The sequence below is a fragment of the Aotus nancymaae genome, unplaced genomic scaffold (assembly GCF_030222135.1).
Source record: "Aotus nancymaae isolate 86718 unplaced genomic scaffold, 86718_ANA_hifiasm-v0.15.2.pri h1tg000003l, whole genome shotgun sequence".
In the NCBI taxonomy this organism is placed as follows: domain Eukaryota; kingdom Metazoa; phylum Chordata; class Mammalia; order Primates; family Aotidae; genus Aotus; species Aotus nancymaae.
The window spans coordinates 17,396,321-17,530,691 of record NW_026988414.1 but is presented as its reverse complement, the minus strand read 5'-3'; the positions used below and the strand labels follow the sequence as shown (position 1 = coordinate 17,530,691).

The following is a 134,371-nucleotide window of genomic DNA, read 5'->3' as shown; positions in this document are numbered from 1 at the left end:
CCCTGTGGGAAGAACCCTCCAAGGGTTCACCAGATGTTGGGAACAGATCGATCCTGACAGTCAATCAAAGCTGTCTTTTCTCAAGCCCCACCATCCCATTCCTTCATTCATAGGTACTCCCTGAGCTCCTACTGTGTGCCAGGTGCTTTTGAAGGTGCTGGGGATACGGCAGAGCCCAAGACAGACCAGGCCCCTGCTCTCCGCTCTAGCAGAGACACAGACAATAACCAAGCACATGTATAATGTCAAGGGGAGAGCGGTGAGCAGTGAGACTCAGTGACCATCCATGTCCCAGGCCAGGCAGCACTGAAGCCTGGGGCTCACCCTGGGCCGACAGAGTCAGTCTCTGGGCATCAGAGATTTTAAGTGTCCCAGGTGACTGGCCCTGGTAGAGAACCCACGGGACCAAGAGTAATAGGTTGAAGGAGAAGGGTTATGGGATGGTCAGGAAGGTCTCTATGAGGAGGTGACATTCAAACGAGGCACTGGAAGGAAGAGGGGGCAAGAGCAAGCCACGAGGCGGGCTGGGCGGAGTGCTCTGGGAGGGCAAGTGTAAAGGCAAAGGTGGGGAGACAGCAGGCTTTCCCTGAGAACAGCAAGGTCTGTGTACCCGGGGCAGAGCGAGCCAAGCGGGAGAGGCAGGAGCTTTGCAGAAGAGGGGGCGAAGGAGCACAAGAGGCTCTCAACACTGGCCCCACCCAGGACCCAGAGACTCTGAGTCAGGAAACAAAAAGAAAAAGGAAAAAAAAAAATCAGGCCTCTGTATTGTCCAAAAAGCCCTCCAGGTAGTTCTGATAAGCAGCCAGATTCGGGAACCACTTATGTAGGACAGAAAAAATCTTCAAGTCAGCGTGGACCTGGGTTCAAATCCCAGCCCCCTCTCTTGCTGGCTCTGATCTTTGAGGCTTCACCTCTCTAGGCCTCAGTTTCTTCATCTGTAAAACAGGGATAAGAAGAGTAGCCACCCCATAGGGGCTGCTGTAAAGATTCGATGAGGTGACGCTACCAAAGGCAGAGCAGGGGACCCAGCACACAGTCATGTATTGAGCCCTTTTATTTTTGCTACTACAACTACTCCTGCTACTTAGGTATAAGTCTCTGGTCTCCTCAAAGCCTGCCACACTGTTTATGGCTGATGGATGTGTTCCATCAATGGATGAATTCACTACTGAGTGGACTTTCCCAAGGTCAGCTTGTAAGTAACTGGCAGAGCCAGGGCTAGAACCAGGAGCGCTCATCCTGGTGACCACCCACCCCTGTATCCCCTTCCCTGCCTTTTACCCACATCTGGGTGGCAGGGCTCTCCTTGCAGCCCCCAGCCCCTCATTGAGCAGAGCCAAACCCTAATCAGGCCACTCCCTGCCAGCTCTGGTGGCCATGTGTGCCATTGTGTGAGGGGCAGGCTCCCCTGACACCCTGTCACTCACTCACCCTCCCTCCCTGGTCATTAACGCAGGCAGCACTGCTATCAGCACCAGATGGCTGCCGTTGCCGGGCATGCCTGTGGCCCGTGGATAACCCCAAACCCATCTTAGGGGCAGCCACCTAACACCAAGAAGAACCACCTCCAGTGCAGTCCGTTCCATTTCCTTGCACCCCCAAGCCCGACCAAATCTCCTCCCTGCCTTTGCTCAGGCAGCGCCCGCCTCCACCCTTTTTTGTTGAACTGGAGTTTCGCTCTTATTGCCCAGGCTGGAGTGTAATGGTGAGATCTAGGCTCACCGCAGCCTCCACCTCCTGGGTTCAAGTGATGCTTCTGCCTGGGCCTCCCGAGTAGCTGGGATTGCAGGCGTGTGTCACCACGCCCAGCTGATTTTTTGTATTTTTAGTAGAGATGGGGTTGCGCCATGTTAGCCAGGATGGTCTCGATCTCCTGACTTTAGGTGATCTGCCTGCCTCAGCCTCCCATAGTGCTATGATTACAGGTGTGAGCCACCACACCCGGCTGCAGCACCCTCTCTTAGATCATGGTCCCCACCCACAGGCCAAATTCTACCAAACCGAAGCAGCATGTCTAAGACTGAGCTCCTAGTATCACCACACTCCAAGCCCACCCCTCCTCAGTTTGGCCCATCTTTCACCCAGGTACATACTGAGAATCAGCTGTCATCCTGGATGCGTCCCTTTCCCTTATATCCCGTAACCAACCCATCATCAACTCCTAGTAATTTCATTTCCTAAATTTCACCGGAATCTGTCTCCATTTCTGCATCCCCACATGGGTCCCTGGATGGGCCTTGCCTGGAAAGCTCTAGGGTCCACTAATCCGTTCCCCACACTGCACTGATGAGATCTTCAAGATAGAAGTTTCCAAACTTGCCAAGGCTCTGAGAAAGAAGATGAAACTCCACGGGCTGGCCGCTGCTCCAGCCTCTTCTCCCGCCACCCTCTCTGCCCTTGCTTAGCATGCTCCTGCCACACAGGCCTCCTTGCTCCTCCTGGGACAGATGTGCCCTGCTCCTCCGCTCACCTAGTCCCACTTCTTTTCCCTGTTAACTTGTAGGCAACCTGCAGACCTCAGCTCCAGAGTGCCCTCCTGGGGAACTCACCATCTGGAACTAGATTTCATATGTGCTTATTTGACTAATATCTGTCTCTTGACTCAGTTGGGAGCTCTGTGAGGCTCCCATCATCATATCCCCAGGACTCAGCACACAGACCCTGATATAAAATAGAAATACAATAAATAGGGCTGGGCACAGTGGCTTATGCCTATAATCACAGAACTTTGGGAGGCCGAGGAGGGCGGATCACGAAGTAAGGAGTTCAAGACCAGCCTGACCAACATGGTGAAACCCCACCTCTACTGAAAAAACCAAAGTTAGCCAGGCATGGTGGTGGTGTGCGCCTGTAGTGCTAGCTACTTGGGAGACTGAGGCAGGAGAATCGCTTGAACCTGGGTAGCAGAGATTTCAGTGAGCTGAGATCACACCACTGTACTCTAGCCTGGTGACAAGAACAGGACTCCATCTCAAAAAACAGAAAAAGAAATATAATGAATACATGCTGGATGATCCACTGAACCTAGCTATTTGCCCAAGCCTGACTCAGAGCCCTCATAACAACCCAATGAGGCTGATGTGACAACCCCATTTTACAGCTGGACAAACAGAGGCCCCTAGAGCCCAAGCAGCTTTCCCAAGGTCACAATGCTAATGAGCTGCAGCAGAGTTTCAAATACACAAAGACCCATCTCCTAATGACCCAATTTGGTGCTCACAGCATTGCAGCTCACAGAGAGTTACTATCTGTGCACAGTAAAATCGAGAGTGGAGTTTATTACCAATGAATTGCAATTCACAAAGCCAATGTTCTAATTGTATAGTGAGGCACTGGTTCCACACAGTGCCTTTTGGTTTCCCAAAATGCTTTCTTCTTCTTTCGAGCACTAGATGCTCAAGAACAGAATGTCAAAGTGGGCAGAACAGGAGTCCTATTCCATTGTATAGGTGAGGACGCTGAGGCCCGGAGAAGGGAAGAGATTAGTTCCTGTTCACCCAGAAAAGAAGTAACAACAAAAACCTCTGACTCCCACTGCCAGGGCTTGACGACTTTCATCAGCAACAGGCGTGCATGTGGCTGCATCTGCAGAGCCCTGCCAGCCTTCCCACGGAGCCCAGCTCGCCTTCAGCCATTTACTCCCCCAGCGTCTGGCTCATGACGTTCCAACCCCACAGGAGCCATTTCTCACCTACTTCCTTATCGCCTCACTGCTTCCTCATCGCCTACTCAACCATCCCTCCCTCACAACGTCCCTCCACAACCATTTCTGAGCCCCCCTTAAGTGCAAGCATATTAACCAATCTGGAAGGCGGCTCTTTCTTTAAGTCTTCAGGTGAAGCCCAGGACATACCCCCGGACTGGGCTGGGCCACACTTGCTGACGTGATGAATCCTGGACAGTCACCCCCTCACACCATGTCCTCCAGGAACACAGACGTGGTCTATGGGGGGGTCACCAGGCTTCTCTGCCACCACAGTGGAAACCAGGAGCTAGAACTTCAGGAACCCTGGGGTCTGACAGCTGTGTTAGTCCATCCTCAGTCACTCTTTGAGCTCCTGCCTCTCCCTTCCCTGGAAAAGAAATGAAAACCTACCACAAGGTAACCCACTCCTTCCTGCCCAGGATGCTGCATTTACCCCGTAGTTAAAATTCACAGGGATGCTGGGTTCGGTGGCTCACACCTGTAATCCCAGCGCTTTGGGAGGCCAAGGCGGGCAGATCACTTGAGGTCAGGAGTTCAAGACCAGCCTGGCCAACATTGTGAAACCCCATCTCTACTAAAAATACAAAAATTAGCCAGACGTGGTGGTACACGTCACTAATTCCAGCTAATTGGGAGCCTGAGGCACAAGAATCACTTCATCCTGGAAGGCAGAGGTTGCAGTGAACCAAGATCATGCCACTATACTCTAGTCTAGGCAACACAGTGAGACTCTGTCTCCAAAAAAAAAAAAAAAAAAAAAAAAATTCCACAGGGAGTCTGGGGAAAAGAGGAGGCAGGTAAGGGTTTCGGGAGTGAACCAAGAAGAAGTGGTGAAGCCTGGCTTGGGAAGCAGAGACCCAAGTTCCAGCCTGAGTGCCCAGGAACAAGCACCTTCCTTTCTCTGAGCTTTGGAACCTGGGCTTAATGCAATTGTCTCTGAGGTTATCAGAGATTATCTCCTAATGCTAACCCTCCTGGATTCTTCATGCTGTTTGCCCACACAGGCAGAAATGCCATGCTGACAGGAGGCTGCAGGGCACAGGTGTTAAGGCACACGGGCGTTGTGGGCAAACAGAACTCCATGTTCTCCCTTGGAAGCTGTGTGACCTTGGGCAAGCTGCTTAACCTCTCTGAATCCCGGATTCCACATCTGTAACATGGGCCAATAATTACAGGATTCCTGGGATGACAAATGAGATTATGTGCCTAGAGTTCTTGGCCCCAGTGCCCAGCTGGCACAGGGTAACTGTTCACAAATAAATGGCCTTGCCTTTTCCGTGAAACGCCCATATGACCTGCTCCCGGCAGGACTGAGTTTAATTTTCCTCATCCACAGCTTCCACAATCTCAACCCCAGCACTAGCAATGAGTCCTGGACACAAAAAGGGAGAGGCAGTTTTCCCAAGTGGAGGGAGATGCTGACATTTCCTTGTGACCGTCTTCCCTGTGGCCCCCTAAACCAACTCCAGGACTCACTGACCCAGCTAGAAACTCTGTCCTCACTCTGCGTAGTTAAGGAGCGGAGCAAACAGGCCCTTCTCAGCCAACTGAGATAGGGGTTATGAGGAGGGTGTGGCCATAGTGAGGAAAACACACACACACACTCAAATTCATGCTCTTTCCAGAGTCCAACAAACAGCAACAGAAAAAACGTGCATGTGCCAGGAAGGTACTGCTAACAGCACAACTTTACTGAACACCTATTATGTATCAAATACCTTATAAAAGCCTTTCCATGGATTCAGATCTCATTATTTAATCCTCATACTCATCCAAGGAGGGAAATTATTATGCCTATTTTATTTTATAGGTGAGGAAGCTGGTTTGAACCAAGCTGTTTGAATCCAGACAGTATAATCTTCATCACTTGCAACTGAAACTCGCACGAGGTAAAATGATTGGAAACAATCACAGTGTCCAGTAGTAGGTGATCATTGAAAGAAACTGACATTTCCACTCAAAGGAATAATATTAGCAGCCGTTAGCAGTCATGCTATTGAAGAATATCAAATAATGTAAAAATTTTGCTATGTTAAGTGGACAAGCCAGTTAGAAAATAATATATATCTAGTTTGAGTTCATTAAAAAAAAAAACAGTAAAATATGGAGGAAGAGGAGGAGGAGGACAGGAAGGAGACAGGATCGGAAAAAGAAAGAGGGAGAAAGTGAAAGAGAAGGACATGCTTTAAAATGTTTACAACAGGCCATGCATGGTGGCTCACACCTGTAATCCTAGCATTTTGGGAGGCCAAAATGGGCAGATCACCTGAGGTCAGGAGTTCAAGACCAGCCTGGCCAACATGACAAAACACTGTCTCTACTAAAAATATGAAAATTAGCCAGGCCTGGTGGCAAATGCCTGTAATCCCAGCTACTAGGGAGGCTGCAACAGGAGAATCACCTCTGGGAGGCTGAGGTTGCAGTGAGCCGAGATCATACCACTGCACTCCAGCCTGGGTGACGAGAGTGAAACTCTGTCTCAATTTAAAAAAAAAAAGTTTACAATAATTATCACGAGGTAGTAGTTAAATTCTTTTGATAGATAAGTTTGCCATTTTTCCTTCTGGGTATTTTCTAAAAATAACAGTTCCTTTAAAAAATAAGAATAATGAACATATATTATTTTTAAAAACAGAACAAATGAATACCACCTCACATCTGTGTGGTCCTTCATTCTGACCTCGGGCACTTCCATCCTCACTTTCCCCTCCTGTGAAAGGTGAAAGGTATGGTTGGGCTCTTTCAAGCCCTTTAAGGCTCTGACCTCCTATAACATTCTGTAACCCCCATATCTTCTCCTCCTCTGTTTAAACTCTAATACAATATGTTGTTTTCTGCGATACACCGATTACACAACATGCGAGAACACATGAAAATCACAAAAAGGAAAGGATGCAATCAGCCACCAGCCTTAGCCACTTTTTGCATTTGGAGGCACAACATGTGTTGCTGGATTGGGTCCTCATAAATAAGCAATTAACAGATGAAGAAAGGCTCAGAGAGGTTATACAACTTGCCCAAAGTCACACAGCACGTTAGGGCACAGTTGGGTCTGTATCTACAAATAAAGCATTATCCTCCAGATGAATCCTTAGTGGTGGACTGAGTGCACCTCCTGGATCCTGAGACCTCTCCTCCTCGGTCCTGGTCCTTGGCTGTGGTCCCAGGACCCCGAGGAGACTGGCAGCTGGACATCCCACCCTGGCCCTGATCCCAGGCTCCTTCCCCAGAATAAGCTGAGCGAGGTGGAGGGAGGGATTGGAGGGAGAATGCTGGCAAGGACTTAGGGGCTGGTGTGGGAGCGGCACTGGGCACAGAAGGTCTCACTTGGCAATGGAGCTGGAGTTCGCCTGACATTTGGCAAGGAAGCCCAGAGCCAAGATGGAACTGCAAGCTGGGGTGCAGGATGGACGGGGGAGTGAGAACGTGAGACTTTGCAGGCAGAAACCCTAGGTCATCTCTGGTAGATCAGCCCTTCACTGTTTCGTTTCAGAACTTATCTGATAACCTCATTTATAGACGGAGGCTTTTCCTTCCCTCGGGCATGGATGTGTAAAGTAACAAGATAACGTGTTTGCGCACAGGACATGCTCAGAAATGAGGGGCCTCTGTTAGCTCCTCCTGGCTCCCCTGGTCAACTGCAGCGCCTCTTCCCCATCACCTACCCTGACTCAGCCCCCAACCCCTTGGCACAATGGGTAAACCTTCTTAGGGCACCATCCTGTCGGGCTTTTCCCCTGCTTAATGACCATCAGTGGCTCCTGTCACTTTCAGGTTAGAGGCCAGACATTTTGGGCTGGGATTCAGGCTCATACCAACCTGTTCCCAAGTCAGGGGCTGCTGCACTGCATAACTCACACCATAGATTACAAAAGCTATCTCACAGAGGTTTTCTTCCCAAATCCCATACTTCAGGGGAGCTGCAGTGGGGGGCAGCCCTTCTGGCCTGGCTCCGCTGGGCTCTGCCAAGAAGCCCCCAACTCCAGGCTGCCAAGCAAAAGCAAGGCTGGCCTTCCATCTCCCACCACCCTTCACCTGCAGCTCTAAAAAAAAAAAAAAAAAAAAAAGAAGGTAAGAGAAAGCCCTGATTTGTGGTGGTTACTAATTTTGATGGTGTTAAACACCCTTACTGAAATTGGCCATACCAATTTCAGGCTATTGACATCACTGCATGCAGCACTGGGAAGAGATGGGCATAATCCACTCTCCCGAGCTGACACCAGCACACCCTGCGCACCCCAAAGTAAGAATGAGCTAACACCAGTGAAAAGCTGTGTGACTCTAGTCAAGTGGCTTAACCTCTCTGAACCTCAGGCTTTCTATCTGTACAACAGGGACAGCAATAACCCCCACTTCAACAACATCAGGTAACTGACATAATCTAGATGATCAACAACGTTTTGAGCACCTACTATACTCTGTACTAGGTAGGCACGAGGGAATAACAATGGTGACACAACAGATAAGAGCCTCTGCCCTCATAAACCTCACTTCTTGCAGTAAAACCCCTGGCACAGTAGCTAGAATGCAGCAGCACTCAATAAATATTAGCTATAATATTAGCTAATAATACCAATGGTATTATTGTTGTCATTATTCCTTCCTTTCTTTGAGCCTCAGTTTCCTCATTTACTTAGAATGTGGACTGAGCAAAAGCTTTCGATGATGCCCCCTCACTCGAGCCTATAGTGGTAAAGTGGGCATTACCAACCTCATTTTATGGAAGGGAAAACTGTGGCACTCAGAACTGAAGCCAGGCTGGGGATCTAAACCCAGGACTTCTTACTTCTGGTCCCCAGATCATTCCCACCTTCCAGGACCTAGGAAACATAAAAAGGGCCAGGCATTCGACTGGGGATGTGAATGCTTTAAAAATACTCTTCCTTCTCCACGCCTCATGGGGGGAAACTGAAATGTCCATGTTGTGCACCAATTTCCAAAATACCCTCTAGCACGACGGCCTTGCAGTGCTGGGACCATTCCCAGTCTCTCTGGAAACCCAGATCCTAGCGCCTCTGGCAGAGTCTGCAGGACGGTGGGAGCTGATGAAATCCCCTTGCAACAAACAGCCCCAATCACATGTGTTAAATGCAAACCAGCTGGACTTTAGGAGGCAAAGGCCCCATGTGGGCATCATCTCCCTCCTACAGAAGAACTGTGAGACTGCCCCTGCGAATAAACCCAGAGTCCCAAAACACCATAGGTTCCACTCCCCTGTAAGTAAACCAGACTTAAGCCCCCTCTAACAGATGGGCAGCCATTCTGTTTTGTTAACAAAACAGCCCCCAGATAAAACCCACCAACTCCAGAGGAGGCTCCTGGAAAAGTCTTTTGGGAAGTCCCTGTGTGTATCTAAGTTCAGTCTTTCATGCTTCAGTTCCAGCCCATTTCTTCTCCTTCTGTTCTAGAGGACAGGAACAATGTCTCTTTTCACTGCAGCCTGTCTCAGCTTCTCTCTGCTCCGACATAGCCCGGATTTGTTATCAGCAATTTCCCTTCTGACTATCTCAGAAGCAGGTTTTTAAACATAGGTAATGATAGGCTCCAATTCGTCATTTCTTTCAACAAAAGCCCGGGAAAGGAGCTTTGAAAGTGTCGTCCAAGGTCACGCAGCAAGCAAACTCTGGCTCTGCCTGTGCCAGCCCCATCACACTGGGGAGAGCCCAGCTCTGCACCTCCCTGCTGTGCGCCCTTGGGCCAATCGCGACCCCTCTCTGGACTTCTTTCTCCTCCTCTATGTGTACCAAGAGGGAACTGGGCATAGTTTTGCAGCTCGTTCAGTTCCTACCATTGTCAGGCTGCGTACCCGACACTGGCCCTTGCTCTACCTCCCACCCCGTGACAAAAAGAGGAAAAGAAACTTGCGTTAGGCGTCCGGGAAGGGCGTGCGGCTCCGAGGGCCGCCAGGCTGCGCGGGTTGTTGCTGGGTGAACGAATCTCACACAAATCCCAGACAGAAGAGCCCCACCTCCCCAGAAACCACAGCAACCCGGGCCACGCCTCCAGCCCAAACACTGGCGAGGCCCCGCCAAGGCCCACCCCCGAGCTCCCCCGGGACCCCTCCCCTCCCTGCCACCAGCCCCAGCTGGAGCGAGAAAAAGCCAACGCCCCCATTGTTCGGAGGTGGAGACTGAGGCCGGAGGGTGGAGACTACGGAACCCCGCGGCCGGCAGGGTTTGGACCGGGGCCCGGATCGCCCGTCCAGGGCTCCCTCCCATTCCCGGAGCCGCGATGCGTCTCCTTCGCGTGAGCGTGGGGTTTCCACGTGGAAAAGACAGAAAGCAGCGCCGTCCCAGTGGAACGGAGCCCATTGGCGCTGTCCACTCTCCCTCCCCATTCTCCCGACGGAGAAACTGAGTCCCAGCGAGGGGCCGGGACCACCTCGGACGCTCTGCGAGCCCCTCCCCGCGCCTCACCTGCTGGCGGTCGCCGCGCGCGGGTGGTTTCCTGGAGTTGAGCGGCAAACAAAGGCCTCCAATCCGGGCGCGGGGGCGGCGGCTCCTTTGCATACTCCCAAGGCCCGCCCATGACGGCGGGGGGCGGCCCAGGAGGGCGGGGCCTCTGGGAGCGCACCAATCGCAGAGAGGCGGCCGCCGCGGCCCGCCCCCAGGGACTGGGACGCGGGGAGCGCAAACCCAGCTCCGGGATGAAAATGTTGGACCTGGGAGGCTGCGTGTCATCAACGCGATCAGCCCCACCGCTGACCTGGAGATGGAGGCCCGGTCTGCGGAGGGTAAGACATTTATGCTAAATCGCACAGACTGGCTCACGCCTGTAATCCCAGCACTTTGGGAGGCTGGGCGGATCACCTGAGGTCAGAGTTCGAGACCAGGCTGGCCAACATGGCGAAACCCCTCCCACCACGTCTCTACTCAAAATACGAAAATGAGCTGGGCATGGTGGCACACATCTGTAATCCCAGCTACTTAGGAGGCTGAGGCACGGGAATCGCTTAACTTAGGAGGCGGGGGTTGCAGTGAGCCAAGATTGGGCCACTGCAGTCCAGCCTGGGCAACAGAGTGGGACTCCATCTCAAAAAAAAAAAAAAAAAAAAAAAATCGCAGAGAGCCACAGTGAGGAGGAAATCACAAACTGTCATGGCTGAAACGGAGTGGTTAGTAACAGTAATAATAAACTTTTCTTGATCACTAATTACAGGTCAGACCTGTTGGAAGCTCTTCTGCTGCTCAGTCGTCTCCTGTGAGGTAGGTAGGTATTATCATCACCCCCTAAGTATATTCTAGTCCAACCCCCCCATCAGGCAAGCATGGAAATCCAGCCCGGAGACGGACAAGAACTTTTCCAAGGTCCTGCTGTGAGTGCAGCACAGACATCATCCCTTGTCCACCACACGCACACCCCAAAGGATGGGGATGCACAGTGTCCAACTCACCTGGGCTCTTGTCCCAGCTCTGCCACCTGCTGTCAGTGAGCCTCAGGCAAATGGGATTCATACCCACACCTTATACAATTGCTGACAGTAAATAAACAAACATAATGGCAGGCCCGTAAGAAATAAATCAGTGGTACTGATTTAAAGAGCACCTTGACCGACCCTATTAACACAGAGGGTTAATAAAGTCCTGATGCAAGAAGAGACTTGCCCAAGGTCCCTCATCCAGCTGCATCCAAAGTTGAATGCTTTGGAGTTTTTCCTCCTGGCAGAAAGCACTTGCCAATTCCCCAGGTTGCCCGTTACTCCCTAGACACGTATCCAGTAGTAAGTTTAGCGGCAGCTTCTACCCACTAAGGACCAGCTCTGTGCCAGGGGCAAACATTTTAGTTAATCCTTCTGGGCTCTGGCTCTGAAATGTCAGGGTAGGAAGAACCCACGGTGTTTTTCCACGCAGGTCATGGAAGTGAACTGTGTTCCTGGGTTCCTGAGCAGCATGGCAGTCCTGTCTGACTCTTGAACAGAAGGGGAAACTGAGGCTTGGTGCATTTTGTAACCTGTCCAGCGTTCTCCAGGAAGGGAGAAGCAGACCCTGAGACTCTCCAATCGTCCCCCCCAACACACACCTCCCACTTTGGTATCATGAGTAAAGATGCCAGGGTCACAAGTACATGTGGCCAGGGTGGAACTCTGACAACCCTTCCCCCACCCTCCCAGTACTTGAAGCTGCCTTAGCCCACCACACTTCAAAAGACACCAGGACAGGTGCAGGGAAGAGCAGACCCAGGCTTCAGGCAGCTATGGGTCCAAATTTGTCCTCTCTAGCTGTGTGACTTTGGACAACTAACTGGAACTTTCAAAGTCCAATTGCAAAGAAAATTTTTTAAATCCTCACACCCAATGGGCTGCAGCCTCAGAGTCAGGCCCAGGAATTCCAGAAGCAACAAGTCCCGAAACTCATTCTTGTCCTACTCCTCCTAAGTAGACATGGGGCTGTGAGTGGCAGCTGCTGGGGACAGCAGCACCCTTCTGTTAGTTTCCTGTGGCTGTTGTCATAAATTAAAACAACACAAATGCCTTCTCTTACAGAGGGCAGAAGTCTGAAATCAGTCTCACTGGGCTCAGGTCCAGGTGATAGTCGGACCGTTTCCTTCTGGAGGCTCTGAGGGGAGAATCCACTGTCTTGCCTTTCTCTGCTTCTAGTGGCTGCCTACATTCCTTGGCTTGTGGTCCCTTCCTTCATCATCAAAGCGCATCACTGCAACAACTTCTGCCTCCATGATCACACCTTTTCCTCTTCTGTTACATCTTTCTCTGCTTCCCGTTTATAAGAGCCTGGTGATTACACTGGGCCCACCCCATCTCAGGACCTTAACTTAATGATGTCTGCAAAGTCCCTTTGCCATATGAAGTAACATTCCAAAGTTCCAGGAGTTGGAATCTGGGTATCTTTGGGAGTCATTATTTAGCCTACCAAACCCATTTTACAGATGAGGAACTTGAGGCTCAGAGAGTTAAACTACTTTCCCACGACCACACAAACTTTAGAGTTGAATGCCAGGAGATCTGAGGCCTGACAAAGCCTTCCTGCAGCTAGGTGGGGGATCATTCCCTGCAGAGGGGCCACAGCCCTCTGTGGGGGAATGGCGGGGGTGCCTTCAGAAACACCAGCTGCCTCAGGGGAATCTATGGCTCAGGTGTCAGGTCTGCCCAGGCTGGAAAGAGAACAGGGACAGCCAAGGACAGGATCTGGGACAAGAACATGGAACCAACTGTCCCTAACCCACCTCTGGCAGAACTCTGGACACAGGACTGGACAAAGCAGGATTTCTCAAATTCTTCGTCTTCCAGACAAATACTGAGGACGGAAGGAATGAGCACTGGGGCTGGGACTGAGGCGGCACTGCAGCGGTACCGCAGACCGCGTTTGCTACCTTTTCCTCCCCGCCCACTCCATAGGTTTTGCTCTGACATCCACTGCCCTTGGCTACTGGAACAGCTTGGCCTACACAGGTAGAGAGCAGGAAGTGACTGGGAATTTCCAGCCTCTTCCCATGGGCCTTGTCCAAAGACTGACAGGCATGAAAGCCCCGCCCTCTGGCCTTGAGTGGAGACAACTCTAGGCCTAGTGTACACCATGGGGTCCTCCTGGGATCAGGCTGAAGCTGCCCTCTGCGGACTCTGCCTGAAATCTCACCCTCGCTTGGCTTCCTCCCCTTCCCTGTCCTGCTTCCCTCCTTCCTTGCTGGTCTTTCCTGAGGGCACTCCCTGCTGATTGCTTGTGTATAAATCCTTATCTCCGAGGCAGCTTCTGGAAATGGACCGTAGATGGACCACATGTGAGATTCAAAACATTCATGCACATTCATTCCACCTCATAACATACTTGTGGGTTTTAATCTAAAAATATTATCTGTAAATACTTAAGTTTTGCCCTCAAATCTTCAAGTAAGAAGCTCCAAGATGTGAGTGTGGCTCCAGCACCCCTGCACACCCCACCATGTATCCCACGTGGAGCCATGGGGGCAGGCAGAGTGGGGTCTGTGATGCACTGACTGCCCCACCTGTCCTGCCCACCCCTCTCCCCACACGGAAACCCCAGCCACACAGGTAGACCACGCAGCACGCTGGCCTCTAACCTTGTTCAGATTTCTTTATTGAAAAATTAAAGTCATAAGCTCTGTATATAAATACAATGACACTGCTGGTCACCTGCAAGGCCTCTGGGATAGGCTGGGGGTACAGAGGGAAGCTGGGGTCTTGGGTCCCCAGGGGCATGGGGAGGGAAATAAATAATAAATACCATGGGGGATAAGGAGCCAGGAGGAATGGGGGTGTGAATGGGGAGGTGCTCGATGCTTATTTGTGGCACTAAAGGTCCTGCAAGATGCCCCCTGGTTGGGGGCTGTGTCCATGAACTCTCAAGTGACCTCACTTTGGACAAAGGCTTGGGCATCTGGGGATGGGCTGGGTCCTAGCTACAGTGGGGCAGCAGTGCCTCCCGCCCAACCTGGAGAAACCAGTGCTCTGCCCTTCCTTTTCCTTTCTTCCTGTCCTGCAGCCCCCTTGTCTTGGGTGCCTACTGGGTACCCAGTACAGCACCAGTTCCTGACCTGACCTTCTGTTTGCCTTGCCCTGCTCTCTTCCTCTCCCAGTTCTGGTCCAGTGGGCTGGGATGGAGGGGGGATGTCTTCCTGCTACCCTGGCCATGCAGCCCCAACCCTGCAAGGAGCTTGATGAAGCCAACGGTGAGAAGGGACCGGGTCCAGGGGCTGGGCAGTGGTGGGAGGCCCTCAGGCCGTGGCCTCTAGAGCATCGCATTGAACTCAGTGACCAGAAAGTCAATGTAGTCACGGTCCTTGGTCTTGAAGGCCTCGGCGATGATGCGGGCAGCCTCCCGGTGCTCCTTGCCCCGAAGCGTCAGCCCATTCACTTCCAGGATCACGTGGCCCACCTTGAGCTGCCCACAGTTGTGAGCTGAGCCGCCTTTCTGCAGGGAGGAGACACAGGACAGGGGTGCCCGAGGGTTAGGTGGGCCTGGCTTTGACCACCCACTGGGCCAGTCCCAACACTGCCAAGCAGGTAGCTACAATCTGGATGGCCACTGCTCAGAGCAGGAAAACTGAGGCCCAGAAGAGCAAAGGTGACATAAGCTTGGCTCTGCCCTTGCGTGCCGTGTTACCCATGAGAGTTGCAAAACCCTGGAGATGCTGAGAAAGGGCCCTGTGGGGGTAGGGAGAGATGGCCAGGGGAGCTCCTGGGGACATACCTGAATAGTGACAATCCTAGGCAGGGGCTGGCGGGTGTTGGCACCACCCTCGATGGCGATGCCCAGGGTGGCCGCACTTTTCTTCACACGGACCAGAGTGGACGTGGGCTCCAGGAGTCCAGGCTGTGTGTGGGAGGAAGGACACTACTGAGGCCTTGGCAGCTGGCAGGCCTGGTCAGGGGTCTGGGCTGGGCCATGACACCTCCCTGGGTCAGCAGAGCTCAGGCTCCAGCCCTGTGTCGGGAGCCTCAGGTGCGGTACACGCTAAGCCAAGCACTTGTGTTCCCGGCTCTTTAATCCTCACCAAATCCCCTTGAGGCTCGGGAGGTTGAGGAGCTTGCCTAAGGCTGCCTGGCGGTGGCATGAGGACTTGAATCCAGGCCTGACTCCAAAGACTGTCTCAGCCACCTGCCATGTCAAAACTGACGGGAGTGTAAAGATTCCCAAGACCAACCTGCAGCCTGAGCCCCCAGTGTCAGAGCAAAGGACGGTGCTCCTCCAGGACGTCCAGATCCCTCCAGTGATGGGAAGCTCACTGCCTCGCCTTGCGGTCACTTGCCAAGCTGAACCCGGGTCCCGGGACCTCCCACTCTGTACTGGGGCCTGTGTTCCTCTCAGCCCTCTGCATCCTCCTCCTCCTCCCGGCTCACCGGTTTGCTGGCCCCATCCATGGGCCTCTCACTCCCAGGCAGCTCCTTGCTACTCCTACTCTTGGTGGACGCCGTCTGCCTGCCTCGGCCTGGGGCGCTGGCTTCTGCCTCGCCAGCGTCTACACCACTGTCCTCGCTTAGAGTCTGCCCGCTGTCCGAGAGCTGGGAGAGCGTAGAGGCTGCTGGGAGGGGAGAAAAGGAACAGAGAAGCAGCTTATATAGCTGGGGGCACGGAGGGCTGCTTGGAGGCAGTGATGGAGATGGAGGCTGGAAGGCTGGGGGAAATCCCCAGGCAAAGATGGGGGAAGGAATGAAGAGACCATGGGTCTGGAGGGCAGGTCCACTCCCTGCCACCCTCTCCACCGACTCAAGACCTGGCCTGAAGGCTGTGACTTCCAGGACATCTGCCTTGATCTCCCAGTTCTCAGCCACTGGCATAATGATTAAAACAGAGGTCAGGAGGTAAACCCAGCCCATAGATGTGGGTTTTTTTTTTTTAAAAAACTCACATAATGCAATCTGTTTTTTTTTTTTTTTTTTTTGAGACAGAGTTTGGCTCTGTTGCCTGGGCTGGAGTGCAAGGGTGCAATCTCAGCTCACTGCAACTTCTACCTCCTGGGTTCAAGCGATTCTCCTGCCTCGGCCTCCCGAGTAGCTGGGATTACAGGCATGCACCACCACGCCCAGCTTATTTTTGTATTTTTAGTAGAGATGGGGTTTCACTGTGTTGGCCAGGCTGCTCTTGAACTCCTAAGCTCAGGTGATCTGCCCACCTCGGCCTCCCAAAGTGTTTGGATTACAGGTGTGAGCCACCATGCCTGGCCAATGCTATCAATTTTTAATGATGAACCAACACATTCAAATTAGATTTCATATGATAAGTAATTTCTAGCTTCCCAAGAATAAAAGAGAAATTCTGCTATACCTGGCCTGAAGCCCTGCACTACCCCTGCCGGAGCCGAGTGGCAGGCACATGCCCTCCAGCCCACCAGTCAACCCAAGCCGCTTCACTGTGTGCGTAACAGCCTGGCCCCTGAGTTCAAGACCCTAAGTTAAGAACACACTCTGGAGTCTGGCAGGTCAGGTGTGAATTCCCACTGAGCAGCTGTGCAGCGTGGGCAAGCAGCATAGCCTCTCTAAGCCTCCTATACTCCTTCCAATACAGAAACGATGGTGCCTGACCACTGGGGTTATTGTAAAAACTCAGAGGTACGATGTATAGAATGGAGCAGTCAAGGGAACAGACCTATGCTAGGCTGCCTGGCTCCAGGGTGTGCGCTCTTCACCTGGGTTGCAAACTCAGGGGCCAGGCTGTTACGCATAGAGTGAAGCGGCTTGGGTTGACTGGTGGGCAGGAGGGCATGTGCCCGCCACTCGGCTCAGGCAGGGGTCGTGCAGGGCTTCAGGACGGGTGTGCCGGAATTTCTTTTTTCTTAGTAAGCTAGAAATTCTTTCTCTCTCTTTCAGAATTTCTCTTTTTTTCTTAGTAAGCTAGAAATTCTCTCTCTCTCTCTCTCTCTCTCGGAATTTCTCTCTCTTTCTTAGTAAGCTAGAAATTCTTCCTCCCTCTTTCTCTTCCCCTCTCCTCCCCCCTCCCTCTTCCTCTCTCTCTCTCTGTCTCTCTGTCTCTCTGTCTCTCTCTCTCTCTCTCAACAGAGGCTTACTCTTCTATCACCCAGCCTGGAGCATAGTGGTGCAATCTTGGCTCACTGCAACCTCTGCCTCCTGGGTTCAAGTGATCCTCCCACCTCAGCCTTCTGAGTAGCTGAAACTACAAGTGCCCACCACCACATTTGGCTAATTTTTGTATATTTAGTAGAAATAGGGGTTTCACCCTGTTGCCTAGGCTGGTCTTGAACTCCCGACCTCAAATGACCCACTGCCTCGGCCTCCCAAAGGGCTGGGATTACAGGTGTGAGCCACCGCGCCCGGCCAGAAATTGCTACTTTCTGTGTCTCAGTTTGTTCGTCTGTAAAATGGGGATAATAGTAATACCAGCCTCATAGGGCTATTGGGAGGATTAAATGAGTTAATACTATAGGCAAGGCCCTTTGAACACTGTCTGGCATACAGAAAGTGCTTATTGTTGGTATGGCTCTTAGCTCTTATTACCCCATGTGTCCAGCTCAGTGCCAGCTCTAGAGGCAGCAGTGATCCATCTGTGACAGCCCTGAGTCCTGTCACCATGTCTGCCTGCTCTCCCTCAGAGGCCTCCCCTCACTAAGCTGTGAGCTCCAGGTCCCTGCATTTTGCATCCTGGTCTGTACAGGTGCTCAGAGAACATCCTATGGGTCCTATGTATCACTGTAGCCGCAAGATGGCAGCAGAATCCAACAAAATGCTCCAAACTCACTCAGGAGGGGAGCTCCACAGCTTTCAGGGTGGGGAAAGCAGGCTCTACCCTTCCCTCTACCCCCTCAGCCCATGTCCTCTAGCAAACTGGGGCACAGCATCGGCTGGCCTCCCCAAGATTCTTCCTGCACCCTGACCCTAGACCTGCCAGGGTCCAGAGACAGCCACTTCAGGTTTCACGTTTCCCCCCAGCATCTCCTCCAGGCCAGGCCCTGGGTACCAGGAACAGAAGCCACCCCGCCCTCCACGAGTTTGGCCCTTCTGGCGAATGCAGGGTGGCCAGGGCAGGAGGAGCTGGAGAAGGCGCCCCCACCCTCGAAGCAACCTGGCAGGGTTGTCACTGTTATCTCCATTTTATGATGGGGAAAGCGAGGTGTAGACAGCGGCTTGTCCACAGTCACGCAGCTAGTCAGCAGCAGAGCCGGGATTCAAACTGGGGTCTCCAACTCCCTTTGCCACTCTGGCCCTGAGCCAGGAAACGCCTGGGCTAGCAGGTCCCTCGACAGGCAGTGGTCCCACCCTTCATGTCACCAGAGAGGACCGGGACCCCCCCAAGGACCACAGAGCTCGGCCTTGCTGTACTCACTGCGCGTCTGGGGCAGGGCCCTCACTTCATTGACGTCTGGCTCGCTGTCAGGGCGGTGGACCTCCACCATCACAAAGTGCTGGTTTGTGCCTGTCTGGTCTGGGTGGCTGGAGGGTGACAGGGGCGAAAGGCAGCCCCCGGCCACTGTGGCCTCTGCAGAGGGGCTTTTCAGGTGCGGGGGTGACTGGACCCGAGGGAAGGGGCCGATGGGGTGTTGGTTGACCAGCGCCAGGTGAGCGTCCAGCGGCCTCTTGGAGCCGGGGTTGGCAGGGGAGACGGAGGCATAGATGGGGGAGGAGGGCGAGTCCTGTGCAGAGGAGGTTCCTGGGGTGAGCACGGTGCCTGCCGGCGGGCTGCGGTTCTGTAGAGCCGAGAAGACAGTGCCCGAGTGGGAAGACACGGAGGAAGGTGGCTGGAGGTCCTCTCTCCCCAGCTTCCTGGGCTGGCCTAGTGGGCGGTCGTTGCCTTGGGCCAGAGGTGGTGGGGGAGGCAGTGGCTTGAAGCTTGACAGCCCCTCGGAGGAGGATCTGACATCATCCTGCCAAAAGACCCAGCAGGTGGAGAAGGAGTCAGAACCCATCACGCCTGGAAGAGGGGAGGCCGAGCAGCCAAGTGGTGCCAGGCCCAGCTGGAATTCTGTCCCCACTCTAACTGCTCTTGGCCACGCAGCCCTGAATAATGCAACACCCGAGTGGAAAACTTCTTCCCCGTATCTCGGCAGCTGATGAGCGCTGGGATCTTGGCGGGTGTCTCTGGGGACGGCATCATTACCTTTGGGAACTGAAATTCTTGGCATCAGCCAGAGCTTGTCACAGGGAATAAAAGACTTCATTAGAGACGGGATGAAGAGGATGAAAATATATTTTAAAAAATGCATTTCTTTGGCTTTTCTTTTTAGGGGATTAAGTACTAGAAGCATGAGGGGTGAAAGGACTGGAGAGAGAATGGACGGGAAGAGATGGGCTGGGGTGCTGTGTGGCCCTGGGCAAGGCACAGCACCTCTCTGAGTGCACCTCTCGGCAGTGGGGCAAAGCACACATACCCAGCAGAGGTAGTGTGGCCATGTCAGAAGCCAAGTGGATACCATTAGCACAATGCCTGCATCACAGCAGGTACACGGTGAGGGGCAGCTGCGGACACTGTGACTACCATTCCCCTCTGCCTAGGTCCACAGCAGACACCTGCACAGCTCCAACAGCCTTCCAGGCACCGTCCTAAAGGGTTTACTTAATTAATTTCCTCCTTGCCACAAACTTATGGGGTTGGTATGCTATGATCATCATCCCGACTTTACAGATGGGAAAACTGAGGCACAGAGAGGCTAAGAAACTTGCTCAAAGTCATACTGTGGCCAATCAGCCTGATGGCCCTGTCTGAAATCACCAGAGGCAAGTGATCTTGGCACCAGCTAGAGATGGCAGAACGGTGCACCTGTGCACAGACCTGTAGCTGGGTCTGACAGCTCATGGCAGAGGCCTCTGTCTCCTTTGCCACCCTCTGTTCTCTGTGGCTGTCATGGAGAGGAGAGAGGCCCCAGGGCCTGAGCAGACCGGGGAGAGCAGAACCAAAGGGCCAGCCAGGGCCTTACCACGGATACATCCGGGAGGGCGTTGACATTGCCTTGGACAGCCTCACCAGTTTCCTCCAGGTCGAGAGTGTTCTAGAAATGGACAAGAAAGCAAGGTGAGCAAACAGAAGCAGAGAAGGGAAAACTGGTTTGCTCTCCAGCACACCAAAATCTAGAAGTCTTAGGATACCTTCGTGTGGTTCGGGTAAGCCCTGACATACCTCACTTCCTCAAAATTTACTCTGCCCATTAAAATGAAGGTCAATTTGCCTGCTGGTCACTTTGAAGTTTTCTTTGGGACTTTCTGATCACTGTCAAGCTTCCTCTGAACTATCAGAGATGCTGGGGCGTCTTCAGCCTGGCCTGGGAATTCCTGGGTTTGGCCATGAGTGCTGTGCTCCAGTCATGCCTCCAAAACCCAAGGCCTCCCTCCACCGCTTGCTGATGAATCCCAGGAAGGTGTGAAAATGGCAAGAGAGAAGTGGATGGGGAGAGTCTCTCCCTTGTTAAAATTCTAATGGTTTTAATCTCAAGGTGGTTTAAGGTTTAAATGGGCCTTATTTTGCAAAAAATGTCTATTTCTTTTTTCCCTTCCCAATTCACAAGAAGAAACCCAATGCCCCCTTAAGTGACACTGAGCTACCAAAAGGCCATTTGTGGGCTTTCTATGGGTGGCCGATCGGAGCTCCTCTCTGAGCTGGGCTCTCTTGAGGGCTAAGGGAGCCAGTTCTCTCTGCCCCAGAGTCCAGAATGGCAAAGAGCTTCCACCACCGTGATGATTAGCTTCGTGTGCCAACTTGACCGGGCTAAGGGATGTTGAGACGGCTGGTAAAACATTATCTCTGGGTGTCTGTGAGGGTGCTTCCAGGAGAGATCAGCACCTGGATGGGTGGACTGGGCAAAGCTCACCCTCCCCAGTGTGGGTGGGCCTCATCCAATCCACTAAGGGCCTGAATAAAACAGAAAGGCAGAGGAAGGGCAAATTTGCGTGCTCTTCTAGAGCTGAGGCATCCATCTCCTCCTCCCTCAGACACCGGAGCTCCTGGTTCTTGGGCCTTTGGACTTGGACTAAGACAAAACCACCAGCTTTCCTGGGCCTCCAGCTTGCAGATGGCAGATCACGGGACGCCTCCATCTCCATCACCGCGTGGGCCAATCCCACACAACGAATATAGTATATCTGATTGCTTGTCTTTCTCTGGAGAACCCTGATGGCCACATCAACACTTGGCTGAAGTCTCAAGTGCAGTGCTGAATACTGAGCAGTCTCTGAAGCTCCAGGCTATAAAGGACTGGGAACACAGAGGAGGCGAAACACCACCCCTGCCATTGGTAGCTCAGAGACAATGGGTCGGTGGACAAGCAAACAAGCAACAGTGAGACTGCAGAGAGATCATCGAGGAGGCAAACACAGGCATCTAATGCAACTGGGAGAGGGGTTATCAAGGAGGGCTTCCTGGAGGAGGGGCACAACTTAAAGCTAGATTTTGTGAATGAGCAGAGAAAAGAAGGGAACGATAGGTGTTTCAGACAGAGGAAAGAGTGTAAAGCAGGAAGGAGACAGGATGTTTGAGCAGCTCCTAGCAGCTCCACAGAAGTCAAGCATGGAGCTCCTGGACCTGAGCCAGAGGGCAGTGGGTTGCCACGGAGATGTGGTCAAGTTTGCCTTCTACAAAGATCCCCTTTGCTCACATCCTCTCCAGCCAGGCTGGAACACTGTGGATGTGCCAGGGCCTCCACGCTGGCTGTTGTCTCTGCCTCCAACTCTTCTGCTTGGCTATCCATCCGCAAGGCGTGGTGTTGCTCACCTCCTTCAAGACCTACCCGACTTGTCACCTCCTCCACGAGGTCTACCCTCACCATCCCAGCTAAAACATAACTTCCCCCCACCCCACCCGCCTTGCTTTATTTTTCTCCTTCTCACTGATCGTTATCTCTGCCCAGCAGCCAGAGTCATACCAGAAACATACGCTAGATCTCTCTGCAGCTCAGGACCCCCAAGGTCTCTTCATCTCAGTTGGAGGAAGTTCCAAACCCTACACTCACTCTGCCTGCATGACTGGACCCTTTCCTTCTGCTGCTTCGACATCACGGGTTCAATCCTGCCCCAGGGCCTTTGCACTGCCGCTGTCTCTCTCTCTGCACCACACTTGTGGTTCATTCCCTCACTCTGTTTAGTTCAGACCTCGGCGAGGCTCTCCCAGAAGAGCCCTGTCTAAAACAGCACTGTCCCACCGCCATCCGGCCTATACCCTGCTCCTGCTTTGGTTTTCTGTGTAATACTTATCACCATCTGACTTTATACTCTTTGCCTACTGTCTGTCTCTCCCAATAGGATGTAAACTCTGAGAAGGCAGGACTTGCAACTACTTGGTCCTCTCTCTCCTCAGTGTTCAGAACAGTGGCTGCTTGATAAACATTTGCTCAGCAAACTGATGAATCCATGAACGAATCAATCACTCTAGCCATCACTGGAGGCGGCCAGAGCAGACAGGGATTGAGTGGGGTGGTGCTGCTGGTCCCTGCAGTCAGCAGTAATGAATGCTTGAGTGAGTGTGAAGGCAGCAGGTGGGGACAGAAGGCACTCCTGATGCCATACCCCTAAGACAGAGAGAGGCCAGTCATGCCACACAGATCCCCATCTCACCCAAAAGATGCTCATGCGGGCCTTCCGGGTCAGAGCCTTGGAAACCCAGAGCGCCTTATCTGGTCCCATGGTGCCTCAGGGGCAGTCACAAAGGGGCAACTGCCCCCATTTCCCTACAAAGTTGAGACTTACGTGCAAACCGTGGTCCTGACCTATTCACTGCACACTGCCTCATGGGAAGCTGCTGCCGACAGCCCCTGGGATGCAGGCACGGTATGTGGTGGTTGGGGGATTCTTTGAAAATGGGGAGGGTGATTGGGATGCTCTCTCACCCACTGATGAGTGACACTGGGTCTGGCTTTGCCACCTCTGAGGCTATTTTGAGTTCACACCCAGTTCTGCCGCTTACAGCTGAGTGATGGTGGGTAAATCCTTCCTCTGTAAAATGGGGTAACAGCAATACCTGCCTTATGCAGCAGACATATTAACACTTACAAAGCACTCAGAACAGGGCCTGGCCCAGCATATGAGGAAGGTGACTATTACGTGCATCAGAAGACTGGGAGGTCTTGCAATCTGCCCCAGCCAGAGAATGAACTGTAGGAGGTGCCCTGGCCCACATGACAACCAGGATGGAAAGCAATGGCGGCCCTCTCCCACCACCTCCCTCCTCCTAGACCATAATGAGTCCGATGCTCCCTGGAGGTAGTCCAGCCAGGCGCATTAAGGTGAACAGTGAGGCAGTGATTGACATGCAACCACTTCCCCAGACTCAACGTTCACGGCCTCGGCTTCAGTAGGAGGCACAGAGAGGGGTCAGAGCCTCGGAGGTATCTACAGCAAAGACAAGGGGAGCCACTGCCCCCTGCCCCAGGAATTCAACCTGCAGCTGACCCTGGGGGAAGCCGGGGTTGGGCTCAGATGACAGTACATGGTGGGACCAATGCCGTGGGAGTCTGTTTGCACCTTCAGCCACCCAGGAAGCCTTGATGACTTTCCAGGGAAGCTGGAGGGGAGGCGAGAATGGCTTTCTCCTGGAAAGGGTATTAGAGAACTACAAATTAGGAAGGACCTACTGTGTGCCAGGCCCTGTGCTGGGTGTTTTACTTATATTATCTCATTTGATCCTCCCAATGACGCTGTGAGGCAGGCACTAGGATTGTCCCTTGTCATATTTATTATTACGCCTTAAGTTCAGAGGGAAGTGGCTTGTCCAGGGTCATCTGACCATTCTACAGAAGATCAGGTTTCTAGCCCAGGTCTAGGTCACTCCAAAGCCCATGCCGCTCAATCCCAGGCCCAGAAGTGGGCAGGGCCCTGATGTCCTAGCAACCAGAGGCCCCCAAGAACGACCCTCTCAGAAAAGAGAGAGGAGGCAGCCATAGCTGGCCTTGGCCTCAGCCTCGCTCTCTGCTGCTAACTGTATCCTGGGGACATGGCAGGTGGAGGCGGAAAGGTGGGAGGGTGAGGGGCAGACGAGGGATGACTATCCAGCCCTGTGGGGGAGGCCTGAAGTGGAGCAAATGGCAGACGGGTCGGAGCTCAGCCCTGCCAGACTCCATCTGCTGAATCCAGACACTCAGGAGTCCCAAGTCCCCGAGCCATGTTCCTTATGCATCTGAAATAGCTGCAGACAGCCGGCTAAGAACCCGGGGGATGCGTCAGCACAAACGCCTGCAGAACAGCCTTCCAGAGGAGGCTCAAGGTCAGAGCTCATGCGGGAGCTGGGCCTGTGCGCTTTCGCCACCACCCACACATAGTCACAGCCATCTGGGCCCCTCCCCCTCTACCCACTGAGGCCAGAGCCTCACTGAGGGCTTCGACCTGGCGGCTCCATTCATCCAGCCAGATGGGACCCTTCACCCACTCTACAGCTGAGGTGACTGAAGATCAGAGAGGGAAGGTCACACAGCAAGGACAGGGCAGAAAACTGAACCCTATTCAAGGCCTGACTCCACATCCCTGACAGAAACCTGCTTCCCACGAGAGCCAAGATGACCTGCTGCCATTGTTCTTCCATCTGCTTCCTCAAACCTGTGGCAGTTCAGCAAATCCTTTTTTTCAGAGAAAAGAACCCCCTATTTCCTGAGCTGACCCAGTCAAGGCCCCGATATCACAGAGGTACGGCCTGAGGGAAATGTCAGGGGATGAAACGACATAAAGAGGGCAACCCCCATGCTGACCTTTGCAGGGTGGACTTAGGGGCAGGTAAGGCTCCCCTGCATGACGTCAAAGCCTGAGGCCAGCTGGGCACCCAGGACCACCTCAGCAAAATGCAGCTCCTCCCTCCCAGCTCTTCTCCTCCCCTCAGCCCAATTCCGGGTTTCCAGGCCTCCTCCCCCTCATTACAATGGGAGGGCTCTTACATAAAGGTGCTATTTTCAGCTCTTTGTTGGTCGTGCTTCTGTACTCTGATGTCAAGCCAACAGGCTTCCCCAACCCCCACCCCAAAATGCACAGAGGCCAGAGGCTGGGTGGCTCTTTATTCTGTATGTGGGGAAACTGAGGCACTGAGTCACAAAGGCCTCTGGAGGGTTGCCAGTGGGGGCCTAGATGTTGCCTGAAGGGGCTGCTGACTGGAAGGGAGATAAAGACAGAGGGAGAGAGAGATCAGAGGGAGAATAAGAGAAAAGAGAGAGAAGAGAAGACTCAGCAGAAAAGGCAGAGGCCGAAAGCAATGGAGAGAAACTGAGGAAGCAAAGAAAAGAGCAATGCAAGGCCGGGGGCACAGCTGGGGCTGGGCTGGGCAGAGGAGCTTGTGACCCCGGAAAAGGTGGGGGTAGGGAGATGGAGGGACAGGGATGTGAGCTGGGGAGAGCCAGAAAGTCCTGGCATTCTTGGGGGGCAGCGGGGTCCCCAGAGTGAAGTGGCAGGGGCCAGGGAGCCAGAGATTTGTGGGACAAGACCCTGGAAGTGTCAACCATGCTGGCGGCGACAGGGGATCATCAGACCGCCCCCTCAAACACAGGGTAGGAGTGGAAGTCTGGGGGCCGAAGGGAAAGGTCAGAGGTGTGGAATGGGAGAAAAATGATCCAGAAAGCAGTTAACTGGGCCCCACACTGGCTGGTGTGGCTGAGATCACGAGAGTGCCCCAACACTGGGCCGGCACTGTGCTTCGCTACCAGCTTGTCTATTCCGGCTATCACATTTGACCACCCAGTCACAACAGTAGGGAGCTGTCTGGGAAGCTTCTGCACGACGCCCTCCTGAGACGGGGCAGGAGTCACTGCCGCCTCGCAACGAGGCCTGTGCGCTACTGAACAGACCATGCTTCCTCCTGCTAAGCTGAAACCTGCTCCGCCCCTCCCTCCCTGTGGTCTTAGGAAAAGGACGTCAGTGGAAAAGAGAGATGACCCAGAATCTCTAGAAGGTTAAGGCAAGAAGAGCCTTGAGGATAAGGCTGGAAACCAGGGCTCCTGGGAGGGGATGCAGGCACCTGAGAACTTGGCTGGGAGAACTGTTACAGCTTCATTTTCATTAACCTCTGACTGAAAGGCCGCATTTCCTTTCATTACAAGCAGAGGCAACAGAGCCGTGTGGAATTGGTCATGGTCACCCACAGAAAGCGCTGTTCTTTCCCGTCACATTCCAGCTGTTGCAGATGTCGCAAAAGCCCACTTATGCACCTCTTGGCTTCACATGACAGCAGTTACTGACCCACACTGTTCAACCTTGTTATTCCGGTCCTAAAGTAGCACGTTTTGTGATGGGTTTTCCTTCCTGATATGATCTGTCATCTTATGTATTGTATTTTATTTTAAACATTTAAAGCTTTATTCTAAGAAGGGGTCCCAGGACTTCCCTAGCCTGCTAGAGGGGTCAGTGGCACAGAAATGAGGATGACCCCCAATCCAAAGTCAAGGCTTTGTCCACGTCCCCCTTTGATAGCTGAGAAGGTCCTCACTCAGAGGGCAGCAGGGGCCGGTCCACGTTCAAACAGGCTCTGACCTCTGCGGACTTGGCTCTGCTTGACAGAAACAGCTTCCAGCAACCCCACTTCATCACGGGGGAAGGCAGGTGTTCCCTAAACCGTTGTAGAGACGGCAAAGCACTGGCTGGGAGGAATGGTCCTATTCAGGCTCCAGGTAAAGCTGCAGTCAGGCCTAGCGGCACTAAGGCCTCTGGGAAAGCTGAAGATTCTGGAAGGTGCAGGGGGCATATGCTGAGGCCTCCCTGAGATGGAGGGGGCTCTTCTACTCAAGGAGAAGACACCCACTATCCTCGGTACTCAGCATCTTCCTGGGTGGGAGATAGGAGGTCATCTGGACAGAAGCAACGGCCTCTTCTGTTCACCCGCATCCACCCTGCACCTCTGGGCTCTCTCCACAGAGGAGGCAGCTTAAAAAATGTGAACAGAGGGCTGGACACAGTGGCTCAAGCCTGTAATCTTAGCATTTTGAGAGGCCAAGGCAGGAGGATCCCTTGAGGCCAGAAGTTCAAGACCAGCTTGGGCAACGTAGTGACACCCCATCTCTACCAAAAAATGTAAAAATCAGCTATGCATGGGAGCATGTCCACCTGTAGCCCCAGCTACTCAGGAGGCTGCAGTGGGAGGAACATTTAAGCCCAGGAGTCCAAGGCGGCAGTGAGCTACCTCAACAGAGACCCTATCTCTTAAAAAAAAAAGTACAAACAGGATCACATCACGTTACTACTAGATTCTCCACCGTGCCCCATGGTTTTAGGGTTAAACACAAATGCCTCCTGCTCCGGACCCTCGCCCCTCTGCCCCTCACTCTTGACACTCTGACCCCACTAGTCTCCTTCCGTTCTTCTGAGTGGCCATGTGCCTCCCTGCTCAGGGCCCTCGGACATGCCCACCCAGCTCCTCAGCTGTCTCACCTCATCCATTGCTTGGCTGAAGCCAACGACTTCAGATCTTAGCTTGAACCTCTCTCCCCCAGTACCCCGGACTGGGCAGGGCCCACATATGTTCTCACACCACCTTTTAGCCTGCTTCATCAGAGCGTGCGTTATGGAAATGATCTGAGTTGAGGTGGCCTCCTCCACTGGACTTGCTCAGCTTCAAGAGGGCAGGCTCTGCACCTGGCAGGCAGGAGGTGCTCAACAAAGGCTGCTGCATGAATGAGGGAGGGGCTGAACGCATCAGCGAAGGAATAAACGGAGTTCCTCTCTCGCCTCGCTCATGGATGGAGGATTCTCTAAACCATCCAGGTTGGACCAAAGTCAAGATGCAGGAGGAGAAATAAAGCCCTTTGACCATTTGCTACTTGTTTCTGAAAAAAGCTGGCTTGACAGTGAGGGTCCCTGCAGCTGGAGGGGCGTGAGACAGGCCTGAGCTTCTCCCAGCCCACTGTGCTGCAGAGGAAGAGGGGGGCACAGGGGCCATGGAAAGAGGCCAATGCAGCGAGGTGTGGACCACCATGCCCACTGCCCCTTAGCCACCTTCTTTTCGGGGGACAAGAGGAGGGAAGAATGACAGTAAGACCTTCAAGGGCAGGGATCCTGTCCCCAGCATCCTTGGGCAGGTGCTGGGAGCCTCCTTCCAGGCATATGACAGGGCTGGAGCACAAAATCCCTCAAATCCAGGTGGAAAAAGCCGAGGTCAAGTCCAGGGAGTATCCCAGCTGCTGCCTCCTGACCTCAATGGCATTTGCCCTGTGAGTACAAGGCTGGCTTTGACCTCTCCGATCCCCCTTTCTCTACAATCCCCTGCAGTCCCTAAGATGGTCTGGCTCTGTGTCCCCACCCAAATCTCATGTTGAATTGTAATCCCCAGTGCTGGGGGAGGAACCTGGTGGGAGATGACTGCATGATGGGGGTGGATTTCCCTTTTACTGTTCTTGTGAAAGCGAGTGAGTTCTCATGAGATCTGGTTAAGTGTGTAGCACCTCCCCCTTCTCTCTCTTCCACCTCCTCCTGCCATGTAAGATGTGCCTGCTTCCCCTTCACCTTCCATCATAATTGTAAGTTTCCTGAGGCTTCCCCAGTCATGCTCCCTGTACAGCCGACAGAGCTGTGAGTCTATTAAGCCTCTTCATAAATTTCCCAGTCTCCAGTAGTTTCTTATAGCAGTGTGAGAATGGATTAATACAGGGCTCTTTTCCAACCAGTGGAGAAGAAATAGAATGGGCTCCTCCATAGTCCACACTTGCATATCCACTTCTGTTCTCACTGAATCTTCATAACAACCCACAGACAGCTGGTCTTATCAGTCCACTGTACAGATGCAGAAATGGAGGCCCAGAAGACACAGGTCACCTGCCCAAGGTGACAAAGCTACTACTCTGGAGAGCAGAACCTGGCTGGTAGGATTCCAAATTCTATGAAATTAAGCCCCTCTGCCACAGCCATGCTGGCACTAGATGAGAAATTCAAGAAATATCAGGCAGGCCTTTCTTCTTTCACTCTGCTCTCCTGGCCAACGTCTTTATGGGGGGAAATGATATTGTGTGAAGGCAGCAAAAAATGCTCAGGGCTGGCTCTCTATTAGACAAATGGAAAATAAACAGTTTGTGAACAGGGGAAAGCTGGATCTGATTTCCTTTGATTGACTGTGTCTGCTTTGAGAGAAATGGCTGCAGAGTGAGCCACATTTAACCCGGGATCAATAACCGCACAGCGTGATCCAAGGAATTCAGGCCAAATGAAACTGGCTCCATTTGGGGCCAGTGTCTGGGGCATCTCGGTCATCGATAGCCAGTCACGTGATGTCACCTTGCCCATCTGAACACTGTAACAAAGAACATTTTCCTACGAAGTGGGAGGCGAATGTTTAGAAGGCCGAATGGTAGAAGACAATCCTGCAGGTGGCCGGGGAGAGTGTGGATTCCTTTCCGTTTCCGCTCTACGCTTCCCAGATCTCCACTTTGCGCCAGCTCTCCCTGTTTACTGGGAAAGGGAAACCCATGAAGAAGTTAAAGCAAGGTGACAGGCGATTCAGTGGAGATGTGAGAAGCAAGTGAGCTCTATGTGGGAAGGGATTTGGGCCATGAGAAAGAAATGTTTTGGGTTGTTGTCCACATTTTAGGGTTATGACTCAGCATGACTGCAGCAAAAGCTTACTAATATGTGGCATTGCAGACCACACAGTGGCACTTGGTGAAGAAAGATGATTATTTCCAGCTCTTTCTCTCTCTGGAGGACTACTGCAGTCCTTGTTCAAATCCACACAGGAGGGGTGGCAACGCAGAGCTGCCATTCCTTGCTGTAGCTCCCCCAAGTATTTTCCAGCACCTCCTGACACAGAGAAGACTCTCAGAATTGGAGGAGCCATGGGGGTCTGCTGTGGTTGTACAGATGTTGAGACTGAGGCCAAGGGTAAGTGAGGGGCTTTCTTGAGAGCACACTGCCTAGGAGAGACAGAGTGGAGTACAGGTGTGGGGGTCCAGACTCCTAGGTCCCTGTGCGCTCTGCAGGAGGGCTTCCAGGCGGAGGAGGTTTCTGTCCTGTGGCCACACATGCAGGCAACATGGGTGCACATGACTAAGGGACTCCCACGGTCCCCACTGGCAGGAAAGAGGGTACCTCCATCAGGTCTATAAACCACAGCAGCCGCTCCTGAGAAGGAAGGGTGAGCAAAAGGCAGGGGCTCCAATCTCAGGCCTGCTGTGTGTTGGGGGGGTGAGAAGAGGGGTTCCCAGGAGACAACAGGGCAGGGGCTGACCTGGCAGCAGGACGAGCTGGTTCCTACAGAACCCGTCATCATATCTCTAGCAGCTCAGGCTGCACGACCTGCTCAGGCCCTTCTTGGCCCACAGATCTCTGGGTGTAGCTGGTTCCTGGGAATGAACCAGTTCATCTTGGTACAAACCCACTCTTTTCTATTCTCAATAATCAGGGAGATCCTGTTAAATCTAAGTCAGACCACATCAGTTCCCTGCTCTTACCTGCCAAGGGCTCCCATGTCACTCAAAGTCAAAATCCTCAGCACGTCTTCCCCTGTACTCCCTCTGCTCCAGCCTCATTGGCTACCTGGACTTTGCTCAGACACTCCAGGCATGCTCTTACCACAGGGCCTTTGCACATGCTGCTGGTTCTGTTGGAAATGCTCTTCTACCAGAGGTGGGCATGGCTCTCTCCCTCACCGTCTGCAGGTCTTGACTCAAGGTCATTCCCTAACCACCCCACCCCTCTCTGATTCCCCTTGCCTGCTTTATTTTTCTCCCTAGCACTTGTCATCACTTAGCATACTGTGTATTTCAGTTACCTATATCCTGTGTATTGTCCATCATTCCTGCTCTCTGCTAAACTCCATCTTGGAAAGGATTTCTTTGGTGTTCACCACTGTGTCCCCAGCACCTCAAACTGTACACAGCACACAGCAAGTGCTCAATATTTGTTAATAAAAAGGAAGGATGAGAAGGAGGAAGGGAGGAGAGAGGCAGATAGATGACGAAATGATGCTTTACAAGGAGCTGGTGAGATCCTCCACGGAAGAATCACAGCCAGAGGGCGGGGTTAACAGCAGAGCTGAGAGTTAAGCAATCCTGGGTTTGAATCCTGGCTCCGTCACTCACTAGCTGTGCAACCTTGGGCAAGCTGCTTCTCCTTTCTGAGCTTCGGTTTTCTTCTTTGCAAAATGGGGATCACAGCAGTACTCACAACTCCTAGCTCCTGGGATGGTCAAAGAAGATACTAATGAAAAGCACTACCACAGTGCCGTAGACAACACTCAACAAATCTCAGCTACTGTTGTAATTAATAAAGGCCCAGATTGTGGGCTAGGGTCTGTGCTGAGCACTAGGGATAGGGACTCAATGGTAACCACACACGTGATCGCTGCCCTCAAGCAGTCAGCAGTCACAGTGGGTAACTGGGAGACACGTACAGGTTATTATAATGGGACATGAGGCAAGAGCTGTGGCCAAAGGAAGCCCCAGGGGGCAGGAGGAACCATGGCCAGAAAGTCACTCCCCTTGGGAGGATCAGGGAAGCTTCTTGGAAGAGGTGGCTTCTGAGCTGAGGGCTGAAGCACACATAGGAGACAGTCAGGTCATATGAAGTGGGGAGGAGAACATGCCAGACAGACAGCATATGGCACACGCAAAGACCAACAGGTCTCTCCACATCACGGCACAGGAATTATCATCCTCGTTTTACAGATCCTAAGACTGAGCTCAGAGAGGTGAAACCACATCCTGAGGTCTCACAGCAAGAAAGTGGCAGAGCTGGGATTTGAATGGAGGGGACTCTCACCCCAGAGCCCAGGAAACCTGATGAACTGGTGACCTGGAAAGACAGCACCAAAGAGAACCCCTAGTCCCCACCAGGGCTGGGTGCAGATGTCAGGGGGTGGCAGCAAAGGCCACAGCCCCCTACCCCAGCACCTGGCTAAGGGACTCCCACAGTCCCCACTGGCAGGAAGGACGGTACCTCCATCAGGTCTATAAGCCACAGCAGCCGCTCCTGGGGAGGAAGGATGAGCAAAAGGCAAAAAGAAAAGATACATCAAATGAATATTAGGGAATGGGTGGGTGCAGCAACAACCCCTTCCCCAAATGTGCGCGCGCACACACACACACACACACACACACACACACACATGCAAAATCAGCATGTTCTCCAAACCCCTTTTCCATTTACCTTGGATGCTCTGGGCAGGAATACAGGAGAGAGGGGAAGGAAAGACCCCACTGCTATGACCAGCACCCCTTCATTCTGCCTGCTTCCTTGAAGGAAACAGGGGAGTCCCCACTGATCTGAGAAAATGACATTTGTCCCTGGTGAAGGGCCTTCAGGAGACAGTCATTCACTTTGGGTCAGGGCTGGGATCCCTACTTTCAGATAGAAAAACAAGCTCAGAGAAGGGAAGTGAATTGTCTGAGGTCACATCTGCTAACGAAAGGCAGGGCTTCAGGGAGGGACCTGTTTGGAAGCCTTGACTGGAGAAGGCCTGGATTTCAGGAAGGCCCAAGCCCTGTGATGCCAGAGAAGCTGAGTCTGTGAGAGGGAGCTCTGGGCTGTGCATGTGGAGGGTACCTGGGTGAGAAGAAGGTCGGAGGGGCAGTGGCAGTCCCTCAGCCTAGCACTTTCCAGAGCCTCCACGAGTCCACAAGACCCTGGGGACAATCTCCAGTTAGTTTTCCCCAGCCACGGGGGGCTGGGTCCGAAAGAACCAAGGCTTCACCTGCCCTCAGCGTGTGACCGGCATTTCTGGGATGCTGGGACTAGCAGGTCACTCACCCTGGGCCCAAGGGCATCCTCTCATTTAATCCTCCAACAAGCTGGGGGAAGCAGGATCACTGCCCCTTTGCAAAAGAGGAAACCGAGGCAGTGCGCGCTCAAGTGCCCTTCCTACGCTGCCCTTCCTGCTTGCACAATTTTCTCTTAGCATCACCTCCAGTCTAGGTGAGTCCTAATTGTGACATGCGTGTGTCACCTGGTGGCCCACGGACTTTCACAGCAACAAATTCTGAGTCCTTCCCGCCTCAGAAACTTGGGGAGAAACTTCAGGACCACCCTTTTCATCTGTCCCTGAGAAACTCCCTGTATAAAACCATTCTATGACCTTTCTGAGGTCTGCCTTCCACAGGGTGCCCCAATTTGCAGTGAGAGCCTCTCTGGCAGGGCAGGGTCAACTTCCACAGCTGGGATCTGGACTGGCTGGCCCCAGACGGTGCTTCTCGGGTAAGAGAGAGCCTCCTGGGCTGGGATAAGGTCGCTGTGGGCCAGTGCTGAGCTGGGCGCTCCTGACCCCTGCCCAGAGCCCTTGCCAGGCAAGACAGTCACCGGACTCCTGGCATGCCAGCCAGATTTGCCCTCAGGGCTTCGGGCTGCTGTAGCCAGAGCCAGCAAGGACCCCAGGCCATTTTATCCATGAGGAAACTGAAGACCAGGGAGGCCGGGGCTCAAACCTAGATCTCCCGCCTCGCAGACCAGAACACATCACCCCACTCACTGGATATTTCATCTCTGATTCTAAAGGGACCATCACAAAAGCACAGTCTGCAATTTCCCAGGTCTTAGAGCAGTGGCTTATGGCTGCTGAGGCCTCGTGTGAATGTTATCCAGGCCAATCTCAGCGGAGCCCATCTTGGAGAGAAACGCTCATCAAGCCAAGGACCTGTATACCCTTAAACCAGATCCTCGCCTAAATGCCCTATCAAAGTACGTGCTCAGAGCCTGGGGTGAGGGACAGCCTCCTCCCTGCCCCAGAAGTGATCTGCTTGTCCCAGAACATGAAACTGCCTCTGCTGCAGCCACGTCCAGCCCTAGAGGAATGCAGGGCAACTTGGGATATCCCAGGAAGGGGATGAGCACTCTCGGAAAGATGGCAACTCAGGACTGGAGGGATGGGGTAAAAGAGTGTAAAGGAATCACCCCAGAACCCCAGAACTAAGGAAAAGCCACACTAGGAATTGGAGTTTGCTCAAGAGAGAGGTGCATGCTCCCGGACCACTTCCTGGAGCTGCAAGCTCATCCTCACTCATTAGCCACCTGTGTCTGCAACCATGGCCGTCAGCACACCCTCTGAAATCCTGTTCTCCCATTAAACATCTAAGGAACACTAACACTGTCCCTCCCTCCAGTCTGAGATTCCTCCAGAAAGAGCTCTCATTTCAGCATCTAGGAGCAACCATGTGCTTAAGAAACATTACTCTCTCCACTCCCTTTCCATAGAAGAGTGATGATGAATGACCCAAAGGTGGAAACAAGGGCATGGAGGAGAGTATGGGGCCAAGCCAGCTCTCCTGACCTCCAGCCCTGACTCTTCCACTGCATGGACCTTAATGACCAGCTGTTACCCAAGACAGACAGCAAGTCATGTCCTCCTGCCCCTTCTTTGCAAAGGCCTTCTGGGATTTATTTGAATCCAAGCATCCAGGGGGCAGAACCATACCCTGAGATGGCCAGATGCTTCGCTGGGGGACTGGTGAGTCTGCAAGAAAGTCATGCTGGGGCCGGGTGTGGTGACTCACACCTGTAATCCCAGCACTTCAGGAGGCCGAGGTGGGTGGATCACCTGACGTCAGGATTTCGAGGCCAGCCTGGCCAACATGGCAAAACCCCATCTCTACCAAAAAATACAAAAATTAGCTGGTCGTGGTGGTGGGCACCTATAATCCCAGCTAATCGGGAGGGTGGGGCAGGGGAGTTGCTTGAACTAGGGAGGCGGAGGTTGCAGTGAGCGGAGATCACGCCACCACACTCCAGCCTGGGTGACAGAGCATGACACTGTATGGAGGAAAAAAAAAGGTCAAGCTAGGCTTGGGCTCCAGAGACAAAAGGGTGGCCTCTTGGGGAAAATAAAAATTACAGTCCAAGTCACCACGCCCACTACCATCTACTGAGTCCCCAGCGGGAGTGGGCACCATGCCAGAGGCGTTCCAAGGATTCTAATGATCTTTTCCTATTTGCCTGATTACCTACTTTTTTTAATCCTTCTCCCCCAGCTTCCCAGGAGGCAGGGCCACATCTTTCCTATTCACCTGTTGTCCCCTAGAGCCCATGCCTGGCATGCAGTAGACACTCAACAACTACTGGGTTTTGACAGATGAAGAGACTGAGGCTCAGAGAGGCAAGGCACACAGCTGGTAAGTGGGGGTGCTGGGATCTGAACTCAGGCTGGTCTCACTCCAAAGCCAGCATCTTAACTCTGCCCTGGCTACTAAGCCAGGGACAAGGCAAGGGAGGCTCACCCTGGCTGAGCTGACGGTGGTGGAGGTGCCGTGGCTGCCTGTGGATGAACCTGTGTCACTGTAGGAGACCATGGAGTAGGTGTCCCCAGCCCCGGGGCCTGCAGGCTGCCGCGCCTTCATGGACTCAATCTCACGCCTCAGCACCAGGTGGTCGAAGCGTTCTAGGTCTTGCGGGGAAATGGTGCCTCTCACCTCAGAGAGGAGTGAGAACTGGAGGTGGGGACAAAAGGGGCACTCAGCAGGGAGTGCTACCAGGTGCAACAGGTCCCCGTTACGCCCAAATGACTGGCATGCAAACTTGACCCTGCCTCCCCTCCTTAACTCTCTTTGGCTCCCCAGTGCTCTCAAGAGAAAGGCCAGACACCTTTGCCTGGACATCAGGCCCAGCATTATCTGACTCCTGCTTCCCTGTCGCCTCCTTGGCATGCACATATGGCTGTGACTCCCTGAACACACTGCAACATTTCACACCATGAAGCCTCTGGCTGTCTGTCCCTTCCATCTGGAATACCTTTTCTAATACTCATCTCCAAATCCTATTTCCTCTGTTAAGTCTTCCGAAACATGACCCCCCCCAATGGATTTCACCACTTCTTCCTTTGTGCAGTTTCTGGACCTCAAACAGCTTGGACCAGAGTTCTCCAAGCTGGTGGCATGGCATAGTCACCTGGAGGGCTTGTGAAGATGACTGACGGCTGGCTCTCATCCCCAGATATGAGTTAACCAGACAGGGATGGGGCCTGAGCATTGCTTTTAAGAGCAATCCAGGTGATTCTAAATGTGCACTCAGAGTTGGAAGCCACTGCGATAGGGCCCCAATCACAGGGTGCTTTAAATGTCTGTTTCTCCCAGGAGTCTGTGAGCTTCCTGGGGGGCGGGAGGCTGTCTTGGTCCCAGGTCTCTGCCCAGGGTTCAGTTCAGGCCTGACCCCTTGCAGGTTCTCAGCAAAGGAGTGGGGGAGGGCAGGATGCAGAGCCCTGGAAACACTGAAGCCAGACCGGAGGCGGGGCGTGCGTCACCTTGGCGTGGGTGTTGAGCAGCTCGAACAGGGCCATGACGAGGGCCTCCACAGAGACGCTGCCGCCACGGTACTCATCCAGGTAGTAGGCCATGGTGGCGTGCTCCTGCTCGTTCAGCAGGTGCCGAGCCTGCTCCTCCAGCAGCACGCGCGTCTGGTTCCCCAGGCTGCTCAGGGTCACCTGGGAGCCTGCTGGGCCCTTGTAAAATCCTGGCTGCAAGACAGAAAGACAGAAGCCCAGGAATTCTGAGCTGCTCTGGAGCCAAGTGGCCAGGCCACTCCCCCTCGCACCTCCCACCCCATCTAAGTGTGGCGTCTCACCTGTTATCTCACTCACAACCCCCAGCACCTTGCCCTGATGGTACTGGGTATCTTTCTTAATTAGAATTTGTTTTGTTTTTACATCTCCTTCACTGAGTATAACCTGCATGAGGGCAGGGACCTGGTCTGCTCTGTTCACTGCCATTAACCCTGGTGCCAGTGGTGGTGCCCAGAACCTAGCAGGCAGTCACAGACAAGGGGGATGGGGGTGGCCAGACAGGGGGCTGCCCAATTGGAATTTGGTCGTCTAAGTCACTCGGCACCCTCTGGCTGGCCAGAGCTTCTTACTCAGGCAGCTGTGAGGAAGCAGAGGACACTCCTTAGACAGAGGACACCCTACCTTGTTTATTCCTTCTGTTGTGAGATCGCCAGGAAACCTGTGGGGAAAGACACATGTCTCCAGTTGTGATCTGAGCAGATCAAATGGGCGCAGGCAAGGGAAAGGGTGACGTGGGGCAGGAAGGGCAAAGCTTTGAGAGAACCTTGCATCACGGCCTCCACTCACTGCCTGTTCAGTCTGGGGAATACTCAGGGGGAAATGAAACTCCAGACAGACTGGCAGCTTCCAGCCTCCCAATCAGCAGTGTAGACAGCATCTCCAAAACCACCCAAGGTGGGCTCCTGAATCATTGTCAACCCCACAGGACCAGGCAGGTGACACAAGGAGTGGAGGGAAGAAATGGCGATTGACAGGCAACCTCAGGGTCAGGCCAACCCTCAGGAGCTTAGGGGCGGGTGAACTGCAGATCCCAGATGCAGCGCGCAGGTGCAGCTCAGCTCCAGCCCACGTGGGCTCAGGCTGCCAGACTTCCTGATTTTTAAGAGGCATCCAAAAATCCAGTTTTTTATAGAAAACCTGGTATCTTTTTAAATGTTGGCAAGTAACTTTAAAAATGTGTAATACTGTGCAGGTGAAAGGAAGGGAGCAGGGAGAGAGAGAGAGGTCCTCTGAGGTGTATCTGGCCAGGGGCCACTGGGCTGAGACTTCTCAGGGAGAACAAAAGGTGACACATTACATTATTAGCAACTATGTAGCCACCTGGCAACTGGATCTCATTTTATGACTTTAAGACCTTCTCACTCAAATTTCTTCATGGGATCCAGCCTGGTGTCCCCTGGCCAAATACACCCCAGAGGATCTATCTCTTTCTCTCACCCTTCCTCCTTCCCTTTGACCTGCACAGATCTGAGATGGGAGCAGGGTTATGGTTCCCACTTTTTAGATGAAGCAACTAAGGTCTGAAGAATGAGTTAAGTAATTTGTCTGGGGGCAAATACAGAATGAGACCGCTGGATGGTGTACGTCAGCTTTCCATGGGGAAATTGAGGCCAAGAGAGGAGGCCATGACCTGGGACGTGCCCCAGGTCATGCCCTGCCAATGGAGGGGCCCTGGTGTGTGGACTGCAGGCTGAGAGGAGAGCCAGGGCAGTGGAGGGATGGGAGGGGCTATCACTAGCATTTGGAAATGGCCCTGGGGTCTGGAGATCAGAGCGAGCAGAGCGGCCAGACCCTGCTGAGTTCGCCGCGGTCTCCCCTATCCGGGAACTGGCGATCCACTTGGTCTCGTCCACAGTGGTGCGGGCGTGGGGCAGCCTCCCGACGTCCTTCACCGTCAGGATGAGGTGCCGAGATGACTTCAGCAGCCTGACCGCCTCGTCATGTAGGATGTTGAGAAAGCTCCACCCATTCACTTCCAGAATCTGGTCCCCAACCTGCCAAGACCACCACACAACACAGTCACCTAGGCTGTTTGCAGGAGTCACACTAGGGGCTTCACAGCCCTGATCCCAATTCTCCTCTGGGCCAGCCTGCCAAGGAGGTCATCCAGGATCAGAGAGGATGCGTGGATGCCTGAAGGTCACACAGCAAGTCAACAGCAGAGGCGACCTTCTGATCCTGACCCCGAGTCCATGCTCTTCTAATCAGGAGGGGCATGTTCCAATGACCCAGCAATGGCTTTGAGGGATGGGTCTACAATGACATTCCCAAGGGTCCCCTTATCTAGAAAGGACAGTCATCTCAGGGCTAAGGTGGGGGTGAAGCCGGGGGTAGGATGAGGCAAGCCATGAAGGCGAACATCCGTAACTTTCCTCCTACGCTTCTACACTGTTGAGATTTGTACCTCGAGCATGCATTCATTACCTTAAAGTATAAACAACACTTTAATTTACTAAAAGAAACAACAATAAAAGAGAAAACTAACCTCCTGTTAAAGCAGTACATATGGCTTAGATTCTTACAAGCAGGCAGCTTTATTTTGTAATTAAAAAATAATATTTTTGGCAGGTGCAGTGGCTCATGGCTATAATCCCAAAGCTTTGGAAGAATGAGGTGGGAGGACTGCTTGAGCCCCATAGTTGCAGACAAGCCTGGGCAATACAGTGAGTCCCCATTTCTAAAAAAAATAATAATAGGCTGGGCACAGTGGCTCACACCTGTAATCCCAGCACTTTGGGAAGCTGAGGCGGGTGGATCACGAGGTCAAGAGATTGAGACCATCCTGGACAAAATGGTGAAACCCTGTCTCTACTAAAAATATAAAAATTAGCTGGGCTTGGTGGCACATGCCTTTAGTCCCAGCTACTCAGGAAGCTGAGGCAGGAGAATTGCTTGAACCCTGGAAGCAGAGCTTGCAGTGGGCCAAGATCATGCCACTGCTCTTTAGCCTGGTGACAGAGCGAGACTTTGTCTCAAGAAAAAAGAAAAAAAATAATAAAATGAGTTGGGCATGGTGCTGTGTGCCTGTAGTCCTTAGCTACTTGGGAATCTGAGGCGGGAGGATTGCTTGAGCCCAGGAGTTCGAGACTGCTGTGAGCTGTGATTGCACCGCCATACTCCAGCTGGGGCAACTGAGCAAGATCCTGTCTCTTAAAAAATACTTTTAATGAAAGAATTTAAAAATAGAGGAAAAAATAAAACTAGCCTTCCAATAAAAACAAATATGTGACAAAAATAGAAGCAGCTGAAAGGGAAGATGCTGCAGGGTATGATGGGGCGTATCTTTAAACTTGGGGTTCCTTTCACAAATGGGGCAACTGAGGCCCAAGGATGGGAAAGGGCTGCTCAGGGCCACATGCCACTGAGGCCTCGAAGGGCAGCTTCACAATGCTGGTTATTCTTGGCTAGTTTTTCTTCTCCCCAGTTTCCCAGCCTGCTGACGGCACATGACCAACTCCTGTGGTTTACCCAGCGTTTTTCAAAGCAAGACTTGGAAAAGATGAGACACATGGGAGCCTGGGAGAAAAAATGTGATGACAAGGCTGAGAACCGAAACCCTGCTCCCCGGCTTCCTGACTTTTCTCGAATGCTTCACCCCAGTTGGGAGTTTCCAGTCCAGAAAGTGGTTACAAAGGCAGACACTACCTCTCCCCTCTGCACTGGCTTTCACGTGCTCAGGGGAGGGGCTTGCTGCCTCTGCCTCCATGACCCCAGCAGAGTGGGGTCTGGGCTGCATTTCAAGCATTCACCACCATTTACTGCACGCCTACTGTGCGCTGGGATGCTGCACCGAGCAGGACAACCTGCTCCTGCTCCACTTAGCTCATGGTCAAAGGTGATCTCAGTTTTGTGTGATAACTGGGTTTCCCCATCAGCCTCGCCACACTGTATCCTCAAGGCCCAGCTCGCAGGAGAAATTCAATTAAAAAATCATAGATGAGGCCAGGCACAGTGGCTCACGCCTGTAATCCCAGCACTTTGGGAGGCTGAGGCGGGCGAATCACTTAAAGTAAGGAGTTCGAGACCAGCCTGGCCAACATGGCAAAACTCTATCTCTACTAAAAGTACAGAAATTAGTTGGGCATGGTGGCATGCTACAGTCCCAGCTACTCGGGAGGCTGAGGCAGAAGAATCACTTGAATCTGGGAGGCAGAGACTGCAGTGAGCTGAGATCGCATCACTGCACTCCAGCCTGGTTGGGTGACAGAACAAGATTCCATCTCAAACAACAACCAAATCATCAGATAAATAAAAAGACACACATTCCCATCCATCCCAACTCCAGAACCATCTCTGCTGCAGCTCAGAGATGCACATCACACCAGCCTTCTTTGTCCCTTTATATGTTTTCTCCTTAGTATCACCAGCATCCTACACAGTAGGTATCATTGCTCTCCATTTCACTAGAGAGGAAACAGGCTCCGAGAGGTGAAGCGCAGTGTGTGGTCACAGAGCTAGTGAAAGGAGAGCTGGTTTGCACACCCAGGTCAGGACAGCCCCAAGGCCCCTCTGCTTTCTGTTAGCGGGCTGCTGCCAGGAGCTCTGCTTGGGGACCACGTGATATTACTTCAAATCCAGTGTGTCCAAAGCTACTGTCCTGCCTTATTTTCCCTGATCCTGCCTGCAGCAGCCAGATCTGAAAACCTCACCCCATCATAAACTCTGCCTTCACTCCTCTGAGTAGATCCTTCAGCAAATCCCATCCTCCACCCTCATTGGCCCCCTGACCTGGGTCCCTACCTGCCCCCTCCCACGTTCCCAAGCCAGCAACCTCCTCACCGTACATTTACATCTAAACTGGCCACAGACATAGTACTAGATTAATTTCTTTTTTTTTTTTTCTTGGAGACTGAGTCTCCCTCTGTTGCCCAGGCTAGAGTGCAGTGGCATGATCTCTGCTCACTGCAACCTCCGCCTCCTGGGTTCAAGAATTCTCACGCCTCAGCTTCCTGAGTGGCTGGGACTACAGGTGTGCACCACTACGCCCAGCTAACTTTTTGTATTTTAGTAGGCATGGGGTTTTGCCAAGTTGCCCAGGCTGGTCTCAAACTCCTGAGCTCAGGCGATCTACCCTCCTTGGCCTCCCAAAGTGCTGGGATTATAGGCGTAAGCCACTGTGCCTGGCTAGTGCCAGATTAATTTCATCAACTTTTTGCTTTGCTGACATCTCTCTCTGCTTAATCACCTCCTGTGACCCCTCGTAACCCAGGAGGAAGCAAAGCACTAAGGCTAAGGGTTTCAAAGACGATCAGACGCAGGTTCCAATCATTCCCTCTGCAACTTCCGTGCCACGTGACCCCACAAAACCCGCAATAGCTTTTGTGCCTCACTTTCATTGGGGGTAAAAAGGGAGTCCTAGCCCAGGATTGTCCTTCTCCAAATATCTATAGTCAACAGCATCTCAATGCCACACGCTTTCACCCTGCCCCCAGCAATATCTGCAATTCTCTTTCTCCCTTTCTATATCTCTGAGCTCCCTGGTTGAGAAGCCCGGGCCCCTGGGAACTTAGGCAGCCCAGGCTGGTCTCCCTGTAAAGAGCTTGAGATGAGACCCAACACCTGGCTCAGGGTTTGGTACCAGCAAGCACTCCATCAGTGCTTATGCATGCAGGTGTGGATACTGCGCATCCCTATCTCGCCTCTGCAGCTCCCTCTCTCTCCCGGCTGGCTTTCTCTGATGCTAAGAGGCAGAGCTGTGTAGCTCTCCCAGGCACTCAGGCCTTACTGAGAGTGGAGGAGAAACTCATTCCTGCTGGGCTCACTGGCACTCAACCCGCTAAACCACCTCCCCGTGTGGCAGCTCCACCTTTCATCTCTGCCGGGCAGGAATCTTCTCCGCTTCCACCCGCTGCTCTGAGCTGGAGCTGGCTGCACTCTTCATCGCTGAAGTGCTTTGTTTCCTTAAGTATCCCCGTCAATAGCTTTCGCTGTTGTCATGCTAAGGGAATCAATTTTAATCTTCCCTTTAACGCACTTTATTTCATCCCTGCAGTTTAATTAAAGGAACTGGCATCCAAGAGACCAGCTATGTAAGGGCATCCTTCTGTGTGCAGGCCTCTCCCTATGGGTCCAGGCCAGCGGGGCAGTGAGGGGAGAGAACAACTCAATTCCATGGGCATGGACCCAGCCTTCTATGAGGCTGGGGGAAGACTGCCAGATAAAATATAGGATGCCCAGTTAAACTTGAATTTCAGATAAACAAATGCTTTAAAAATATATGTATGTCCCAAATATTGCATAGGGCACACATATACTAAAAAATGTATTCATTGTTTATCTGCACTCAAATTTAAATGGGCATCCTGTATTTTGATCACCAAAAATCCAGCCACCCTGCCTCCTGGGGTGGAGGCATCAGTCACCTCTAAAGCTAGTGGCTCTTACAGGGGTTGATTTAGTGTTGAAGCTTCCAGACTTAGGTCACTTCCCTCACCCTGAGCCTGGTGCCTGGCACTGATGCAACCTGAGTCCCGGGAATTACCCAGCATCCCACTTACTTCAGCCTCATCCTAGGCATTAATATCCGTGAAATCCCAGGTTGGCTGTGCTAGTCACACTGTCCTCATGCCTGTTAAGTAAATATATCCCTACCAGATTTGAAAAGGTGGCGTGGATTCCTGTGCAGTCCGGCTGGGGAACGGCTGTGAAATGGGAGTCACGCTTGGGAAACCCTGACTCACTGGGGGCACGTGAGCCCATCTTCCCAATCTCTTTTCAATCCTCTCCTGTCTCTTCTTCCTCCAGGGCCTGTGTTCAAGCCAAAGTGCTAGGCAGGATTGGCTTCAGGGTCTCCACGGGGCCTCCGCAGCATCTGAGTTGGTTTTGAGTGACTCCCATTTTTCCGTGTCCAGCTCTCTTCCTTTCCCTCTACTTGCTGGAAAGCTTCCCCAGGTCTAGGAGCCCCGTCAGGGCAGTTGTCTACACGCTCACTGTGATTTAGAGTCCACAAATCACTGTCAACCAAGTCTGGCGTCTTCCCTGCTGCTAGTGTCCTAGTGTCACCCCGTGCAGCCAGTGGAGTGTGAAGTCCCATCCCTATACTTCAGCCTCTAGTTTTAAAGCCAGGCAACCATGACATAGTAGCTGCGTGGCCCTGCATGCACAGCTCTCAAGTGCAACCTGAGCCTCAGTTTTCTCATCTGTAAAATGGGCATGATACTACCAACAGTTCCCAGGTAGCTGTGTGAATCCAATGGGACCACCCTGCGTAGAGCCTGAGACACGTGAGGCTTTCCATAGCTTCTCATGTGCTTCTCTTCCAAACGGAGGACACAGGTTCAGAGATGCCGAGCGACTTGCTCAAGGTCACTGGCCGTACAGGAAGTAAACAAATGAACCAGGCTTTGAGCCCAACCTTCTCATCTTCCTATCACCCTATGCCCCCTTCATCTCAGCACAGCGCTGGCATGTGGGAGATGCTTAGTAAATGATGAACGGATAGGGGGACCTGGCTTTCCTGCTCTCTTAGTCTCACTTCTGTTTGCTTCCCCTTTCCCTTTGGTTTGTGTGATGTGAATTTGGAGGCAACATGTTTAAAGGTCTTACTTTTACTCTTTCCCAAAGAAAACTAAGAGCTCGGCTGGGCACGGGGGCTCACACCTGTAATCCCAGCACTTTGGGAGGCTGAGGTGGGCAGATCACGAGGTCAAGAGATCGAGACCATCCTGGCCAAAATGGCGAAACCCCATCTCTACTAAAAATATAAAAATTAGCTCGGTGTGGTGGCGTATGCCTGTAGTCCCAGGTACTTGAGAGGCTGAGGCAGAAGAATCGCTTGAACCTGGGAGGCAGAGGTTGCAGTGAGCCAGATCGCACCACTGTACTCTAGCCTGGTGACAGAGCAAGACTCTGTCTCAAAAAAAAAAAAAAAAATGTGTAAGAAAACTAAGAGCTCTGTTTGTTTGTTCATTGCAATGTGGCTTTTTCCTATCCACCGAAGCCAACTCAGAGTTAGACGGTACAGGAAAAGAAAGCAGAAAATAGAGGCAATGATGCTGTGTCCATCGGGTCCTTCCAAGGAGTCTCTTACAGATGCAGAGACTGAGGTCCAGAAAGGACAGGGATGTGTCTCGGGCCACAAAGAGAGGCAATGGCAAAGCCCAGACCCCGCAGCTAACTGTGGAAACACTCACATCCCTCCACCTGGGCCCCCTGGGACAGGACGTGCTGGAGATAGGAGAGACAGGTGCCAAGTGTGATCGAGTGTCTAATATTGCTCAGCTTGCTTGCGCGGCACTGATGGGGAGGACACAGAAGGATAAACGAATAAAGGCAGCTTTATTTTATTTGTCACCGTGGGCATTCCATTTGTCACCACTGATGGAGGATTGGAGGGTGGGCCACAGAACGCCCTTCATTTTAAGGCAGAGGAAAGACTCCTCCATCATCCACAGCCCACTGAGCGACTGGCTCATGTTCAGACGCTCTGACAAGAACACGGCAGGGCTTCAATAAGGACAGGATACTGATTTCCCTGAAATTGGCCAACTACCAGGAAGCAGGGAACTCACTTCCCTTAGGTCTGGGGCAGGCACAGGAGCCCCAGGAGGAGAGGAGGTCCTTGGAACAGCAGAAACACTCAGTGGACCTCACTTCGTTAACAGCCTCCTCTTGCTCTCTAAAAGACCTGAGGAAAATCATTTTATTGTTCTGAACCTTCCTTCCCAAAATGGGAACAAGACCACCAACAGCTAGTTTGTTGTGCAAAGTACACCAGCGGCCATCTTGTGTGTGTTTCTCAGCACAGGCCCAGGAGTCTCTGTCTAAGTCCATACTCTGCCACTTACTCGCTGTGTGACCTTGGGTAATTGACTTTACTTCTCTGTGCCTCAGTAATCTCCTCTGGAAAATGGAGATAATATCAGCACCTGGCTCATACATGAGTTAATACACTGCATGAAGTGCAGTGTATCCCCAGCACCTAAAACAGGATCTGGCACCTAGTAGGTGCTCAACAAATATTTACTGAATGAACATGTATAAAACACATAAACGAGTAGCTAACATACAGTAAGTGCTCAATAAATGCATTTTTGGAAAGCCATGGTTATCCCTGAAGTCACCCCTTGATCACTCACCAACCAAATCTAGCAATTCTACCTCCAGGACATCTCTCAGTGCCACCCCCTACCTTTCCACCTACCTCCCCCAGGGCCCTGCCTCTGGTTTCCATGATCACACCCATGAAGTTCATACTGTTATCCCCATTTCACAGATGAGGAAGCTGAGGACAGGAAGTGGAGTCGTAACAGCTGGGATTTGGTCTTCATTCTACCAGCCAGCAAAGTCCCTGCATGAACCAATACCACCCTCTCCTTTAAGAAAAGCCAGCCTGCCCTTCCTCTGCTTCTTACCCCTTCCAGCCCTGGGCTTTATGCCATGCACTCAGTAGGTGCTGTATGCATGCCCCATAAAGGGAACTAGCAGGAAGAACCTGTGGCGGTATGGCAGTAGCTTCAAGCTACCTCGCCAGAAGTTGTTAGGAGAGAAGCCTGCCAACAACCCGATCCTAGGCTGAGCTGGGAGACGGGAATCCATCCTCTCTGGCCGCGTGCACCTGCACCAGCCACACTGGGAAGGGCTCGAAAGAAGCCCATTTCAGAGTTGCCTTCAGCACCATCCCAAGCCTGTGTTAAAATGGATCTTGTGGTTTCAAGGGAGGACCCTGTTGATTGCACCATTATCACGAGAAAAATTCAAATTCTATTAAGGAGTTTTATTGCAATTATGAATCTTTAATAGTTTTCCATGTCAGGTATAAAACTTTAATGGGCTGTTTTTTTTCTTTCATTACAAGTGAGCAATGCAGTTTTAATGAGACAACATTAGCTTTTCCCAACAGTTCAGAAGTCAGTAAACCGTGTCCATATTTTGAAAAAGAAAATAAAAAGATCTAGGCAATTGCTTAGAAGGTTCTTGGAGTAAGCTCAGGGTATGGGCTGGGTCTGGGGGAGCTCTCCACCCAACCCTCTCTGGTTTAGAGCTCTCAGGAGGCAGAAACGCTGTGGGTGGGCACGGCAAGGCTAACGCACACTGACTCCCAGTATGACCCATGCTTCCTTCCGGTTCCCTGTTCCGACATCGGCAGGTCCGTTGTCAGTACCTGCTTACTCTATTCACAACACAGGCAGCCCTCAGTGGAGGCCTGCTCTAACCCAGCCATCAACCAAAACAGGCCAGAAAGGGGAAGGAACTTGCCCAAGGTCGTACTCTGAGTCAAGGTCAGAGCCAGGCCTGCGAGGCCAGACCTGAGTTCTTCCCACAGGAAAACCTGGTTTCCAAAGTAACCTTAGAGAAATCACAGGGGTGAAGCACAGAAAGAATAACTACCAACCCCCAAGAGACTCATGTAGGCCAGCTGCCTTGTATAGTTTAGCTCTGAACTTAACAGGCACCACCTGAGGCATGGAAGGTTCCAAGTTTCGTACATGACAGCAGTGAGGCTCAGAGAGGTGAAGTTACTTGCCCAAGGACACCCAGCAAGCAAGCAGCAGAGCAGGATCTGAAGCCAAACCAATTGCTATTCTGAGACCCAGATGTGCAATAATGGAAATGTTCTATAACTAGGGTATCCAAGAGATTAGCAACTATTATTTAAATTTAAATTATAACAAAATTAAAAATTCACTCCCCCAGTCAAACAAGTTCCATTTCAATAACCACATGTGACTAATGGCCACCATCCTGAACAAGCCTACACACAGCCCCAGATCAAACCCCTGACCTCCTATTCTTCCTTCCAAGCCTGGTCCTTCCCCAGGGCTCCTCATCTCATTGCTCAGTCCTAAAATTCCAAACCCACTGGCTCCGTCATCAAGCCTAGCGGATTTTACCTTCGCTTCCAAAAGGACCCTCCATCTTCACTCACTCCACTTGGATCCCAGACATCTTGTCTCTCACCTGGACCATTACCATGGCCTCCTAAGTGGTAATGCTGCCACTCCTCCTGCTGCCACTCTTACCACCCTGCCCAATACTCTCCTTATGTAGAAGACAGATTCATTTAAACTGCAAACCTGATCTTGTCACACCCTCCTTTAAAATCCCCCAGTAGCTTCCAAGCTCCTCTACCTAGCCTGAGAGGGGCCTTAGCTTCCCAAACCATCTCACACCTCCCTCCCCCACCGGTTTTTTTACTGTCCAACCATACCTGCCATCTCTCAGTTCGCTCAACAGATGGAGCCCTTTCCCCACTCTGGAACTTGGCGCACACTGTTCCTCTGTCCAAAACATATTTCCCTTCATTCCTCACCTGGATAACGCCTACTGAATGTTCAGGTATTGGCTCAAGTGACACCTCCTCCAAGAAGGCTTCTCCAGCTCCAAGGCAAATATCACTAAGCCCCCTCGCCCAGGGCACGCTGCAGCACTCCCCACGTTTGACATGGTACTAGACTACAGGCATAGAGTTCAATGTCAGTGTGCTGCACCCCACTTAAATGGCACATTGGAAGCATCTGACAAATGCCTGAAGGAATCCATGAACAAATGAATAAACAATTAAATAAATGGATGAGCAGGCATACAAACAAGCTAGTCCTTGCCCGTTCTGTTCCTGCAGACAGGCCGGAGACATTTTCCATTTATGTAAAGGTTGAGTTTGACAAGGTCAGGGCATGTAGGGAGGCTGGGTACATGCAGCCCAGCTCTACAGACTGCAGCAGGAAAGGAGCATTCGGTTTTTACAATCAAAGGGAAGACAAAGAGGTAAAAACACAAATCACCCACTGATTTTGTTATGTTTCTGCTGGAATCACATTCTGGGAAATGGTATACATTTAATCCAGCCCCTTATTCTGGAAGAAAGAAAAGTGGGGTGAGAGGCAGAGGAGAAGTGTCACAGATTCAAGGCTTCCTGGGCAGTTGAGGCAAAGCTGGCCCAGAACCCAGTCTTCCACCTGTTTCATGCTGCTCTGCAGACCTGCAAGAATCAAGTTCTCAAGCTCAAGTCCACAGCTTTCATAGACACAAACAGTGACCAGTTGGAAGACAGGATGGAAGGAAGGGGAAACCTCAATTATAATAGCAAGAGAAGAGAAAAAACTACCAAGGAATAAACTTAACAAGAAATGTGCAACACCTATATGGAGAAATCTTCACACACTCCTAAAATGCTCAAAATGACTCAACAAATAAAAAATCTCCTTTTCTTGGAAAGGGTTCAGCATCATCCAGACATCAGCTCTCTCTCAGCTCACTTACATATTTAACATTATCCCAACAAAAACATCAACAAGCTTTTGTTAGATAAGTCAGTAAAAATTCATGGGAAAAAAATAAAATGCACATAGAAGAACCTTAGATGCATACCACTAAGGGGAAGAAGCCAGTCTGAAAAGGCCACACACTGCATGATTCCAACTATGTGATATTCTGGAACAGCAAACTGACAGAGACACGGTAAAGATCGGTGGTTGCCTGAGGCTCAGGGAAGGATGAGAAGCAGAGCGCAGAGGACTTTTAGAGGGGTGACACTCTTCTGTATGACATTATCATGTTTGACACATGACATGTATAGATCAAAATCCATTGAACCCTTATATAAAGTATGGACTGAATAAAAATATTATCCACATTGGCTCATCACTTGTAACAAATGTACCTCTTGTACACTAATTACGAGATGTTAATAATAGGGGAAAATGTGTTTGGGAAGGGTTGGGGCAGAGGAGGTATAATGGGAACTCTGTAGTTCCTAATTTCTCTGTAAACCTAAAACTGCTCTAAAAAATAAATCTGTTGGCCAGGCATGGTGGCTCACGCCTATAATCTCAGCACTTTGGGAGGCTGAGGTGGGCAGATCATCTGAGATCAGGAGTTCAAGACCAGCCCGGCCAACATGGTGAAGCCCAGCCTCTACCAAATACACCAAAATTAGCCAGGCATGGTGGTGGGTGCCTGTAATCCCAGCTACTTGGGAGGCTGAGGCAGGAGAATCACTTAGAACCCGGGAGGCGGAGGTGGTAGTGAGCCGAGATTGTGCCACTGCACTCCAGGCTAGGAGACAGAGTGAGACTCTGTCTCTAAATAAATAAATAAGTTAATTTTAAAATATAAAATAATTTTATTATTTAAATATAATAAAAAAATCTTTTTGTTATTTAAGAATAAAAACAATTGTTTTAAAATCTAAAAGTATAAAATGTAAGAATGGCTATGAAAAATTCTGAAACAGAAGAGCCACTTAGAGGAGCTACCAGATCCTAAAGCCTGCTCTAAATCCTCTGCAATTACACCAGGGTAGCACTGACTCAGAGTAGACAGACAGACGGTGCAACAGACTGGAAACAGGCCCAGGGACACACGAAATTTTAGTATATGATAAAGGTGGCACTACAAATCACTGTGACAAAGATAGACATTTTAATACGTAGTACTAGGATAAATTAGTAACTATTTAGAGAAAGATAAAATATACCATGCCCTCCATAAAACTAAATGCCAAACAGATCAGAGGTCTAAAGGAATAATGTATTTATAAGCATTAAGAGAAAAAAACAGATAAGTTCATCTATTCCCTGGGGATAAGGAAACATCTAACCAGACTCAAGTTCAACAAAAGAAAGGATTAATAATTAAATTAGATCTAAAATGTATAAAAGTTTTGCAGTGAAAAAGACTCTATAAGCAAAGTCAAAAGAAAATGACAACCGGCATGTTATGGGCTGAATTCCTACCCTAACCCTGAATCTGCTGTATTGGAAGATAGGGCCTACGAGGAGGTAAATACAGTTACCTTCTAATCCAATGGTGGGGTCCTAACCCAATAGGGTTGGTGCCCTTATAAGAAGATGAAGAGACGCCAGGGTTCTCTTTTGGCCATGTGAGGACACAGTAAGAAGGTAAGCCATGAAGACAGCCCTTACCAGGAACTGAACTGGCCAACACGCTGACCCTGGCCTTCCCAGCCTACAGATATGTGAGGTAAGAAATTCATATTGTATAAGCCATCCTGTCTTTGGTATTTCAGTCAGCCTAAGCTAAGACACACGAAGAGAACACTTGCAATATACACCGCAGATAAAGGGCCAGTTAGCTCTAATATTTAAGCAATTCTTGGTTTTAGGGGAAAAAAGATCCAAAATCTTGAGAGCAAAAGGATAATAAAAGACATGAACAAGTTACCAAAAAAAGACACTATAAATGACCATTAAATATATGAAAAGATGTTCAACTTCACCCATAATAAGAAAATTGCCCAGCCTGGGCAATATGGTGAAACCCCATCTCTACAAAAAATACAAAAAAGTTAGCCAGGTGTGATGGTGTATGCCTGTAGTCCCAGTTACTTAAGGAGGCCGAGGTGGGAGGATCATTTTAGCCTGGGAGGTGAAGGCTGCAGTGAGCCAAGGTTGTGCCACTGCACTCCAGCCTGGGTGACAGAGCGAGATCCTGTCTCAAAAAGGAAAAAAATTGCAAAATAAAGCTACATCAAGATACCATTTCTCACCTTTCAGATTGAGGAAAAAAATTAAAAACTTGGCAGCGACTGTCAGCTATGGGGAAACAGGCACACTTTTACGTAGCTGGTGGGAATTCAGAATGGTCCAACACTTAGGGAATCCCACTTTTAAAAATTTACCCTGAAGATATACTTCCCAAAATAAAATACATAGGCACACAATTACTCATTGAAGCACTGCTTGTGATTGTAAAACACTGAAAATAACCTAAAAGTCCATACAGAGGAGAATGGCTGGATAAAATGTGGTACAGCCGCACAGCAGAGTACACATAGCCCATCGAAAGAATGACAAAGGCCTCTGTGCACTGGCAGAACCGGATTTCCAGGATATTGTGAAGTTAAGAAAATGGAGTGCAAAAGGATGTCTACAGCATGCTATCTCTTATAGAAGAAAGAAAGTATACATAAATCTGCTAATTTTTGCAAAAAGGAACAAGAAGAATAAACCACTTACTTGGTTGTCTTTAAGGAGCAGGTGAGAACGTGTAGAAGGGACGTGGTACTCTGAGCGTAGCTTTTTGTATAGTTTTGATGTTTTGGGACTCAGAAAGTAAAATTAAATCAATAAAGACGGGGGTGGGGGGAACCCTGTTCAATACCAGCAAAAACAAAGGAACCTGGTTCATACGAGTAACATAATTCAGCTGAAGTGGAAAATGAAATAACTAACCCAAGCAGCAGAGCACTTTGTAAACCCTCAGTTTAAGGACAAAACACATTGCAAGCAAATCAGAAGCTCTACTTCACAGTGGTAGGCACATGGTAATTCTGAAACTACTTTTGTGTCTTGTAAAACTGGGCAAATGGGTAAACATTTAAGGTAGGATCTTGAGTTCTCACTGTTGAGGAAGTGCGAGAAGCTAGGAAGACCTCTGTATTGTTGGCCTAGAAGAGGAGGTATCAGTATGAATGAACTCATGATTTTAGACAAATATTGAAATATCTATATTTCATGTATAACTATATGTATGTATGTATACTCATGTATGAATATGTGTGTGTATTATATGTATAGTTGACCCTTGAACAATATGGGTTAAACTGTGTACGCATATTTATATGCAGATTCTTAAAATAAATATATTGGAATTTTTGGAGATTTGTGACAATTTGAAAAAACTCACAGATGAGCCACATAGCCTAGAAATATTGAGAAAATTAAGAAAAAGGAATGCCATGAATGCATAAAATATATGTAATCTACTTTATCATTTACTATCATAAAATACACACAAATCTATTATATTTATTTTACTTTTTATTTTTAGTTTTAGTTTTTTCTGAGACAGAATCTCTCTGTCACCAAGGCTGCAGTGCAGTGGTGTGATCTCGGCTCACTGCAACCTCCACCTCCTGGGTTCAAGTGATTCTCCTGCCTCAGCCTCTCAACTAGTGGGGACCACAGGCATGTGCCACAATGCCTTGCTAATTTTTGTATTTTTAGTAGAGACAGGGTTTTACCATGTTGTCCAGGCTGGTCTTGAACTTCTGACCTTAAGTGATCTGCCTGCCTTGGCCTCCCAAAGTGCTGGGATTATAAGTGTGAGCCACTGCACCCAGCCACAAATCTATTATTTTTAAAAGTTAAAAAGAAAAAAATGTTTTTGAGATGGAGTCTCACAATGTTGCCCAGCTGGAGTGCAGTGGTTCAATCCTGGCTCACTGAAACCTCTGCCTCCTGGGTTCAAGTGATTCTTCTGCCTTAGCCTCTTGAGTAGCTGGGACTACACATGTGCGCCACCACATCCAGCTAATTTTTTTGTATTTTTCAGAGATGGGGTTTCACCATATTTGCCAGGCTGGTCTCAAACTCCCGACCTCAGAAGATTCGCCCACTTCAGCCTCCCAGAGTGCTGAGATTACAGGCGTAAACCACCCTGACTGACCAAAAAAGTTAAAACTTATCAAAACTTACACATACGAACACTTGCAGATAAGACATGGCACTATTCACAGTCAAGAGACATATAAGCAAACATAAAGATGCGGTATTAAACCATAACTGCATAAAATTTACAGTAGTTCACATGGCACTACTGTAATAATTTCATAGCTAACTTCTGTTGCTAGTTCAGTGTGCTCAAATTTTGAAAGAATTGACTTAAAACACTGTGTGCTGCTCATCACCTCTGTGTGAGCAGTTTGTTTCTATGGTAAATTGCATATTATAGTAAAAAGTGGTCTCTCATGACTCTCATCTATTTTTCAACATATTTTGTGCAATACCATAAAGCGTGAATAACACCATGGGACCCCTATGAAGTGCCACTAGTGATGCTGGAAGTGGTCCCAAGAAGCAAAGAAAGTCATAACATTATAAGAAAAAGTTGAATTTCTTAATATGTGCCACAGATGAGGTCTGCATCTGCACTTGGCCACCATTTCAGACAGACAATTCATCTTGTAAACAGATGACGTAAACTTACGAAATCAATAAATTCAGTAAGGTACAACAAATGTATTTTCTCTTCCTTATGATTGTCTTAGTAACATTTTCTTTTGCTAGCTTATTTTATTGTAAGAATATGGTATATAAATATATAACATACAAAATATGTGTTAACTGACTGTTTATTGCTAAGGCTTCAGGTCAACAGTAGGCTATGGATAGTTAAGTTTTTGGAGAATCAAAAGTTATATGTGAATTTCAACTGTGTGGGAGGTTTGGCACCTCTAAGCCCTGCATTGTTTAAGGGGTGACTGTGCATACAAATGCAGGCATGCACATTTCCTAGCTTTGTCCACTAAAAGGCCTGTAAGTAATGACACCTCAGTAGCAACAAGCCCATCTAGCCCCCAGATCTTGGTATCTAAATTCATTCCCCACTGAGTGAAATCACGGCCTAGTGGAGAATGGCTGGTTCCAAGGCTGGGCAGGAAAAGTACAGGATGAGCCTGAACCATCTTCTTGAGCCAGAAAGTAAGGAAATTCTCTAAGAATGACAGATGCACGTCAAATAGACACAGAAACCAGACTGAAGCTTCTACCATACTTAAATCTGGGACACTCTGAGCATCAAAGTAAATAATGCCAATACTAACAAATAAAGTAAGAACGCATGAATCCATATTTATATTAAATAAATAAGAGGACAAAGCTCCTCTCTATAGTAAAATACCAAGTGAGTTTTTAAAAATTTTGCAAAACAATGGAAACAGGCAAAACTAGTAGGTAAAAGTTTGACACAACAGAATAAAACACCACCTGCAAATATGCTATTCATTATAAAAGGAAAAACAGTACAGAAACCTGGCAGACATGATTACCCAAGTAGTCAGGGTTACCCTCACTAACAATGGGACAAACTGACATTACCGGACCCACCAAGGACCTGGCATCAGGGAGAGCATGATCTTGCCAAAATGTATAACCTGATCCAATCATAGGAACCATCAGACATCCCACAGAGAGACTTTCTACAAAATAACGAGCCAGAATTTTTCAAAAACATCCATGTCATAGGAAGATAAAGAAAGGCTGAGGAACTGTTCCAAATTAAATGAAACTAAACAATCATAAAAACCAAATGCAACACGTGATCCTGGGTTGGCTCCCGGACTGGGAGCAGAAAGAATTGCTATAGGAGGACATTACCGGGACAAATGGCAAACGCTGGGGCTGTGTAGATTGGATAATAGCATTATAGTGATGTTAACTTTCCTGACTGTGATCATTGTTCTGTGATTAAATTAAGTGAATGTCCTTGTTCTTAGAGAAAAAAATACTGAAGTGTTTAGGAATAAAGAGGCCTGAGATAGACAATTCCGATGCTTTAGAGGGGAGAAGAGAAAAATAGAAAGATAAAGCAAATCTGGCAAAACATGAAAAACTAATGAATCTAGGTGAAGGGCTGATATGGTTTGGATATTTGTCCCCTACAAATCTCATGTGATTCCCAGTGTTGCAGGTGGGCCTAGTGGGAGGTGTCCGGGTCATGGGGCAGATCCCTCACGAAGGGCTTGGTGCCCTCCCCATGGTAATGAGTTACCTGGAGATCTAGTTGTTGAAAAGAGTCTGGGACCTCCCTGCTCTCTCTCTTGCTCCCTCTCTTACCATGTGACAAGCCTGCTCTCCTTTGCCTTCTGCCATGAGTGGAAGCTTCCTGAGGTCCTCACCTAAAGCAGATGCTGAAACAGCCTGCAGAACTGTGAGCGTAACAAATCTCTCTTCTTTATAAATTACCCAGATTTGGGTATTCCTTTAGAGCAACTCAAATGCACAAACACAGGAGTATACAGGAGTTCTTTGCAGTATTCTTGAAATTATTTCAAAATAAAATGACTTAAACGAAACAAAATAAAAAACAAACAAAAAAAAATCTAGGTCCAGTCCTTTATGGGGAGCATCAGACATCAGAGACTAGAGTGTTTTCATTTCTGTGCTTCATAGTCATAAACAAAGAAATTGACCTGCCTCTTCCAAATACATTAGAATCCTCCAATTCCTACCAAGAAGCAGTACCACTGAGACCAGCACCAGACGATGGAAGAATGTTAGACAAGAGCCACGTGCCTCCCAAGGGGAAGAGCTATAATAGGTATTGGTGATACTGTACACCTTATATGAGTATCCTACAGTGCTGGGACCAGTCATCACAAACTCAGTGGTTTAAAACAACACAAATTTATTATCTTACATTTCTTGGGTCAGAAGTCCAATATAGATCTCACTGGGCTAAAATCAAGATGTCAACAGAACCGAGTTCCTTTTTGGAGAGTCTGGGAGACTATTCAATTCTTTGCCCTTTCCAAGCTACTAGAGTCCTCCTACATTCCTATATTGGTGGCTCCTTTCTCCATCTTCAAAGCCAACATCCTCAGGCCAAAAAGGCATTCTCACATAGCCACCTCTCTGGTTCCCTCCTTCTGATTCCACCTCTACTTTAACAACTCTTGTGATGACACAGGACCCACCAGGATCATCTTCCTACCTCAAGGCCAACTGATAGGAACTTTTATTCCCTCTGCCATGTAACCTAACATAGTCACAGGTTCTGAGGATTTGGATGTAGACATTTTGGAGGGTCCATTATTCTGCCTACCATATTTGTGGTAACAAAAACATGGTGGGTATTCATGAATAGCCAAATGGAACAGAACACCAAAAGATCCCTGTACTAGCCCATTTTCACACTGCTGATAAAGACATACCCAAGACTGGGTAATTTACAAAGAAAAAAAGGTTTAATGGACTCGCAGTTCCATGTGGCTGGGGAGGCCTCACAATCATGGAAGGTGAAAGGCACATCTTACATGGCAGCAGGCAAGAGAGAAATGAGAGCCAAGCAAAAGGGGAAACCCCTTATAAAATCATCAGATCTCATGAGACTTATTCACTACCATGAGGACAGTATGGGAAAAACCGCTCCCATGATTCAATTATCTCCCTCTGGGTCCCTCCCACAGCATGTGGGCATTATGGGAGTATAATTCAAGATGAGATGTGGGTGGGGAAACAGCCACACCATATCAATCCCCCTACCCCATCTAGGTGAGGAAGAGCTAGTGGGGCATCTGGCACTTCACCAGCTGGAGCACAACTTGGTTGAAACTTGCTAAGAAAGATTAGAAAGCATTCTTTATGAGGGAAAAAATAGAAAAAGAAAAAGAAAAAACCTTGCTAAGAAGCATTTGACAAAATGGTGCAAAAACTTTTGAAATTTCACTTCTAGGAATTAACCCCAACCAAATAACCATGGTTATACAAAATTTAAATTTACAAAAAGAATTTGGACCCCCTCCAAAATGTCTAAGAATCAGTGGTTAGTCAAATGCTGCATGGTATATCCATACAGTAATTATTATACTGCCATTAAAAATGACATTGTATAATATTTAATCATGTGTAATTATTTTTTCCAATTAAACTCCTAAAAAATTACAAGACTGATATAATTACATAGTACAAATAGTCAAACAGTAAAAAAGGGGTGTATATACAAACTGTAAAAATCCCCCCTCCAAAACCCCTTTCTCTTAAACACATCTCTGTTCCTGAAATCTAAGGCCCCACAATCAGTTTCTTGGGCATTTTCTCAGGGATTCTCTTCACATATATAAGTATGTACAAATAAATATATGCCTGTTTTTAAAAAAGCAAAAATGGGATCACATAACCATATGCTGTAACTTGCTTGTTTTCACTTAATATTTTGCAAAGGTCTTTCTGACATGAAGGATCCAAATGCTTTGTGTGTGTGTGTGTGTGTGTGTGTGTGTGTGTGTATGTGTGTGTGTATAGCACACCTCTGGCAGGATAATGCTAAAATGTTATGGAAGGTGGGGGAAAGAAAATAGTCTGATCCCAGTTTTGCCAAAATGTTTTTATCCATATTATATTCCTTGTAGGCATAACACACTGAAAGGTTATACAACAAAATGGTTGCACTAGCTTTCCCTAAGTGTAGACTTTTTTCTGTCTTCTGCAGTGAACATGCTTTACTTTTGAATTCAGGTTTCCTAATGTTATTATTTTTAGACAGAGTCTCACTCTGTCACCCAGGCTGGAGTACAGTGGTGTGATCTTGGCTCATTGCAACCTCCGCCTCTTGGGTTCAAGCGATTCTTGTGCCTCAGCCTTCCAAGTAGCTGGGATTATAGGCATGCACCACCATGCTCAGCTAATTTTTGTATTTTTAGTAGACATGGGGTTTCACCATGTTGCCCAGGCTGGTCTTGAACTACTGACCTCAGGGGATCTGCCTGCCTTTGCCTCCCAGAGTGTTGGGATTATAGGTGTGAGCCACCGTGCCCGGCCTCAAATGTTGTAAAGACATGTGGTCTTTAACTGTGTTCAAGGAACTGGGAAGAAATATGCCAAATGTTCATAGGCATTGCCTCCAAGTGATCAATTCCAGGCAATGTTAATTTCAAGTTCTTTATTCATTTTCTGCACTTCTCCAAATTGTATGCAAAGACCATATCGCCAGGTGTAAAAAGAAAAAAAAATTCCAAAGATAAATGAAAAAATTGTGAGAAGACAAGCCATCGCACAGGCCATGATCATCTCCCCAGCCTTCTCTAACATCTCCCTAGATGTCGGGAGGTCTGGGGAAGACTGGGTCTAGGCCCTCGGCAGACGTGCCATGCCATGCTGGAGAAGAATCTTCTTTATCTCACCTGGTCCATTCCATGCCTCTTAGTAATTTGGGATAAATTATTTCTGCCCCACACTGGGCACTGAAGCCTGCTAGCATAGATAGGCTTGGAGGTGTTTAATCTCCTCTTAGAAGGTCCTCTGAGGTCTCTCTCATTTGTTGCTCCTTTTAAAACCTGATTTCAATTAGAAACGGCTAAATGCCTGACTTCAAGGGAACAGTTAGGTAAATTATAATTTAGCCCCAAGATGTAATATGATTATGCAACTATTATAAGTTGTATTCGTGAGTTTTTATTTACATGGGAAAATGCAGGTGAGAATGTGAAATGCAAAACAATGCATATGATAGAAAGCATGTCAAAGAATACAGAGAAAAGAATGACAGGAACTATATCAAGATGCCAATAGATGGAAACAACCCAAATGTCCATCAACTGATGAATGGAGAAGCAAAAGCAATATCGCCAGACAACAGAATACTATTAGGTCATAAGAAGGAATTTCCTGGTAGATGCTACAACGTTATGCTAAGTAAAAGAAGGCAGACACGAAGGCCACATATTCTATGATTCATTGATATAAAATCCCCAAAACAGGCATATCGAGAGAGACAGAAAGCAGATTAGTAGTTTTCAGGGAGTGAAGAGAGGGAGGAGTGGGGCGTGGTGACTTCATGAGTACAGACAGTTTTTCAGGGGTGATAAAAATGTTCTGAAATTAGATAGCGGTAATGCTTGCACAGCCCTGTGAATATACTAAAACTGCAGATTTGTACACTTTAAAAGGGTGACTTTTACAGCATATGAATTATATCTCAAACAAACAAATGATGATACTAAAGGCTGGCTTTAAAAGGCAGGATATCTGGGTCCTTGTACTTTCTGCTTGTGTCTGTGTGTGTATTATGTATAGAACGTTTTACTTTGGTAGCTGGAAAAATAAAACTAAAAACAAACAAAGGGTTTGGCTCAAGGCATTTCTCAAAGGGTTTGGGCCAAAAGCTCTATGCGCAGCACCACTCAGCTCTCTAGACACCCCAAACTGAAAGCTCTGGCCTCCTCCCACCTGCCTTAACTCACACTCCTTGACTTTGGAATTAATACTCTCACTCACTCCAGTGCCACGTGCATCCCTAGCTTCGTCTAGCCAGTTGCAAGGTCTTGGAAACGCTGTTGGAGCTACGTCTCCTTCCCGATCCTTTCCCCCCTCCCTCCCCACCTCTCCTCTCTGTTAGCCCCTTGGTCCCTCTCAGCCCAACTGCCCATCCCTGACCCCCATGCCTCTATGTCTGTCCTCCTGCTAATTCTTCCTGGAGGAGCTCTTCCTTCATTTCTCTGCCTGGCAATAATCTTCCACATTCAATGCCCTGACCAGACCACACTCTTCACGAGGGTAAAAATCATGTGTTTTCTGGCTCATGCTTGCATGTTAGGCACATAAAGAGGCTCAGCAAGAACCTGCTAAGCAAGAGAAGGCCAGCTCGAGATCCACGTCCTCTCTGCAGCCACAACCAGCCCCCCTCATCTGGACTGACTGCACCCACCTGAGGTCCCAGCACAGGAAAGGCCGTGTAGTGGCCACAGAGATGCAGAAGCAGCCTGCCTGGCTCCACCATGTCCTGGCTGTGTCACCTTGGGTAAGTCATTTAAGCTCTCTGAGCCTCACATCGGTAAGCAAGGGATAAGCACCCCTACCATAGGGTTGCTGTGAGGGTAAAAGGACTGATATATACAAACTGCCCAGAATACTCCCTGTACATCGTAGATGTTAATTGTTATCCAAGTATAAAAGTATGGTACTTCTTACGGGTCTGACTTTATTACAGGTTGCTATTTCCTCCTCCCTCTTCCTCACTAGACTGTCAGCAATTTGAAAGCAGGACCCCATGTGTTGTCCATGGACCAACAGTGCTGTGCTTTGAATGTGTATCCACTAAAACTCAGGCAGTATGAAGAGATGAAACCCTTCAAAGGTGATCTGGCCACAAGGACTCCATCTTTCCACCTTTCTCTCTTTCTCCCTCACTCACTTTCTCTCTCTCTCTCTCTCTCATACACACATACACTTTCTCTCTCTTTCTCTCTCCCCCAGCTCTAGAACTGTGAGCTACCAAATTTATGTTCATTATAAATTGCCCAATCTCAGGTACTCTGTTAGAGCTGCTAAAATGGACTAAGATGTGCACTAACAGCAAAACCCAGGAGCCAGTAAGAAATGCAAAAATCTCAGGCTCCATCTCAAATCTACTGAGGCAGGCTGTATTTTTCCAAAAATGGCCACAGCAATATTCCGAGTTTCATGTGCTCCCTGGGACCCTGTCACCCCATCATAAAGAGTAGGTCAAATTGTGTTCCCCAAAAAATATGTCCATGTTCTAACCCCCCAGCACCTGTGCATGTGAGACCATATTTGGAAATGAGGTCTTTGCAGGTGTCATTAAGGATCTCAAGAAGAGATCATCTTGGATTTAGGGAGGATTCTAAATTCAGTGACTTCTGTCCCTATAAGAGAATGAAGAGGGAGATGTGAGCCACAGAGAGACATGCAGGGAAGACCACAGGAAGACAGAGGCAGAGACTGGAGTGGCACTGCCATGAGCCAAAGACTGCCAGGAACCACCAGAAACCGGAAGGGCATTTGGAGGGATGAGTGATCCTGCTGCCATCTTGACTCTGGACTTCTGGCCCCATGACCGAATACATTTCTGTTGTTTTGAGCCACCCAGTTTGTGGCCATTTGGTACAGCAGCCCTAGGACACTCACATAGGAAGAAGGGCCTAGCCCCCCTCCCCTTGAACCTGCATGGACTTGTGACAGCTCTAAAGAAGACAGCCCAGCTGAGGGATACTCCATGCCTTCTGAGACTGAGTTATCAAAAGAATACAGCCTCCACCCACCTCTCTCCCAGCACCCATCCCCTGGAAATCCCTCTAAACTGCCATGCTTAGAAGCAGCCCAAACTAGCACTGTGGAAAGATGACAGGGAGAGGCCCGTGCAGGAAGAACTGGGGCCTCCAGCCCACAGCCAACATCAACTTCCAGGCACAGGGGGAAACAGGTTTCCAGATGATTCCAGCACCCAGATGCTGAGTGTTCCAGTTGTGGCTACAGACATCATGGAGCAGAGACACGCCGCCCCTGCTGTGCCCTGTCACTTCCTCACCCACAGTGTCTGGGAGCACAGCTGGCGGTTCTGCACATCCCTAAGTTCTGCAGTGGTTACGCGGCCATAGAACCACATGTGCTGAATCATAATTGGTACTTGAAACGGTCCCTTGGCAATCTGTATGCATGGTCAAGTGCCCAAAGCACTGCCTAATATAGTCATCTACCTCTCCCAAAGCCCTTCACATGTGCCCTATCCCACAGCAGAGGCTGAGGAAATGCTCACTGTAATCATTTCCCTTATGAAAGAGGGGACTATGCTGACCTCAGATTCAGTAAACCACACGTACCCACGAGCAGGCATTTAATTTAGCATGGCCACATGTGAAGCCAGAAGGGCAACTAATGACATTCCTGGAGCCAGTCAGCTCTTCAAGCCCCTACCCTATGCCAGGACCTTTGCTCAGCCACTTGGGAATGAGATAAGAAGGAAAGCCCATAGCCAGTCCCAGCCAGTAGCCTCTCTCTGGTGGACAGAATGGGTCACAGGGACCCTGAGTGCACAAACGAATGATCTCACCATTTCCCGTGGCCGAGCTGCAAGTGAGCTCTGCTCTAATGGGCCTGCCCAGAGAAATTAAGTCTTTTTGGTGGCAGCCTGCCTTGAAGCAATTACCACTCTAGCAAGGGCCGCTGTAAAGACCAGGCTGGAGGACTAAGCACCTCGAACTTCTGCGGTTGATTACACACTCATTCAGAGAGGCCATTTCAAAAGTCCAACTAAGGGTATCATAAGGAAGGACTGAGAAGGTGGCACAGCCGGGGGCAGGTAGGGCACAGAGGCTACAGCAGTCACTCAGCCTGTGGCAGCTTCTTGGGAAATAAATCACCTTCTGGCTCCTTGGGTAAGACGTTCATCAATGTCAATTCATCAGTTATCTGAGCATCTCAGATGCCACTGCAGATCAGTCTTGCCATCAGCAAATCACTTAGACAATTACAGCTACCATTTTTTTCTTTGGTTGCTTATCCTGTGCCAGGCACTGACCTAGGGGCTTTATATGCATTAGCTCATTTTTGTCTTGACAAGATAGTACCTAGGATATAGGTGGTACTATTATTAGTAGTATTAACAGAAACTGGAATCTGCAGGAGCCTGGGAAGCACCGCCCCTCTATAGTCTCTAGGAAGGGAAGCAAGAGCCAACTCTGAGGCTTAGGACTTGTGGACCCCTGCCCAGGGGTAAGAGGTGGCCACTGCACCTCAGGGACAGGCAGTCCCAAGGGCATGGCTCATCAGAAAAGAATCCACTCCAGCAAGAGGTGCCGGTGGGGAGGAGAAGCCCAGTTATCTGAGCTGGACATCAGCAAGGACAAGGAATTTGTCATCCCACCTCCTTCTAAAAAAGCCTGGGGATTTTTTGAGGCCCCAAAGCAACCAGGTGCTGGAGAGGCTGCTGCTCTGCCACAAGTCCTCAAAAGCAGGGGCCGTGTGGGGCCTGGGCTGGAGTGCCAGAGAGGGACAGGCAGGATTAGCCTCGGCTTTGTTCCACCCCAGAAGGACAATGCAAGACTGTCCCCTACCCGGAAGGCAGGCCCCACTGTGGAAACTGCGATGACCTGGTGTTCGAGGACAGAGCCAAGCCTGCAACCGTGGGCAGCCCCTGCCTGGCAAGTGACCTTGGGCAAATCACTTCCACTTTCTTAGCCTCAAGCAAGACTCATGCGGTTACCTTACAGGGTTATACTGAAAATCAGAAATAATATTTTAAAGCTAATTAAAAAAAAAACTTCTTAACTGCATCAAGCGCTTGCTAGAGATTCTCTGGCTACATCTTCACCATGTTCCAAGAGATATTATTACCCCAGCTTTACAAATGAGGAAACCGAGTCTCAGGGTGATAAAGTGACAAGACAGGTTTTACCTACCCTGCAACACCCACCCCTGGCCCGCCAGGGAATGTCATCACCGCTCCTGGCACACAGTAGGTGTCAGAAGTAGCTGCTATTGTCATTATTATTAGTTTTCCCCCAAAAAAACACTTTCTGGCTGAGATACAGCTTTAGTCATAAATTCTTAAATAATTATAAAAGTTGAGCTAGGCCCATGCTCTCACGTGGGGGTGACAGACATTGAATCATCTGGGCCACAGGTCCCTCTTTTCTGCACCATGGTAGACACAGCACTAAGCAACTCTTAGCATTAGCTAACTATCCCTTCTTGCAGAGTCCGGCTGTAACCACACAGGTACAAACACGTGTACAGGCGCACTGATGAAACGGCATTGGCATGGAAGTGATCGATGGCTTGCTGCCCTTGGGAGTGGAAAAAGCACGGGATTTTGGGTCAGAGAAACATGGACAAAACCTTCCCAAGGTAAAATAGGAAGTCCTTTGCCAGTCCAAGGCACTGTGACTTTGTACTCAGCCATCCCTGTTGACATCAGCACAGAGGTGAGGCATGTGGCCTTTGAATCGCAGCTTCTCTGCCAACTAAAAATAGGTTTTGGGGCAAGTTGCTTAATCTCTTTGAGTCTTGGGTTCTTGATCAGTCAAATGGGCGTGATGAAACTCAGGCGATCCTCTTGGGGATACCAAGAGGACAGAGCAAGATGATTCCGAGGATGCATCTGGATGGGGCTGGGCCCACAGCGGATGGTCAAGAAATACTTGCTTTTGTGCCATCGTTATTATGAAGACATCAGAAATATCACTGTAGGGAGATCTGTGCATGAACACACACACCACACACACAGGAAAACCCGAAGTAAAGATCATTCGCTCCTCCCTCATTTTCAGGAAGCAGTAAGTTCAAGCTGCTACAGGGGAAGGCCCTGCCCTGTGTTCCTCCCTCATTCTGCCTGAGAACCACTTCACAAAGAGGTGGCCCATCTAAGTTCTGTAAGAGCCTCTGGGGTTCACCGGAGTTGTGAGGAGAGGGAAGAGATGAGAATGGAACTTCTGTGACTAAGTGCTGGATCTACCTGCATTTGAATCCCACCTTGTCTTCCTATTAACTGTGTGACCTTGGGCAAGTTACTGGGCTTCAGCTGCCCACTCTAAAATGGGGATAATACCAGAGCCCCCTTGCAGGGGTACTGGGAGGATCAAATCTCTTACTATAGGCACAGTACTCACTAAGTGCCATGGGTAGGACAGAGCGCAGATTCCCCAAACGCTGGCAATTGCTGTCATCATTACTGCACGTTAGAAATAACTAGAAGACTGCTCTGCTCTAATGACTTATTTCTGTCATTACTATTCCCTCAGCAACACAGGAAAGGTAAAGAATAAAAATTTAAAAATATATTATTACTGTTTCCCGTTATCACCACTACCCTCACACTGCTGTATCTTCTGCTATTTTCACCATGCTTTTACTAAAACGCATCCCAAATGGCCAGAAGAATCCTCCAGGTTCCAAATCTAAAAGCAGACTGTGCAGAAACATCGGGCAGGTGTCGCCAATGTGCTGACGGCAGAGAACCGGGCAGAAGTGAGGAGAGCTGGCCGCCCGGCTGCCAAGGGGTATCGGCCTGAGTTTCCATCATGCAAATTCAGAGTTATAGGGCTAACAAGGGAGGCTCTGGAGCCAGATCCCCATCCTGGCTCCACCACCTCCCTGCTGTGTGACCTTGAGCAAGTGATGCCCTCTCTAAGCCTCAGTTTACACATCTTTCAATGAAGGATGGTATGGTACCTACCGCAGAGACTGTTTAGGGATTCTCTACAGTGGAACCTAAAAAGTGCTTAGCGGGGTGCCCAGCCTAGAATAATCACTCTGTGGATGCTGGCTGCCACCATTTCTCTCACCAGCACTCTGCCAGCACAGCACCTGGGGCACCAGGAGTCTTTGCTGCCTTCTGCCTCCCACTCCCCCCACTCCCCAGTCAATGCCATTTCTATGCAGAGCGTGCTACAGACACAAATCTAGGTGCTGGGTCACGCATCTTGCTCTGTCCATGGGCTGTCAGTACCTGGTGCCCACCCAAGTGCCTGCAGTGCTCCAACAACAAGAAAGACTCATTGGGCCCTGAGGCACCCAGGGAGGGACAGGGCCACCCCCTCTGCTGCCGGAAACAGCTCTCTCCAAACCCCGCCGCTCAAGGAAAATGTAACATAAGCATGCTCAGGAGACATTCTGTGGTTTCTCCTTCCTGCATTTTTTTTTCTCTGACAGTAGAAGAGACAACATTATAGATTTTAAATCACAACAGGAAAAAATGATAATGCTAAGCCTGCAAAAATACACATTTGCTACATTTCTGTGCTTCTACTTTTAAGGAGGCCCATCTCAATACTCTGAAATGGCAACAACTTAATCAAAATCTTGTAAATTAGAGATGTCAGGTTTTGAAGAAGAAGGGAAGCAACTGTCTATGAAGCTCATGGTTGAATCATAAAAGGAACAAACAAACAAGAAGGGTCCCAGTCACTGTGTACAGTAGGTCAGACCAAAGGAGATCTGGAAGGACATGCCACCTGCTGTCACATCCCGGTAAATTGTTTCCCTTTTCCACAACTGGCAAGTATTATTTCTGCATTGGAAAACATAGTAAAGATTTTTAAAATATGTATTACACTCTGCTAAGGGTGACTACTGGAATCCTCCACTGTAAACTTAGTTTTCCCTTTATAATTATGAAGTATATTGATAGAGATACTTTGAAACCACACAGAAAATCCTTTTTCTGCTTAAATTCATACCCACTTTAGTTTTGGTTTTTTTTGAAATGGAGTCTGGTTCTATCACCCAGGCTGGAGTGCAGTGATGTGATCTTGGCCTGCTGCAACCTCTGTTTCCCAGGTTCAAGTGATTCTCCTGCCTCAGCCTCCCGAGTAGCTAGGATTACAGATGCTTGCCACCATTCCTAATTTTTGTATTTTTAGTAGATACGAGGTTTCACCATGTTGTCCAGGCTGGTCTTGAACTCCTGATCTCAAGTGATCCACCCACCTCAGCCTCCCAAAGTGTTGGGATTACAGGTGTGAGCCCCCATGCCTAGCTAACTCATGCCTACTTTTTAGCATCTATTCATGATTCTTGCCATAGAAATGATTACCAAACGTAATGTTCTAAGGGTGATTTTCTATTCCCATGTTTCTTCTACGTTTATTAATGGGAAAGGAAAATTCCCATTTTTCCTTCAGGAAGAATCATCCCTTCTCCCTCATTTATCTATTTATTCAGTTATTTAGGTAATAACATTAGTATGGGCTCATGGATGCTTATTTTATTCTCCTTTGGCTACAGAGAGTGCGTTTAAGTTGGCTTCTGTGCACATTTGATATGCTCATCCATTTACCTGTTTGTTTACTTTACAGCACGTCTTTACTTTCTGGCACAAGAAATCCCAGATTCATGTTGTTCATTTTCCCCGCCCTAGACCTGGAATCTACCATTCCTACAAAGAGCCCTGGTTCCTCTTATTTGAAGAACAGTATTTAGAAACCAAGATCCAGGTGCTAGGTGTACCTATTTTTATTGGGGTGACCCAGGCTACAGTCCCTTCTCAATGGATAGAGTGAAGAGCAATAAATATGTATAATAACTCATACATGTGCACATATCTACATCTATTTCTGTATCTATTCATCTCTGTGTATATACATACACACAGTTTTTTGGGTTTTTTTTTTTGAGACAGAGTTTTGCTCTTGTTGACCAGGCTGGAGTGCAGTGGCGTGATCTCGGTTCACTGCAACCTCCGCCTCCTGGGTTCACATGATTCTCTTGCCTCAGCCTCCCGTAGCTGGGATTACAGGCATGTGCCACCATGCCCAGCTAATTTTTTATATTTTTAGTAGAGATGAGGTTTCTCCATGTTGGTCAAGCTGGTCTCGAACTCCCGACCTCAGGTGATCTGCCCACCTCAGCCTCCCAAAGTGCTGGGATTATAGACGTGAGCCACCACACCCGGCTCCTAATCCATATACTTTTGGTGGGGGGGGGGGGTGGGGTTTCCAACTGAAGTGCAGTGTTGGTATATGGCTCTTCTTGGTTTCTGTCTTATAATACCATTTGAAACAATGTTTCCCAGCGACTTAGGTCAGTTCCTTCCTTCTCTATCCCCTTGCAGTGTGGTTATGGAAATCATTCGTAACAGTTGTGTTGTCTTCATTCATCTCAGTCTGCATTCTATCTTCCTCTCCCTGTCCACACGGTGCTCCCTCCCATACACGTCCTGGTTGAGTTCTACAAATGTGTATACAGTAAAGTCACTCTGTGATGTACAGTTCTATGAATTTGACAAATGCAGAGTCATGCATCCACCACTGCAATTCTAACACAAAAGTTTCCTGCATATTTTGCCCATTTGGAGATTTGGTTTTTTTTTGAGAGTTTTTCACACATTCTTAATACAGACAGTCTCTGACTTATAGTGGGTCCACTTACGATTTTTCAACTTCATGCATTCAGTAGAAATCATACTTCAAGCACCTATACAACCATTCTGCTTTTCACTTTCAATATAGTATTCAATAAATTATACAGGATATTCAATACTTCATTAAGAAATAGGCTTTGTGTTAGATGATTTTGCCCAAGTGTAGACTAATGTAAGTGCTCTGCTCCTTTAAGGCAGGCTAGGCTAAGCTGTGATGTTTGGTAGATTAGGTGTATTAAATGCATTTTTGATTTACAATATTTTCAACTTACTATAGGTTTATTGAGATATAACACCATCATAAGTTGAGGACCAGCTTTTCAAGTTCTATGTTAGAAATGTGATTGGAAAATATTTTATTTTCCTTTTCTTCTTTTTCTTTTCTTTTCTTTTCTTTTTTTTTTTTTTTTTGAGATAGGGTCTTGCTCTGTTGCCCAGGCTGGAATACAGTGGCATGATCATAGCTTACTGGAGCCTTGACCTCCTGGGCTCAAGTGATCCTCTCACCTCAGCCTCTCTACTGGCTGAAACTACAGGCATGCACCACCATAAGTGGGGAATTTTTTTTGTATTTTTTGTAAAGAAAGAGTTTTGTCATGTTGCCCAGGCTGGTTTTGAACTCCTGGGCTCAAGCAATCTGCCCACCATTGCCTCCCAAAGTGCTGGGATTACAGGCATGAGCCACTATGCCCGGCTGGAAAATATTTTCATTCTGTGACTTATCTCTTCACTCTTTTAAAAGTACCTTTTCAGGCATGGTGGTGCATGTCTATAGTCCTGGCTACTTGGGAGGCTGAGGTGGAAGGATCACCTGAGCTTTGGAAGTCGAAGCTGCAGTGAGCCTAGATCCAGCCACTGCACTCCAGCCCAGGCAATGGGAGTGAGGGGGAAAAAAAAAAAAAAGAGTATCTTTTGCAGAGCAAGAATTTTTCATTTTAATAAAGTCTGTTGTGTCAATCTTTTCTTTTATTGGTCATGTTTTGCCTAACCCAAGGTCACACAGATTTTGTATTATAAATAAAGTATTATAGTTTTACATTTTACATTTTGGTCTATGATTTATTTTGAGTTGATTTTCATATAAGGTGTGAGGCTGAGGTTCATTTGTTTGCATATAGACAGCCAATTGTTCCAGCACCATCTGCTGAAGGGACTACCCTTTCCCCAGTGAACTGCCTTTGCACTTTTACCAAAAATCACTTGGGTATATTTGTGTGGGTTTATTTCTGGACCCTATTCTGTTCCACGGATCTATGTACCCCGCCTTTCACTAACACTGCACTATCTTGTTTACCTTAGTTTTACAGTCAGTCTGGAAGTCAGGTACAGAGTCCTCCAACTTGCTCTTATTTCAGAGTTGTTTTGGCTCCTCTTGTTTCTCTGTATTTCCATAAAAAAATTAGAACCAGCTTATAAATATCTTTAAAAAAAAAAACAGCTTCCTGGGATTGGAATTGGAATTATGTTGAATCTAAATCAAATTAGAAGATTTAACATCTTCATACTATGCAGTCTTCCAATCAATGAACCCAAGTCTCTCCATTTATTTAGGTTTTTGTTTTTTTGTTCTGTAATTATCACCATGCAGAAACAACACATATTTTGTTGGCTATGTATACCTAAGTATTTTAGCACTATTATAAATGGTATTGTTACTAACTTTGGATTCCAGCTGTTCATTGCTAGAAATACAATTGATTTTTGTACGTTGACTTTTGTGTCTTTTTACTTTGCTAAACCTTTATTAGTTCTGGGAGGTTTACTGCAGAGTCTTTGAGATTTTTGTTTTCTTTCTTTCTTGTTTTTTCTTTTTTTGAGACAGGAGTCTTGCTCTGTTGCCCAGGCTGGAGTGCAATGGTGCAATCTCAGCTCACTGCAACCTCCACCTCCCAGGTTCAAGTGATTCTCCTGCCACAGCCTCCCGAGTAGCTGGGATTACAAGCATGCGCCACCATGCCCAGCTAATTTTGCATTTTTAGTAGAGACGGGGCTTTTCCATGATGGTCAGGCTGGTTTCAAACTCCCAAACTCAGGTGATCCACCCACCTCAGCCTCCCAAAGTGCTGTAATTACAGGAATGACCCACCCCACCTGGCCGAATCTTTGAAATTTTCTATGCAGATGGTCAGAGTTTTATTTGTTCTTTTCGGATCTGTATGCCTTTTATTTCTATTTCTTGACTTACTACACTGAATACAATGTCTAGTATGATACTGAGTAGAACAATTGAGAGAAAAATTTTGCCTTATTTAAATCTTAAAGCATTAATTTTTCACCATGAAATATGTTAGCTGTGAGTTTTCTGTGGATACTCAGATTTGATTAAGTTTGTTTAGAGTCTTTATCATGAATAGATGTTGAATTTTTTTAAGTATGTTCTCTGATCACATGGCTTTTCTCTTTTAATTTGTTAATTACATTGATTTTCAAATCAGCCTTGCATTCCTTGTATAAAACCCACTTGGTTGGGGTGAATTATCCCTCATAGAGATTGCTGGATTGGATTTGCTAATGTTTTATGGAGGGTATTTCCATCTGTGTTTGTGAAGGATAGTGGTTGGGTTTTCTTTTCTTATAATATATCTAGTCTTAGTATTGTATAATACCAGCTTCATAAAACAAGTTGGGAAGTATTCTCTTATGTCTTATTTTCAGTACGAGAAAATACGGTATTTCTTCTTTAACTGCTTGACAGAAGTCATTCATAAAACTGTCTGGGTTTGATTTTTTTTTTAATTTTAACTATAAACTTCATTTCTTTTTGACATGTAGTATAGAGGATATCTATACGTTATCTATTTTTCTTTCTTGAGTGTTAGTAGTTTGGGTCTTTCAAGAAATTGGTCCATTCATCCAAGTTGTGGAATTTAAAGGCAGAGAGTTGCTTGTAAGATACCCATTATCTGAGGTTTTTTTTTTTGAGACGGAGTTTCGCTCTTGTTACCCAGGCTGGAGTGCAATGGCGCGATCTCGGCTCACCGCAACCTCCGCCTCCTGGGTTCAGGCAATTCTCCTGCCTCAGCCTCCTGAGTAGCTGGGATTACAGGCACGTGCCACCGTGCCCAGCTAATTTTTTGTATTTTTAGTAGAGACGGGGTTTCACCATGTTGACCAGGATGGTCTCGATCTCTTGACCTCGTGATCCACCCGCCTCGGCCTCCCAAAGTGCTGGGATTACAGGTGTGAGCCACCACGCCCGGCCCCTATCTGAGGTTTTTTTAAACTGTCAGGAATTATATAAATATTGACATTATTTTTGTCATCTTTATTAGGATTGCCATAAGATCAGCCATAATCACAGAATGAAATACATTTAAAAGATCCTTATTAACCAAATATTATATAGTAACTGATGTGGTCTGGATGTTTGTCCCCTCCAAATCTCATGTTTGAAATGTTTTCCCCAATGTTGGAGGCGGGGCCCGCTGGGATGTGTTTGGGTCATGGGGGTTTTGTGCTCTCCCAGAGGTAATGAGTGAGTTCTCACTCTACTAGTTCATGTGAGAACTGGCTGTTTAAAAGAGCCTGGGACCTCTCTTGCACCCTCTCTCACCTTGTGACACACCTGCTCCCATTTCACCATCTGCCATGAGTAGAAGCATCCTGAGGCCTCACCAGAAGCAGATGCCAGCACCTTACCTTTTGTACAGTCTGCAGAACTGCGAGTCATGATAAACCTCTTCTCCTTATAAATTACACAGCCTCAGGTATTCCTTTATAGCAATGCAAAACAAACACAGTAACCACACCCCTTCCTCCATGAAGACACAGGAAGCAGGTGTGGAGAGTCTGTTGGGCTTGCTCTCACCTCCCAGCAGAAGCATCAGGACAGAATCAGCAGACAAAACTAAACTGCCTGATGGCAAGGGGGCTCTATGCTGGGGGCCCAGAGCTCTGGGCCCTTCTCTCAGCCAGTCCTTTCCTCCCCTCTGGCCCTCAGCATTCCCATGTATAAAATGGAGGGTTGGTAGCTGAGATCTGTGAGTGTAGACTGATTCCTGCCATCTGCCCTCCATCAGGGAAGAGCTGAAGATGGCACCTAATGTCCAGAGAGCACCTGTGATAAGCAAACCTCACTGTTGGCCAGGCTGCTACTCAGCTTCCTTTATCCCAAAGGCAAGCGTCTTTGAGAGACAGGGTCTGATTGCTCAATTCACAACCCAGGGGAGTGGAAAAACCAGTCACACTTCTCAAACAAAAATGCCTGCTCTGTGCTGTGTTCAGGCCAGGATGCAAACGAGACAGTACTCAAGATAGACGATTTGTAGTCAAAGACACCTGGCTCAGAGCCTGCCTTCTCCACAGTCACTTTAAGACAAGAACAATTTCCTGAATACCTAATATGTGCCAGGTGCTGTCTTGGGCAGGGATACAATGTATAAAGGACACTCATTCTTTACCCGATGTAGCCATGATCTGGGAGAAGAGACATTCATTAAACAAGTACTCAATTCAATTTATAGGTGGGCTAAGAATTTCAGCCAGGTGTGGTGGCTCACGCCTGTAATCCCAGCAATTTGGGAGGCTGACACGTGTTGATCACTTGAGGTCGGGAGTTTGAGACCAGCCTGGCCAACACAGTGAAACCCTGTTTCTACTAAACACACACACACACACACACACACACACACACACACAATTAGCCAGGCATATTAGGGTAGCTGGCACCTGTAATCCCAGCCACTCGGGAGGCTGAGGCAGGAGAATTAATTGAACCCGGGAGGCAGAGGTTGCAGTGAGCTGAGATCACGCCACTGCACTTCCAGCCTGGGCAGCAGAGCAAGATTCCATCTGAAAAAAAAAAAAAAAGAGTTCCTACCTCCTAGAGCTGGGTAGAGAGAGATAACACGTATAGATCACCTGCTGCTTGGTGTGTACTTAGAATGGGATGCTGTCCAGAGAGGGCGGGTGCAGAGAACAGACCCTGGCAGAAGCCAGTCTGTGGAGGGGACAGTCCCAGCTCGGTTGGCTTCACCTATGAAGCCAATATGGTCAGGCTCCTGGCAAAGCCCAGCATCCGTGATAGGCCTGTAGAGCAGCAGGTCATCCCTGCCGTCACTGAAACACTGTTCCTGCACCAGACACTCGATGGGCCTGCCCTATGGCCACAAGCAGCATCACGGTGACTCCAAGAATGAGACATTCAGGGGAACAGAGATTCTGTTCCAAGGAGCCTCAGCCAGGATGGCATCTGCCTCCCTTAGCAGAGGTGAAATGTGCTCCCACCCCTGGGAAACCTCAGGTGTGAAGGATGTGGGCCAGGCAAGATCCAGGAACCACACTGGGCTTGGGAAGCTTGGTGATTTCTCAGAAGACTCAATGTCCTTCATTTCCTCTCTCTGCAGTCTTTTGATATTTGATCAAGTCAGGGTACTAGGAAGGTGGCAGAGCAAAGCGTATGACCTTTGGAGGGCCTTAAAAGGCCAGATACTAGATCCCTGTGTAATCCCGGGGAATACTGCACCTCTCTGAGCCTCAGTTGTTCGCGTATTAAATAATGTTATTAATGTCCCCGACAGGGCTACCAGGAGGAAGAAATAAAAGTGTATCTAATGTGTGAGTACAGTGCCTGATTCATAATGACTGGTTAATAAATGGCAACTGCTGTCACGATGGTTAATTTTAAATGCCAGTCAATCTCAGTTGTCCTTAAAGGAACAAAGAAGGTTCTGTGGTCTGTTCTCTGGTGGGGTTAAAAGCTGGGGGCAGGTGCAAAGGAATAAGAGAGATCCAAACATAAACTCTGAAAGGGGTGTTAGCCCCCACTGAGGGCCGGGGTGGAAAGGTGCCAAGTTCCACGGGGCCTCCCCAGGGCAAATGCTGGGAACCTGCCTGACCCCCCTAAGTGCTTCTCCACTTAGGGCAGTGCCGTCCTGACCCTCCCCTGGACTCAAACCAGGCCCTCAGGAGCTAAGTGGGCTGAGCAGCTGGAAGCCAAGCAAAAAGCACATTTTCTCTCCAGGGAAGCTCTGCATGGCAGCAAGGAGCTCTATTTACAAATAAAGCCTTTTCTTGGCTCCACTGCCCACACAGCCAAGCCCCTTTATTCCATTTCAATATGCCTAATTCCACTGAAAGTGCATTGGCAATACACAGAATTAATCAGTCCTGGATGCCCGAGTGAGTGTAGGCAGGTGTTAGCATATCCAAACGGCCTCGAAGGGGGAAGTGCAATAATGGAAGGAATATAAAATGCTTTACTGCAGAGGGCACTGAAGATAGAAAGGACTTTACTGAAGGTGGGCATTTTATGAGCAAATAAAGCCTTTGATTGCCTGCAACTGAGAGGCAAACTAAAGTGAGTGGAAAACTTCTATGGAATATTTTTTCTCTGCCTTGTTTCCGACTGGAAATCACTTTACTGTTGCCGTTTTTAAGGCTATAAAAGGAATACTTGCCCCATTCAGATGCCGCCTAAGGACATAAAGAACAAAGTGAAAATCATCCCTAATCTTACCACCTGAGATAACCACTGTTGACACTGTGGTGTGTGTCCAGCATAGATGCTCCTCTATGCATAGTCTTGCATTATGCAGAATACAGATGAAATCCTGTTAGCTATGTGCTTTTGCCACCCGCATTTCTCACTTAATAACAGCCCACGGACATCCTGCCACATTAATAACTGCAGACCTTGATCATCGTCTTTTCACAGCTGCACAGTCTTGGGTGAATTACATCTCCTGTGTGATCTGGTTGTTTCCTCGGCAGCATCACCAGGCATCTTCTACCCACCTGGCTTTCTGCATTCAGCCACACAGGCCTTCCTCTGCATGCTGGAACATTTCTTTCCACTTCAGGGACTTGCCATTTGCTGTTCTTGCCGCCTGGAATTCTCATTTCCTCTTTCACATAATTAGTTTTGTTCTTTTTTAAATTTCAACCAAAATGCTTCCTCCTCCAGGAAGCCTTCCCAGATATCCAAGACCAGGGCTGGTCTCCCCTGTTATACACTCAATTGGTTCCATGTGCTTTGCCATCTTGGTATTTGTCACAATTCTAACTAAATATACAGTTGTGTAAATTGTTTTTGTTTTTCTTACTAGAATATAAGCTGAGGAGGTTAGAGACTATGTCCATCTTGCTCAGCTCAGAAGCTAAAAGTACAGTGTTAGCTTACAGGAGTCATGAGTATATGTACTCACAGACTAAATGGAAAGAGGGAAAGCAAGAGACAGCCACAGACACTTGCCTACATGGAATGTCCACATCCTTCCACACAAAAGAGGAATCTATCAGCTGGTTACTGATGTTGACATCTCTTTGTGACTATGAAAACTACAGGTGAAAGAATGGAGTACACTCCTGGCGTCTGGGCACCCTCTTTGTGCTGGCTGCCAGGAAGTTCAGGGTCAAGTCTGTGTCCTGTCTGTAGCTGGGTCTGCAGCCCAACATGGCAACTGTTCTGAAATATCACTCATTCAGGCTTCATCTCTTTCTCTGTCCCCCATTTTCCTTCTCCCCAATTTCTTCCACTCACTTAAAATTTTTACTCTGTGTAAAGAGAACTCTCTGCAACTTTTCAGGCCAGGAAAATGTGCGGATCTAGGAGAAGACCTCAGAGATCATCTAGCCCAAGTGTCCAGCAGGGAGACTGAAGCCCGGGGAGGGGAAGGGCATGCCCACCTTCGCACAGCTTGTCAGTGGAGGTCTCAGGGCTCCTGTCCTTCTCTGCACAAGGCAACCCCAGGCTCTGTCAAGCCTGGGTTTAAATAACAGCTCTGATAACAGAAAGAATTTGATCTTGGGCAACTCAGCTTAAGTCTATAAGTCTTGGTTTCTTCAGCTGTAAACCAAGGACTGGGAGGTGCTATATCATAGTGGTTAAGAACGTGGACTTGGAGTTTGCTGGTGTGAGTTAAAATCTCAGCTCTAGCACTTAGCTGGGTGGTCTTGGACAAGTCACTTAACATTGCTCCTTAATCTATTATCTATAAATTGGCAAGAAGAACATTCTTTCTTTAAACATATCATTGCAAAAAATATGTAATAATGACTGAGAATAGCACGGTTCCTGACAGAGTAATTGCTCAATAAAAAAGTAACGTGATAATAAAAGACACCACTCATCAGTAATCAGAGAGAGGAGAGATGCTTAGTGCTCTCAGGCTGAGACCTAACATGCTGTCTCTCTGAAATGCTCCCGCTCTCCCTTTGTCTTAACGTGGATTTAATCAGGGGTATTCACCACCAACAAGCTACGTAAGCTGTTCGTGCATTTATGTCACTAAGGACACTACGGCACCACACAACATTCTCTCAAGGAGGGACCAGAGGAAAACTATTCTGAGGCCTCAGAAGGAGTAATAACCGGACTTTTCAAACACAGCTGGTCTGTTTTCCTCCTACGGACATCACTGACCTGCTTCACTCTTTGTGCTGGCTGCCAGGAAGCTCAGAGCCAAGTCTGTGCCCTGCCTGTACAGGGGTCTGAAGCCCCACACAGCAGGTGCTCTGGGAAATCACTCATCCAGGCTTCATCTCTTTCCCTCTGCCACCATTTTCCACCTCCCCAATCTTCTCCACTTATTTAAAATCTTTACTCTGTGTTTAGAAACTGCCTCTAACCTTTAAGTTTTTTTTTGGACAATAAATGGCTTTTAAACTTCATACAGACTAAATGCAATGTGGTATGCTGGAATAGGCTGGATCCTAGAACAGAAAAAAGACATGAGCGGAGAAACTGTGAATAAAGCCTATAGTGTGTTTAATGATATTGTACTGATGTTAGTTTCTCGGTTTTGACAAATATACCACAGTTATACATGATGTCAACATTAGAGGAAGCTGGGTGAAGGATAAACAGAAACTCTCTGCAACTTTTCACTAAGACTAAAATTATTCCAACATAAATTTATTAAACAAAAATTTCATACAGAATATTATAAGATTATTTCCTCCTGGAGTCCCAACAAAGCTTCACTCCTACCTGCCAAAAGCAAAGCAAGTACCTAGATCCAACACGTTTCAGAATCAACTAGACCCAACCAACACTGTGGAACACCTCCTACCCATCTGGCTGGCCTGGTTATGGGCACAGTTCTAGAACCAGACTCCTCATTCCTGGATGGGAATCCTGGCTTTCCCTCTCATTCACTGTGCAACTCTCTGAGTCTCACCTACTGAGCCTGTAAAATGGTGCTCACCAAAAGGTAAATGCTTGAGGGGATGTATACCCCATTCTCCACGATGCGATTATTACACACTGCATGCCTGTATTCAAACATCTCATGTATCCCCCAAATGTATACACCTACTATGTACCCACAAAAATTAAAACTAATAAAAATGGTGCTCACAACAGAACCTACTTTCACGAGAGTATCATGAGGTTAAACGAGTTAATGATGTAAAGCACCCGGAAGAGCACCTGGGAGAAAAGACACATGATCAGTGTAAATTACCACGTCGATAATGACGACGATGATAATGTTTGTCTGAGTCTATTTGGACTGCTATAACAATGTACCACAGACTGGGTGGCTTATAAGCAACAGGAATTCACATCTCACAGTTTTAGAGGTTGGAAGTCCAAGATCAAGACACCAGCAGGTTCACTGGCTGGTGAGGACCCATCTGCTGGTTCACAGACTGTGCCCTCTTGCTGTGTTCTCACAAGGTGGAAGGGGTGAGGCAGCCCCTGCAGCGTTTTTTATAAGGGCACTAATCCCATTCATGGGGCTCCACCCTCATGACCTAATCACCTCCCAAAGGCCACACCTCCTAATACTATCACCTCGTGGGTAAGGATTTCAATGCATGAATTTTGGAGGAACACAATCTATGGCGATATTTACTATACTACATAGTTCCCCCATGTGATCTTTGCAATAATCCTGAGAAAGGAATGTTATCTATTATTATTATATAGGAAGGGGAAGCAAGTTAATGATGTAAAGCACTCGGAAGAGTAACTGGGAAAGGGGAGACACGACAGATGTTAATGATTACGTCAGTGATGAAGATGATGATGATGATGATGATGATGATGTCTGCCTTTGTCCCTCTGGGCTGCTATATCAAAGTACCAGAGACTAGGTGGCTTATAAACAACAGACATGTATGTCTCACAGTTTTGGAAGTCAAAGATCAAGATGCCAGCAGGTTCAGTGTCTGGAGAGGGCTTACTTAGTATTACTATACAGGAAAGGGAAGCCCAGACAGGTGGAGGGCCTCTCCAAGGTCACACAGCTGTGACAGCAAAAGCAACAAAACTGGGACTTGAACCCAGTCTCCCCTACGGCAAACCCAGAGCTCTTCCCACGATGCCTGTTTCCTAAGAGAACCTGACGGACGCATCGACTCTGGACTCTAGCCTGTCTGCCATGATGTGGTTTGGTGGCCACATGTGACCTTTTCTTCTTGTCTGCGTGAAGAATGAAATCTCGTGATATCGGGGCATGCCAGGAAGGCCCTTTGTTACAAAGACTCAGCCTCATCATGTTCTGTGTTCCCCTGACTTTGCACACAGACTAGGCATCCATGCAGTGAGTCACCAACAGTCAGACACGTGTGGTCCTCTGGCCAGCCGCTCCCATCTATCCCCTTTACCCATCCCTCTCTCTCGCACTCCCCATGGCCTGGCTGAAAGGCCACCTGTGCCATGGTCACCACTACCCATCGCTGCTGCTGTGGCATCCCCGGCATCAGAATTTAGCCCAAACACACTGTGCTCTTTAATTTGGTGATTGGTGTCCTGGGTCCAGCATCCTCCTTTCATCTCTCTGAGCAAGTTCCCGGGCTCCCCAGCAGGGTGCTAAGTGAGGGCTTTGAAATTCAGACTGCCTAACTTCAAATTCTGCTGTGCAACCCACCAGTTGTGTGGCCTTGGACAAGTCAATTTAACCTCTCTATGCTTCAGTTTCTCCAACTGGAAAATGTGTGTAGTAATACCCTACCCCTCAGGGCAGCTTGAGGAGTCAACGAGATGATATGTGTAAAGTGGATCACAAATGCTGGGCACACAGTTAGGCTTCTTAAAATGGGAGCTAATAGCCGGGCACGGTGGCACGTGCCTGTAGTCCCAGCTACTCGGGAGGCTGAGGCTGGAGGATCGCTTGAGCCCAGGAGTTCTGGGCTGCAGTGCGTTATGCCGATCAGGTATCTGCACTAAGTTCGGCATCAATATGGTGACCTCTCGGGAGCGGGGGACCACCAGGTTGCCTAAGGAGGGGTGAACCACCCCAGGTCGGAAACGGAGCAGGTCAAAACTCCCATGCTGATCAGTAGTGGGATCGCAACTGCACTCTAGCCTGGGCAACATACCGAGATCCCATCTCTTAAAAAAATAAATAAAATAAATAAATAAATAAATAATAAAAATAAAAATAAAAATAAATAAAATGGGAGCCGATAATATCATTTCAACAACTGCTAGTTGTCTGGATTGAATGCCAGGCCTGAAGCTGCCCAGGGAACCCCAACCCTGCACATCACTTTCTCTCCTCTTCCCTGTTAACACATCCTAACACACCCCGAAGTCAGGGCCATCACGGGCCATCACGGGCCATCAGCAGTGTTTGCAAAACAGCAGCACGACAAGTTCAGGCTGGCCTGCTGCCCACGCCACGTAGGCGGCCACCCCGCTGCTGCTGTGAGCTGTGAATTTAGAGGTACAGCAGCCAGGGAGGGCTTCCCAGCTGGGACCAGTCCTCAAGGTGGGGTGCTGATTGCTCTGCCGGAAGTCTGATTAAAATCAGCAGCAAAGAGCTCCATGCACAGAGCTTGCCCTCCCTCACACCCTCCCCTCACCTTGAGCCCGCTGCCTTCTGCTTCAGAGCCTGGGTCCACACCAGTGATGTAAATGCCAAGGCCGTACTCAGCTCCCCCACGGATCGTGAGGCCCAGCGACCGGCCGTCCCCCAGCACCAGGTTCACCTGTAAGAGGGAGAGGAGAACATCAGAGGGACTCAGGGAGCCATACCTTCAGGAGACAGCAGGCTGCAGAGCCTGCTCTTGTACCTGGAAGAGCACAGCTTATCCGGCTGGCAAGAAGGCCCAGGCCAAGTCCTGGAAGATACCTTAGAACATTCCACTTCCTGCCCCAGCTCCGCCTCTGACTTGATGGGTGACCTTGAGGAAGCCCCTCACGCTCTCTGGGTCACAGCTGCACACAGTAGGAAGAAGGTGCTGAGGGAGATGACCTCCAGGATCCCCTCAGGGCTAGCATCCGAGACTACTCAGACACTCCACCTCTTCTTCAAGTCACAGTGGCCAGGTTCACCTGAGGCTTCAGTCAGGGGGTGACTGTTCACGCCCCTCGGTCTCAATTAGGCGACATCTTCCCTACTTAGGATCAAGGCTCAGGCCAGGATCAGAGCAGCCACCACCCTGCCTCCCCAGGAGTTTCCCGTCACCTCAGGGGCCTCCTGTCACCTCAGAAGTCTCCTATCATTTCAGTGGTCTCCTGTTATCTCAGGGGTCTACTGTCACCTCAGGGGTCTCCTGTCACCTCAGGGGTCTCCTATCATTTCAGGGGTCTCCTGTTATTTCAGGGGTCTCCTATCATTTCAGGGGTCTCCTGTCACCTCAGGGGTCTCCTATCATTTCAGGGGTCTCCTGTTATCTCAGGGGTCTCCTATCATTTCAGGGGTCTCCTGTTATCTCAGGGGTCTCCTGCCTCCCCAGGGGTCTCCTGTCACCTCAGGAGTCTGTTTCTCCTGATGTCTGCTGTTTCCCTGGAGGTCTTCTGCCTTCCTGGGGTCTTCTGCTCTGCCATCCGTCCTGAGGGACCATGACGGTCCCTAGCTCTACATACATAGGGTTTGCCCACTAAATGCAGCCCCAGAGCTGGGGCTTGGAGATGAGATAGACACAGTCCTGCTCACGAGGGGCCCACAGTCTAGTGGTACAGACAGTCAACTGACCTTCATGGGCAGTGTGATCAGCGTGTGACAAAGCAGCTTGAGGGCCACATGGGTGCAGAGAAGGAGCAGTGGTCCTGACTGGGGTGGGGGGTGCTTCCTGGAGACAGTGGCGTCTCTAATGAGATGGGAGGGTGAGCGAGAGTCAGCCAGGGGGCGGGGAAGGGGGAATGGAGCATTCCAGGGATATGGGAGGCTCACGTCAGTGCTCAGTTAGGAGGGCAAGCACCGCCTGGGAGGAGGTGAGTCGCTGTGGCCAGAGTAGTGAGTGCTGGGGGCCAGGGTGGGGCTCGGGAGGACAGGCAGTGGGGGCTGCAGGCAGATTACGGAAGGGGTCCTGATCCATGAGGGAAGCCGCAGGAACGTGCTGGTTAAGTGTACCTTGGGTATAAAAGGCGGATTCATGGAAAAGCAAGCAGGGGACCGGAATAGCCGAAACCCAGCCCAAAGAGGCCAGAAACGCGGCAACAAGACCCGGTGACATGCGAGGGATCCAAAGAGAGCAGTGTGACTGCCCACGGGACAGGGACGGTGGGGATCTTCAGGCACAAGGAAAGAGCTCATTGCAGTAGGGAAGGCCATCCAGCCAGATTTCTATTTCGGAAGTTAGTCATCCAAGAGTTAGCAAGCGTTCTGTGCCCTTTAAACATGTTGTCTCAGGGGAGAGGTGGTGAAGAATACAGACTCAAGTCCCAGCGTTCCAGGGGAGGGCACAGCTGTGTGACCTTGAGCAAGTTACTTAACCTCTCTGTGCCTCAGCCTCCTCCCCTAAAAATGAGGATGACAATAATATCTGCCTGTCTTATAAGGTTACCAAGAAGAGGATTAAGAGACAAGTCAGAGCGTGTGGCCGGTCTCTGGCCCCTAGTAGATGCGCAATAAATATCAGCTACTGTTGGTTCTGTTGCACACATAAGTCCTGTTAGGAAACCGGACAATGTCACACAGTCGCAGCCGACTCGTGACCAAGTCAGACCTGGGTTCTGCCCACCTCGGGAACCCAGAACCCTTTAATGCACTGCTTCTCTCTGATGACCACCACTTGGAAACAAAAGTGGTGGCTCTGCTCCTGTTGGCTGCCGACAGTGACTCTCCAGGGTTTGGTTCCAGGACGGCGGACTCCGCAGTACGGCAGGGTGGTCTAGCTCGTGGGGTAATGCCAGGGATAATCCCAGGTCTGTGGGACCAGCCCTAGTTTGCTCCTCAGACAGAATGACCGAGTTAGTAAGGCGGGCCCTGGTGAGGCCCGTGGAGCTCGGCAGGGAGCAAGCAGGAGACCCACAGGCGGCCGCTGGTTCGATAGATGTCCTGGAAACAGCAGGCTCTGCGGACACTGGAGGTCAGACTGGGGAACAGTGACCCAGCGCCCATGATCTGACCCGTCCTGCCCCAGTGCAGTGCCAGCTCCAAGGCCTGAACAGATCTGAGGGGACTTGGGTTCAAGGCCCAACCTGGTCCCTTGTCACAGGCAGCTCTGTGTATTTGAGAGGCGACACAGCATGGTGGTTAATACATGTTCGGGCTCCAGAGCCAGAATGCCAACTTGCTAGGTGTGTGACCCCGGCCAAGTTGCTTCACCTCTCTGTGCCTCAGTTTCCTCATCTAGAAAACGGGGAAACCAGTCATGCCCACTTCGCTGGGCTGCTGTGAGGGATGAATGGGTCCATTTGTAGGGACTGTGTCGGGTCGTGGCTGGCACAGGGAAGCACTAGGAAACAGTGTCTGTGGTTATCCTCACAGTGGCATCTTGGCCAAGCCAGCAGGTGCGACCTGGAAAACGTGCCACAGCCTTCCTCATGGGGGACGATGACTGTGGGCTGCTGCACAGGCCGGGATGACCAGGCTGGAGTTTCATCCAAACGCCTCCGAGCCTGGAGTCTGTGCTAGGCCTTGTGCTGGGTCCCTCCAGAGGCTCAGGAGTCATCAGGTGGTAAGAGAATGCTGAGAGGAAAGATCAAGGCCACCCAGGAAGGGACAGTGCACCCCCTCCAGGACCAAGGTGCTCCTCCCCATGGCAGCAAGTCCCTCCTCAAGAACTGCCCTAGGCCAAGGGAGCACCTCACCAGGGTCACATCCCTCCCCGGAAGCAGCTCTGTGGCTAGTGGCTGATGGGGCTGGGTAAAAGCCAGCCCCTGCCTCAATTCTGGACACCTCTGCAGGGCCATCCCAGCTCCAGAGCTCCCTGTGGAACCTGCCGAGACCCGTGTTGAGAGGGCACCACAGCCCCATCCTGTATCCCTCACTCCTTTGCCAGCACTGACCCCAGGGCACTGCTGCCGCGGTAAACAAATCACCACAGTCAGAGCCTAAGAGCAACACAGATTTGTTATCTGACCATTTGGGAGGCTGGAGTATAAAGTGTGCCAACAGGACCCCACTCCTCCTAGAGGCTCTGGAGGAGAACCCGCTTCCTTGCCTCTCCCAGCTTCTAAAGGCCACCTGCATTCCTTGGTTCACGGTCCCATCCTCCAACTTCAAGCCTGGCAGCACAGCATCTTCTAATCAGTCACTCTCTGCTTTTATCATCATATCTCCCTTTCTCTGACCTCCTGATTCTGTCTTACAAGGACCCTTGTGATGACACTGGGCCCACCTGGAGAATCCCCCATGTCAAGACCGTCACTCACTCACATCTGCAACATCCCTTTTGCTATATAAGGTTCCACTCACAGGTTCCAGGGAGGAGGAGGTGGACATCTTCAAACTTGGGGATACTCCTATAAACCTTTTTCAGGCAAATCTTGGTCTCAGAGTCTATTCCCAGGAGCCCAGCCACAGGCAGAGTTCCCCAGAAATATGACCACTGAGCCTTAAAGGCTGGGGCGGGGTGGGGGGGCAGCCAGCGCCAGAGGAGGGAAGATGCCACCCCAGGACCAACGACATGTGCTAAGCCCACACATAGGACAGCGCGCAGCCTCCTGGAGTCACCACTAGGGTCCTATATGGCCAGAGTGTGCCAGGAGAGCAGGGAAAATGACTGAAATTCACTTGGCTGGTGAGGGTGCCATGAGCCAGGCTAAGAGGCTGGGCTGTGAGCGGACAGGGCGGTGACAGACTCCATTGTGGACTGCGGGGAGACTCCTGGGGACAGGGAGGAGAGGGGATCTGGAGCTCCCCCATGAGAGGAGATGTGTCTTATGAGGTGGTGATGTGGGAGGAAGGTGGGGTTCAGACCAGGGACAGAGCAGAGAGGCTGGCTGAGGACACAGTAAGCAGCTCCTGCCCTGACCCCCACTCCTGCCACGCCTGGAAGGGCCCTCTCCTCCATGCTGTACCTTAAGGACTTGGCACAAGCCAGGCCTGGCCTGGGGTCTACACACCCAGGATCCCAGCTCCTTGGGTGACCTGCAGTCAGTCCTCCACCTCGCTCCACCCCGCCACCCCCACCTGGGGCCCTTGCAGCTCCAGGACATGAAGATCTCGGTAGGGAGAGAGCCGAGAGGAGCTTGGGTGTCTTTGCAGCCAAGCCCAGGAACACACAGATGGCAGCCCTTGTCTGCAGCAGCCCCCTCTGAATACCAAGGATGAAAACAAACCTCCCCACCTCCCCGCCACCTCCCCATAAATTCTTTACATCGGAATAAAATGAGTCTTTATCACAGAACTGTAATGACAGTTCTATCAAGCACAGGGTAATCTGCCTCAATCACTTGCTGAAAATTCAACCAGCATTTGGCACGAAACGGAATTCATCTATGGGAAAGCAAACAACACTGTGAGACACAGCCTGGCCCAGTGAAACTAACAGCACTACTGCTAATAATATTAATAGAATAATAACTCACGAAATTGATCACTAAATGTACTGAGTGCTCCCTATGTCCCAGGCGCCGTGCTCAGCACTTTGCACACATTACCTCATTGAATCCTCACTCCTCCTCTATGGTTTTGTTGTTATTCCCACTTTCCAGAGGAGGAAACTGAGGCTCGACTCTCACTGAGGGGTGAAATGATGGGGCTGAGATTCACATAGCCAGCAGCGTGGCCTGTCTGCAGTGCCTGGGCATTTAACCAAAGCACCACACTGCCTCTCACGGACCTGAGTTCAAGTCCTGGTTCTGCCCCCATTCTTGGGCACCCTTAGGATAAGCCTGTTGCTTCTCAGATCTTCAGTTGCCCAATCTATAAAATGAGAATTGTGCGACCTGCCTGGGGCCAGCACTGCCCATGGCCAAGTCAGCAGCCATCTCCCTTCCTGCCTTGCCGCGGAGCCTCAACTATGTCCAGAGGCAAGCGGAGCAGCTCCAGGAGATGACACCAGTCTAGGTCATCCGTTCCCCTCTACCAGGGACTGAAATACAGGTAGGTAGTTCTGGGCCAGTTTTGGCCAAGAGGCATGGTTGGGGATGTCTGCTAGGGGATTTTGGGTAAGGTTCTCCACTGTGAAAAGACAGAAATACAGGAAGAGAAGGGCCTCCTGTTCCCTCCACCCACTCTGATTTGGGCACGGCTGCGAAAGGCTGTGATGGCAGGAGCAGTGGCTGCTATCTTGCAGCTGTGAAGCAACAAGCCCAAGGCAAGAGCCAATAACAGGAGCAAGGAGAGACTCACTCCCTGGCAAACCACAGCTGGGGCTGCCCAGCGCTATACTTCCAAAGAGAGCAGCGAACACATGAGTGTCTGTGCTCCTGCGATACAGGCTTTCTGTGATCCCAGCCAAAAGCACCCCTAACTCATAGCACCGTCCAGGGCTGTTGTAAAGATGAAGATGCCAGGGCTCCCCACTTCCACCCTTGCTCCTGCCATCTACCCTCCATCCAGTAGCTGTGCAGTCTGGCTGGACCAGATCCCTCCTCTGCTCAAAGCTTTGCCATGGCACCCATATCACTCAGAGTCAAGTCCCAAACTCGGCCTGGTTGCCTGTGCCTGCTGCCTCACTCCTCTGTAATCCCATAGGTCTTGCTGCTGTTCCTCCAGAGACCCTGCTCGCCTGCCTGAGGCCTCCAGCCACCTCGGGCACTCTGCCCAGATGAGACGGATCCGTGTACAATCACTTCCTCATCAGCTCCAGACCCTTTCTTTTTTTTTTTTTTTTTTAAGATGGAGTCTCGCTGTATCACCCAGGCTGGAGTACAGTGGCAAGCTCTCGGCTCACTGCAACCTCTGCCTCCCAGGTTCAAGCGATTCTTCTGCCTCAACCTCCCAAGTAGCTGGGATTATAGGTGTGTGCCACCAAGCCCAGCTAATTTTTGTATTTTTAGTAGAAACAGCATATCATCATGTTAGCCAGGCTGGTCTCAAACTCCTGACCTCGTGATCCACCTGCCTCAGCCTCCCAAAGTGCTGAGATTACAAGTGTGAGCCACTGTAACTGGCCCAGACCCTTTCTTTTGTCACCTTCTTAGTGAGGCCTTCCCTGCCCCTTCTCTAACACTGCCCCACGCATACACCACCCTCTCATGCCCCCATGCCTCTTCCTTGCTTAGTTCTCCCCATTTTACAATAGACTGTATATTGTTTCTTCTAATGCCCCTCATGGTCCCCCCACAACACACTAGAGTGTCAGCCCTTGACAGTGGCCAAGGTGTGGTCTGTTCTTTGTCTGTTCACTGATGTATCCCCAGTATGCAGAGCGAGCACTCTTAGCGTACACAGCACTGCTGTAGCCCCAGTACACAGAGCACTCAAAGGTACATACTTTGGGGGAAGGAGACTAGTACCTAGACAGCATTCAGTAACTGATGGCTGTTGATGGAATTCATCGCTATGTCCAGGCACTGTGCTCTGTGCTTATGAGCCTTGATTATTACTCCTTGAAACAGCCTCACATGGCTGGTGTGACCATCCTCCAATCAAGGATGGGGAAGCTTACGTGACTCATTCAAGGTTAAGTGGCTTGCCCAAGGTCACACAGCCAGGAAGTTTCAGAAACAGGCTTCACATCCAGTGCTGCTGAGCCCAAAGCCCCCTCTCCTTGTGTTCCAGGCTTGAAGAAGCTTGAGCTGAAGGCAGGTGCCATCTTGTTTCTGTGGCTGCTGGAGACACATGAGCTTGGCGGAGTGGCTGCTTCTGCTGCAGCAGGTTCTCACTGCTCATTGCAGAGTTGAGGGCTGTGGGACAGGGACACTGCAGTGGAACAAGACTTAGGAGGTTCTCAATAAAGTTCATGGGCAAATGACCGGGCAGATGAGAGGGGCATCTGAGTTCTACAAATAGCTGTTCCTGCCCTCATCACTCCCAGAGCAGATTCCAGATGCTGACCAAGATCACTGGTGCTGTGGCAGGCAGGCTCTGCAGTCTCTCCACCTGGAGGGAGCCAAGCCACCACTGTGGCCGTGCATGGGCCAGCAGAGCCAGGGGACACTGAAGGGACCAGGCGTAAGCCCGAGAATGTGAGCATGACCTGCCCCAGCCGCTCTCTAGCTGTATGACCTGGGATGATTCATGCAGGCTCTCCAGGCCTCCATTTTCTTATCTGGAAAATGGGAGTAATGATACTATCTGTAGGTATTTTATATGACTGGCCTGTCAGTCAAATGACTCTACAAAACCAGTTTTCAGTGAAATCTGAAAGCTGCAGTGCAGAGATAAAGCCCTGGGAAGCTGCGGTTCCATCACTCTGATGCTGGTTCATCACCAGGTTAACAACCCCATCTCCAAAAAATATGGGTGACAGAAGTGTAAGTGTGGTGTGTGGAAGCAGCAGAGGCAGGAGAAGCAAGCCTTCTTCTGAACACCCATCTGTGACTTTCTGTTGCATGCTCTGCAATGGCCCCAGGCTGAGCCCCCACACCTTCACAGTCAGAACCCAAGAACAGACGATCAGTCCTGCAGTTCAGACCACATCCCCAAGCCTGTGGGAGGCACAGAGGAGAAGAGAAGGCGCCTGCCTCAGAGCAGGGTCTGGAAACATGCTTGTTCCCTCCACCCCAAAGACCCCAAAGCAACACCCTCACTCTCCCATCCTGATGCAGCCTCCTCCCCTGGGTCTTCCTTCCTACTCTCCTGCCATCCCAGTCCTGTGAGCTGATTCAAACCATCCTCCATTTCAAGCCATTTCAAAGAAATGAGTTCACTCCACTCAACTCAGGAAGAATCTCATTCTGAATATGCACACGGGAGGGAATGCTAGCACCTTCCCCAGAGGCTCATTTTCCCCCTTTGAAGCTCACCTTGACTAAAACAAGAAACATCATCACCGGCTCCAGAAGTTCTTTGTGTTTATACTTAGACACTCTCACCCCTCTTGAAAATGAGCTTTGCACACCTTCTTTTTCATGGTCTTGCTAAAGGTCTTTGCAAACCTGGAATTGATTTTGCCCTTCTTCCCTCGCCATTTAAGAGAATGCCCAGCGAGTCTCTGTTGTCTACAGAAATAAACTGTCCCCCACCCACACATTCCCAGCCCAGCATCTCGGCCTGCAGGAGCCAACTCCATATTCTACTTCTCCAACCTTGTTTCACAGCCAAAGGAATTGCTTACGACCCGTCTTGTGCTCTCTAACCTCTGGACATTGTCATGCTATTCCTTCTGTCTGGATCACCCTTCCCTTCCACTGCCACATATCCAAACCTAAAATGCTGCCTCTTCCAGGATGCCTTCCCCAATTTCTCTGGTGGGCAGGATCTTCCTCCTCTACACACCATGGCACTCTCACTGTCCCTTTCAGAGGACATGTATCACATTTATACCTCATGGAATGTGCCAGAACAAGTCTTGTGCCACAAACCTGCTTCCTCACACTGGGGAGGTGAAATAAGGGAATGGTTAGGATCAAGAGCTTAAAAAGAGGCAGAACTGACCTTACCCCTGAACACCACCAAGTCCCTGCTGGGACCCTCAGCGCTGTCATCACGTTGCTAAGGCATCACATAAAGGCCCAAAGTGAAGACACATCAGGAAAAAACTCATACTATCTCACACCCACAAGGACAGCCACCATCAAAACAACAGAAGAAGAAGTGCTGGCCAGGACGCGGAGGAAGTGGAACCCTGTGCAGCACTGGTGGGAATGGAACGTGGTGCAGACGCTAGGGAAAACATTATGGCGGATCCTCAAAAAATTAAAAATACAACCACCATATGGTCCAGCAATTCTACTTGGGGGTATATATCCAAAAAAAACTAAAAGCAAGAGGTAGAAGCAAGGTTTGAACTCAGGCCGCCTGGGACCCAAGGTCTTACCATCCCTGCCACACTGACACTATCCCACTTAACCCCCCACGACAAATCCATTCTAGTTTATGAGAGCTGTAGAGGCTGTGGATTAGCACGACATGGGAACCTGTACCCTGAGCTCTCTGCACCTGCCCCGTTCACTTCTGAGGATTTGACCGTGATTTAAGAGCAGCCGGGTCTGACTCCCCGAGCACCACATCTGTTCTTCCCTCTGTTCTTTGTCTCCAGCATCACAGGACAGTTCTCATACCATGGCACAGAGGACACTCCTGAAAAGAGCTGTAAAACCATAACCAGCTTCAGTGGACGGCATAAGGGTTTTCAGGGGTAACTTGGCTACATGTGTGATTTTTATGTCACTATGCCCTGAGAATCCACCTCCTGAGAGGTGCACCTCCTCTGTGGAGGTTATGTCTAGGGGTCCAAGAGTCTGGTTGTGGCTTTTTGGACTATCAGAAGATGGGACCAGGCTGCTGGAGAGAAGAGAATCAGAGCCCACCAGGCCCCTTACTCCAGATCCAGCAGCCAGGGATCCAGAGACATCAGCCCATGCCTCTTCCCAATAGGGAAATGGGCTTTCCATGCTGCATAAGGAAGAGGAGGGTGGATGCGCCAGTCTGGGGCTGTGGAATCTGGGAAGGCCTCTCTCTGGCATGGTTCAGGGTGTCTCCTGCCTCCTGTGGTCTCTGGATCCTCCCTGGAGTATGATTCATGCAGCCTCCACCTCTGCATTATTTTTTTTTATTTTTGAGACAGGAGCTTACTCTGTCACTCAGGCTAGAGTGAAGTGAGGCAATCACAGCTCATGGCAGCCTGGACCTCCTGGGCTCAGGTGTTCCTCCAATCTCAGCCTCCTAAGTAGCTGGGACCACAGACACATGCTACCACATCTGGCTAATTTTTAAATGACTTGTCGAGATGGGGTCTCACTGTGTTGTCCAGGCTGATCTCAAACTCCTGGGCTCAAGCAATCCTCCTACCTCAGCCTCCCAAAGAGCTGGGATTACAGGTGTGAGCCACTGTGCCCGGCCCCACGTTCTTATATGAGTTACTCGGAGACTCCCAGAGGCACTTTACCCAGCCCCCACCCTCCCATCTGCTCAATCCTTGCAGACGCTGGCCTCAGTCCTACCTCAGGGCCTTTGCACATGCTGTCCTTGCTGCTTGGGATTTTCAGTCCCTGAATGGTACACAGCAGCTCCCTCTCTAGGTCTCAGCTCAGAAGCCATCCCCTCAGAGAAGTCCTCTCTGACCACCTCATCCAAAGCAGCCCCTCCCTCCCTGGCACTCTCTACCCTGCTCCTGGTTTCACTGCCTCCCATCAGTTTGCACTGTCTTCATTGTCTTATCTTGTTCGCTAGTGCTCATTTCTGGATTATCGTTTCACGCTTCCCACCAGTCCAAACTCTCTAGACGCTTCCTCAGAGCAGGGCCTCAGCGCTCTGGTTCACTGCTTCATTCTCACCTCCCATAACATCGTCAGGCACCCAGGTGCTCAGTAAACACTGGGAGACCTGCTGGCTGGGTCGTGGTGGCCACAGTGCTGAGTCTCAGGTTCCTCATCTGTAAAATGGGGATGACAACACCTACCCCCCACCGAGGTGGCTGCGAGGTGGCTGCTGTGAGCACAGGGCTGGGCATACAAGCTCTATCAATGATAAGCTCAACTCACCCCATGCCCTGCACAGGAAAAGGACTGAAAAAGGTGAAGCAGGGTCGGTGCCCGACACTAGACAGCTGCCCTTGAACGTGACTCAATCCCACTGGCAGCATTCTCTCAAGATTGCCAGAGAACAAGTTCCCTGGTGGGGAGGGGGTACGAGCCCACCCAGCCCTGGCAGCCTTGACGCGGCCCGGGCTGCTGCAGTGCATACCAACGAGCTACCCACCGCCGCTCATGAGCTCTGCAGCGTCCTGCATATTGACGTTTGAGCAAAGAACACAAAACACATTAAATAAATGTTATGGTCTTATCGACAGGAAAAGGAGAGCTGAGAAAGAGTCTCCAGAGGGAAGGCACTTGGCTGGGAGCCCCAAGTCATGAGGCCTCCTGGCCGTCAGTGTCAAAGTCCTACACACCAGGGAGCCGCCTGCAGCAGCTACATTCTTGGTTCCAGGAGTAACCAAGGGGCGCAATGCAAACAGCACCCAGAGAGAAGGGTTAGACATCGGGGAACATTCCAGTCTTCTTGTGTTTCAAGAAACAGTCCAGATCTGGGGGGGAAAGGGCTCCACCGGGGACATCTATTGGTGTCCTTGCCCCCTTCTGCAAGTTAGAACACTCCATGGTGCTTTGAGCAACCACCCCTCCCCCACCGGCTACAGTCTTGGTGGTCCTATCAATCAAAGTCCCCAGACATCCCTGCCAGCCCGTGAGGTGCTCCCTTGTTGGGAATCTTCAGGGCAAGGACACTGAGAACGGAATGCTGGACATCCTCCTCCTGCAGGCTGCACCCTGAGATTCTCAGCTTCAATTCTGGGACTGGCCGCATCCTTCCAGTACATCCCTGCTCTGTGAAATGGCCAGGGCTGGTTTCTTTTCCTTACACCCAAGATCTACACTGCACAAGATTCCCTGTGGAACAGCAATCCTGGCCACAGTCCTGGCAGCTACGTGTGGCCATGCACATGGGTCTGGACCAGTGGGAAGTTGGGTGATCTTGAATTTAAAGAGGTGCCTCTCCTCCCCTTTCCAGGGAGCTAGAATGGGGACTTGATGTGGCCCAGATTCAACCACAAGAACAGGCAACGCCCTGGGGGATGGAAGATGGAGGGAATCTGGGTCCCAGTATAAGTCCTGGAGCAAAACTGTCCCCAAGATGAGACTGTCCCTCTATTCAGTTACATGACGGAGAAAGAAAAAAAAAAACCCTCTCATTTAAATCACAGTATTTGGTCAGGCATGGTGCTGCATGCCTGTAATCCCAGCTACTCAGGAGGCTGAGGCGGCGGCAGAGGTTGCAGTGAGCCAAGACTGTGCGACTGCACTCCAGCCTGGGCAAGAGAGTGAGATTCTGTCTCAAAATAAATAAATAAACCAATACATAAAGAAATCACAGCATCTGAGCTCTTTTGTTGTGGCAGCTTAGCCTGTATCCTAACAGACACTACACAGGTCAAAAAGCAAAGCAAAGAAAAAACACCACCCTTCAGTAGAGACGTGAGGGAAGACAGCCTGGACAGAGAACCAGCTTCTTCCTGGCACCTCCAGGCAGCTTTGCTGCTCTGGGTTTGGAATGAAGGGGCCTCCTTTCCCCGCCCCACTCACCTTTTTCTCATCCCCACCTTGCAGGAGGTGCAGGGTGCTCCTCCGGTCACCCTCCTGCTGCCTCAGGGTGCCGCCGTGGGACTGGGGCAGGCCCGAGGGCGGAGAGATGCAGCGGCCCTGCGGGTCCACCCAGGTGTAGATGTGGTTGGTGACGTAGCCCCCGGGGATGCGCCCTGCTGAGTACACAGACAGCACCAGCTTCTTGGAGCCCTTCAGAGCCTGGGGAGAGAGGGACACACAGGTTAGAGGAAGGCAGGCGCTGGGGCTGTTGAGAAACACCCTCCCCTGACCCAGACCTTGGTTCTTCTCAAGAGCCCCATGTGGACGAAGAGGACAGCCCCTAAATCCCTTTCCTTCTCTAGCCCTCGGTTTTGTCCCATGAAAACAAGAGCATCTGTCCCACCCCTATCCTGAAGTGGTCCAAATACAAGAAATAGGATCCCTTAGGATACTTCTGCAGAGGAGTTTGCGACGCAGGCTTGAGACTGCTATCCTCAGGCAGGCTCGTGTGCAGGGCCGGCCTTGGGCTGGCGTCTGGGACCTTGGATTTGGAGAGTGTCCCCAGCATTCCCCAAGAAATATGGCTCGTGTGCTTAGAATGTCTATTAACGGTGTGCTTTATGCTCAAGCCACTTTCCTCCTGGGAGTCTGGAAGGTAGGTACGAGCAGACAGGGTCCATGTCACCAGCCCCCAGTAAAAACCATGGGTGCTCTCTAATGAGCTCCCCTCACAGACAACATTCCACACCTCTGTCACCATTGGGCAGTGGAGGAATGAGTGTGTGCTGTGGAACTCACAGGGAGGGGACCCACGGAAGCCTGTGCCTGGTCTCCTCTGGACTCAGCCCAACGCACCTTTCCCCCATGCTCACTCTGCTCGGTATCCTTTGGCTGTAATAAACCCGAGCCACAGGTACAACCATATGCTGAACGCTGTTAGCCTTCCCAGAGAATCACTGAACCCGGGTGTGGTCTTGGGGACCCTGATGAAATACCAGGCAGAAGAGTCGACAGATAAAAACAATGATTATGGCTATTGCTTAACATTTATAAAGGGCCTATATGTGTCAGCCGCTCTGCACTGCACCTGATATGCATTATTTCATGAAATCCTAATGAAATCCAATGGGGGAGGGGGATTGCAAAGGGAAAGGGGGATCTCGTTTGTCAGATGAAGAAATGGAGGGAAACTGCCTGCCCACAGAGTGAGTAAGAAATTCCTTTCTCAGCCACGTGCAGTGGCTCATGCTTATAATCCCAGCACTCTGGGGGGCCGAGGTAGGCAGATCACCGGGGGCCAGGAGTTCCAGAACAGCCTGGCCAACACGGCAAAATCCTATCTCTACTAAAAATATAAAAATTAGCTGGGCATGGTGGTGGGCACCTGTAATCCCAGCTACTAGGCAGGCCGAGGCAGGAGAATCACTGGAACCCTGGAGGCAGAGGTTGTAGTGAGCTGAGACTGCACCACTGCACTCCAGCCTGGGTGACAGAGTGAGGCTTCATCTCAAAAAAAAAAAAAGTTCCTTTTTCATAGCAATTAATTCTGAGTGTGGACAGCACCTTTACTGTACATTTCCCGGTCTTCAGATGGAACCACCGTGTGGAGGGGCAAGCCCAAACTCTACAGCCTGGGGTGGAAGCTGAGGTCTGCTATATTGCTTTACCACAAGGCACCTGCAGCTGAGATGAAGACATTTACCCAAGGCGACAGTCACTAAGCACTAGGATTAATCAACACAGCCTGTGTCAGGGACTGAATGGTTTCCCTCCAGATCCATTCACCAAAGCCCTACCCTCAATGTGACGGTACTTTGGAGATGAGGCCTTTGCAGGGTAACTGGAGTTAGATGAGGCCGTGAGGGTGGGAACCTCATAATGGGATCAGCGGCTTTGCAGGAAGAGAGAGAGAGAGTTCTGGTCTCTCTTCCACGTGGGGACACAATGAGAAGATGGACGTTTTCAAGTCTGAAAGTGGGCCCTCACCAAAACCTGAGAACAAGGGCACCTTGCTAAAGCCACCCAGGCTATGGTATTTTGCTATGGCAGCACCATCTGGCTGTTTGAATAAATGATGGAATTCACACATACTGAAATTTTATGCTGCCACTGAAATCATATTTACAAAGGTTGTAATGCCATGGGAATGTGATATATTTTAATGTTAAGTGGGGTTAAAAGGCTATAAATCATGCCTTACAGTATGAAGTCAGTTATGTTAAGAGAAAAGTCATACTGGAAAAACAAAATGAAACAAAACTGAGAATAATGTGCCGAGATGCTGGCAGTGCTGCTCTCTGGTGAGAGGATTACGGGTGATTATTATTTTGCTCTTCCTGTTTCTCAATATTTTCCAAATGTTCCACAAGGAAGTCACATTGCTTTCAATATTGGAGAAATATATAACATGCCTAAGAAGCGGGGTGGACACTTAGCTCTCTGTGTCCCCCAAGCTTGCCCCCATTTGCACATACAGCTCTATCGACTCCCCAACACTCTCAACAGACAAACCAGACCCTGGGCTGAGCTTTCAAAGACAGGAGGGGGCTCTGGCCAGGCAAGGCCTGCGGGAAGAGGCAACTCTCTGACATTTGAGCCTCTCTCAGCAGAGAAAGGGTGAGCCAGGGGGCACCCAGGCCCTCAACTCCACAGCTAAATGCCAGTCCCCAGTGGAGGGATAATGAGAAGATGGAGTCTCTCTAAAATTCTGCTTTTAAAAAAGATTTTTGCAAAGATGAGTGGGGTAAGATTTACAGTACTCTTTTAGTATTCCCCGGGGCTCCCCTGGCAGAACAGTCGGGAAAATCACATCCCTGCTAAGGTGAAAATGCGGGATGGAGAAAGCCTGAGACCAAGTGGCTTCTCCCAGAGCAAAGTGGAAAGTGGCTCAGGGCACAGGAGGCATTGGCAGAAGCCTCTGAGGCCACCACATCCTCCATGGCCATCCTCCTGACCCCTCTTCCCTCTTCCTCTCCTCTCTGCCCACTACTCCCTCTTCCATGAGGGCACAGGTCTCTGCTTCAGTTCTGTTCCACCTGGCCTGCCTTCTTCTCTGCTCCTCTTCAGGACTACACCACAGCTTTCATTCAACAAGGGCTGACCCAGCGCCTACTGTGTGCCAAGCCTAGAGGAAACAAACTGGGCCTATCCTCATGACGGTTTGCAGCCTGGTGAGAAACAAGGCATCATCCAGCACACATCATGTCCTCATGACACGTATGCCTGGGGAGGGACAAGGCATCACCTGGCACACACAGTAGGTCCTCAGGACACTTGAGCCTCACGAGAGACAAGGCATTGCCTGGTACATAACAGGTTTTCATGACACACGCCTAGTGAGACAAGGCATTGCCTGACATATAGTAGGTCCTTATGACACTTGAGCCTGGTGAGGGGCATAGCATTGTCCTGCGCACAGTAGGTCCTCATGACACTTGTGTGTGGTGAAGAACAAAGCATATCCAAGTCCATAGAAGGTCTTCACGACACATGCCTGGTGAGAGACAAGGCATCGTCTGGTGCACAGTAGGTCCTCAATGATGCTCACAGCCTGGTGAGAGATAAAAGTACCATCCAGCACACAGTAGGTCCTGAAAAAAGGCTACCTGATTGGTTAAGAAAGTACATATTGCCCTCAAAAGAAACGATTAACATCCGTAGGCATTCTCCTGCACCCACGTCTAGTCTGAAAGGAACAGAGGAGTGCAAGTGGAAAAACCACACATGGATCGTGGAGACAGAGAAAACGGGATTCCAGCCGCACTTCCACGGCTTGCTGGTGGAGAGTCCTTGGGCCAGCTGCTTCCCCCTTGCAAAGCGGCATGTGTGAACTGGGGAGAAGGACAATGTCCACCTCCCAGGGCAGTGTGGGCTAAATGAGACGAGGTGTGTGAAGTTCAGAGCCTTCCTGGCCACACAGTAGGAGCTCAGCAAATGGCAGAGGCCACTCCCCACTCTCCCAGAACGTCTGCATGGAGATGGGAAACCACACGGTAGAAAAACGTTGACCAAGGAGTTAAAAAAAAAAAAAGTGAAGGAAAGAATAAAGAACAATGAGCAGAGCATCATTTGTATTCTTTACCGCCAGCAACAGTAGAATCCTCTTGGTCAGTTCTATAAATAGGCCAGCAGCAACCTTGAGAACGGGGAGGAGGTTAATGCCCTTGATGAGAACACCACGGAGAGCTCGCGCTGGAGAGGGCCTGGGCCAAGACACTGAGTCTCCCATGTGCTGCCCGTCCCTGATATTTTACAGAAGGGGATCCTGAAGCCCCAAGAAGGGAAGGAACACATAAGGTACAGAAGTACAAGAGGCACAGCCCAGGGCGCAGGAGGCCAGCCCTGTGCCTCCTTTCCCTCTCTGCCTCAGTTTCCCCATTACAGGGATGGGGATTAGAAACTCAGACAGCCACTCAAGTGTAGACCATTTGTCTACCTCTGATAATGACTATTCTTTGGGGATAAACATGGGCTTTTTAAGGGTCTTGGACAGCAAGAATATCACCATCCTCTGCTGCTTTTTTATGTTTCTGGCAAAACTGATAAACAAGATTCCTGAGACAGATTTTCAACATCTATGCAGGCTCTGGGGATATGGTTTTGGTGCAGTGGCCATCAGAATCCTGCAGGAACAGGTCCACCCATCGCTGTTTAATGTCTCTAAAGTGTGTGTGGGTCTGCAGGGAAGGGGAGAGGGATGGTCTCTGCTCCTACTGCCTGCTTGTCTCCATTTCTACAAACCATTGCTTGCTTACCTAAAGGGCATCATTAAACAGAAGAGTTATTTCCTAAACAAAGCTGGTAATGCCTTCTCCCTGCAGCCACCCTGCCAGCCTTTCAAACTCACCCACCATTGCTACCTTGATCCCTGAGGCTCAGGCCACCCGAGGGAGTGCAAGGTCCTCACCCATGGTTAGGTGCACAAGACCATCATTTTACTTCCCTCACCAGAGCAGCCTTCAGAGCAAGTAGCCTCAGCCAGCAGAGCTTGAGCCTGTGAGACAGAGATCCAGCAGGTCCCTGTTGTGCCACCAGCTTGCTGGGTGTCCTAGGGTTACTTCTCCCCTTGCTAGGCCTTGGTCTTGCCTGTTTGCTAAGATCCTGTTCCAAGTTAAACTTCTATGTCTTTCTGGTTCAGGGTTGGATTTAGAATAGAAGGAAAGACTATATTCGCTTTCACGGTGGTCACAGGTCATTAAAGTAGAGAGATCAGGGGCTCTGGGACACCGAGGGATAGACTCCAGGCAGGCTGAGGGTTGGGCCTAGTGGGCACCTGACTTCTGGGCCTGGAAAACCATCCTCAGCTTCGCCCATCCCAGGAGTGAGCAGTTGAACCGTGCTGGCTGGTGGTGCTACCAGGTCACTGAACCAGATCCAGAGCCTGGGGACTCTAAGGTTCCACAGAGTTTAAGAAAACATCAGAAGGACAACTGGAGTATCTCAGTTACGGCAGGATGCACACCCAACTCCGCACTATCAGCAGCAGCAGGAGACCTCTGAAAGGACTTGAAGGTCAGAGGGCTGCCCCTGCGATGAGGCCATGGCTGTGTCCTTGCTCTTTGTTGGAAGCTGCCTGCAGGTGGTAAGTCACATCCAACACATCCATCGGCACGTTGGTGACTCTCTCCATCAACCACACCCCTCTCCAGCCATGACAGTTCCGCAGGACCCACCAGTCTTCCTGAATCAATGGCCTATTAGCTGTACCATCTCACACAAGTTACCAAATGTCTCTGTTCATCTGTTTTCTCTCCTGCAAAATGAAGCTCATCATTCTCCTTTCTCTTTATGTAGGGGAGCCCTATTAGCACAATGCCTGTCACTGAGGAATTCAATGAGCTACAGCTGAAACAAAAAATTGTGATGTCTGGGGGGAGCCCACCACATGCCGGGATGGTCATCAGAGTGCTGTGTTCCCATGCTCGTTATCACGTGTTTACTGGTGAAGCTTGACCCTGGGGCATTCCAACTCAGATCAGAGAGAAATCTCGATCTGACCCAGCAGATAGCATGACTAAGATACTATCCATCACCAGATGACTATTCCAGCAGTACGTTATGATTATGGAAATATAAATTATATGTATGTCTTCAAACTTAATAACTTGCTACTTGGACTAATGCTCTCAGGAGGCAAATATGCCTCACTCAGCTCTTTGGAGACAACTCTGAAACCTCAAAATCATAGGCCAGGCTGACATGATTCTCTGCTTAGCAGAGGAGTGAGAAACAGACTGGAGAGGGTCACAGTGTAGGGGACTAATGGGATGTGTTAACACGGCAGACACACATATGGTCCTGTGTTCAAAGGCAAGCATGGGGCGGACCTCAAGGTCACGAGACTGTCAGATCGCTGTGCTGAGGTGTTCCAGAAAAGTCTCAAGTGAGGACATATAATGGTGAGTCACCCAGCTTATTTCAGGGTGCAGACCTCAAAGGCCAAGGTCTTCTCTTTTTGGAAACAGAGACTCAACAACAGGAAGGAGAACTGACCCGGAAGGGAGGAAAAAATGATGCATGCCTGCTCTTCCCAGCCCCACCTTGCCTAGCTGGGGCTTTGTGTGTTCAGGGGTTGGCTCTGCAGATGACTTGCTGCGTGACACTGAGCAAATTACCTAAATTCTCTGTGCCTGTTTCTACATTTAAAAAGCAACTGTTGCCTGGGCACAGCAGCTCACGCCTGCAAACACAGCACTTTGTAGGACAGAGGCAGGAGGATTATTCGAGGCCAGGAGTTCAAGAACAGCCTGGGCAACATGGTGAAACCTTACCTCTACAAAACAAATTAAAGTACACAGGCATAATGTTGTGCACCTGTAGTCTCAGCTACTTAGGAGGCTGAGGTGGGAAGTTTGCTTGAGCCCAAGAGTTCGAGACTACAGTGAGCTATGATCGAGCCACTGCACTCCAGCCTGGGCAACATGGCAAGATTCTGTCTCAATAATAAAATTAAAAGCAACGCTTGTGAGGATTTAAGACACTGTAAACTGCTTATACAGTACCTGGTACACGGTAGGTACTAAATGCATGCTAATTCCCTTTCTGAGCTCCTTCTCCCAAACACAGGCCCTAGAAATTCTCTAAACCTCGAATCTATATGGACACAAATACATGTGTCCGCCAACTTTCCTCTTTCTAACGAACATCCTTCTATAATCCACATTTCCTCATATCTGCTCTGCCTTCAACACTCAGCTCCTTTCCCGCGACCTCCAGAAAGGCTTCCCAGATTGTGGCTGACTCCGTCCTCCAGGAGCATCCAGCACACTTCTGTGATTGTGCTGCCATCTATACCATAGGCTCTGAGTCACATTCGTGATCTTGTCTTCACAAGACAAGGTCCTTGAGACACATTACATGTTCTGTTTCCTTTAGAACCTCTCCCTGCTCCTCTTCATTCGTTTAGCCAATCATCCATTCATTCATTCATTGAACAAGATATTTAATGAGCTTTCTGTATGCCAGATAGCCCCCAGGAATCTGTTCAGATTAGGGCACAGAAAGAGCAGTTCTCTTTCAGATCAGTAGTCAGGCAGACCACACTTCTCCACCTTAATGTGAACATAAACACCTTAGATACACATGGAATGTGGAGAGACAAGCGAAGAAAGTATGGTTAAGAGTCGCAGTCCTGGAGTTAGGCCGCAGGAATTCCATCCTAGCTCTGCCACCTGCCAACAGTAACCTTGGGCAAGTTACTTAAGCAATCCGTGCCCCCAGATTCCCAGGAGAAAAAAAAAAAAAAACATGAGATAACAAAGGTATTATCTCACAGGGTAGTTCTGATGATTAAATTAGTTAATGTTTTAGCGGCTGGGCGCCGTGGCTCACGCCTGTAATCCCAGCACTTTGGGAAGCTGAGGCAGGTGGATCACCTGAGGTCAGAAGTTCAAGACCAGCCAGCCAACATGGTGAAACCCCGTCTCTACTAAAAACTACAAAAATTAGCTGAGCATGGTGGCAGGCACTTGTAATCCCAGCTACTTGGGAGGCTGAGGCAGGAGAATCACTTGAATCCGGGAGGCGGAGGATGCAGCGAGATGAGATTGCACCACTGCACTCCTGCCTGGATGACAGAGTGAAACTCTGTCTCAAAAAAAAAAAAAAATGTTTAGCAACTGGAACATAGGTAAGAGATACAAAAAAGGTATTATTCCTGGAGAGAACCCAGTACCCAGAGTGGAAGTCTCCACCCACCGCCCACGGTAACCACTGATCCACGGTGGTGTCCGTCCTTCCTGACTTGCTCTTGTACTTTATAAACATGTACGTATACACTAGCTTATCATCTGATTACATAAATCAACTCGCAACTGAACGTTCTCTGCGCCATCTTTTTTTCTGCTAAAAATGTATTTGAAGATCTTTTCTTGTCAGTTCAATGACATGAAGCTCATCTCTTCCCACACTACATCCCATTCCCCGGAAGGGACTCACCACCACTGAACTCTCACTCTCCTATCAGTGGACAGTTAGGCTGTGTCTCGTTTTTTGCTAGCACCATCACCTGCGATGAACATTCTTGTACGTGCCATCTTGGAGCACACATGCATCTAAGACTATTCCCTAGACTGGAGAAAAATGGAATTCCTGAAGCCATAGGCAGTGTGTCTTTATTCATGGACAATCATGGTTCTTGGCCAGGGTGTCCCCTGGGGCATGCCTCTATCCCTTTTGTAGTTCCTATATCTACCTGCAGGGGGAAGCACTACGTCCTCTGGGCCCACAGAGGCCCTGAATTCCCCTGACAATGTGGATGGGGCTGGGTGGAGGCTTCCCAACGTCCTTCTCCCAAGGCAGTGCTCGCCCTGGTGCAGAGATCCACCCTCCTTCGTGCTTTCTTCCACAGGCTCCAAAAATCTCCCAGTTTAGGTAAATCTTGGCTCTATCTTCCAATCATCTGGGGGCTAAATCTTGGGCCCTAAAGCATTGCAAAGCACCAAAGTGAAAAGGGTAACCTGGCAGTGTCTTAGGGTGTGGACCCCCTCAAAGGGTTTCCCAGTGGAAGGCACAGTTGCTAGAAAGTCATTCTCAAACAGTGTTCAACCCCTTCCTATCTTAATGACACTTTAGACAAGTTACTTAACCTCTCTGGCCTCAGTGTTCCCACCTATGAAAAGGGGCCATAACGCCTATGCTCATGGAGCTGTCACGCAAACTGAATGAGGACCAAGGAGAAGATGTGCACAAAGCATCTTGCACTGGGCAGGGCGCACAGGAGGTGCTCGGCAAATAGTGGTTAGCATTAGTAACAGCAAAATTACAGCAATGATGCCACGTTTTATTCTTCCCACTGCACAGAGGAGGAAAGATTCCAAGTGGTAAAGGGTCTACGCATGGTCACAAAGAGGATAAAAGGCAGGGCTTGGATCTGGATCCTGATCTTTCCATATTCATGACCCTCTCTCTGCTCTCCACGGTCCTCTCCCCAGCAGTTTAAAGGGGTTCGGATAACACCAGGCCAATCCCACATCTTGGCCCAAGACAGACAGGGGAGGGTTTTTAAAGAGGACATGGGCCTTACAGGAGGTAAACAAGAGAAAGTCTGTTAGAGTCTTGAACCCTGAGCAGGTGCTGGGTCCAGCCACATGGACTGGAAAGTCCCTTCCCATTTAGCCCTGCTTTGAGGGAGGACAGAAATTGGTGATGCGGACTCTGCCTCAGTAGCATATTTTAATGTCATGAGAAAGTAAAACCCTAATTAGCACTCTGTCTTCCGAGCTCCTTCCATCTGTACCATTTTTATCTGTGTTAATTACCTCTTACAGGGACCACTAACTGCAGCAGCTTCCCAACCTCCTCTCTCAGCCCAGTCACTGCAGAGCAGCCAGAGGATGCTTATAAAATATAAGTGGACTTTGGCCCTTCCCTTCCCCAAACTCTCCCCATTGCTTCTGCTATAAAACTCCCCACAGTGCATCTTGGGCCTGTACAGCCAGCCCGGATGCCTGGCCAGCCTCATCTCCTGCCCTGCCACCTGAGCTTTCTTACAGGACCAAGTACTCCAAGCTCTTTTCCACTTCAGGCCTTTGCACGTGATGCTCTGTCCCTGAAAGTACACATCTCAACATACTTACTCATGCAAATGATTATTTTATTATCTACACCGCTCTCAGTTGACCAGGAAGGTGAGAAATTGTTCTGGCTTGATCACAGATGTACCAAAAACTAGAAAACACAGGAGATGGTGAGAGATTCCACGTAAAGAGACAGTAAAGAAATGCAAGAATGCTTTCCTCTTGCAATTGAACACCAATAAAGAAGTTTACCTCTCCTGAAGTTACCGATGATTTCTCTAGCAGAATGGAAATAATCCACTAATTTCTCTTGGTTGCTAGGGGGCTCAGAATTCAATTTCAATATTAAAAACTGTTCCCATCAAAGGCACCTTCCAAGATCACTTCTGATTCCTCTACCTTTTAAATGAAGTGCTTTTCAGATTAACTCACTCAACTACTTTTGACTAAAGAATCTTAATCATAAACATATTAGCAAATAAAATAACATGTAGAGTTTTAAATGAGTGTTAAACTACACCATTCACATGGTAGATAGTCAATAAAAGCATTGCCAAGTGAGTGAATAAACACTAAAATCAAAGCACATTTCTAGAATTAGACACCTCTTCTATGCAACTGGCAATGGAGATCCTTTTTACAGGTGCTTGGGCAATCATTCTGCTTTCTCCTCCTACCTCCCTCCACTCTATAGAAAGGCTCTGCAGCTATTGAGTGTGGTCTAAGAACACATGTCATTTGTAAACGTTCTCTTAAACAAAAGTCCAGAAAGTGTTATACTATTTAGGAATGATGACATAACTGGGCAGAGGTGTGGTAAGAATTTAGTATTTCTCGAAGAACCGTAGCTTCACAGTAGCATCCTCAACATCTGTGCGCTCATCAGGGGCCATGACCTGCGACACAGCCATGCCACAACGTGGCCCATCTGCTTTGGCTCTGTGCAGCCACCTCACTTCCTTAAGCTGCTGCATCCCAGGGTAAATCAAGTGGACCACAGACCACTGGTGTGAAACCATCCAAGACCCAGCCATGAAATGCAGTTCAACATAAGGATCATGAAACAAAACGACAACATACGTCAAAACAGCAATGCAAGGAAGCAGGTGATTTGACAACTGAGGAAATGTGAATGCACAGGAATAAAGGCCAAGGGAGATGGCAGAGAAATGCACGCTGTCCAGTTAGGAGGATGGGAACGTGGGTGTCTGCTCCCCTTTTCTGGTTTTCTTTAATGCTATTTAAATATGCCTTTAATTTGGGCCTCACGAAGTAGGTTTTTAAAAACCAACGGCTGGATAGGAGAGTATTTAAGGAAAGAAGAACATTTAAAGAAAAAGTTTTTTTAAAAAAGATATAAAAACCAACTGTTCATTCCTTCTACCCTCTTTAAGAGTTTGACCTTCTCCAAGAGTTCAGTGTGAAGATGCAGAAGGATACCTTTGTTCCCATGCTGGGATGCGGGATCTCAGAGGCTGGAAGAAAGACCTGACATTTTAAAGTCCCTGCTCTCCTCTGTCATTGCTTCTAAATGTCTTGGTGAGTTAAGGCTGTGTGAAAAGAAAAAACATAAACCTTCAAAGAGAGGGATAAAATCCTGACCTTGGGGATAATGCTACAAGAAATCTGCAAGAAAGTGACAGATAGACTGTCCACCCCTTTGCAAAACAACTCATAAGATGAGGAGAGAACAGATTCCAGAAAGATACTGATTCCTTTTTAATGCAATTCTTCAATTATCCTCAAAGCCTGGCTTTCAGTCTGTTATAATTTAAGTAAATTGCTTTATAAATGTTCTTTTAAGTTTTGTCTATTTATTCTCTTTTTTTTTCTTTAAGGAAGAACAAGATTCTCAGAGTCATATATATATTCACTCAAGATGACCCCTGATGGGTTTGCAATGGAGGATTTTGTTTTCTGGGATCCATGTCCGAAGCACAGAGATCCATCAGGAATATCTGTTTATGTCCATATCATTTTCTCAGTCCACGAGTAGATACGTTGATGGGATTTAGTCTCCTCCCAGACTCTTGATATCCCCGTCCCTCATCACTTTCTGACAATTCTCAGTTGAAAAGGTGATGGCCTTCCAATTTAATTCAACCTCAGGTGAAAAATCTGAATTCAAGGTGGATGAATCAACCATTTCCTAAAAAGCTCAGCCGATGTCTGAAAATAATGATAGATTTGATGATACTGAAATATAAAACTCTTGTGATAGGATATCAATCAGTTATACATGAAATATATACATGTAAATACATGAGCACACACACAAACAATAAACATGTAAAAGAGTTTAACCTCACTGCAACGTGGGACAGAATGAGGGGACGCAACGGAGGCAGGTCAGAGCCGCGGCCATCACCATGACCTGTGGTAACCAGCAAGGGAACCCGCCAGAAGAGCATGAAAAAGCGGAGCGTGCCTTGGGTAAAGGAAAGCACCCAGATGACGAGCTTTCTGCTGCTGCCGGCAAACAGAGGGACTCGGAGATGATGCAGTACAAGCAGAAAGAGGCAAATAGGAAGCAGCAGGAACCCAAGTAGCTTTGTGCTTCATTCCAACCCTCTTGCCCTTTGCCTGAGTGCCTGGAGCCAGTCCCACCACACCCACGTCTCCTCCTGCGGGGCCCACAGGTCCCAGCCCTGATGGCTTCCTTCGCTCTGAGTCTACGGTGGGTCCCTTTTGGACTTCCTTCCCCTCAGGTGGCCTCTTTCCCCCGGGTCACTCCCAGGAGTGACAGGGTTACCCCTACCCAGTGTTTTTTATTCCTGTGGGGCTCACCCCAAAATACTAAAAGCAGCTTTTGGCTGGGCACAGTGGCTCACACCTGTAATCCCAGCACTTTGGGAGGCTGAGGTTGGTGGATCACCTGAGGTCAGGAGTTCGAGACCACCCTGGTCAAGCAACATGGTAAAACCCTGCCTCTACTAAAAGTACAAAAAATTAGCCATGAGTGGTGGCGCACACCTGTAATCCCAGCTCAGGAGGCTGAGGCAGAAGAATCACTCGAACCCAGGAGGTAGAGGTTGCAGTGAGCTGAGATCATGCCACTACACTCCAGCCCGGGCGACACAGCAAGACTCCCATCTCAAAAAAAAATAAAAATAGCTTTGTAATTTGAAAAACAAAAAAGAGTTTAACTTCACTATTTTAGTTATGTAAATTAAAACTGGATACCTTTTTGTCTATCAGATTGGCAAAAATGGAAAAGAAATCTAATACCCAGTGTTGGCATGGCTGGAGAAAAATGAAGAACATCAAGTGCTATTAAACGCTGGTGGGAGGGAATAGAAAAAACAAATTCCTTCCCAGGAGCAGTTTGGCAACAGTTAATCAGAAGCTTTAAAATGATGCCTCTCCCCTGAGCCAATGCCACCTCTAGAAAGACAGCCCAAGGAATTACTAGAAATGTGCTTAAAGATTAATGTGCAAGGATGTTCAACACAGCAATATGGATAATATTAAAAAACAAACTGTCTAACAAGAAGAAATTAGTTAAATAAATCATGGACCTCTTCACTATGCTATATTATGCAATCATTAAAAATCACACTGTAGAAACATTTATCAAGGTGGGAACATAGTCATGATACATTCGCTTGGTGTAACAAGTAAGCTAGATATTGATGCTCAGAATGGCAGCTTGGAGAAGAATTCCCAATATAAATGCACACGCAGACACACAGGGTCCTCTAATTGTCAACAGTGATTGTTTCTGGGTAGGTGAGTGGGTATAATTATTATTGATTTGGGAAGGTTTTCTTTGGTGTTTTTCTGAGGTTTTCAAGTTCTAAAAATTAAATCCAGGCCCAGTGTGGTGGCTGAACCTGCAGTCCCAGCACTTTGGGAGGCAGAGGTGGGTGGATTGCTTGAGCCCAAGAGCTCGAGACAAGTCTGGGTAACACGGTGAAACCCCATCTGTAAAAAAGAAAAATACACACATACACACACACACTATATATATATATATATACACACACCACGCTGGGCATGGTGGTATGAGCCTGTAGTCCCAGCTACTCAGGAGGCTGAGGAAAATTGCTTGAGCCTAGAAAGTTGAGGCTGCAGTGAGCCAGGATCGCACCGAAGCACTCCAGCCTGGGTGACAGAGCAAGGCCCTGTCTCAGAAAAAGAAAAACAATTAAGTCCATACATGTTAGGTAATTAAAGAGGGTGGGCACAGTGGCTCACACCTGTAATCCCAGTGTTTTGAGAGGTCGAGGTAGGAGAATTACTTAGGCCCAGGAGTTTGAGACCAGCCTGGGCAACACAGTGAGACCTCATCTCTACCAAAAATAAATAAAATTAGCCAGATGTGGTGGTGCACACCTGTAGTCCCAGCTACTTGGGAGGCTGAGGCAAGCAGACCAGTTGAGCCCAGGAATTCAGAGCTGCAGCTATTATCACAGCACTGCACTCCAGCCTGGCCAACAGAATAAGACCCTATCTCTTTAAATAAAAAAAAAAAAAAAAGAAGAAGGGGAAGGAAAGAAACACATTTTATTTTAAGAACCTAGACAAATTCCTCTATTCCACAAGTTTCCTATGACCAAACAAAATGTCCCTTTAACTTGTCCAGTCTGTGACAGCAGGGTTGATGACCACAAGCATTTTACATGAGGCCTAGGAGAGAGACCCTGCTCTCATCCTTGAAGTGTGCTGATCTGGCAGTGTAGACGAATTCAGCGACTCCACCATTCAATGAGATAATTTCACAAGTCACCAGTTTATTCTACTGGGGGTTGCACTGAGGTTACAGTTATCTATCAGGGAATTTCCACGGACAACGCGCAAAATAAAAACCTGACAGAGGTCAGGGCACGGCGAGAGAGATAAGAGAGAGGAAAAAGAAGAAAAACAAAAAGGAAGAAGTGCCCAATGCCACCTCTGCTCCTGAAGTCTAGTCAATAAAATGCATACGGCGTGCCCAGGAGAGAACAAGGCGGCCGCGGCCCAGGTCTTCTCATCAAATAGCTGCAAAGTCATTTCCACAAGGAAAAAACTCAGGGAGGAAATGGACATTTACTGAACTGCTCTTGCCAGCACCAGGCTGGGCTGTATGCCCTGCTTCTCTGTTAGAAGCAGCCGAGAGCCCTGGCAATCAGCAGGCAACTCTGGAGGCCAGAATACCTGTGTTCAAATCCTGGTCCTGCCACCTCTGACTGTGTGCCTGTGATGGGTCACTTCCTCTTCCAATGCTCAGTGTCTTCTCCCAGGCGGGTATGTGAGATGTCAGTGGGGGATTTCGGTGAAACCCACACAGAGCTTGTGATGTCACAGAAGATTCCCAATGGTGGATATTTTTTAATGCACTAAGTACTGTAAGCATCTTGTGTGTTATCTGTTTTGTACCTTCTACAGTGTCAGGAAGAGCAGCAGCATCTGGTAGGAAACATATCCCAACACAGCAGTTTGAACGTAGAAAACTACCATCAAATGTTCAGACCAATAGATACACCCAGTGCTTTAATACATTATCTGCACAACCATCAGTATCCTTATTTTAGAGACGAGGAAACCTGAACAGGGAAGGTAAGTAATTTGTCTGCTATATCACTATTATTCCCATCACAATTTCATTGAAGAGGAATCTGAGAATCAGAGAGGTTAGGAAGCTGGTTCAAGGACCCACAGCCACAAAGTGGCAGAGCCAGGCTTGGAAACCCAGGGCTTCGAAGCTCAGACTTGAGCACGGTGGGGCATCCCTTCTCTTTGCTGTCGGGGCAAAGATGCAATTCCTCAAGTCTACAAAACCTAGTGTAAATCCTGGCTCTGTCCCTTTCCACCTTTGTGATGACTGGCAAGTGACAAACTCTTGGCAATTTTGGAAAACAAAGTGATAAAAATGATACCTACTTTGAACTTCACAGGGTTGTTATGAGGTTTGAGTTTATACACACACTGAGGACAGTGCCTGGCTCACTCTAAGCCCTCTATCAAAGCTTATTATCATACGATGAGCAATGAAGAGAAGAAAACACCAAGAAATGCATTGTCTGTGTCATGAGAGAAGTGAGACAGGCCACGACACTGGGGGTGGTTCAGGAGGGAAGAGCAGGCTCCTGGGGATGGGGACAGTGGCAAGGTGAGCAGGCAGGTCCTCTGGAGAGGGTGTACTGAGGCCGAATCTGACAGGATCAGTGGGTGTTAACAGGTGCAGAGTCAAAGCCTTACTTCAGAGGAGAGTATGTTGCCTGCTTGGCCAAGAGTGGACACAACTTGGGGAACAGGACTGCCTGCAGGTAAAGATCAGAGCATGGACAGCCCAAACACCGGGTTGAGGAGCTTGGCCTCTGCCCTGCAGGCTCCCAGCTCAAGAGCAGCGTTGTAGGCGGGGCACAGCTTGATGAGATACATAGTTAGAGAGTGCGCCCTGTCACCAGGATGGACATCAGACCAGTGGGCTGATAAGCAAGACAGGAGACGGACAGGCCAGTCAGGAGGCTGCTGCAGTTGGGCAGTGCCGGTGGCGACGGTGATGATGGGGAAGAGAGAGTGTGGTCTGCAAAATGCTGGAGAGAAGTAAAGCCTGGAGAGTCCAGCCTCCCTGGGGCTGGTACAACACTCAAGTAGGAGAAAGTGGGGAAGAAGAGAAGGTGAAGCCTACTAACTTGGGAAATGTCCATGAGTTTAAGGGTGAGAGAAGGTACCATGAGAAGGCAATTAAAAGATAGATGAATACACTGAAAGGAGGCACAGCTCCTGTGCAGAGACAAGGCTAGAGGATGGGTGGAGATGCAGACATTTGGAGAAAGAGAAATTTGAGGACAGCTGTACATGTATGTTGGCCTCTGAAGTAGACTTAAAAATCTCAGGATCAGTAGGACTTGCAGGGAGGAGGGCTCAAGAGAGTCGGGGAAAACTTGGGAGAAATGTGTGGCTCCCTAAAGAGAAAGAGGAGGGAGGCAGGAGACAGACGAAGAAAAGGAAAAGGGTCCACTAGGTCCAAACACTTACAAAGGATGCCACCCCTCCGTATAAGGACAGGAGAATGGACGTGGCAGAAGGAAAATCTCCTCCCTGACTTTTGAAGTTTTCCTATCTACGTGGGAGCTTAGTTTCTGAAAGCTGGACCACATTTCTTTTCTTAATCAGAAACCTCTTAATGAGACTTAGTACACCTTTTCAGATGTAGTTCAAATAAATTACAAGGTTTTTTTCAAGTGCAGAAGCCCATGTTATCAAATCACCAATTTTACCTGCATTAATTGCTTTAATGGGCTCTAAAAACAGCCACCTTCTTTTCCTCCTCATCAGGGCCCCTGGGGAGGCCATCAGGGAAAGCTGCTGGGGAACAAAGTTATGGATGCAGCTGATCCAGAGGACAAGCTGTCACACTCTGGGTCATGCAACTGTCTGGTATGCCACCCACAGATAATCCGAAGGGATGGTGGGGGGAGGGGGACACAGTTCTATTCAACCACTGGGCTTTATTACTGCTATAAAGCAAAAATGCCAATGCCAAAAGCCAAATAGGAGCAATTACATTTTTAAAGAAACTCTGTCTACGTGGGGATATTGACTACATTTAGTAAATGACCCCGCAATTCAAACAGCTACAGTGAATCACAAGGGCCCTGAATTCAGTATTTTCTTCCAATGGTGTCTAAAAAAAAATCCAACCAAATAGAAAAAAAAAAACAAAAAAAAAAAACTAGGCATAACAGAAGACTTTCAAAGATAAGCAAATGCAGTCCATACCATTTTTCATTACAATGCTTGCAGAGGGACCTCCACTGCCATGTTTTCCAGACTTTTGATGTTCAACAGCAACACTGACCTGTTTGTGAGGACTAGGTGGTGGGACATCTGAGTAACAGAAAGGTAAAGGGACCTGCCCGAGATCACAACCAAGTTACACTGTCAGATGAACCCAGGTCCATCTCCAAAATCCATCTCTAACCTCTTGGGTACATACCTCCCTTACTCAGATTTTCCAGTATATCAGTTGACCTTGCACAAGTGGAATCTTGCTTCAAAATAGTTAAGGACGGAGACAGGAAGGGTCCACCTCTCTGGTCAAGTCTTTATGGAGATAAAGAGTGTTGGGGGTAGAGGAATCCTAAAGGAAGACAGTGTGTCCCAAATCTTAGCATGATTGAGGCTTGCCTGGGGAGCTTGTTAATTCTTAAGCAAGCTAACATTGTAAATTACACTTCTAAGGCTCCAACACCTGGGTATTTGGGAACACTTTTTTTTTTTTAATATCATTTTACTCTGTACTTCCCTGCAGCCTACAGCTTTAGAATCCAAGAAAGAGACATTTGGGGACTTGTTTGTGGAAGGCTGATATATTTGCTTTGCATTCAGAGTTGAGAGGATGCTATTAGGAAACTCAGGTGGACAGAAAAAATCATGACGAAATTGGTTGCTAACTGAAGCAAAGCCACAGCCAGTTTAGCAAAAGGAACACAAATTCTCAATCGGTGAAAGAAGCAAAGGTGCTGGGATTAAAAAGGAAGAAAAAATAAATCCATTTATGCATACCCAGAGAATAAAGCAGCTCTTAAGCATACTGGAAACCTGGCCTTCACCCAAAATGCTGGGCTTCTAGAAACCTGAACGGTTTTTGTTTTTTCAAAACAAAGAAGGAAGAAAGAAACCCAAAAGCCAGAAGATATATCTCACCCAAAATTGGTTCATTGATTGCTTCACAATGCATAAATGATTCTATTTTGGAATCACTGACACAATCAGGCTGCTGAAATAACCCACTTCTGGGGATGTGGTTTGAAAATTAAGAGCAAAGTGACAAATGAACTAGCTGAAAGGGTCTTATACGGTGGATCTGGGCTTCAGGGGATGAGAACAGCCACTGAGTATCCAGGCACAGACCACTTTTTTTTAAAAGGCCTTACATTCAAATAGCAGAGGGTTCCAAATGTAGTCACACCTATTAGTCATTGGCCCCCACAGCCACCCAGGAAGGAGGCAAGTAGGAGGTAGCTATGCCCATTTCACAGCTCCAGAGACTGAGGTTCAGGATGTCATGTGAACTGCCCGTGGCCACACAGCTTGGTGGTAAAGCAAATACTACAGTCTGTGGCTTTTTTCAATGTTTTTATCTAGCACCCACAAAGTTACCACACACCACACCGACTTCCTTCAGATCTCACTCGCAGAAGCTGGGGAATTCTGAACTCACTAATGCTGGATTAGGAGCAAGATCATTCCATTTATTTGGCAAGTATTAATTTACTTATTAAAGCACCTACTGTGTGCCAAGAGCTGGGGATATGTGAATGAGCAAGGCAGGTCAAATCTTGGTTATCCTGAAGCAAACCTGTAATGGGGGAGGCAGACCATAAACAGACATAAAGAAATGTCCTTTTAGTAGAGACAGATGGGTTGCAGGCCATTAAAGCCAGGACAAAGGATAGAGGAGTGGGCAGGTGGGGCGCTACCTCACAGAGGGTGGCAGGGATGCAGAAGCATGAGAACTTCATTTCGCTTTAAATGCTGGGTGACCTGTGGCCACAGATGGGCCTATATCCCCCAAGGACAGAGGTCACGTCCTGTTCATCTCTGATGTCCAAGTATCAGCCACAGGCCTGTATGAGGTAAGCACTGCTCAGAGAATGTATGGTCGCATGGCTCTGTCCGATGATGGAACAGGCTGAAATACACCACTCTCCCTTGATATGTAGGTCTCAGACCCCTTCCCTTGGTAAAGATAAGTTTCTGAGTGGTTCTTTTTTTTTCTTTTTTTTCTTTTTTTTTTTTTTGAGATGGAATCTCACTCTGACACCAGGCTGGAGTGCAGTGGCACAATCTCTGCTCACTGCAACCTCTGCCTCCCGGTTCAAGTGACTACAGGCACATGCCACCACGCCCGGCTAATTTTTGTATTTATTTTAGTAGAGACAAGGTTTCACCATGTTGGTCAGGATGGTCACGATCTCTTGACCTCATGATCTGCCCACTTCAGCCTCCCAAAGTGCTGGGATTACAGGTGTGAGCCACCGTGCCCGGCCTCTGGGTGGTTGTTAAAAGGCCCCAAATGTCAAACACAACATGTGACATCTGCCATGCTTTCTAGTAAGGGGACTGGCTGGTGGTCTCTTCCAGGAGACTGACTACAAAACCCTTGGGCTGGGGTCCAGGCAGGGAGGTCACCGGGTTCCCAATTCCAATGGGGACCTTGAGCTCCCCAGTTCCATGTCCTTGAGCATGACCCTCCTTACCTGCCTGCCTCCCCTGGGGAATAGGAAAGGGAAGAGGAGGGACAGAGCACCCAGCACGTAGTAGGTACTGATTAATGTCAGTCTCCCCTGTTCCCAACAGGCTTCCACTAAAGCAAGGTTACAGTGCAAGTGCAACGTAAATGACATACTCTAGGTGACAATGATGTGTCAATGCAGGATCATCAACTGTTGATAATGGGGGAGGCTAGCATGTGTCTAGTGTTTGGGAAATCTCTGTATCTTCTGCTCAATTTTGCTGTGAACCTAAAACCGCTCTAAAAAAAACAGTCTATTGAAAAATAAATAAATAACCACAAGTGCACTGGCCCCATGGTGCTGCTTCCTGCAGCTGACACCAGGAACGCATAGGAAAAGAATGGAGAGAGCATTTGATTCCTATTCTCGGCACCCTTTCTGCTTGCCAGGCTTTAAAAGTAAAAGGCCAATGTCAGCAGCACAAAAATCTTAAAAATCACCCCTACGTTGGGGCACAATTAGAAATCTGTGTGAGTTCAGAGTTAATATCAGATTCTTCCTCAGGAGTTTAAAAAAGAAAAAAAGTCAGTTTTGAAAGATCTGCATTTCAGCCTCCAGCTACCTCCAGCCATTTAATGTCATTCTTTCAAATCAGATTCTCCGGTCCTGGCTGAGGATTAGTCTGGGGTCCCTGAGAAGTATAAACTCAAGGCTTCTCTTCCAGGTCATAAAAGAACCTTGCTAGAAATCACCAGTTGGAGCCTAATCTCCTAAGAACGCCTGCTTCAGTGCAAAGCCCTGTGCAGGATGGAGGGGGGATTATGACTCTGAGGAGACTGTACATGTGCTTCAAGCTTGAGCAGACAGGCACACGAGCGAGGGGCTGCAGCTACTCACAGGTGCAGGCCGGCTGTGTACCGCGGGTGCGGCTGACAGCAGGCACACACACAATCCCATTGGTTGGTGCGGGGCTTGAGGGGAGGGTTAAAGGATCACACTTATCTTTGCAGCTCCATCCAAATGATGAATCAATGGCAAGTAATAAACAACGCTGGGTTTATCAGCAGAGGAAAATGACAGGAAAACAAGACACTAGTGCTGGTGTGGTTCTCTATCTCTTTCATGTCCAGCTTCAAGTCAGGAGGAAAGAATCTTCTATAAAAACACTGATTCTTTTTTATTTTTAAAGGGCATTCTCTTCCACCCTACAAAATGCTTTTTTGATTTAAACAGATGAAAAAGGATTTAGTCCTACCTAGGCATCATAATTTTCTAAAACCTTGAGTGTCAGCTTGAGCCAACTAAATACACAAGAGTGAGCCAACTAAATTACACAAGAAACGGACCCTCTCAATGTACTGCATCACACTCTGGCTACACAGCGGCCACGAATCTACTCAATAATGGGCTTATTAATAAGTGAGCTATTCCACATGTCACTGCTGGCAGGACTCACAGGACCCAAGATTGAAAGCAGGGCCAGAGGAAAGTCTGCGCACGCCATGGTGCCATGGTTTCCAAATTGGAACACAGGAACAAGACCGGGAGAGAACCGACATTTCAGACATGGAGTTGGAAGTGGTAATAATTTGTAATGGCTTCAGCTAACCATGCACAATGGAAAAAGGACAATTGTGTCGTTTAGAACGTACTGGACCAAATATAATGTCTTTTATTAATATGGACAGATTCTTTTCAGGCTATTATGCAAAGGGAGGGAGGGTGTGATCATTCTAATTAAAGCACCAGCAACATTTTTTAACTTCTGGAATATTTCAAATTCTAATATGCTCCTTGAATTTGCCCATGGGGGTGCTGAGGCCATAAGGAAGCTATTTAACTTTTATTGAGATAAAACACACACATACATACACATATCACAGCAGTACCTGGATACCCTGTGTTCTGCTACCCACACAACCAGGGGATTCAGAAAGCAAGTGAGCAAATGAATTTGATTTTGGATGCTCCCAGGGCAGTGCTATTTGTGCCAGAATCCTATTGTTTCCTCATTTTCTCTGGAATAGCACCAGGGTTGGTGTTCGTGGGTCAAGAGACAGCAGTCAAGCTCTCGTCAGTACGGTGTATGACCCATCAATTTCCTGATTTAGTAGGATGCCACACAAGAGTGCCAAGATTCTCATCTCCCAATCCTTAGCCAACTTTCCTGATTCTGCCTTAAATGAAAGCAATTTCAAAAGAACAGGAAAACATCAGATTAGACATTCTAAATGCCTTCTGTGTAGCACATATCAAGCAAATCACAGACTGTCTAAGCTGGAAGGAATTTGGACAGCTCCTGGCCCATCCACCCTGGAACACAGAGACAGTCAGTGACTTGCCCAAGGTCACATAGCAAGTGTGCTGCAGGGCCTAAGGCAGCATTCCTGGTCTGTGGACTCTTTGGTCAATTTATCAAGCACATCTGGCTGAAAACCTTTGAAAGATCTACTTTTTTTATTATTATGAGTTTGGCTCCTGTTCATTCAAGATATCGATTTTTTTTTTCAAAAATCAAACATTTCAACATAATTGCAAATAGTAAATGGGCTGCCTTATCTGGACCTGTCACTGCTGATTTCACAAATGGGTTTCAAGAGAGGGATGGAAGCCCCAGTGGATATAGGATCAAATCCTCACTGAACTGCTTCAGGTAATAATGGATGCTTTATTTATCAGAAAGAGAAGTGGAAAAAACTTTGCTCGACCCACTCTTAAAAGCTGCAACATTCCCTTATTCATAAACTCTTAGGTAACTTGATTCCTAAAAATTTAATTTTTGTCACACACATGCACACACACACACACACACACACTCACACTCTCTCTCTCTCTCTCTGAATCTCTCCATTTGGGAAGCCCAGAAGATCTCCTCCCCCTCACCCCACCTTTCATCGCAGGAAAACAAATAAAGATTGTTAAGACTGAAAACACATCTTCTACTAAATGCAGTGTGGTATCTTAGAACAAAATAAGGACATAGGCAGAAAAACTGGTGAAATTTGAACAAAGTCTGAAGTCCAGTTAACAGTAATGTACCTTTACCATAAAATCCCCCGACACGGTGACTTGCAGCACTGCGGTTTACAAATATTAGTTCCCTGTAGAGAAATCCTGGTTAAGCGCAGTCTGTGCCTGGTAGAAAAGCTGAGGCCTCTTTTGGCTTTCACTTAAGGGACTTTTCGCTCTTAATTTTGTGGAAATGTGTCAACAGTTCTCCAGGCGGTCTTTTAAACTGTCCCTGAAACTACACGAGGAGTGCCCTGGAGTGCCCTGGACTCAAGGACTAAGTTCCACCTCCTCCGTTTTAAATTCCACCCACCAAAGAAAAGTCTGTCCTCTTTTCCCCTGGAGTGTTAATACAACACAAAGCAGCTGTCCATGTTGCCTGTTGTTTTTGAAGGGTCCAAAGGGGTCCATGGCAGGCAGGTTATGTGTCCCACCATGGCTAGAAGAGGGGTGACCCTGGGGCAAGAGCTCATTTTGCCAACGGAGCCACCTCTGATGGGAAAATGACAGTCAGACACAGAGCCGCTGGGCTCGCACAGCCTCCTGCGCCACAGGCTCCCACACTTCAAGGACAGCTCTGCTCCTATCGACTTCTCCCTTGCCAGCATGGATTCATTCTCAGGCTTCAAAAACTATCACATGGAGAGTTTCGGTTTTACTCTGGAAGCAGCAAGAGTAAATAAACGAGCAAAAGGCCGGTGCTGCTCTGAGCCACAGTTTAACAGCACCATGGTATTGTCGAGGGAGGTTCAGAGAGAAGATCTGGAGCGGGATCAATGAAGTGGTGGAGGGGTGGAGGCGGGGGTGGCAGGCAGGGAGCACTGCTGGTAAACTGAAACTCACAGCCAAGCAGCTTGACCCTTATGGCACGGCTGAGTCTGGGGTGCAAATTGAAGGGACAGTCTGTTTGGAGTGCCCAAGGTAACTGACAGCCTTTCCAAAGCCTATCACCTTATCACCCTGTGACCGTTAAGTTACCCAAGTCTTTTTAAATTGCCACTAAAATTGAATCCACATTTATAAATGACCATTTGCATCAAGTATCTTTAGTGTATAAATTTATCATCTGGGAACTCCAGACCTTTTAGGGCCAAGGCTAATGGACTACTTCTTCATAAATACATGGAATGCTAAACAAAGGGAAAAGGTTGACATGGAGGAAGAGGAATCGTTGCACCGAAACTCACAATGAGCTTCGCCCACTGCACCCTGGAACAGTATAAACCGATCGACCTTTTTCCAGAAGCTGCAAGGAAGTTTCCGAAAGCCTCAAGGGGTTGATGGGCTGGGAAGCAAATGAGGGAAGCCAACATCAGGTGCACACCCAGGGCGCCGGCTCAAGACTCACCTGGAGACAGGTCACTGAACGGCACTCAGGAGGAAGTAACCGTGGCCTGTGCTGCCTAGGAGCTCCCCAGTAGCCAGCAGGCCCTCAGCTGGAGTTCAAAACACCTGCACTGGCGGGGAGTGGGGGGTTTACAGGCCAGTCCAACCCCTGAGAAGCATTTCTCTGCAGAAGCGGAGCATGTGTTATTATCCCTTTTCCCCAAAGTCTTTACTTCTTGCACACAAAGGAGGTGGGGGAAGAGGAAATGGGGGAAATGCCTGCAAGGGATCCTGGAATCCACCCTGGACCCAACACTACCCATCATACTCCAGCTGGTTTTCAGTAGCTCTGGGCTGTGAGATCGGCCAGCACAAACACTCCTTTAAAAAGCATGATTAAATTCCTGGAAGCTTGTTGTCATGAGGTTATTTTTCTCAATTAACAGATCGCAGAGAGGACAAAATCTCAGGGGCTGGGGAATTTATTTTTGACATTCAGGCAGGAATCTCATTTTCAAAAAGGTTAGGGAGCACTTATCTGGTCCAGTGGCACTATTTTCCAAGTGGAGAACAAGAGGTCCTGAGAGGGCAAGTGACTTGTTCCAGGATACACAGCCCGGTCCACAAACAGCCGGGTCAAGCCAGAGCGCTGTGGATCACACAAACGGCCTCCTCGGGCCACTTAAGAGCTAACAAAACTTTCTTTCAGGGGAAAAAACGTACAGAATGGCAGCAGCAAAGGCCACCTAATGATGCCACGCAGACCTTTTCTCTCTTTTAATGCTCATACGAATCCACAGGCCTTTTCACACATTGTAACCATACATTTGCTCAAGTATTTCATACTATCACCTGCAGTGGCCTTTAAGCCTCACGAAGGCAAGCGCCATGTCCGTTGTGCATCACTACATTCCCAGTGACTGACAGCTATTTGCTCTGTAAGCTATATATTCTTGTTTTAAAGTATTAAAAAAAAAAAAAAGAAAGAAAAGAAAAAAAAAGAAAAAGAAAAAGAAGCCCAGAAAGGCCAAGTGATTCGCCTAAGGACACACAGCACGGAGTTACTGAAGAAGCTGTGCCATTCTGTCCATACTCTGCCCATACTCCTCTCCAAATCACAGCCTTACCTTGACGGCCTCCGCGTGGGTCACCCGTGCCAGGGATTTGTCGTTGACGCGCAGAATCTGGTCCCCGACTCGCAGTCCTTCTTTCTCGGCTAGAGAGCCTGGTTCCACCAGCGACACGTAGATGCCCACGCCGTGCTCCGAGCCCCCACGGATGCTGAAGCCCAAGCCCTCATGGGCCTTGGCACGCCGCAAACTCACCAGGCGCACCTCCCCAGGTCCCGCGCCGTCGGGGCCACCCCAGGCGGGCTGCCTGTAGGGGGTGGTGGCGGGCAGGTAGAGGCCCTCGGCGGTATACTGGTCGAAGAGCAGCTGGTCGGAGCGCGGAATGACCAGACGCAGCATGGGCAGCAGGCGCCGCTTGACGGGGCTGTCCAGCAGCACGCGCAGGGTGCGCACCAGGTCGAAGACGTTGCGGCGCGCGTGGTACGCGTTCAGGCAGTGCGTGAACTGCTCCCGCTCCGCCTCGCTCAGCAGCGCGGTCAGCGCCTGGTGCAGCTGGCGCACGTTGGCAGATAGCAGCCGCAGCCCCGCACCCCCGCCGCCGCCAGCCCCGGCCGCCGAGCCCAGCGAGCCGGTGGAGGACGAGCTCACCGACAGGCCGTCCAGCGGCGCGTTCATCTCCCCACTGAGGCCCGGGCGGGCTCAGGGCGCGCGCCGGGGGGAGGAGGGTGGCGCTGCCCTCGCGGGCACTGGCGCAACAGCTAGATCCCCGGGAGCGCGGAGACGACGGCTGGAGCCTGGGTTTGGGGAGCACAGGTACAGTGGCTGGATCCGAGGGGGTAGCGGAGACCGCTGCTAGAGTCCCGGAGGCGCGAACCTGGAATCCGCCAGGGAACGCGCAGACGTCGGCGGGTTCCTGGGCGATGCAGGAGTTGGCTGCTGGGGCCCAGAGGTCGCGGAGACTGCGGCTGGAGTCTGAGGGGCGCGGAGTCAGCAGCTACATTCCGGAGGGCACGGAGACCACGGGTGGCTGGAGTCGGGGGGCGCCGCCAAGCTGACCTGACCGCCCCGTCACACCATGCCCGGGGCTCCCCCAGCCGGGCCGCCCGTTCCTCTCGGGCTGGGGGACCCCAAAGTCAGAAGTTGGGGCGGGGGGCGCTGTAGTCCCAGAGCAGTCCGGGGAGTCGCAGGCGGTGGAACCGCGCGGGCGTCCGGCAAGGGGAGCGGGGCATGTCCGGGGCAGCCCCGGGATGCAGCCGCCCGGGGGCCTCCGCGCCCCTGCACCGCCCGGGCGCAGACACAGCCGAGCGGCCACGAGCCGAGACTTTGCGAACTGTTGAGCCGCCCGGGCCGAGTCTTCCAGCGAGTTCCGACGCCGCCGCGCCGCCTGACCGGCCGGGCCCCGCCCCCGCCCCTCCTCCTGCCCGCCCCCTCCCCCCGGGCTCCTCAGGAAATGACGTCCCGCCTGGTGCGCCTGGCCGTTGCCTGGAGACGGGGTGAAACAGTCCAGCCCCAGGGAAGAAAGGGGTGAACGCGGGGGTAGGGGCGGGAGGAGCCCCCGCGTCCCCGACCCCACGGGCAGAGCGGGGAGCGGAGCTCCAAAAAACAGCGCTTTTCGGCGGTCGCAGCGAGCGCCTGCACCAGGATGGCTTTGGAGCAATTAGCCAGCTCGCTAATTCACAATTAGGGGGGATACCGCCAAGTTTTTTGTTTGGTTGGTTTTTGCTTCTAAAATACTGGGCACCTCGGTCTCAGTTTTCTTCCTTACAATGTGGCGCCCCCCTCCTGCACGCGCACTGACATGACAGTTCAAGGGTTTAGGTGGACGGTCGTCGGCCACCTACTGTGTGCAAGAGACGAATACAAGCACAGACTACTGTCCGCCAACTCCGTGGCGGGGATGGGTCAGACTGGACCTCTTCCCAGTCTCCAGTGCGAGGGAAAAGCCACTTTCAGAAATATTATATAAAGCGTGCACCCCACGCTCGCGCGCACACACATACAAATGAGTGCATACAAAACTGGTGAAATCTGAGTAAGGTGGGTGGATTGTATCAATGTCAATGTCATCATCTCAACATCGGGGGAGACTGGGTGAAGGGAAACATGGGATGTCTGTGTATTATTTCTTACAACTGCATTTGGATCTACAATCTCAAAATAGAAATTTAAAATAAACATGTTTGAAGTGGCTTGGAGAAAAAAACTCTTCTATGCTCTCCTATCTCTAGGCAAAATGGGAAGATATACCCAGGCGTGGCCTGGAGTCTGTTGTCACCCACCCAATCCCCCAAAAACGATCTAAGTAAAAGCCCTGTGCTTTTATTCAAAGGGGGAGCTTCACAGTGCTACACACACACACACACACACACACACACACACACACACACACCCCTACCTCACATCCCTTCCAACATGAACTGCCTCTCCTATGTATTTTTCCTAAAACTCTTCCAGAATTTCCATTGCAGAGCCAGCTGACTTCTATCCAGGGTAGGGCAAGGTGGAGGATTACCTGGAGGAGTTGGTTTGTGCTGGACCCAGAAGGATAGAGCATTCCTTTATTCATTCGTTTATTTATTTATTTATTTGGTTACTCTTCATTCAGTGTTTTTAAAGCATCTGTTCTGTGCTGGGTCATATGCTAGGTGCTGGAGACCCAGGGGAGAAAGATCAAATAAATAAAGTTGAAAAACAGTGTGATAAGTGTTGTAATGGCTGTGGGAGCCCAGGTTTAGGAGAGGAGAATATGGTAAGGACTTTACGGAAGAGGTAACACCTGAATGAAGAACCCCTAAGAACGGACTTTCCTCTAGACAATGGGAAAGAGTGGAAAGGTTTTCAACGCTGTTGACTTAATGCATTGAGGCTAGGAACGGAAGCTGTATTTTCCCTAAAGATCTTCGAATTTCTACTTCCCTAAAACAGACATAGGTTAAATTAATGCCCAATAAACAGATTTAACAGTGTGTCTGAGGAAGATTTTTTTAAAGTAGTCAATTAGGCTACCTTTGGACATCTGTCTTACAGCTCTAAGTTTAGCAGTTAATAGTGTATATCCTTTTTCCTCCTTGGTAACTGACACTGAAGCCTTTCATGCAACTAAACCAAGATGTTTAAGAAAAAAAATCAATCTTCTCCACCCTAAAAATGTATTAATGACATACCTCAAAACACCACCAAGTAGGGCTTGATTGTATGCAGTTCAGGTTTCCCACTAATGTATTTCATGCTCAGCTTTCACTTAGTTTGTGTTTTAATTATAATTACTGTGATTGGCTTGATAAACACATCCCAGGAGCTAAGATCCCCCGTCCCAACATTTTATTTCTGTGCAAAGGATGTTTTCGAGAAGGTGTTTTGCTTCAGGCAGCAGAAACTAGGCTCCATGCAGTCTTAGTATAAAAAGAAACACTTTCTTCTGCAAACATCAGAGACCATCTGAGATGCTATGCTATTGTTTAGTTTCATAGAGGATGGTTTGGGAGGGCAGAGATGATAGAAAAAGAAATCGTTGGAGTTTCTTCCATCTATCTTGCATAACCACCTTAGTATCATTTTGCACTGTGTCCCCCTCAGGCGAGAGGAAGTGTGTAACTATGCTCAGACCTCCAGAATCCTATTTTATGTGTGAAGATATGTTTGTCATTCAGAAATAAGCTCTTGGAAACCCAAGATGCCCCGGCTTCTGAGGGCTGCTGCACTGCAAGACCTGGAAAAACCCTGAGTACACAACTTGGCCTTGGTTGCATACTGCCCTCTTCAGAGGGAAAATATTATTCTCCCATGCACGCAGCAGGCTTCCGTTTACTTTCTTCACCCAAGGCACTTTTAATTGTTCATGAATGTTCCCCAGCACTGGCCAATTAATGCCCTTCCCTTAGGAATGTTCCTGGAAACTTGAACACACTGGAGCAGTTGAAAAGACAGAGGGAAGAAGAGTAAATTTTGTCGGACATTTTTCCTTCTTTCCTTCCTTCTTTCTTTCTCTCTCTCTCCCCCTCTCTGTCTCTTTCTTTCTTTCTCTAGACAGGGTCTCATTCTGTCACCCAGGCTGGAATGCAGTGGCATGATCATGGTTCACTGCAGCTTCTACCACCAGGTACAGTGATCCTCCATCTCAGCCTCCTGGTTAGCTGGCACTCCTATACCCGGCTAATTTTTTGTAGAGACAAAATTTAGCCATGTTGCCCTGACTGGTCTTGAACTCCTGGACTCAAGCAATCCATCCACGTCAGCCTCCCAGAGGGCTAGGATAACAGGTGTGAGTCACCATGGCAGGCCTGAACTGTGGTTTAGTTCCTATGTGTTAGTTTTAACCAAGAAGTTGAGCTGCACTCTGGATACCAGGCAGAAGATCATTATTCCAGTCTCAGAGCTTCCCTTTAACTAGTTATGTGGCAAAGTGACTTCACCTTTGATCTGTAAAATGAGGTCCCCAAACCTCCTGCCTCCCCAGAAGACAACTGCGACCTGTATGTTTCATATTCTGTGCAGCAAATGGAAACATGCTGCAACTCATAGAGTAAGATAGAGCGTGTGTTATTTTCCCTCTTCTTTATGGCAATCTTAAAAAGCCTTTTGCTATTACATATTTCATAGTCATTGGGAATGTCTCTTTTTTCCTTTTATCCTCTGGAATGTACCATTAAAAGCAATGGAGACGGATTTGAAAATTACATATAGAAAAATTAAGCTAATGTTTATTGAGTGTCAAACTGTTTTAAACACTTGTATTTTAACTCATTCTATCCTCCCACTACTCTGTAAGGGAGATACCATCATCATCGCCACCATCATCATCATCATGCTCCTGGTAAAACAGACAGGACATTGAGACATAGGGAAGTAACCATACCCAAGTTTATAGAAGTTGTGAATGGAAGTGTTGGAATTTGAACCCAAACACTCTGGTCACAGAGTTCCTACTTTGAAGCCCTGTGCTGTGTGATCCCCTCAATGTTTGGCTCGGAAATGCTGAACTGTTTCAGTATCTCTGCTGGGGTTGGTATGAGGACCACATTTTCCCATGGATAGGAATGGTATGACGGTCACATTTTCTCTAGAAAATGTGGCTGGGGCTGAGCGCGGTGGCTCACGCCTGTAATCCCAGCACTTTGGGAGGCCGAGGTGGGTGGATCACGAGGTCAGGAGTTCAAGACCAGCCTGGCCAAGATGGTGAAACCCCGTCTCCACTAAAAATACAAAAATTAGCTGGGCATTGTGGTGCATGCCTGTAATCCCAGCTACTTGGGAGGCTGAGGCAGAAGAATCGTTTGAACCCAGGAGGCGGAGGTTGCAGTGAGCTGAGATCATGCCACTGCACTCCAGCCTGGGCGACAGAGTGAGAATCCGTCTCAAAAAAAAAAAAAGAAAAAAAAGAAAGAAAAAGAAAATGTCTGGGACTATCAAAGGTTAAAACAAGCTACATGCAAACAATTCCTGTTTCGTAAGCTGACATTTTGTGGCAACAGGAATGAACAGGGGTTTAGTCAAGAAGATGTTATTGGGAGAGATGGAGATGGAGAGGATCTGGGGACCCCCCCCAGGGTTCTCAGCCTGATTGCAGGAGGAGTAAGAGACTCAAGGTTATCTGATACTGGGTGTCATGAGGAATATTTTCCAGCTCTGGGATCCCTGGAGAAAGGACCTTAGCAACTGGAGTTATTACTTCTGCTCCAGGACCACAACCTTTCTCTTCCCCGCAATGTCAGTGGCAGTGGTATCAGCAATGAAAAGAGAAGCAGTCACTCCTATGAGTGGTAGATAATGCAGACAATACTGATGGAAGTGCAGGGAGATAAAAGAGAGGCAAGAAAAAGAACACAAAAACATCGCAAAAAGAGGAGAGATACTGGTATTTATCTTAGCCTAGGTGTAATCTCCTGAGTCTGTCTCATCATTATGGAGAATCGTATGATGTTTGTGCAAGAAAGGGAGTCAGAGCACAGAGTTGATCTCCAGGTTCAAATCCCATCTCTGCTATTCACGACCTTTGTGACCTTGGGCAAATCATGGAGGGCTTTTGTACATGAGTTCCCTTACCTCTAAAACAAGGACAATGGTGCTGTCATCAGTGTTACTGCAAATATAGATTGTGCTCTTATATACAAAGTGTTTTTCAATATGCCTTACACATATTAAGTGCTCCTACAATGCTTGACATACATCTCAAAGCTCTTAGCACACGAGAGCACCTCAAGGGCAAGGTCATGGCTCCTTTATCTCTCTGTGTCCAGTGCTCAGCTCAAGGATGAGCACACAGTAGATGCTCAATAATAATTGGCTGAATGGCTCCTTAGACTCCTCTGTCTCCCACTCTTGTGTTACATATGGGACACTCAGGGGCCAGAGAAGGTTGCTGTCTTGCCCATAGCACTGCCAGTAGGCAGTGGTGCCTGTCCCAGGCTTTTTCCTAAAGGAAAATATATTGAGTGATTGCAGTGGGCTAAGCACTCTATAGGCATTGTTTCTCTTAATCCCCAGAATCCTGTGAAAAGAATACTATTATTTCCTTCACTGTACAGATGAGGAAACTAAGTGTCCAAGCTATGAGTTGTTTCTCGAAAGTCTGTGCTCTGACTGCATCTTATAGTAAGACAGGTAGAATCGATGCCAATTTCTCTTATATAGCTTTGGAGGGAATAGCAGACTATTGTGATAGCAAAACTAAATTGCAGGGAGCTGATTTGTGGGCTGGAAAGAGGCAGAACAGTGGAGGCGACCTTATCATGCATGCTGTGCTGTAATCCGATTGCTACGAAGTCTGTTAAGAGCTTCTTAAATCAGGGGATTAGGTATTGGTTACACTGGGACACTCACTCCAACACCAGCTCGGTTCTGATTAGAGATGCCCTTAGCAAAATCATCCTTGTCATGTACACATCAGCATGGTTCACTGAAGCATCCATTCATGCACTCACTCCATTCATTCATTCAGAAGGTACTTAGGTCCTTCTGCTCTGCCAGACTACATTCCGGGGATTCAGCAGGAGGAGCAAGACCACCATGGTCCCTGCCCTCCTGGAGCTGAAGGTCAGGAGCTGTCTCATTGTGTGCATCAAATGTGATGATGGGTGGCTGGATGCAAGCATTGTGAGGTGTGAGGTGAGGGTTCCAGGCAAGGCTTCCCAGACGGCATCCTCTAATCTGAGCCTCAGCTTCCCACCCATTTCAGCATCAGAGCACCATGGTCGGTACTGCAGATAGACTTGGTTAAATAATCCCTGCTTACTAACATTGGAGGAATCACATCATCTCTCTGAGCCTCAGTTTTTTCATCTATTAAAAAAAAAAAGAGCTTAAAAGGTGGGGCTGAGGCCAGGCACAGTGGCTCAGGCCTGTAATCCCAGCACTTTGGGAGACCAAGGCAGGTGGATCACGAGGTCAGGAGATAAAGACCATCCTGGTCTCCAAAATGGTGAAACCCTGTCTCTACTAAAAATAAGAAAATTAGCCGGGTGTGGTGGCATGTACCTGTAATCCCAGCTACTCAAGAGGCTGAGGCAGGAGAATCGCTTGAATCAGGGGGTTGGAGGTTGCAGTGAGCCAAGATTGCACCACTGCACTCCAGCCTGATGACAGAGCGAGACTCTGTCTCAAAAAAAAAGGAGGAGGGGGAGTGGCTGGAAGGTTAGTGAAGAGAACTCATGTAAAGCACATTGTACAGTGGCTTGGAACTGTGCAATGGAAACAGTAGAAAGATAGAACAAGAGGCAGCTTTGGGATGGTTATAAGTACAATACTTTGAAAAATTTGCTCCTTTGCTTTGCCCATGTATATAGCTCCCATCAAACTTTTTATTTAATAGGGAGGTGTCTCACTTTCCATGGAATTGCCTCATTTTCTCACTGATCCTTAAGGAAGCTTTTTGCTTGGTTTTGTTTTTAAGTTTAGTCTTCAGGGCATTGTGAAAATGTAATGTGGGACCCTCTGTACACTGTTGGTCACGTTCCTTCTCTCCAGCCTCAGTCTTCCCATTTGTACAATAAGGGGATTGGAGGTAGTGGTCTGCAGCCCTCTCTAGCTCTAAGGATTATGTTTTTGTTTCTGTAGCAGAGGAGGAGGTACGGGAAAGGAAGAAGAGAAAGACAGGGGGTGGGGTGGTGGGGTGTGAAACATTTTCTGGGAGTTCTGGGCTGATGCAAATTGAGAATTCTGTCCCTGGCTCCACAGCTGACTGATGACTCTTCCTCTGACTGGTTTGGAGCTCCTAATGTCTCTTTGTCTCTGGGTTTCAAATAGCAGCTAATGGTCCTAGCTGCCTTTCAGCCAGTTTTGTGATTTTTGCTTTTGACTTTGACCATCTTCAAAGACACTCAGCAGACATTGTTATTACATTTACAGGGCTCAGCTTGCCCAACTACTTGGCAAATTGTGTCAAAGAATCTATAACTGTTACAGAAGAATGCTTTCTGTCTGCATTGTTCTTTATTCCTTGGAAATATAATAGTCTCATTGACCTTCTCTGAAGGTCACAGTAAATGGAGTTTCAGCATCCTAAAATTATAGTCTTTTTTTAAAGCCAGGTGAAACCTTAAAGATCTATTCATCTTTTTCATTCAACAAACAGTTTATCAAGTGCCTACTATGTGCCAGGCACTGTGTGTGGGTCGAAAGAGCTGAACTCTAGTTCTTGTTCTCATGGCTCTCATCTAAGTGGTAGTAACATATAAAGGATAATACTGGCTATGTGCTGTAATATAGTGTATCAGTAACCTAAAGCTATGTAACAAATCGTTACTCACTTGACTGCCTAAACGATATGCATTTATGACATCACAGTTTCCATGAGTTAGGAGTCAGGGCATGGGTTAGGTGGTTCCTCTGCTCAGGATCTTGCAGGGCTGCAATCAAGGTGTTGGCAGGGCTATGTTCTCATTTGAAATCTTCACTTCGGGAGGATCCACTTCCAAGCTCATGCAGTCAATGGCAGAGTCCATCTCTGTGACAGTATGACTGAGGGCTCACCTTTTTCCCGGCTGTTGGCTGGAAGCCACTCTCTATTCCAAGAAGTTACTCACAATGTTTTGCCGTGTGGTCCACACATGTTAATTGACTTCTTGAAAGGTACAAGGGGGTCTCTCTCTCTAGTCTACTAAGATAATACCTTATACAACATCCTGTAATCATAGGAACAACATCCCATTGTCTTTGCCACATAAAGTAACCTAAGCAAGGGAGGGCCTTCATATCCCCTTTACCACATTCTATGGGTTAGAAGCCTGTCTGCCTACACTGAAGGGGAGGAGAATATACATGGGCGTGACTCACTGGGCGGGGGGGGGGGTCCCCTTAGGGTGTGTCTATCACACAGAAAATGTCCAAGTATAGCAAGTGCCCAGAGGAAGAAGCGACAGATTCTTCCAGGTGAGGTCAAAAAGACTTCCTGAGGCCGGGCCCAGTGGCTCACGCCTGTAATCCCAGCACTTTGGGAGGGCGAGGCAGGTGGATCACCTGAAGTCAGTCTGGCCAACATGGTGAAACCTTGTCTCTACTAAAAGTACAAAACTTAGCCGGGCATGGTGGTGGGCATCTGTAATCCCAGCTACTCAGGAGGCTGAGACAGAAGAATCGCTTGAACCCGGGAGGCGGAGGTTGCAGTGAGCTGAGATCACACCTCTGCACCCCCTGGGTGACAAGAGCGAAACTCTGTCACAAAAAAAAAAAAAAAAAAAAAAAAAAAAAAAGGACTTCCTGAAAGAGGGAACACTTGAAGGATGACACTTGAGTGAGTAAAGGGTCACCAGGTGGGCAAAGTAGGGAGGACACTCTAGGCAGAGAAACAGCATGAATAATGACATAGAGGCAAAAAAGAATGCAGTAAGTTCAGGAAATGAAGAAAGTCCAGCGTAACTGGATGTAGCAAATACATGGCCAGAGATTTGACTGGAGAGGGGTGGATTATGACAGACATGGAATGCTGGGCTAAGCAATTTTCACCTTATCCTAAGAGCAACAGAGAACCATCCATTGGCAGGTGCAGGTTCTGATTTTTCCTGAAGGAGCACCAGGCACCTTCTCTAACAGCTCTGAAAGATTTATAGATGCACTTGTACTCCATAAAGATCCACAGTGACAGTAGCACTCCTTCAGGAGTATGATAGACATCAGAGCTTGCTAAAAATATGTCTGAGCCACCACAGCGTACCAAGCCACAGACTGTTTATGTTGGAAGAGGCTGTCAAAATCCACATAGGCCAATGACTGCCTTTTCTCCTCACCGCAGTTTGATGCAGGTTGGCAGGTGTGGCAGACATCAGAGTCAGACTGCCTAGGGTTCAAATCCTGGTTCTGCCACTTACTGGCTTGAAAGACCTTGAATGACTGACCCCTCTGGATCTATTTCCTCAGCCATTCAATGAAGCTAACAGAGGATGCAGTGAAGAGGAAATACAGTTATATATGCCAAGTACTCATTTGGCATACAGTGTGTGTGTTAGTTTGCTAGGGCTGTGTATTAGTCAATTCTCACACTGCTATAAAGAAATACCTGAGGTGGGGCATGGTGGCTCACACCTGTAATCCCAGCACTTTAGGAGGCCGATGCATGCAGATTGCCTGAGCTCAGGGGTTCAAGATCAGCCTGGGCAACACGGTGAAACCCTGTCTTTATAAAAATAAAAATAAAAAAATAAAAAAGAAATATCTGAGACTGAGTAATTTATAAAGAAAAGAGATTTAATTGGCTCATGGTTCTGCAGGCTGTACAAGAAGCATAGTCGTTCTGCTTCCGGGGCGGCCTCAGGAAATTTACAATCATGGTGGAAGGCAAAGGGAAAACAGGCACATCTTACGTGGCTGGAGCAGGAGGGAGAGGGGGGGAAGGTGCTACACACTTCTAAACACCCAGCTCTCACGAGAACTCTCTCACCAGAACAGCACCAAAGGGATGGTACTAAACAATCGTGAAGGATTCACTCAGCTGATCCAATCACCTCCCACCAGACCCCGCCTCCAACATTGGGGATTACAATTGAACATGAGATTTGAGTGGGGACACAGATCCAGACCCTACCAGGCTGCCATAATGAAATACCACCGCCTGGGTGACTTAAACAGCAGACATTTATTTTCTCACAAATCTAGAGGCTTGAAGTCCAAGATCAAGGTGTCAGCAGGGTTGGTTATTCTGAGCCCTCTCTCCTTGGTTTGTAGACAGCCTTCTCCCTGTGTCTTCACATGGTCTTTTGCCTATTTATGTGCCTATGTCTGTGCCCAAATTTTCTCTTCTTATAAGTCACATTGGATTAAGGCTCACCCTAAAACATCATAATTACCTCTTTAAAGGCCTTATCTCCAAATATAGTTACATTCTGAGATCCTGTGGGTTAGGACTTCCACGTATGAATATGAGGTAAGGGAGAACATAATTCAGCTTATAATAGTATGTATATTCCCAACTAACGTTAGATGCTTCCTCCTCCACCTCCAATTTGTGAAAATCTTTATGTCCCAATTCCAGGCATGACTTCTCAGGCACTCTCATCCTAACTATTCTATGCGAACCAGTGTGTGTCATCGAAAACCTTCCAGAAGGACATGCATTTGCTCCTTGCTCTGTAAATGACAAAAAAAATAATAATAACAAAAACAGCAACAACAGCCCTGGTGCTATCCTAACGCTGTTGGAATGTGCCTAACCAATCACTTGAATAACCTTTCTCTAATGTAATCCAGTGGCAGTAATTTTCTGGAACACACCATTACAAGGGAGCAGCACGATCTCCAGGGCTTTTTGTTGTCTAATTAAAAGGCACTGTAGCAAGAAGGCGATGGCAGTTGCATTTCAGAATCACATTGTTCTGATTTTGGAGTTGGAGAAAATGAGGATTTTTTTACTGGACTGTGGGGAGGTTAGGAAGGGTGGCCCGCCCAGGGAGACTATGGAAGCTTTTGCCGGTCATGTGGCAAAGGCTTTGTGCCACTGTTTTTTGCTTGTCAAAAAAAGCCAAGGTCACTTCACTGGCAGGGAATCCTCTTTCTTTCTAAGTGATGGACAACGAAAGCCTGACCATGGACTGAGATGCAGGAATTTCATGGGGCAAGGGTGGCTGCTGATCCATTTTCAAAATTAACTCCTTCATCAGCACTGTCTTATTGAACATTTATCAGGTGCTAATAGTGGGCGTAAAAGTAAAAATAACTGGCATTTATAAATATCTATAGATTACAGGTTCTTTTTTTTAAAATGTTTTTTTAGAGACAGGGTTTCACCATGTTGCCAGGATGGTCTCGATCTCCTGACCTCGTGATCCACCCACCTCGGCCTCCCAAAGTGCTGGGATTACAGGTGTGAGCCACCACACCCGGCCAGATTACAGGTTCTTAATGTGGGGCTCATGGCTTCAGAGCATCTGTAAAGTCTCAGAAATTATGCACCATATTTGTGCATGTGTGCGTATTGATGTTTCATTTTTCTAAATTCTATAGTCCATGACCAAAAACATTAAGACCTCCTTATTCTAAATAATACTTGCTTCAATTTATTGAGCGCTTACTTTATCAGATACATTACGTTCCTTTCTTTGTTTAAGACTCATATCAGTTCTCCAAGATTTCTGTATCATTCCCATTCAACAGATGAGGAAACTGAGGCTGGGAGGCTAAGCTTCTGAAAGGCAAAGCTTGAGTTTCATCCATTCATACAACAAACTTTTATTGAATATCCCTGCTCTAAAAGGAGAGTTAGACAACTGCAATAGAATGAGGAGGGTGCTCCAACAGAGGAAGGCAGATGGGGCATGGAGAGAGTACCTGACCCAACAAAGAGGCTGGAAGTCAGGAAGGTTTCCTGGAGGAGTGAATGCCTGCACTGAGTCTTAAGGACAAGGCAGGTAAAAGAGTTGGGAAGGGAACTCCAGAAGTGAAGACTAATATGCGTCTGGGAATGTGCCAGTTCAAGAAGGGGGAGAAACACAGATCTGACCAAGGTCACTTTTTTTTTTTTGCAGTAACCTTATTCAACCAATAAACGTCAGAAACAACATTCAGCCTCACTTGTGATCAGAGAGTTGCAACTTAAAACAACACTGAGATACCATTTTGCACATACCAGATTGGCAGAATCAAAATAACTGACATTACCAAGTATTGGCAAGATTGTGGTGCAAAAGGAATGTGCTTACAGGGCAGGTGGGAGTAGAAACTGGCACGACCGCTGTGGAGAGCTGCTTGGCAGTATCTAGTAGACTTGAAAAATGCCAACTCTAGACCTGGCAGCTCCGTATCTTGGTATATTTCCTGGAGGAAACTCTTACACATTTGTACCAGACATGTGTCCATTGGTTTCTGCTATGTAACAAACCATCCCAAAAAGCTGTGTGTTCAACAACCATCACTGGTTTAGCTCACACTTCTGTGGGCCAGCTGGGCTCTTTCATGGGTCTGCAGTCAGTTGGAGGCTCAGCTGGGAGCTGAATGATTTAGGAGGACCTTACTCACTTGCCTGTCAGTTCTCTGGCAATTGGCTGGGGCTACAGGAGCAACTGGCCCACACATCCCCTGTAATCCAATTCCATATCACAATTAACACCTTTGCCTGGGAGATAGGAGCTGCCTCCAATAAATGGGAGCTGGAATCACACTTTCTGCAGGATGAACTGATAACATGAATTAGAAAAAGGGAAACTTCAATTGCTTTTCTTTTCTTTGTAACAGCTTTATTGGAGTATTATTCATGTACCATACAATTTACTCACTTAAAGTGTATAGTTCTGTGGTTTTCGATATATTCACAGTTGTGCAATCAATTTTAGAACATTTTCATCACCCCAAAAAGAAGCTCCATACCTTCTAGCCATCATCCCCCATAATCAATGCCCCAGGCCAAAAATGCTGCTTCCTTCCTGTCTCTAGAGATTTGCTTATTCTGGACATTTCATACAAATGGAGTCATTCAATACGTGGCCTTCTGTGACTGGCTTTTTTTTCTGTTGTTTGTTTATTTGTTTTGAGATGGAGTCTTGCTTTGTAGCCCCGGCTGGAGTGCAGTGGCATATTCTAGGCTCACTGTAACCTCTGCCTACCAGATTCAAGCCATTCTCCTGCCTCAGCCTCCTGTGTAGCTGGGATTACAGGCGCCTCCCACCACATTGGCTAATTTTTGTATATATTTTTTTATTACAGATGGGGTTTCACCATATTGGCCAGGATGGTCTCTAACTCCTGACCTCAAGTGATCCCTAAGTGCTGGAATCACAGGCATGAGCCACTACACCCAGCTGTGACTGGCTTCTTTCACTTAGCATAGTGTCTTCAAGGTTCATCTGAGTTGTAGTATGTATCAGAACTCGATTCCTTTCCACGGCTGAATAATATTCCATCATAGGTCTTCGCCACATTTTGTTTATCTCTTCATCAGTTGATGGACATTTGGGTTGTTTTCACCTTTTGGCTGCTATGAATAATGCTGCTATGAACATTAATGTATAAGTTCTCGTGCAGACAAATGTTTTCATTCCTCTTAGTTATATACCTAGAAGCAGAGCTGCTGAGCTGTTTAACCTTTGTTAACCATAGATACCTCTATGGTTAACCATTTGAAGAACTGCTAGACTGTTTTCCAAAATGGCTGCAATAAGCCTTAGAGTTTAAAGTCTTCCAGAGTCAACCTTTGGAGGCCTTTTAATCTAACGCCTGCTTGTGTTACTTTCAGTTTCTTCTTTGTTGTTATTGATGTTTTTCTTTCTTTGTCAGCTTTTTACCAACCAGCACTGAGATGCGATGTGGCTTCAGGCCCAGGAAAACTCACAGTTTTGGGGCAGCTCTGTCTATTCCTCCCTTTGGGCTCCGAGGCCCTGACGAGATTGATGCAGCTCCCCGCCCTACACACTTTCGCTGGCTCATGGGGAATCTTTCTGTTCCCAGTTCCGTTTTGTTCCTGTTCCCTCTGCTGTAGAGCCTTCATTAGCTCTGCCCTTCCATCCCCTCCACTCGGCCAGGGGAGGGGGATTCCTGGGGGGTCATCCAACCAAATCTCCATTTCTGGAGTTGTGGTGTCCTAGGTCAGAAAATAAGCTGATGGCAGAGTTTGACAGAATTCTGTTTCTTTTTTTCTTATTATTATAGAAGTAATGTGTGCTTATTGTATCAAAATTTGAAAATAGATGTAAATAGATGCAAAAAGAATAAAAACACATTTTTTCTTTGAAAAAGATCACTCCTAATTCCCCCTACTATGGAAATTGGATGCAAACATGTTGGGTGTATAGCTTTTATTTATGTAATTATTCATTCATTTATTCAGTGTGATATTGTGATTTAGAATAAGAAATATATTTTTTGGTCTTTGACCCCAGTTCCTGACACAGAGCTGCTAATCCCTTAGAATTTCCTGGATGATAGAAGCGTATTTTGTTCTAACAAGGCAACTCTTGGTGGGTTCCTGAATGGAGGTGGTCACCAGAAAGATGAAGCCGTGATTAGAAGCTCAGAACTTTCAGAGGCCTCACACCACCTACCCCCGTCCCCCAGGAAGGGAAGAGGAGCTGTAGACTGAATTAATAATCTACCATGTGATAAAACCTCCATAAACATCCCTGAACTATGGGGTCCAGAGAGCTTCCAGGTTGCTGAACACATGAAGGTTCTGGAAAGGTGGCAAGTCCAGAGAAGACGCGGAAGTGCTGCCCCCCTTCCCACATACCTTGACTTGCGTACCTCTTCCTCCGCTGTTTGTCTGTACCCTTTATAACATCCTGCATAATACACTGGTAAGCCTAAGTACGCGTTTTGCCAAGTTCTGTAAGCTGCTCTGGCAAAGATCAAAACTGAGGAGAAGGTTGTAGGAACCTCCGATTTACAGCTGGTCGGTCAGAAGCGCACGCGATGATGTGGACGTGTGATTGGTGTCTGAAGTGGGTGGCAGTCTTGTAGGACTGTACCCTTAACCTGTGGGTGTGTGCTAACTCCAGGTAGATAGTGTCAGAATGTAATTGTATCGTAGGAATCCGTCTGTGTGGGGAAAATCCTCACCTATCTGGGGCCACAGAAGTGTTAACTGTGAATATAAAGAACAATTCATTTTTTCTATACACATTCAGCAAGGGTTTATTGGGTGTCTACCAATTGCTAAGTACTTTACCAAACCCTGGGGACTTTTTTTTTTTTTTTACATATGTAGGTATGTAAATATATACATCTTTCCCTACACAAAAGATATTATCATTATATATATTATATATAATTTGAATTTCTCTACCATATCAACAGTATGTGGTCAATCTTTTTCTATGGCAATGCAAATTCATCTATATCATTCTTAATGATGATATAGAATGCATCATGATTTCTTTAAGCAATCATGATAGTGTTTTTGGACATTGCAATATTTTAAGTTTCTCTTATTGTCAACATAGCTCTAACAGTCTTCTGTCTTCTTAACCCTTCGGATAAATTCACAGAAACATAACAGCTCACCAAAAGTCTATTCTTTTTTAAAGGCTATTATTGATACTTTTTGCCAACACCCATCAAAAACACTTCACAGGTAGAGTCTCCCACAGGGAGGATATAAGAGTGCTGCCTGTTACCCACTCCTCATGAACGTTCTGCTAAGCCCTGGGGCACTTATTCTTTTTATTCTTTTCCAATTTGAAAAGCAAAAAAAGAAAAAGTAGTTGCATGTGTTTCCTAGGGCTACCGTAACAAAGTACCATGAACTGTTTGCTGAAAATAACAGAAATTTATTCACAGTTCTGGAGGCTAGAATTCGAAACGCAAGGTAGCAGCAGGGCCATCCCACCTCTGAAACCTGCAGGGAAATCATTCTTTGTGTCTTTCTAGCTTCAGGTGTCTTCCTAGCTTCTGGTGGCTTGCTGGTAATCTTTGGCGAGCCTTGGCTTGCAGCTGCATTACTCCAATCTCTGCCTTCACTGTCATTTGGCTTCCTCCCTGAGTGTACCTATCTTCACAAGGCCAGCTTCCTATAAGACACCCATTGGCCGGGTGCAGTGGCTCAAACCTATAATCCCAGCACTTTGGGAGGCCGAGATGGGTGGATCACCTGAGGTCAGGAGTTCGAGACCAGCCTGACCAACATGGTGAAAGCCCATCTCTACTAAAAATACAAAAATTAGCAGGGTGTGGTGGCATATGCCTGTAATCCCAGCTACTTGGGAGGCTGAGGCAGGAGAATCTCTTGAACCTGGGAGGCAGAGGTTGCAGTGAGCTGAGATCGTGCCACTGCACTCCAGCCTGGGCAACAAGAGA

The 134,371-nt window shown here is 48.7% G+C and overlaps 1 protein-coding gene across 2 annotated transcripts; it reads right to left on the bottom strand.

Annotated features, from left to right (window-relative positions):
* Window positions 1-13,734: 13,734 nt before the first annotated feature.
* WHRN (whirlin) lies at window positions 13,735-117,838 on the bottom strand. 2 transcript variants are annotated; one of them, XM_064378618.1, is made up of 12 exons: window positions 117,221-117,838; window positions 91,577-91,795; window positions 79,078-79,203; window positions 38,062-38,264; window positions 36,892-36,928; window positions 36,232-36,444; window positions 35,213-35,422; window positions 20,045-20,116; window positions 18,457-18,994; window positions 15,519-15,700; window positions 14,869-14,991; window positions 13,735-14,589 (listed from the first exon to the last, which is right to left on the bottom strand). In XM_064378618.1, exons 1-12 carry the CDS (start codon window positions 117,836-117,838, stop codon window positions 14,407-14,409), a joined length of 2,724 nt encoding a protein of 907 aa, XP_064234688.1. In that variant the 3' UTR covers window positions 13,735-14,406. The 2 variants fall into 2 exon arrangements, with proteins under 2 accessions (XP_064234688.1, XP_064234696.1); XM_064378626.1 differs by having other exon boundaries at window positions 15,519-15,697.
* Between the last annotated feature and the right edge of the window lie 16,533 nt (window positions 117,839-134,371).

Bases quoted from the DNA above. Each gene is read 5' to 3' on its own strand.
- WHRN (XM_064378618.1), bottom strand. From the start codon at position 117,838: ATGAACGCGCCGCTGGACGGCCTGTCGGTGAGCTCGTCCTCCACCGGC. The intron at 79,204-91,576 runs GTGAGTGGGGCG...TCCCTCTTACAG, and splicing joins AAGGTGGGGATGAGAAAAAG to GTGAACCTGGTGCTGGGGGA. The intron at 35,423-36,231 runs GTGACGCACGCC...CCCCACCTCCAG, and splicing joins TGCTCAACACCCACGCCAAG to TTCTCACTCCTCTCTGAGGT.